This window comes from Akebia trifoliata, chromosome 7, assembly GCF_017979445.1.
Source record: "Akebia trifoliata isolate Shusen 1 chromosome 7, ASM1797944v1, whole genome shotgun sequence".
Lineage (NCBI taxonomy): Eukaryota > Viridiplantae > Streptophyta > Magnoliopsida > Ranunculales > Lardizabalaceae > Akebia > Akebia trifoliata.
Genome location: NC_141381.1, coordinates 1,232,706 through 1,376,884, shown reverse-complemented (window position 1 = coordinate 1,376,884; position 144,179 = coordinate 1,232,706). Strand labels below are relative to the sequence as shown.

Genomic DNA, 144,179 nt, shown 5'->3' with positions numbered 1-144,179 from the left:
TTTTTCCTCGAGTTCATGTTAGTTTTTGCTATATAAATGGTTTTGCAACCGGCTTCTCCGAGCTGGACTGCTAGACAGATTTGCTGTCTTTCTCCTGTTATCTGTCCATGTAAGCTAGATAGAGTGCAGAGTGGAAATGAGAGAGAAATAAGTTTGAGGTTGATTAGTACAAGGGTGTTTCTTGGACATCTTATATCACACAAATCTTTCCATAAAAGAAGAAAAAGGGGTTGTGGAGCAGGTTGTGGAGCATATATGTTATCAGCCAAAGGTGTAGACCCCAATAACCTGAATTTCAAATTCGGCAATTTGGCGAGGAGTAGCACAAAAGCATTAGTCGCTAATAGATTGTCTGATGAGTTGGATTACGGAGACTTGGATTCTCAGGAGTCGGTTCAAATGGCATCAAATTTCACAAGTTTTCAGGAAGATCCTTTGGTAGATAAGCTCAGGACTCAGTTAGGAGTAATTCATCCTATTCCTTCGCCTCCAATTAATCGCAGTGTTGCGGGTCTGTTTGTGTTCTTTTTCTTCGTGGGTGTTGTTTTCGATAAACTTTGGATGTCAAGGAGGAGAAACAAATTGGATGGTGATGCTCGGCCTAGTATTTGGCCACAAGTGCCTACTAGTTTTTCTCTGTTCCTTGAAAAAGATCTTCAAAGAAAGGAGTCCGTCGAATGGGTGAACATGGTTCTTGGAAAACTTTGGAAGGTGTATAGACCTGGACTTGAAAATTGGCTCGTTGGGTTACTTCAGCCTGTCATTGATGACTTGAAGAAACCCGATTATGTGGAGAGAGTTGAAATAAAGCAATTCTCATTGGGGGAAGAGCCCTTGTCAGTCAGAAATGTCGAGCGCAGAACTTCTCGTCGTGTCAATGATTTGCAGTAAGTTGAACACAAACCATCGTGGGAGAAATACATTTTATTTTGTTATTTCTTTGTTTGTTGTATTTCTCTTTTGTGCTCCTTTTGCAGCGAAAATTATGCCTGTCAAATTAATTATGGGGGTATTTGTTGTAGCCCTCACTTTTCAATCAAGCTGGATGTAATTGTTTGTGCTAATGGTTTTTTTATTATTAGTATTGAAATTACACTTATCATTGATAGTATCATTTATCTAATGCAAAATATGTACAACTGGGGGATAAAAAATGTGTAGATTTGCCTTTTAATTTATTTTAGTTTTTACTTGACTTTTGGGTCTTGACCGCGTTCTTTCCATGAACATGCTGCCTCATGAAAATGATCACTTAGGGGTATCTCATCGTCTCTATTTGTCCGTGCTAAAGTTACATTTTGAATTCCGTGCTGTTATGACTTTCTTTAACGCCTTTAGACTCCTAAGGACCCCCGCATGGATATGAGCAATTACTTCATTTATATCTAGTGCAAAAAGATATGGTTCAAAGTCCATAATTTTTTCTCCTTTCTCATGGTAAGAAAATGGCTTGAGCATAAAGTAAGTGGTCAAGTCCTATTTGGAATATATTTTGTAGTTGAAACAAAAAATTTCAGTATGTAGTGTCAGCATCAACTCATTAAAATTTTCAAATAGAAAATAAATAACTAAAATGGTATAGGTTTCACTATGTTGACTCAATATATAGTTTTTCTGAGTTGAATAGTTTCACGACCTCACCTTGTTGCTTAAACAATTCTCAAAAGATGTAATGATGGAGTTTGAGTTTGTGACGTGAGACATCAAATTTTTGCAATATGAATATTTAATGTGGTCTAATTTGTTTTTGCCACTTCTGGAATTGGAAGTTTATAATCTACTGAAACAATAAAATCCATGTTGAGTTTATCTGATCTCTTGTTTCCTTCTTACATTTTCTAGGTATCAAATTGGCCTCCGTTATACAGGTGGTGCTCGCATGCTATTGATGCTCTCACTAAAATTTGGCATTATTCCAATCACGGTGCCCGTTGGAGTTCGGGATTTTGATATTGATGGAGAACTATGGGTCAAATTACGGTTAATACCATCAGAGCCTTGGGTGGGAGCTGCCTCATGGGCTTTTGTTTCTCTTCCGAAGATAAAGTTTGAGTTGTCTCCATTCCGTCTGTTCAATCTCATGGGTATCTTATACCTTCTCCTTTTTTGGAATTTTTTATTCTTTACAAACTTATTAACCTCCTAATGTAACATTAGTTGAGTGGTGTCTATTTCTGAAACAAAATGTTTTCTTTTGGGTTGAAAAATTAAAACATACACATGTTTTATTGGCCGAAACATGGAGGAACTATCCATTGGTTTATGTTCCTATTCCTTCTTTTTCTCAAGAGTTCGTGGAAGGAAAGGAATAACCAAATGTATATTTCTTTGATAACTGTAACAATTTTATAAATATAAAAAAAGGGGAAATACAACAAGCTCCAAGTTCAAGCTTTGGAGAATCAGACACTACAAAAACTGAAGAGAAGACAAGATAAAAATTAGACTGACTTTGATCATCTACCAACAATTGAGAGTCATCTGAAGACCAGGTCTTAAAAAATCCCTTGGCAATCTTTCAGGGTGGGAGATCAAGAGAGAAAAGAAAGAATGATCATATTGATAAGACTAACTGGCAATGAATCAATAAGTGATTAACCTGACCTTACATGTGCAACAAAAGTTGAAAATAGCGATTTTGCAAGCAATAAGGTGATCAATTGTGAGGAATTTATCCAAAGAATTACAACAAGCGGAAAATGAGATTTTTAATGGTACTTTAGAATCCCAAATTATGGGGCTTGGAAGGGCACAAAATTACCGACAAAAAGTATAAAATACATGGATTTGACTGAATACACACCATCTCGACTCATTTTCCAAACTTTCATGTCCTCACTGCCCTGGGAGACTAGGCTATCTTCTATAGTACTAATCAACATATCAATAGATTCCACCACCCAATCATTTAGGTTTTTTAAGGCTTAAATTCTCATAAGTTTTTTCCTAGATCCAAGATATTAAATTTCGATTTCGGTATCTACTTAGGTCAGCATGGAAATGGAAGTATTTCAGTTAGTGTGGAAATTAATACAATTTTCATGGAAATGGTGTAAACATTGTGGAAACGATGATAATGTTGAGAAAATTTATAATGAAACTGCAGAAAGCTTTGATATTATAGCATTACTGCTATAATGCTATTTATTCTTGACTAAAGATGCCACACCCCTACTGAAAATTTTCTTTTTATTTGTATTTATCACACACACACACACACATATTGATTACAGAATACATTTTCTTCTATCTAATTGTTGACTGCAATGTACACCTGCACTAGGCATTATAATTCACATTGAATTGCATATGCTATTAGACCCTGCTAATAGATTTTTTCTAACTTCAAATTTTGATTTACTTATATATGCCTTTTTTCTTCTTCTCTGCATGCAATGGGAAATCCTCCAGCAATTCCTGTTCTCTCAATGTAAGTGCTCTTGTCTTTACTTAGCTAAAAAATTACACTTTTCTTTCGTTACTACTATTATACTGTCCCAGATAAGGTGCAGAAGTATCGTTTCTTTTGTTTTCATGCAGTGTGGTTTGTTTCTTTTTGGTTTAAATGAAACTTGTTTGTGATATGCTTCTGGAACATCATTGTTATCCATATATACTTAATTGTAAGTACATTTCTTAGTAATCAATTTGACTAGACGTTATTTTATGAACTAAAATGCAAAGATGAGACTAATACAGTCCAGTTGCACAAATGTTCAAGTCAGGTAATCTATTTGGAGTTTTATCATGATAAATGCATTCAAAGTGTTTGTTTTATGCAACAATTTGGAAGACCCTTTACATAGGCATTATCCGGGGTATGTGCTTTGCATGCCTATAAGCTTCAAGACTCACTATGGGAAAAACTAGAATCAAATAAACACAACATGGGACATGCCTTGGAATACTAAATCATATTCTTCTTCTTTATGCTCTATATTAGCCTAACCGAGGCTTGGCCACATCATAGTTTTGGGATATGGTTTAGATGTTTTGTGTTGTGGTATCTTAGTGTGTGCCAGTTCATTGGAACTAATTTACACAGGTAATTATCACCAAGATAATGCCACTGTATTATCTTTCAGCTATTTCAAAGGAAAATGCAGTCTGCAATTGATTGTGGATCATATCTGAACAACTTATCCTCCCACACCTTAGTCCCCTCCTGCACTCACTTCCTCTTCATTAATTATAACAGCCTTTCCTGCCTTGGTCTGATGTGCAAAACTATCCACATAATAAGAATAAAGAACTGGTTAAAAATTTCCCTTGGAAAACTTTTATAAGCTTGAATTAAGGGACTAGTTTAATTCATGGATTCTCCTTATTGATTCAGCTTTCTTCTTCCTTCTACATCTTCTGTTGAGAGGTCTGATTTGGAGTGGTGCTGATGGATAGAAGCAATATTCTCGTCCGTCAAACCCTCTGGGTTTGAAACAACATGACAATTATGATATTTTTTGTTTACATTATTTGGAAGTATGAATAGGGTGTTGCCTTTATGTGAAGGATAATAGATACCTTCTAATATGTCCTGCTCTTTATTGTCTATGCCTGTTTTCTTCTATATCCATTTCTTAACTAAATTTTTTTGGTTGCATCTTTCTAGGTTCTTAACCAAACTTCTCACTGAGGATCTGCCTCGACTCTTTGTACGTCCAAAGAAGATTGTCCTTGATTTCCAGAAGGGAAAAGCAGTTGGACCTTTTCCAAATGATTTCAAAACTGGAGAAATTCAAGAAGGAAATAAAGATTTTGTTGGAGAACTCTCAGTAACCCTAGTTGATGCTCGGAAGCTTTCTTATGTTTTCTACGGTACACTGTCTTCTTCCCAATATTGAACATTCAATCATCTTATGTACTTTGTGTTGTATTTTCTTAAGGGGATAATGAGATTTTCTATGGGTACTTTGAGGATTTCATGGGTGGTTGGAGTGGGCTTGTAGACTATCCTGATTGTTTTTGAGTGGTTTTGTTGTAGCTCTTCTCTTGGTCATCTCGATCACCTTTAATGAAATCTGCATTTATCTATCAAAAAAAAAAGTAAGTGTGGGTGGGTGGGGGGGGGGGGGGGGGGGGGGGGTTAATTGGATGTATGGAGGTCCTTTTATTATCCTAAGGCCATTTTGATCGTACAGTTATCAGTATTCCATTATCAAGGTTTCTCTCTTTCATATCTTGGACTCACTGATTCCCGATGTTATTTTCAGGAAAAACAGATCCATATGTTGTGCTAAGCCTGGGTGATCAAGTAATCCGCAGCAAAAAGAACAGTCAAACCACTGTGATTGGGCCTCCTGGAAAGCCAATTTGGAATCAAGTGAATTACCTTCTTGTTTGCTCATATTTTATTGTCTTTTTTTTTTACTTAGATATTATTTTCTGATATCTAACTGTTCAATTGTCAGTTAGATATTCATTAAAATGGATATATGTATTATTATCTGATAACTGTGTACTTTTGCTTTGTGGCAGGATTTTCATATGCTTGTTTCTAACCCCAGAAAACAGAAATTATGGATCCAGGTGAAGGACTCTCTTGGATTCACAGATTGGACCATCGGTTCAGGGGAGGTAAATTATCTCAACCCTTCTGATGTTTTTTTAACATATACTAGATTGAATGTGTGGTATATGGCCTCGTATAAATTCAGATTAATTATATAGTCAAATGCGACCTGATGTGAGATGCAAGTAGCACTTCCTCTTCATTAGACACCTTGCTTGCCCATGCTTGGACAATTTCAGAATTTCAATTTTTATGCTAGTTCTTTATATTTTTCCCTGTGAAGTGGTTTCCAACTTTTGTAGAGAAGCTAGACAGGACTCACAAATTATGGTGATTCTCCAGTACACCACATGATAAAAATTCAAGTGATTCTAATTCATCATAGTGTGCCTGGGCCTTAAATTTTTATTAAGGAAATTTCCTTTCGCCTCTCTTGGCCTTCATGTGGGGATTCTTGTTTCTGTAAGGATAAGGGATCTAGTAGTGAAAGTGTAGAGGAGACTGACCATTTAATCAGAAGAACATATACCAGCATACGGATGTATTATGTATCTCTACTCAAGGTGTCGGCTTCAATATCCTGGCATTCAGCTTGAGTATTCAGGCATTTGAGACTATTCAGAGAGATTTCTTATGGAATGAGAGAGAAACAAAGTAAACCAAAAATACCATTTGGTCCATTGGAATTTTTTCTGCAGGCCCATGAAGTATGGGGGTATCAGGTTGAGAAGATTGAGAAGCATGAACATGGCTCTATTGGGCAAGTGGTATTGAAGATTCAACTAGGAGAACCAAAGCCTTTTGACAACGATCTAGGCAGGGCCTTGGCCCGTCAGAGATCTCAACACCTGGGTGTGCTAATGTAGGAGTAGCTATAGTATAAAGGATTGGGGAATGTGTCTCGCTCTTTAACTTGCTTGAGTTACATTTTCATTGGTGTTGGGTGAGGATCATGGAGTACAGACTGATAATTTGAATTGACTATTTTTGGTCTGGGCATTCTACGACAGGTTCAGGGGCCTATCGGGTGACAGATGCTCAATAGGTTCCATGAAGGATTATTTGTTCCCCCTAGAGTTGAGATTTTGTATCAACAGTCGTAATGGACAACCTAATGCTGGACCGCCTCAACGAATTTCTTGATCTCAAGCAAATGTGCTTTGTGCGAGGAACTAAAAGCATGTCAATCACCTCTTTTCTCATTCCAAGGTGGCCATTTAGTGAGGATTTTTTTTTTCCTTTTAGGTTGTTTGTTGTTTAGAATATTGTTCTAAAATCCCATGAAATGCCAAGAGGTTGAGGAGACAAATCTGTAAAGTTTTGCATAAGGCCAAGGGAGAATAAGTGGCAAAGACAGTTTCCTTTGCAAATTTGCGCATAAAGCACATGCATGCATTGAGCTAACAACCCTAAATCCTATTTTTTTTTTGCTCTTGGTTCAGATACGATGGTTATTAGCTATAATAGTAACTCCTACAATAAATTAGAACTGTGATTACCGTTCCTTGAATTTTATGAGAGCTATCCAACATTGGAAAGATATTCAACATTTCCGTCGAACTGTGTAAAAGTTTTATTTTGTTTTCCTTTGATGTGTACATTTGTAATACCTGTTGAATGTCATTTATTTTCCAGGTTGGGCTTGGATCTCTTCAGGACACTGTACCAACAGACAGAATTGTGGTCTTACAAGGAGGCTGGGGTCTCTTTGGAAAGGGATCTTCTGGAGAAATTTTGCTTCGATTGACGTATAAAGCATATGTTGAGGATGAAGAAGATGATGGGACTAAAGTCGAAGTCATGGAGACTGATGCATTCGATGATGATGTGTCAGATTCTGATGAAGTAGTTGATGCATACAAACAGAGTCAAACTGGTTCAGATGGAACAGAGCAAGAATCTTTTATGAATGTACTTGCAGCTTTGCTTGTAAGTGAAGAATTTCAAGGTATAGTAACATCTGAAACAGGAAACGGTAAATTTTCTGAAGATGCCTCAAATTCCGAATCAACTATTTCAAGACCACGCACTCGTACTGCTGAATCCATACCCCTTAATTCAGAAAGTGGTTCAGAAAGTCCCGGAGGTAACTTATCTCATTTTTTCTTTTTTTTGTCATTTAAAGGTTGTCATAATGTGTTAAGTTTATTTCTTAGTTGATTTGGTCATTGATTCATGCACGTTCATTTTCCTCAGGGTCAGCCTTATTGTGGCTGGCGATGATCACAGGAATAGCAGTGTTGATTGCTTTCAATGTGGGTGGTTCGAGTTTCTTCAATCCTTGATGTGCTGCCACAGCACCCGTTAAAAGCCAATATTATATGCTTTTCTTGGATCAAGTAATTCTGGGAAACCTTTCCACATGCTTCACATTTGCTTCCTTTGATCACAAGTATCCTATTACAACAGGTCAGTCAATATTTTCTGTTTAGAATGTGTATAATTATTTTACTTTTCTTTGCCCATATTTTTATTCATTTAGGTTGATTGAAGATCATGAAATCCATATGCTTTATTACTTAACATCTGTTTTTTTTTTTGGGGTGTGTGTGTGTGGGGGGGGGGGGGGGGGGGGGGGTGGTTAATGGAGAAATGCTCTTCGTTATCAGTAATATATAAATGGGGAATGCCAACATCCAATGCTTCATTGGAGATTACCATCCTCTGATAATTTTTTTTTTTTTGCAAAAATATCCTTAGTTGTTTTGTTGTCTTTCAATGAAAGATTAGGGCATTTTTGGTAACTTGATGCCTCCCACCGCGTCTCTCTCTACGAATTTCTTTTTATTTTTTTTTTGATCGGTTGAATTTGATAACAGTTCTGGATTTCCTAGAATAGGATGTAATTGTGTTGTTGATTTCAAAACCTCTTTCTATAGTAAATTTGAATAGCTAGAAAAGACATCTTGAATCGAGAAATTTGTTCCATGTGCAGGTTGGAAAGTGATCTCCCTTACGAACAGAACCTAAAGACTGACCCACAGTTGATTTGCTTTGCCTTGCATCTATTTAGATCTCCCATTTGTGTAAATTCATGTTTATCGGCAGAGGAACGTTCTCTTGGCGGCAGGAATTGTATTTTTTTGTGGTAATTTTTTTGGGCATAATAAGATAATGCCCCCCCTTATATTTCTCCATTCCTTGTTCATATTAAGTTATAACAAATGTTTTCTTGCCTTACTTAGATCGACAAAGCTGTTATGGAAACTTTTCCAAGCACTTTAAAGAGTTCAAAGATGTATGTAGATGAGATCTTCTTCATCTGTTTCTTTTGGAATTAATTTTTTTTTCTACTCATATACACACACACATAAAAAAAGTCTCAAGCAGGAACCGCTGATGTGCCGCATTCACTGGTGGGTGTGATCGTGCATGCGTAGCCAACGAGAGTGGGTTCTAGGACTTGAAGCTGCTCATAATTCCAATATGTGCTTAGGTTTGTCAGACATCCAATTCATTGTCTGATGCACATTATGCCATAACTACTGAAGATATGATCATAAATAGATTAGAATGAAATGGCGAAATAATATTCATGTTGGGATGCTAAGGTTTATAAGCCATGTTTGGATGGCAGAGAGCTTCTGGTTACTCCCTATTTGAGTGGAAGTTTGAAGCTTCTACAGGAGTTGGAAGCTCAAATTCAAACGTTGGAACAGGAAGCTATCTTTGAAGTCAATCCAGATAAATGATTAGCTTTGATAGCTGCTATTGACACCCCAACTTTTACTTATTACACTCCAGTTAAAATGAAACAAAAAAATAAGTTAATGCCTAAGAATAAACAAAAGTTGGGGTGCCAGTAGAAACTCTCTTATCATGTGAGGCAATAAATTGTGATGTTAATAAGTAAAATTCAGGATGCCAATATCTCTCGCTTTGAGTAGAATCAATATTCCCATGTGTGAGTTTGTTTGAGTGTGAATGTGTCTCGATTATAATTAGTAAATTTGCTATTGATTTACGAATTAGACGAATATTACTCTTCCCAATCAAAATTGTCATTAGTGTCAAAGATTCAGATTAATTCACAAATCTTTGACTTCCAACGAATAAATCGTGATTTATACGTATATTTTGTAAATATTTTAACAAAATACTTTGTATTTCTCTATTTTCAATTCACACTTCAAAACACAAGAGAAGGAAAAAAAAATCTTAGGTTGAAAATTATTTCTACAAAAATAATTAATCTTGAACAACTTAGGAAACTTCCAAAATACGTTGATGATGGTAGTGAAGAACTTTAAAAGGAAGATGAAATTATATCTAATCGTGAAATATTCTTTTTGACAAAATATTTGGTCCATCTACTTCGCATTAATAATTTTTTAGAAACGACAAGAAATTTTTTTTTGAATTTAATTAAGTCATAGGACATGATGAGATTAATTATTATATCATGTTTTATACTTTTCATTTACATTAATTATTAGATGGATTAAAACTAAATCTTTAATTGCGAATATATATTTTATTCGATGAATATGATTGTTAATTGTTTACTTGTTTACTTAAGATATTTTTAATTTAAGTATTGATAATTTGATTAGTAGATTAGAATTGTTAGGTCATATCATATGTTATATATATATCTAAATTTTTAAAAATTTTAAAAATTATTAGATCTAAATCGTTCTTAAATTATTTTTATATCGTATTTTTATTATCCTACGTTTTTTTCATCGAATTTTCGAGCGAATTAATATATCATTATTCTAATTGATATCCGATTTATTTTCATATCATTTTTTTTTCCGTTCACCGAATTGCTAACTATGGTGTCGGCTTCTGTTGTAAAATATTTGAGATACACCACTGGATTTTCAATCTGAGAATGGGTCTTGTCTGATAGACGAATAAAAAATAAATGACTAATAAAGTTAAACCGAAAAAAAAAAAACACAAAAGCAGCCAAAGTGGAGAACAGCCCATTAGAATTTTTTCTCTTAAAGCAACAGCTGTTAGATTCTTCTCCTTATAGTGGCGCCGCTCTAAAGTTGTTGATGACGTGGTTTATGGACCCCACAGAAAATATATTCTGTGTTCTAGAAAATAAACGCCAAGTCAGCAAACTTGGGTCCCATAACCGAAGCTGACGTGGCCACTTAGTTCCCACCTCCCACGCAAGTTATCATCTGAGGGCTATAAATATGGGTCGATTTCGTTTTATTTGGCTTCAGAAGCTAGAATGGATGCACCATCATCATTCTCTTCGATTAGGTTTACTGCATTTCTGCTATATTTAGCTACGCTACTAACTTTAGCGAGGTCCTCTAACTTTAGCGACCTCTTCCAACCCTACTGGGCACCTGATCACTTATTGGACCAAGGAGACCAGCTTAAGCTTACTCTAGATACTACTTCTGGTTAGCTCAACTCTCTCTCTCTCTCTCTCTCTCTTTCTTTGTTCATGAATGTTGGAGCAACTTTCATTGGACGGACCCACAAAAGAAAACCATCTTGATTGGTACTGGGTCGAACCGTCCAGATTGGATTAGTTCGGGCATGGAGTTGATCCGATAGAAATTGGATCAGACCGGGAACTGAATAGGAAAGGGATCCGACCCTTGTTGGATCTCAATATTAGGATCCGTATCTGATCTAATAACACTTGGGTCATTCCGGATCGGATCAAATCCAATTTGATATAGAACATAAGAATAAACTTCATTTATTTAAGAAAAATATATAATAAATTCACATAGTACCATTGGATAGGGACACTGTCGATCCGAGACAGATCTGATAAGTTATCAAATCCGATGATCGTGGTTGAAACCCAAATCCTCGATCCAGTCCCGAAGTTATCGGATTGGTCTTATCAAAATTGTTCATTGGACCCACATAAGAAAAATAATCTCGATTGATAATTTCTAGCCATTGGATTCAAGAATTTTTATTTATGTGCTTGAAGAACAAGCCTATATATAGATATCCTTGAATCAGATGGCTAGAAAGTAAATGTGGACTACTACAATGGTACATGGAGTTGGGTAACATTACACAACTCCTGGAGTAGGGGATCCACCACAATCCACACAGTAGTTTACTCTAATATGGATTATTTTGTGGTGAAAAGGTTGTGGGTTTGGGTCAAAAAGAAAGTATCTGTTTGGCAAAGCGAGTGTACAAATTAAGCTTGTGGAAGGTGACTCAGCTGGAACTGTGACAACATTCTATGTAAGTTATGGTTTAGAAATGTCTATCCAAACAGACCCCAAATTATGGTTTTTTATGCCCTGCTAAAAGCTGTAAATTCACAAATTTTGTACAATTTTTACAAGAATTCTTAGATTGCATGTGGAAAATAAATGGGAAAATGGGTTTTCCTGAAAAATAAGATTTTCAAATGTATAATTGGACGTTTTCCATAGTAAACGAATTTCATCCAAAGTAAATTTTCCCGTTTGCAGGAGGGAAAATGTCTTCTCAACCCGTTGAGGAGGAAAATGATTATCTCATTTCCCAGCTCTCTCCTTTTTATTTTTTTTGACATTTTTCTAGGTGCACTCAAATTTGAGTAAATCATTTTCCCATGGAATTTTTCTAAGGAATTCATTTTCCCAGGAAAATGTGGCATGCAAAAAATTTACAATGATTTGCTAGGTGAAAGGTGAAACCAAGATCTGAATGACTGCAAATTTTTGTTTTATGTTGATTTACAATGATTTGTAGGTAAACTAATAGGCTTAATGTCTCCTTCTTCCATTTTTTTCTTTTTATAATTATAGTGAAATTGAATTTTATTTTAAACATAACCTTGATTAATTGATTAAATATGCAGATGTCGTCAGAGGGCCCAAATCATGATGAAGTAGATTTTGAGTTCCTCGGCAATGTTAGTGGTGAACCTTATCTGGTTCAGACAAATATTTACGTCAATGGTACTGGAAATCGAGAGCAACGACATACACTGTGGTTCGATCCCACGACAGATTTCCACAGCTACTCCATACTTTGGAATCGACGCCACATCGTGTAATTAATCAAATGAATGCTCACTTCCAAGTCATCATCATTATCATTATTAATATTTATTCATAATACTATTATTTGTAAAATAATTAAGAACAAAAAAAATTTTGTTTTAAGAAATCAAATTGAGGATTATAATTAGTATGGTTGCTAGGAGCCGATTTACAGTGGGGGCACTTGCCCCCACAATAATTTTCAAACTCTATGGATTTGTTAGCTATTGCGACAGATTTTAAGATTAAAAAAATCTGCCACTGTTGCCCCCACAAATTTTTTTTCCTCTCTTAGGATAAAAATATTTCTACTCTTGGTTACCCCCACATGGGCAAAATCCTGGCTCCACCCCTGATAGTTCCGACGAGGGGAGAAACATTGGTTTCTTATATATTGGCATTGGCATCCTAGGGATTAGTACAAGTTTTTAAGAGATCCAATTTTCGAAAGAATCCCTAAGAGTATTCTCTCATCTCAAATCATTCATTTGATGAAGAGCCTCAAACGTTTACGATTAATATTTTTCGTATTCTTCTTAAAATTGACTCTCTTTTTTTTTTTTTTTTCCAAATTTCAACAGATTTCTTGTTGATGGAATTCCAATCAGAGTTTTCGAAAACAAAGAAGAAAATGGTGTACCTTTCCCGAAAATTCAACCTATGGGAATCTACGGATCGTTGTGGAACGCTGATGATTGGGCGACACAAGGGGGGATGGTGAAGACAAATTGGACCCGCTCTCCTTTCATCTCAACCTTCCAATCTTTCGAGATCAATGCATGTGAGTCGTCAACAAAGGCCGATGACAACATCGAAAAATGTAGTAGGGTGGGCCAGTTCTGGTGGGACAAGCCAGGGATGAATGGGTTGAACAACCACAAGAGCCACCAACTTAAATGGGTACGTGCGAAGCACATGGTGTATGACTATTGTAGGGACATGGTGAGGTTCAATGAGCCACCCAAGGAGTGCCTCGTGTAGCTCAAGTGAAAAGATTGACTCAGACGAATTGAGTAATTCAATGAGTCAACTCTGACGATTTCTAGAGAAAATGTTTTCTACAAGCAATCAATTTGTCGAAAAATGATTTTTCAATAATTAGGTATAATTCATGTTTGATTTAAAAATAATTTGCAGATTTGGAATCATTGGCCCTGCTTTGTATGTTTATATATCATTATAAAATTCTTTAGTTGAAAAAACAAAATTCTGTAGTTTGCCATTTTTAGGTGATTTAATCGAAAGAGAAAATTTCTAAAACATGAACAACTTTTGTTAAAATTCCCATTTCTGTACAATGTTCATTGTAATTCCTAAAACATGCATGAACATGAGGTAGCGAGATCACGAGTAGTTTATTCTAAAAGTGAGGATCTCACTCTCGTTGATAAAAATTAAAACACGAAGCAACGATATTCTAACTTAATAAATCAGATACATCCTTCATTATTTAACAGTGAGATCACAGGTATTTATCCTTAAAAGTGATGATCTCGTTGAAAATAAATTCCCAAGTGTAAATTATCGTAAAATCCCAATGAAATAAATGGAAAACTTACTCGATTTTTTACAGGCAAAAAAGTTGTGCAAGAAAGATCTTAAGAAATGTTAAATTGATCAAAGACATTTGAACAACTTGATTGAACCATCCGATTCAAAATCTATCGATCACGTTGACTGCAACCTAACAATTATATGACCATTTATTTTAATAGATAATCATATGGACCATGTGCATGGCTTATATCCATGCAGAAGATAAATAAGTTTATTTTGTCTCCAAAAACAATTTCACTCAAAATTTTATATTTGGTACAGAATCAGCTTTCAGATTCTCACAAACGCCAGAATCCACTAGCAGGCCAGCCACAAGCCTCGATTTAGACAAAAGGTGTACGAGAATTTTCAAGTTAACGATCAAAATACACTCAAAAAAATTCTAAGATTCCAATAAATGCCTCACTACTACTAAAAATGCATTTTTAGAGCCTAAGAAGCACTTTCACCAAACACGAACATCAAGCAACTATTGTCAGTCACAATTTTCATAAAAGTGCTTCCATAGAATCACTTCCATCGACACCCAGAATTGGTAAGCATCGTAAAATCCAAACAAAGTTTAATCTAAATCAGACGAAAAATTCACACCCAGAACTGCCAAGTTTGCAATTAAATCAGTTATGGAAAACTCACTACGATGACGATGAACTGCGGAGCAAAATTCAAAATAAAGAAATCAGTCTACTGGTTAATCAACCTCGGCGCAAGGAGTCTCAAGGTGAGCTTGTTCTGCTTCCTGCACCTCCTTCTCAGTCTTCCTCCCTTTCTTCGACTTGTAATAGACACTCATGAACGTCCCCACAGCTCCATACTTCTTCCTGCATTGTTCGTACAACGAAGCATCGAACATCCTCCAGAAGTTCTTTTCATTTAGCTCAGATACAGCGTATTGTGGTTGAAAGCCATGGTTCTCAATCAACCAGTTCTCCATCCGACGTACAGCTTCGGCTCCATCGAACACCTCACCCCTCAAGACGGGTCCTGGGGCATAGTAGATACCGACGTCTGTATACATTTGGGCGTACGCTGTATCTCCTTGTCTACACTCTAGCTCAAACCCAGGTTCAGGGTACACCATAGTTTTCACGGGGAGCTTGTATAGCCTATGTGGGCATAGCCAGATGGGGTACACCTGGAAGAAGTAATAGATGAAAGATTTACTTCAGAGCGAGGGAGAAAAATCAAGAAAGAACAAACATATCTCTAACAATGAATCAAATATGGTGTCGAGGAAGATATTGAAGGTTGGCTGTTGTCGGATTGTCATCCCAACTACTCCCCTCTTTTTATCTTTTTAATCCAATGGTTTCATAACCTTTGTATGTGTGTGTCCATATCCTTAATTAGTGTGTTATGAAAAAAGTTGGTGTGGCAATATAAGTTCTCTTGTATTATGGAGTTGATCAAAGTAATGTTATCACTCAAAATTTATAATACACTGGCAATCTTCTCTGTCGAATCGATTATGATATAGAGCTAGAACTATTGTTAACCATCGAAAAATAAAGGGAAAAAAGGAAAGAAAATCAAAGAAATGATGGGTAAAGATTGCATGAACGACTATAATTTTTGTCCACCAATAGAAGCTCTCACTCCAACTGATTGCGCAATGAAACGTTGTTGACCCATGAATACGGCAAAATAGTTCAGTGAGTACTTTTAGAAAAGAAACTACGAGAAAAGCACTTTCCTTACTAACTTCGATACTTTGGTCCACATTGGCAATCCAACACAAGAGCCTTCTAGATTTCAGGGGAAAACTCGGTTAAAAAAAAAAGCTATTGAGCTTGATCCAAGGTGTTGACAATGGATGGCTACTGAACTCCCAATGGAACAAGCATATCCTGGATCACATGCATCGGATACTGTTTTTGGATGGCAAGATATGAGCTCACAACCCTCAAATCTTACTAAGTTAGTCAGGCAAGAGTAACTTGAACTTGAATTATTTGCACAGATGATTTCATAATGTGGAAATGGCAATCAAAATATATTTAGAAAGAGAGAGAAAGCAAAAATACCTCCATCTCACGGTCGGCCCACTCTAGTGCATTCCCAACCTTGTACAATGGAACAAGCATATCCTGGATCACATGCATCTCATGGTAATAGTTCCTGATTGCTTCACCTTGGGTAGCCTTGAGAAGCGAAACCTTGGGAGGCATTATCCACCCCATAGTCCATCTAAACCACCACTGATCGGCAAATGGGAGAATTAGCTTTCCTTCCCAATACAAACACCTGGTGTGCCTATGATAATATTCCCTTGTAGGTATATACTCAACAAATTCTCCCTTCTTGAGTGCTGTCTGGGCGTGCTGATAGAACCACGGCTTGAACCACCACCCCACGCTGTTAATCACGTGACCTTTCTTCTTCGCCTCTTCCTTGGAAGCGTATTTCCCAGTCATGCATACGGCTTCCATGGGAGAATAAATCATGGTTTCTACAAAGTCTGGGACCTTCTCGGGATTATCCTGATCTCCATCTCGAGGTGCAAATGAATCTATATAGCCCTGAGCAATCTCCTGTAAGTTCCCCACCACCGGCTTGTAAGTCAACTTCATGTATTCTTTGACGGGTATGAGTTTAATTTCGGCCGAAACAAGTAGCCCCAATGTTCCTTGAGACCATGGGATTGAATAGAAGAGATCAGAGTATTCGTTGTCTTTGGTTGCTCTCACTACTCGTCCATCAGCAAGAACAATCTCATAAGCCACAACTGTATCTGAGAAGAGACCGTAGATGTGAGAACTTCCTTCAATTCCATACCCATTGATGAGTCCCCCTACAGTGAGATCATCAAGCTCAGCAACCACAGCAAGGGAGAGATTCATTGGAACCGTGACCCTGCTAATCTGGCCCATGTTGACTAGGGGTTCGACTTTCGCAACCATTCTATCTCTATCGATGTTGAGAATGTTTCGAAATTCCGAGAGATCAACCTCAAAGTGTCGTGCCCGTTTGTAGTCAACATTTCGCATCCCGACAGCAATGTAGGGTTTGCGGGCTGTGCAAACAAGACCGTCTTTTGATGGGTTCCTCTGTTTAAGGCGCTTAACAACTTTCTTGACGTTCTCATCATGCTCCTTTTGACGACGCTCGAAGGATTTGCTCTCAGATCTGACATCACCAAGGTAGGTGAGGAAATAGATAGTGAAGGAGATTGGGAGGACAACAAAGATAACAATGATCCAACGGAAATTGACGAAGTAGTCCACCCAAATCTTCTTCCTCTTGGGACGCAAAGGAGCCTCTAAATCCGACATGCTGTAATTTTTCTGCAAGGAAGAACATTGAGATCTTAAGCTAAGAGAAGTGGCATGAACAGTACCTATACGTTGTTCTCCCCTTTTTTGTGACTTCTTCAAAGGATGATGGTTACATTGGCATTTGGAAATTCATAGCTAAGAAGTCCTAAACCAATAAATCTTATAATTATTAAGGAGAATAAACAGCACATCTACTTGGGTGACCTACTCTGAAATGGTATGATTTAGTGTTTTTTCTAGATATGTAGCAAGAAAAAAACCTCCATAAATTCTCTTTGATAAAGGCCATATTATTATAGAAAAGAAAAGTTATTAGCTCCCATAGATCGCAGATACGTATCAACATATATGGAATTGTAGATACAATTTGAACTTCCTAAGTTAGACATGAAAATCAGATTTTAAAGGAAATATGTCTGCTAAAATAGAAAATTTTATAGAAACAACAAATGTTATAGAATACCTTCAACAACGGTAATAATGTGTTCAACCAATTGGCGCAAACCACACACAAACAAAAAAAAGGTGTGCTTAAATGATAGTGGCAATCCAACATGTAGAGTTGCTTTACTGTTATGAGTTTTGACCTTCCAATAGAATGCAATGGATCAGATGGAAATAGTCATCCGATTGAGCCTATATTTGGCCTTAGAGATCTTTTAGGAGGGATGTATAAAGTGCGGTGACCCAATCCATGCATAGGCACCAAGTGTAATGTTGTGCTATATAAGGTAAGAGGCATCCCATTCTAACTGAGTAACTTAGAATGCCTCAAATTTGAACTGAATGTTAACATAAAAATCTATATAATAAAACAGAACTGGACTGCTACAGTTGTTTGACACAAACCTTTGTGTGGGACCCACTTTAACCACTTTATTATTTTTTCTCTTTACCCCCACAACTTTATTTTCACTCCTTAAACTTTATTATATTTCCTCTATTAACTTTTTTTTTTTTCATCTTTTACCCTTTTAACCTCAAAATTCTTTAATAATACCCTTCCAACTTTATTTTTTTTTTACTTTTATCCCCTTTTACCCACCCATCAAACTATATTTTTGTGGGACCCACTTTATTTTCTCTACACTTCACTATATTTTCTCTTTAACCCTTTTAACTCACTTTATTATTTTTCATCTTTTACCCCTTAAACCTTAAAAGTTTTCAATAATACCCTAAACCCAATTAGGCTTGACCCAAACCCACTAATTTTGTGTTGTTTGTGAGTCGTGTTCATGGGTCATGTTAAGATTGCCACCCCTACATCAACCAACTTTATTTTTTTCACTTTTAACCCCTTAACCTGAGAGAGGATGCCCGTGTCGGAGGCACAAGTGAACTCTAGTACATTAATAATACACAAAAAGAAATGGAAAAACAAAAGAGTAGAAATCAACTTAGAATTTGCATGCAGTTAGAATAATCAAACAAAAAAACCAGCACAAAAGCATTGGAAAACCAAGAGTTTGAATTTAAAATCTAGTTATTGACTTTAAACCATGAGCACTAATAAAAAAGGGAATGGAAATGCTCAAAGTTGTACAGAACATTCCCAACAAATCAAATAAGTTTCAATCAAAACTAAGATAGCAATCCATTCGTAAAAGCAAAAAAAGAGTAATAGCAAAGTAGCAGAAACCTCCTAAAAGAAGAATTTTCTAAGAAATCTTAACTACATGAAAAATTGTGGATTTATCAACATGAAGTGTTTAAAATCCTAATATCCCATCATGATGAATGCTGAAATTTTAATAAAATAAATCTTATTTTTAAGGTTTAGGTAATATTTTAGAGATTGGGATGAACCTAGACAGTCCACCCATTTCAGGGAAAAATAATCTAAGTAGTTTTTTTCTATTAATAGTTGAACTTTTTCCTTGTTATAGGTTCAGTTCCTAATTTATTTGGATTATTATTACAGCTAAGAGATCAAATTATTTCACTAAAAATGCATATTTGAGAATTTTCCATTAACAAAAACAACACTTAGTGATCCTTACCAAGTATAAACACCTGTACAAAATCAAATCAGAAAAATAACCAACAACAGACTGCAATGATAGACAGCTCGGCAAACAAGCAAAACAACATTATGGCTTCCTGCTACCGATCAAGGAAAAAAAAAGCAACAACAACAATAAAAACAACATTATGACTTCCTGCTACAGATTCTTACTTCGAAATAGGTAAGAATTTAGTCCTCAAGATCATGGTCACAAATCTATCCCTAGTTTTGTAAAATTGCGGCAATCATCAAATGGAGAATTTTTTATTTTCTATTTTTGCCTTCTAAATCCTACAAAGAAGCCTTTATAATCAAGAATACTATTAAAAAAAACGTAGCAAATCTTTCAATGTTTAAGGAATGAATACAATATACCTAGCATCAACTGCATTATATCAGAATTCGAAGCAAAACCCAAGATAAGTCTCAAAAAATAAATAAAAAAGCCATCCTCAACCACAAAATCTTGATATTCGACATATGTCTCACACGAGACCACCCTTACTCAAAACACAATCACCCTTTGCTTACGAGCTCCCAAGAAATCCTCAAAACGATAACCCCTAAACTCGTGGAACTGTTTACACCGATGAAACAACAAACCCACAACACTTAAAACGATCTCCTGCATAGAAAAGTGGTTCCCTTCGAAGATACGCCCATTTCTCTCCTTCCACAAACCCCAACACACGGCCAGGGGTAAAGGGTACCAAAGAATCCTCTCCCTGCCAACAAAATCTGTGGACCTCCAATAATCAAGAAAGCACCGGACTGAAAAAGGGGAACACCAAGATAAATTGAACAACGAAAGGAAAAAAAAAAAGACCAAACTTGATGAGCTACGCCAGAGTGAATAGGATTGTTCTTAATCATCTGAGCTGTACAGTTTAATTGGATATTCCAAGGTAATAGCATATATTGACAAGTCGAAATCATCCAATCATATTAGTTTTTAACCCTTTGGTCTCTCAGGTTGGACCCACCAAATGTTGGGTCTCAATTCTCCTGCATGTTGTGCTACAGCAGTTTAAAATCCGAGGACTCCAGATTTTAGATTTCCCTTGACAACTGTTGGAATATAAAACATTAAATGCAACATATTCTGCAAATCCTGAACTTATAATAATAAATACACCCATAAACCATTCACGAATTGCAGAATAAGTACGTGAGGACCGTGGAAAATCACAGAAAACAGCGACTACTTTGCCTATTGCCTTGGAGCAACTCCAACCCATGTCTATAAATTTAGAGAAGATTCTTACCTCCGAAACAATTTGAACTCCAACTGTTCCTTCTCTAAAACACTATTCATTCACTTGACAAAATAAATGATATTTAAAACATGTTCCGTGAAAAGAGAAGGTCAAAAATGATATTTACGAAAAAAAAGAGGGATAAAATGGGTATTTAGAAAACATGACTAGTGATTTAGAGGGTCCACCATAATTTCTCCAGATCTCTATATTTAGATATGAACAGTGATTTAGAGGGGGTTTCTCTAAAAGAGAGGCCGGTTGGTATTGGGTTCGGACGTCTCTCTCTCTAAATATGGAGTTTTAGAAACTGGTTGGAGTTGCTCTCAGTAGCTGATTCGGTATGGCAGTAACGCGGAGACCGCTTGAATTAAGTAGAACAGATTTGCAATCATTAACACAAGGCAAAAGCTACCAAGTACAGATCCGTAACAATTATAAGAAAAATGAAGTTAAAATGGACAAAACAATGAATTCAAAAGCTACATAATGCCCAAATCAATAAAAATTAAGAGTAAAATGAACTTCAAAAGATAAACCCCTAAAGATCCATTTTTTTCCCTTCTAACAGCAGCTACAAATATTAACAGTAAGCATCTCAGATATGTACTGTTATATTACAGATCCATCAAACCTACCTTGTTCCAAAAGGACCAAAACAGTATAAAGTACAAGCGAAATGAAGTTCAAAAGAAACCCTAAAATAATCAGATTTTTTTATTATTTTTAGCTCGAATTTGAAATTAACAGAAACTAAGCATTTCTGATCTAGTTCAACCAACTAACACGAAGAGAGCTCCAAAGGACCCCAGATTAACACAGTTCAATCAACCAAGACCAAAAGACCTAGAATCAAAGAACACATAGAGAAGCATTCGAATCACCTGGTACAAATGCAGCTCAGATATGGATAGATTGAAGCAGAGTCTCTCTAAAAGTTAGAGAGAACTACTGAGTGAGAAGATCGTCAAACATCTATAAAGGAAAAAAATAATAATAATGGATTATACGAATCGAGGAGAGATCCTCAGATCCACAAATCCACTAAGAGATTCTCTGGCAATCACGTTGTGATTCAGAGAAACGCATGTGAGAGTGTGATCCAAATGTAGATTAAAATACACTAAAAAACTTCAAAAGCTACAAAATATTTGAATATTTTAGGGTTTCGACAAAAAAAAAATGGAGAATTAAATAAGGGGAAAACGAATGGTTAGGGTTTTAGACGCCATTAGAGATGAAAAGTTTACCTCAGAATTGCAGAGAGAGAGAAACAGAGATAGCGACAGAGAGACACATACAGACTTATGCTCTTTAAATAGAAATGGATTTAACTTTTCGACAGCTGGTCACGTGCATTGAGGGAAGGACTAAAGAACACATTTCGAAAAGAAAAATGCTGAAATGACTAAAACTATTTACTGCGATTCTCACAAGTCTGACGTGGGATGTACACTTAACCATAGATGTATTTCCTCGCGATACGATTGAAAACCATCTACGGTTATATATGCATGTCCACGTCAGAATTGTGAGAATCAAAGTAAAACTGTGTCACCATTAAAGTTTTTTTTTTTTAATAGTATTCCACAAATTAAAAAATTAAAGTTTTCCACAAATTTTCACTGGGCCAGGGTGTTGGGTACCCATTTAACCCGAACCGAATCAGAATTGGAACCGAAAACCCTGGTTTTGGATCCCTTTTAATTAGAACCAATTGGAGTTGGGTTTCTTGGAATAGAACCGATTAAGAATTGGAACAAATATAAATCGATAGGAACCAAGATTTGGAAGTATTTAGGGAGAAAATTATTGACAATCATAATTCTAATTCCATTAATTTTATAGTTGAAGCTAATAAAAGGCAAAATGGATAGAATAAGGCCAACAATGGGTCGGATAATACCTGTTTACGTGACTCATCCGACCCGAATAAATTGGATATAGGCAATGTTTTTCTGTCCAATTAAGAATTCGTGTTATATTACCTGACACCCATTTGTCCAAAAAATTTGTAGGGTCAAGTACGAATATATGTCATATCCTGCATGATTACCAGTTTATCCGACAACAAAAGTATAATTTCACATTCTATATATAAATCTGTGTAAATAAGTAATTTTTTATTATATAATTTTTGTTATAGGAGTAATAAAAATAAACAAAAAATGAAACGAGAAGGTAAAAATTTGGGTGACCTAAGAATTGGTTAATAAATCGAGTATGGTTATCTACTAAAATATGGGTAAAATTTTGGATTTAGGTATTATCTTAAAATTCGGGTAAGTAATCGGGTATAGGTGTGTATGTTTCAATTCGAGTATGGAGTCGATAGAAGGCTTACCTAATCTGTTGCCAGTCTAATAGAATTTAACAAATTTTGCTCTAAAATGAATTATTCTAAGACTTGTTAAAGTATTGATGTGAAGCAATGTAATAAAGTGTACTGCAATACACTGAATCATATTGATAGAGATTTATCTATGATTTAATTAGTTAGAGATTTGGATAAGATTTGATGTGAAATAATGCAATAAGGTGTACAATAATATACAACATCATATCGATAGAGATTTAGATAGGATTAGATCAATTAAAGATTTGAATAATACTTTGTTAGATTGTGATTTTAAATCAATTAGGATTTCCTAAATTTCTATATAAAACCTTTTTAGGGTTCTGTAAATAATCATCCAAGAATAAATTAATCTTATAATTTTACAAAACTAGCCATTGACAACCCATGGTGGAAGAGTTTTCTTTACACGTGCACATAGTTTTAGTGGTTAGGGTCGTTAATGGATCGAGTCAAACCCATTTTTGATTAAAATTTTATGGTTCAGACTAAGGATTCTAATAAGGACCCAATACGATAATGTGCTTTTAAATATATGATGATATATGAGGGTCTTCTAGACCCCCTTACTGAAATGATAATTTACTTATTAAAAAAAATGTATTAAGGTTGTTAATGAATCGGATTAGATCCAGATCTTGATTTGTTTTAATCCAATAACTTTAGGTATGTATCAAGGTTTTTTAATCTCAAATGGACCCAATCCAATAAGGGTTTGATTTAAAAAATGTTTGAAGTTTTTCAATCATCTTAAGATCCAATAATATGTTTGGAAATATAAAAATATGTATTATTATTATTATTATTATTATTATTATTATTATTATAGGGGAATGCTAACATCCAAGATCTCATGGGAACGTTAGCATTATCCAACACTTTTTTTTTCAATTATAACCATTTTCTATATTTGTCTTTTAGTGAAAAAAATAAGAGTATGTTAGTTTTTTTATACAATAAGAGTATATTTGATTGCATAAAAATGACTTTCTATGGAAGTTGAAATCCATGAAAAAATAGTGGTGAAAAATAGGTAGAGTTGGTAAATCAAATTCCATTGATTGATTTTATTTTGATAAAATCATGGGAAAAATATATGGGGAAAAAGAAAAAGAATAAAGAGAGGAGGAAGAGGAGAAAAAAGATGAGAGGAAGGGGGGAGGAAGGAGAGGATGTGGAGAAAGAGTGAGGGAGAGGATGTGGTGGTGGCGACGGAAGTAAGTGGGAAAGATGAGGGGAGAACGTGGTAGTGGTGGCGACGACGGAGGTAAGGAATTGAGAAGGAGAAGAAGAGAGAGAGAGAAGGTGATGATGACGACGACGAAGTTAGTATGATGGTGATAGTGGTAGGAAAAAATAATATATGAATAGGGAATAATTGGGGATGAAAAATATGGGAGGATTTCATTTTTTGATTGGGGTGGAAAATGAATTTCCATATATATGTACAATCAAACATTTGAAAAATGTCATTTTCCACCCTATTTTCCATGTGCAATCAAATATACCCTAAGTACATTTATTATGTCATTAATAAATGTATTTATTATGTTGTCATTAATTGCCAAGGCATTACTACAACAAAGATTTTTAATTCAAAATACATAAATGTTCATAATATTTATTATATAAACAAATATTTATTGTGTAAATGATTAATATAATATTGTATTTTTCACTAAAAGACAAAATAACGAGATATATTATTGAAAAAAGAAAGTATTAAACAATGCTAACGTCCCTTGTGCCCACTAGAACGGGGGATTAGTGAAAAGAAAAGACAATAAAGTTAGACACCTATTATTGGCTAATCGAGTCAAATTGGATTAGATTCCATAAAAAAAAAAAATAATGATTTTCGCATTGGATCTGAAAGGATAAAACCATACATATTGCATCCAATCACGATCTTAAATTGACAAATCCAATTGGGTTTAGATCTAGCAAATAGGGTCAGTACCAATCCAATCTAAATCCAACCTATTGATAGTCCAATGATGTATGATACATTTTATATTATATTTATGAGAATGGTTCAGCAGCCCTAAAGTTTGCCAAGTTTTGTACCAAACATTTTTCAAAATATGAGTTAGAAGGTTTGGAATGAGCTGATTTTTTGTGAGGATGATCTCTATGATGAGGAGATCATCCTCACAAAAAATCAGCTTATTCCAAAACTTCTAATCCCATCAAAAGTGATTTACAAAAATTGGACGGTCCATGATTCTTCAACTTGTAAATTAGAGTTAGAAGTTTCAAAATGAGCTGATTTTTTGTGAGGATGATCTCTTCACCGTAGAGATCATCCTCACAAAAAATTAGCCTATTCCAAAACTTCTAACCCTATCAAAAGTGATTTACAAAAAATGTTTGACACCAAACTTGGCAAACTTTAGGGCTGTCGAACCGCTTCCTATATTTATATATACTAAATTGGATTGAATCTTTTTTTTTTTTCTTTTATCACATAAAATCGGTTCTGGGCCAGCCCTAATAAGTTTCTTATCCAATCATCACCAATCTAATCCAAACCCGATCCATTTATTGCCCAATAAGTGGAACTGATCCTGCCACCTATACAAGAGCCAACCGGCTTAGACCCATTGCTCAGTTACTTTCAGATGGTGGGTCCAAAGTTTTGTTAATGGGCATGTAAAATGACAAAAATGACCTTATGATAAGATATAAACACATGAAATAATGACGGGTACATGGGATAGTGAGAGCCAATCAGAGATTGCCACCCATAGATAACAAGAGTGGGCCCCATGTGATTTGACAGTACTAATAACACATTCACCAGGATTATAAAAAAAAGTTAAGATATCCTCGAGATTCATAAATACAAAACAAAATATCAAATAACCCTCGGTTGGGTTCAACCTAGAGGGATGGCAAGATCGACCACAAGCTTGGGTTGAATTAGGGCTGTCAATGGATACTTATTGGTTCTAATACAACAATATCCAAATTTGAATCCAAAATTTTTATCTGATATTTGAATTCAAATTTGAATCCAACGAATGTTCTAAAACTCTATCCGAATTCGAATTCAATTATCCTATAGGATATCGAATAATATCCGATTAGAATTCGAATAATTTGTATACTAAAAAAATACAAATTTTCCTTATCCAATTGATTTTTCATCATTGGCAAAAAAAAACTATTATCTATATATATATATATATATATATATATATATATATATATATATATATAAAATAAATGAATCAAATAATATATATTATTTATATACAAAATAAATCAAATAAAATAATATATATTATATATTATTTCAAATCAAATATTATCAAATTCAAAATGTTAATATTCGAATCCGTATCCGATAAGGATTCAAATATATAAAATTATCCGAATTCTTATATTTGAATCCGATATTCGAAAGTTTTGGATAATATCCGATTTTTCAGATTCTAATTCGAATCAAATTCGAATTTTCGACTATTCATCATTGACACCCCCTAGGTTGAACCCTCCGCCCACCATGGATAGGGAGCTTAACCTTATGGTTGCCCCTTTTTAGCTTGACCCTCAAAGTTTGTCCCATGACTTTGCCTCCTTTGGTTCGATCTAGGCCTTATAAATTGCCTCCAATGTAAAGTTTATTTATTTATAAGTCAAAGATTGTTTATTAAGAGTTGTGATAATCTGACGCTCGTAGAATCGTATATTATTTGCTTTAAAAGATTTATGATTCTATAACTGACAGGTCAGCAGGCGTATGAAAAAAAAGAGAGTCTAATTATTATTAGTCATTTATTAATGATCTTGGAAGTTCAATCTAGAAAGAGACCAAGCACTTGACAAATAAAGAGTGTTATGCCCCCAAAAGAAAAAGAGTTGTGGTACAAAGGTTCAACCACAAAGATTCCTTTCATGAACCTCTCTATCATGTAAGAGAGTTCTGTCCACGTGGCTTACTCAAATACCCCAAGTTTAGATATTATTATCATTAAACACACAATAATTAATAGAAGAGTATTTACGCATGAGTCCTTAGTGCTCCCAATTCGTAACTATCCACCCAAGTCTATAAAAGGAGAAAAACTTCTCTACACAAGTATCGAATTCTGAACTTCTTTTATTTTACTTTTGCTTTACAACTTACAAATAACTAACATGATCGTCAAAGCCTCAATGCATATATGACACCAATGTTTCGTAGGTTAAGCTGCAAGAGAATATGATCAAAAGCTCAACACCTTAGTGAGGAAGACGTAAATTCCATCCAAGGAATTCCTTACTAAGTTCCCCTCATCCATCATCTTCGACAAAAGATATTTCAACAATTACATTCAAAGATAAGCACGAGGCCCACATATAAGATTTATCATTAGAGATGCCTTAATTATGAGTTTTATTGGTGTGGTCACAATGATTGTTTCGGTGCACACAATAATATTATTATATGTGTAAGTAAAAAAATTACCTCATCTACACTTGAATCACAATGAAGATCTCATTCCCGCTTCTTACAAAAAAATCTTAAAATCTGATAGGGATTCTCAAATCAAGACTCTCCAACGATCAAGTTAACAGGATAACAAGAAAATTGAGGTAGAGAATGAGTCAAGAAGTGTGTTGATTCCTCTATTTATGATCTAAAAGAGTTCATCCTCTATTAGTAATTATTTCCTTCACCAAAATCTTGCAAGTATTTTCGTATCATACTTGAATTAGAATCTTTCTATTTTATTTTATGATTTTGTATTGTATTAGATTTTTTTCCTATACCATGATCCTTCTAATAAGATATCTTCTTTTAATTTTTTCTCAATTCCCATGTTTTTTCATTAATGAACTGATAATTCAACAGCACATAATCAACTACTTTGTCACTACCATGTGTCACTCAGACTGAGCCCTAAGAAGGGTTCAACTAGGTTGACACATGGATATCTCTGCTAAATACTATTCACCCATCAATCTGTCCTTCAACTCAGATGGTACAATGCATGTCTTATTCAACTCAATCATTTTCATTCATTAATGACCATGTAGAAGATTTTCATTGGTCCATGTCATCAAACATAATTATTCACCCGGCAATCCTAAAAAAAATAAAAATAAATAAAGGGGAGACTCGAACGAAGACAAATTAAAAAATAATAAGAGAAAATAGAGATTAAAGATGAAAAATGAGATGTTTGGCCTTTACCTTTGAATCAACAACATTGACCTGATTCACATAAAATGATCGAATATTGCAAGGGGTAGTCTAGTTCTAGCCTGAAACATTTTACAAGAATGGTGTTAAAAAACTAGGAAGTAAAAAAGGAGCTTCAAAATAAAGAGTTGAGATTCTACCACTCCTTGATTGTCAATTTATATTGAAGAAATCAATTATTTGGATAGATAAAACTCCAAAGAGTGGCTTAATGGCAATTTCAAATCCAATAAACGGTAAGAGTCCGTATGTTGTGTGTTCGACACCTAATATGAATAATATTTCCTTGGGTGCTCATATTTCTTGGTTCCAACTCTGGCTCATCCGGTCACCTTAGTCTGACATAAATTCGGACACCCCGTTATCAATAAAATAAAAATAAAAATAAATTAATAAATTAATAAATAAATATTTGGAAAGGTAATTACAAGATTTTATGGTTTGTTTTCGTTGTTTTCACATAATGCATCCAAAAGTACAACATGAAAGAGATGAAAAAAAAAAAGAAGATTTTTCTTTGTTTCTTTTCAGTTAAAGAAAATAAAATGTACAACAAGAAAATAAATTGTACAACTAAACCCCAATATTTTATTTATTTATTTATTTTTATTTTATATTATCCTCAAACCTTGACAAAACCCCGAGATGCCGCTTCATGTCGTTTGTTAAGAGAAAAGATCCAATGCATATCTTTAAACGGATAATTGGTTGGATCTTTCATTAGGTGGTTTGGCATTTGTAGCCCAACACATGTTTTTTTCATTTGAGATCCATCCAGGGGTGGGGACCATACAAGTTTGTATTAACCTTTGGCATATTCTCACTTCACCTCGAGATACGACACAACCACAAAGCCTTATCCCAAAGTTATGAGAGTTAATTTATTAGGTTAGTTTTTAAAGTCTTTTGATGATCATACCATAGACATGGATTCATTATTTATTTATTTATTTATTTTCATTTTTAATGATGGGGTGTCCAGACGGGTAGGTTTGACTAGGAGAGTCTAGGCAACTAGTCTCTTAAAGTACCATATCTCGACATAAACTAAGATAAATCCTTATGGATAGCCAATGTAGGGGTTTAAACTCAAGGCCTCCCCCTAATAGGCCCAACTAGGAGGGTCTAGGCAATTGGCCTCTTAGAACACCATATCTCGTATGCAAAACCAAATATATCAAGTAAGTCAGGATTTTATCTCAGTGGGTGGCTAACGAGAGAGTTTGAACTCAAGACCTTTCCCATTTTGGAGGGAGGCCTTGGCCATTACGCCCAACACTCGTTAGTTATCTAGATTCAATTCTTACCAATATTTATTTATTGATTTCATTGAAATCAATGTTAGTAACTTAAAATGGATTTTTTTTTTTATATCATTTTCACCCATGTTATTTTGGATCTTCTCTTCAAACTTTAAAGATCTTCGATTTGATTGATTGACTTATTTTTAAAATCAGAATTGTAATCAACCTTGAACATTATTAAATCATCCCAATCAGAATCAAGTTCATCTTGAGAAAATATCTTGATTAAGAGAAAAATCGATAACGATTTTCATCTTGATACTATTGAACATTCAATGTTTCGTTCTAATTCCATCCCAAATCAAAATATTTAGGTCGAAATATTTCGAGGTGATATAAAACTTTAAATCATTTTCTAGGGTTATTTAAAGACCCAAAAATGTCATTTGCCATATTTTAGCCTATCTTTTAAGGGACCTACCCACTAAAAGTGAGATTTTTTTTTAATTTTTAGGGGGGGAGGGGGGATAGATACTCAAAATCAGACTTATCTGTTTTTACCAATTATTAATATCAAATCGAATTTACCTTTATATCCTTCTTTTTCAATTTCATTAAAAAAAATGCTTTTTTATTTGCAAAAAGTACCCTACCCATTTACCTTTATACCCTAAGTGTAGTTGTGGCTTTTTCATAATTTTGTATAAAAACGGGACATTTTATATGCAGTTCGTAAATACGTCTTCAAAAATTTCCATCAAATTACCATATTCAAATTTGAAGACAGAGGTCCCCTCCAAACCACTTTAAACTCCGATGCTTGCAAGAAATTTGTTTTCAAGGGAAAATGAATTCCTTAGAAATATATGGTCAGGGGAAAAGAATTTGCATTGTTTGCAAGAAAAATTATTATTTTTGTTCCGGGGATGCAAGTAATTATGAGAGTATAACAAATAACATTAGAATTTAGAAAAAATCACTTTCCAAAGGAGTTGGGTTGGAAAACATTGTTCCCTCCAAGGTGAAAATTTCCTCAGAGGGAAATTGAATTCTTGGGAAAATACACCTGAAAATCGTGTTTTTGATCTTTGCAGAATACATATTTCCAATCAAACTCGAATAAATGATCCAACACGAATAAATGATCCAACACAAATGAAAAAGCAATTTGGGCATTTTTCTCTTATTAGTATAAGAGCCCCATTAAACTATCTTTCTGCAAGACCAACCCAAAGAGGGGGAAAAAAGCTATAATTCTACAAAATGTATTATATGTGAAAACAGCCTAAACTTGTTGAGAGAGCAGTACAAGTAGCCCTTGAGGGCCTAACAGAATCTCATTAAGGAAACTTAACAATCCAAACCATACAACTGGGGTTACATCAACTCCTCCAAGTGGTGGAATCAACTTTCTTGTTGGGATGAGAAATGGTTCTGTAGGAGCATAAGCTATAACATATGGAAACCTTCCCACAGGAAGCTTTGGATACCAAGACATAACTATTCTCACTATAAACAAGAAGGCAAATGCCGATAAGAATGGGCTCAGGATCCCGATTGCAAGTTTTGCTGTTGCAGGATCAATATCTGCTACTACCAATCTCTCAATATGAAGAGTCGGCGAAATCCCAAACATGTTGAAGGATTGTGGTAAAGGGGTCGCATTAGAAGACGATGACCCAATGTCGTGAACTCCCATGGAACTATATGTTCTACATTGAACTTTGTTATATTGGAAGGACGACGAGCGTTGAATTGGGCTTCTTCGTGTTTGGCATTGAAAACTTTCCTGTAAAAAATAAATAAATAATGCTTATTAGTCATCTGGGTATCTCAACAGATTATCAATCTCAACATTCAGGATAGAACAAAGTTATGACGAGTGTCGAAGCATTCATTTCAGACTACTTTCTTACTAGAACATGGCATATGTCTTTGAAGGGCTAATTTGTAATTTAAAATATTAATTAAAAGGTGTTTTTGAAGATTAAATGGTAAAAATAATATTTTTATAATTATGAAAACTAACCAACGTGATTTCAAGGACGTGGAATAGCAATTTTTTTAGTTTTTGACCAAAATGATCCTAATTATATTAAGTTTAAATATTAAGGTTGGGGCATTTTTGGAATCTAAATTTTGGTGTTGAACCACTTCTACTCCGCCTTCTCCCATTATAAAAGTAAAGATATGTGGATGTGGTTACCAACATTCTCATACCGATGAAAATGATGGAAAATGAATTGAGCATGGGCTAAGAAATCTCAACCCAAACCAGATGCTATATATTTACATATAGATATTTTTATTTATTAAAAAAATAAATAGTTTTCTCTTTTTAAATATATTTGTAAAACTAAGGAAAAAAAATCTTTTTATTGATTTTTCTTTCTATAATTAAATTTATTGTTATATATGTTTTTAAGTATAGTATTTTACATATTTTTGAAGATGAAAATTCATTTTTACATAAATTTTGAAGAGAGAAAAATGAGCTCAACCTGATTTTAGAAGCTCAATCTCAGGTTGAGCTTGGTTTAATGAACTCCAACCCGATAGTCGGTTTGAGTTGAGCTCAGGTTGAGCGTTTTACAACTTGGGTTGAGCCTGGTTGACCCTCCAACCTGCCCAACCCGCCCAGGTTGCAGCCCTTCTAAACACTTAACACTTTGTTTGGGTTGAGAGAAGTGGAGAGAAGAGAAACTCATTAAGAGAAGAGAAGAGAATAGAAACTCAGTTTCTCTCAACCATGTTTGGATTGAGAGGAGATAAATTGAGACAACTTTGGACTTTTGAAATGTCTTAAAAGAGATTTAGGGCCAGAGTTGGAATTATAAAATATTTTAAAAGGGTTTCTCTCCATTTCTCTTCAAATCTCTCCACTTTTGGATAGAAAGAAAACTCACCATTTTTTTCTCCACTCTTCTCTCCCCACTTAACAATCCAAACAAGAGAAGCAGAGAAACTCATGTATTTTCTCCTCTCCATTCTCTCAATCCAAAGCCTCAACCAGTGTTATCTTGGAACAAGTTTGGTCTGTTTAGATAACCTTGGATGTGAGGACTAATTTAGTCCCTATAAAAGTTATTATGAAACCAATTTTTATTTGAAAATGAACTCCTCTGACCACCACTATCCCTCGAAGAGAACATTAATATTTTCGAAAAGCACCTCAAATCAGGGAAAATGCCATTCTGGATGGATGTTGCCCAATACAATACTTTGTTCTACTAACTCCAAAACTGTAGGACCAAAATTTAGCTCAAGAAGTACCATAGTTGCATGCAACCATGAATGACAAAAACACATGATTCACTATAAATTCTATAGTTTCTTAACATGATCCATTGCACTATGACACTAACAAACCCATATCTGTCTAGATGTCAAATGGGGTTAGATCATCATCATCATCATCATCAAAGCCTTATTCAAGGAGAGCTTGTGTTTACAGGAAGGTCCCAACCGTAGCTGCATGACTCAGAAGACATTTGATTCACGGGGTTCCCAGCTAGTTAAGTCCCCGGAAAATTCAAGGTTGAAATTTACCTATTAAAGTGGCCAATTAAGTCAATATGTTAACTTCTTTCTTAGAAGCATACATAGTAACTCGACTCTATGAGTTCAACTTCCTTACCCATAATAAAAAGTGAAATCGGTTTCTCAAACTTTCAGCATCCTACATCCTACATCAAGACTCCATAAGACAAAGGAGATGTGTATTTTCGATTTCATGGTGCCACTTTATGAAGCTTAGACTGACTTAATCCAGAAACGTATCAATTCCAGTAAAACAAACATAAAGAAACAAGAAGCTATGCATATGGGAAGATTATATAACGATCAAATTGAGTTTTGAAACCTGTTTTGAGTTCACCTTGAACTATATGAATGTCAAGTTGTACTCATTATGTTAATTGCTTTTGACTCATTGTACATTTACAAACTGGTGAGTAGAGACCGAATTGAACACACCAGACCATATCATGACTGTAAGCCAGACACAAAGGCCCTCCAAAATGAGGCTATTCTGAGAGGTATATGCAATTCAAAACTTGTTTTAAAGTGATGTGTTGAAGGAATGTTTTGGTCAACGAGAAAATCGATACAATATTGTCCAATACATCCGGTACAAGCCAATACATTCTGACACATTCATGATAATGTTTCGAGGTCAATGTTTTGTATCGATCTTGGCTGATACGAATACATTTGTATCAACCAATACATTTCGATATTTTGAACCATGGTTATAGCATGTTTTCCTATTGTTACTTTAGCATAATATTTTTATTAAGGGCATTACATCCATTATCTTTTCTAAAATGAAGTTTATAATTTCAAATTTAAATTTCATTTTAGTTAAACTTAATTTTCTTTTGGAAAAAAAGTCTTTTGGTCTTAAATAATACAAACCGGAGATCCCACAAATTTCATGGTAGTTATAATGGTCACAACAGTAATGCCAGTCCACCAATATACCATTATAATTGACATTTTAGACCTTGTTGAGAACTATATATGAAGATAAATGTTGGGAGGTCAAGAAACATCGTGTTGATAAATTGAGACGGATGAGCGGATAGATTATGAAAGATAAAATTAAAAACGACCACTTTTGGAAAAATGTAGGAATAGCTCCAAGAGGCTTTAAACTAAAAGAAAGTCAGTTGAGATGGCCATAAATGCATAACTTATTAATATTTACCCCCAATATATAGTGATTAATTAATGTTAATTTGGTTGATTGGGCCTAATTAGTTAAATTTTCATTTTTGTAGGTGTGGAAGGTTCAAGGTGCAAAAGAATGACTAGAGACGGACTTTTGGTGAAGAAAACTCGCAAAAGGATGAAGGAGCAATTATTAGTTTGCTACACACCCTGCACTGGGGGTATTAATCTACACTATTCTAATCGTAGCAGATGGTTCGGGCTAGTTCAACAAAGGCTGATTACATCCACAGTTTGAATAAATATTCGAGTCGAAGATTCTAAAAGATATAATGGAAGACCCAAAACTTGGAAACAAGTTCTTATAAGGCCTTGTTGTTGTTTTTTTTTGTTGAGGGGTAGGCTTTGTTGTTATTGTTGATTGTTACATGTTTTCTAAATATTACTTTAGTATAAAATTTTCAAAAAATATAAATTAAATAACCATTAACCATTATCTTTCCTAGAAATGAAATTTAAACTTCATTTTCTTTTAGAAACAAGTTTTGGGTCTTAAATGATATAAACAATAGACCCCAACCATTATAATAAACCCTTCTAGACCTTACCATCCTCACATAAACATAGAGAAAATCAAATAAATTATAATTCTTTCTCTCTCTTACCTTCTCATTTTAGCAAATATTGTAAAAAATAAACAAATAAATTAATGGGTAGTGAATTCTTACAGAGATGTTCAAATTTTTTTGCTTGGATATCACAGGTGGGAATCCTACACACAATACCATTACAAAGGAAGATAAATTCAAAAGAAGAACAATTATACCAAAAAAAAATCACAAATGGGTCTTTAGAATTTGAAAAATAAACAATTTTACCTTTGATTTGGAGACGACTGAGAATGGAAGAACAAGTCGCCATAGAGTCTCTACAGAACAGAGAAGAGAGAGAGAGAGAGAGATGATATCTATCTTTCAATCCTAATACAAAGCTGACCTTTGGACCGCTTATTTGAACTCAAATTACGATTTTACCTTTTAGGGGGATTTAAGTTTGGCATTATAAATGGGGTAATAATGTAATAAATATGCCCCTCCACGTTTTTTTTGGATATTTTGAGGTACCCACATGTTTGCAAACTGATGATATGCTCCCTTGACCTCCGTCTTCTCTTATAGAAAAGTGAAAAATGATCTGAAATACCCTTGTCTTCAATCTCTGGCTAAAAATTCTTTTTTTTTTTTTTCCTCAAAAAAATATTTCTTAAATGTTCATGGAAAATTATTTTTAATCTATTTAAGCTCATTTTCAGTCCATAATGTTCCATCATCTCCTACTTCAAAAATCCTATCCAATTCCTAAGGTTTGAAGGGTGAAGTTGATAAAACCTTGACGTTGAAATGAAGATAAAAGTTTTATATAGAATTTGTCGAAGATGACTCATTTTGAGAAGAAAAATTAAGAGGTTTTTAGTATTGAAGGAAAAAAAATGAAGTGTTTTTGGCAAGATGTTGAAAATGAGAATATTTCAATTATTTTATATTAATCTCTCGATAATAAAAAGAAAAAAAAAAAAAAAAAAAAGAGGCTTTAGATAGTAAAGAAAAAAAAAATGAAGTATTTTTTTGGCAAAATATTGAAAATGAGGATATTTCGATCATTTTACATTAATCTCTCATAAAAAATCTCTGTCGAGAGATATGTTCAATTAAAATCTGTTTAAGAGAAAAGAAATATTGGTGAATCAACTTTTACTCATAACAAACCAATAATAGAAATTATATTTTATTTCAAACAAGATTAAAGGGATATCAAAATAAAAATATTAAAAAAATAAAAAAATAAGAAAAAAAAATCCTAATAAGGAAAATGAGAATATACGAGAAAGCGTGAGTAGAGGGAGGATAATGAATTTGATTTCAAAATCCATATAAAAAAAATTTAGATATAATTTTTTCATAGATTTCAAAAACCTTTAATGAATCTGAACTATTATCAATGAGAGAAGGTAGAATAGAAGTTGTTCGACACTAAAATTTAAACAATAATGCTGAAGTGACCTCAGGTTGTAACCTCGTATCACACCTCTCAATGTGTAAGTGTACAGGAACCATCAATGTCTTTTCATCAAGATACGAGTGAAAAAGCATCTATGGTTCCTATCCACTTCCATGTCAAGAAGTGCAATATGAGGTTCGAGCTTAAGGTCACTCTAGCACAGCTCAAATTTAAATGTTCAAAAATGCTCCACAACGCCAAGGCCTACTCGACATGAATTAGGCATTAATGGAACCTTTCGAAGTAATCTTTTACAAAATTATCAACTAATCAAAATGATTCATTATTAGACCATGGTATTTGATTCACCAAAGATCATTTGCAACAAAATAAAGAAAAATACAATCCCACGACCCATGTATCCACTTCACTTAGTTTTATAAAATTACAAAAAATATCTTTTTATTGTATCATCTTCAAAATTACCTCGATCAATACTATAAACTATAAAAGCATCATTACAATATATTAAATGACAAAATATGATATAAAAATTAGGTTATATATATATGGGATATGTTCAGCAACAAACATTTTGACAAACATTTTGGCAAAACATTTTTCAAAATATGGGTTAGAGGTTTTGGAATTGGCTGATTTTTTGTGAGGATGATCTCTATGGTGAGGAGATCATCATCACCAAAAATCAGCCCATTCCAAAATTTCTAACCCCATCAAAAATGGTTTACAAAAAATGGACGGTCCACGATTTTTCAACTTGTAAACTGGGGCTGGGAGTTTTGGAATGGGCTGATTTTTGGTGAGGAGATTTTGGCAAAACATTTTTCAAACACATGGGTTAGAGGTTTTGGAATGGGTTGATTTTTGGTGAGGATGATCTCTACGGTGAGGAGATCATCCTCACCAAAAATCAGCCCATTCCAAAACTCCTAGCCCCAGTTTACAAGTTGAAAAATCGTGGACCGTCCATTTTTTGTAAACCATTTTTGATGGGGTTAGAAGTTTTGGAATGAGCTGATTTTTGGTGATGATGATCTCTTCACCATAGAGATCATCCTCACCAAAAATCAGCCCATTTCAAAACCTCGAACCCATGTTTTGAAAAATGTTTTACCAAAATGTTTGTTGCTGAACATTTCCCATATATATATATATAGGGTGGCGTTCGCTGGCTAACTTTTTGGCAAATGGATTGGCAAACATTTTTACAGCGTTGGATATCGGATAATCAAATGGACCAGATTCAAAATAATAGCTGATCAGTTTAAGTTATAAAACTATAACTTATTTACCGCGTCATCCCTCTTTTTCATAATAATTAGTGTTTCCTCCCTCCTCTTTTAAAATCCGATTGAACATAACAGGGAGTTCTTTTCGAACTTTCTCTCTCCATCGTCTCTCTTCGAACTTAATCGCAGCCGAAACCCTAGAGAAGAGTTTTGCAGCGAAATGAGATCGTGCGAGGGCGAGATACTTTGCAGCATTTGTGTTCATGTGAGAGAGAGGGTTTCAACGTTCATGTTTCGTCAATGGAGTTGTAGCGAGGTCAGCCGTTCGTGTTTCGTCGATGGAGTTGCAGCAAGGTTAGCCGTTCATGTTTCGTCAATGGATTTCAATACGAGGGTTTCAGCGTGAGTGAGAGAGAGAGAGAGAGAGGCAGCGAGAGTGAGAGTGAGAGAGTGAGAGAGAGGGCGAGAGTGAGAGAGTTCGAAGAGAGAAAGAGAACAGAGAGTTTTGTTCTCTCTGGTTTAAAGAGGAGAGGGGGGAAGCACGAAATAAATTTTTTTTAAGGGACGACGCTATAAATATGTGTATTTGTATTATAACACGTGAGATTAAATCACGTCTGTTCGATGTCGTTAGGTCCAACGCACCCAAAATGTTTGCCAATCCGTTTGCCAAAAAATTAGCTAATGAACGCCTCCCATACATATATATGTATATATTTAAAACTTTTAAAATAATTTATAACGTACCATACACAAATTAATCATATATACTCCTATTTTTTGTGATACGTGTGCATTTGAAATTGCCATCCATTGGTGACCAAAAAACTCATCTATTTACCTCTCTTTCAACATAGTATTTGGCTCATAAGAAATTGGTATGTGTCTCTCTTTCATATTTCAAAAATCCTTCATAAATAAAAGTATTCAAACAATTCACTTATAATTATCTCTTGAGTCATGATGAATGCACGTGGTAAATCATATGTGATCTGTACATGGTTGACGTGGCAAGGAAATCATAGATCTTTTTCTTTGGGATACACAAGGTAAAAAATCAGCGGTTCTGACTCTTGTCACATCAACCACGTATAGACTGCGTATGATTTACAACGTGCATTCGTCATTAGTCTTATTTCTTTGAAGAAAATATTAGGAGGAAAAATGTGTCCAAATTTTATTTTTTAATTAAGAGAATTTAAAAGGGAAGAAATCTGTTTTGTAATTTTATAGGAAAAAGAAAAAAAGACAAATTGGAATGTCGGAGGGGGACGACTATCTAATTTTAGTAAATCATTTAATATAAAAATATTTTTAGTGTATTATAAGTAAAAGTTGGTGTGCATTGAGAAGTTCTCTCAAACAACCATGCCTGGATGCGAGTTGCTATTGGCACTCCCTACCTTTATTTATTACACTTGAATTAAAATAGAGGAAAAAAGACATTCAATGATCGAGAATAAGTAAAAGTTGGAATGCCAATAGAAACTCACCTAACTGTAAACGAGTGTTGAGACTTCTTTGAATGTGTTATACTACTTTATAATATTGAGATAATGCCTTGAATCAAATTTTTATAATGTTTGAAGGGCGAATTTCCATCTTGTTTGTTGAATATGGTGAAATTATGAGTTCGATGCACTATTCATTTTAATTTTCAAAACATGTATTTTTTCAATGAGTTTCTCACTTTTATTTTCAACGAATTCGTAGATAAAATACCAGTATCAACAATTTTGTCATATTAGCAATCTCGTTGATAATTTTTCGTTGAATTCACTAATTATAAAAGTGCCGAATTCACTTGAAAAAACATGTTTTGGGAATTAAAATTAACTAACAATGTACGAAATCGAAAAGTTTGACATAAGTACGGTTGGCAACGAATCGATTCAGTACCGAATCAGTATCACTTTATTACCGATCTGAATTTTTTTAAACATATACTGATCTTATCTGATCAGATTAATGAATATGTGAACTGAATCCGATCCATTTGATTTCGTCATTTACTTGAAATTGAATCGATCCAAATACACGCCTTATTTTCATATTATTAATGCTCAAAAAAATTAAAAAAATATAAAATCATATAAAATTTGTAAAAATCAACTTTTTTAACTACAAATATAGGGGGGAATAAAAAAATCTAAAACGTTTTATCTATATGTATTTATATGAAATTAAGAATAAAAAATATGTGTGGATCAGATCTTTTTTTGGAACGGATTGAGATACATCCAAATTTGATTCAAAATTATTTCGAATCTAAGATTTTAATTCAAATCTGAATTTTTTTAATTTTTCTGGATTGGATTGATTTGGACATCATTGGCAGCCCTGGACATAACTTGCGCACTTTTCAAATCTTTAAGTAGGGTGTGATTGGTGATCTAAAAAATTGGGATGCAATAAGTAAAAGTTGAGTTGCCAATCGTAACTATGTACTTGTTGAACACTTCAAACAAGATCCCGTCGAGCATCGTTTATTCATACCGTCTTCTTTTGCTTCAGAAATCACACAAAATAAATTAAATATAAAATAAAAGAGGCGACTTCTCTCCTAAAGGAGAGAAGTCTCTGTCTCTCTCTCTTAATTGTTCGTTTATTTCAAAGAAATCCATTTGAAGAAGTTGAAGAAGGATGGATGACATGGTCCAGGTAATTCCCCTCTTTCTCTCTCTCTCTATACATCTAAAAAATAAAAATGGGTTTGGTTTCATGGTTTCTGGTTTTTGTTAGATTTAGGTTCTGACGTTGAATTTTACCCAGAAATGGATATCTCATGGAGACTGATAGTGAAAAACAAATTCACCCTCTAAACTATACAAGATTTACAATTGTTACTTCCCTTGTAATGAAGGCATATAACTGATTGAATCTAAAATCTAAATCCACTAATTAGTAATACCCAATACATGGATATTGGATAGATTTATATTTAGATATGTATATTTTTTTACCATCTTTATTCCATTAGTTTTATCTAAAATTCATCCCATATTCTATAACAATAGCTATGCAATCGTGCTATTTTTTAAGTTCATAAAAAACCCAATTTTAGACAATCATCAAATAAGTAAAGATGAGAGGCCTAGAATTTTTGCTTTTAAGCTCTCAATGAATTCAATTGCCTTGTTGTAGGGAGATGGGATTTGGTTTTATTGGTAACGCGATATTTATGATGACATTTTCTTATTTACTTCAATCAAATACTCTTGAAAGTAAGTAGTTCGAAAGAAGCCGTAATAATAAGATAACCAACATGTGTTGTTAAAGAATTATAGAATTTAAACCGTTGAGCTGACTACCTCTTATATGCTATTTGAATATATGGAGAGGAGAGGAAATAAATGTCACCATTAGTGGGTGAGTTGACCTTAACTTCCTCCTAAATCAAGTCAATGACCGTTTAGTCATCATTATGTAGAGGGGAAAGAGATAAGGTTTGTAGAAAGGGTGAAAGAGGAGATCTAGGGAGAGCAGTAGACGACAAGGTGGTGCGTTTTGATGATGATTCCTTTTAAAGGACCCCATATTTATGGTGACTATTAGTTGAAATGATTGGAATACATTGCACCAAACATATCACACCATTGTATGGATTCATTACGACATTGACTATAGTTGATTATGCCATGTGAGCACTAGTGACCTCGTCTGATTGTTAGTTTGATAAGTTGCTCAATGTTATAGAGGTCTAGTTGGCTCGATGCAACCATAGTCACCAAGTCGGGGTTCGAGAATAAGTCGGTAATGGAAAAAATTGGAAAATGATGTAAAATCGGGAAAAAATTGAGCTAGGGTTAGGGATGTGTAATTATTCCAAATAGGTGGTGTTATGACATTATATCTTCAAATCTCATATTAAATTACAATAATAAATCACCGAACACTATATTGATATCATCCATCATCTGCAACTAATAACTATAGGTCTACAACATATTTAAGGTTTATATCATACCGGTCAAAATCAATGTTATTTTCATTTGCATCCATCATTGGTTACCATCATATTCATCAAGGTCATATCATCTTACTAGTGCATCAAAGTCATTTTTCGCTCTTCCTGATTTAACCACTTTCATGATTTAATTGCAAAAGTTGCAATAATCATGCTTTATTGAAAAAGTCATGATCAAATCGGTGAAGGTAAAAATCATGATTTAATCGTGAGTTTTCCAATACATCGGAGAATTTGGTGATCGTGGATGCAACACATTGTTATATGTACCCATTAGATGCTTGTTGGATGTGATGGCAATCTGGGCAGGCTATCCATTTCTTATGGCCTCCAAACTTAAGTTTTTGTTGACCCTTTGGAGAATAAAACAAAATACATTTTTCATCACGTCTACATCTTTTCCCAGTTATTGGGGTTGACTACATCGTCTTTGTTGTCAAAACCTTATCCCTTATCCCAAAAATTTGATGAATGTGTTTAGGATTTTTAAAGATAGGAATTTTTTGGATTATGGTTTAAATAGTTCTTTCATAGTTTTGATCCCTAAGAAGGCATGGGTAGGGGATTTTGCGGATTCCAAACCAATTAGCTTGTTGGGGTCAATGTATGAGATAATATCTAAGGTGTTGGCTAATAGGTCGAAAGAGGTGATTGATGGTTTGATTGGGTGGGAGCAAGGGGCTTTTGTTAAGGGGAGACAAATCCTAGATGGTTTCCTAGTAGCAAATCATTGTATTGATTTGAGGAGAAAATCTAGTAAATCGGGTGTAATGTGTTAAATTGACATGCATAAGGCTTACAACCATGTGAATTGGGGTTTTTTGAGATATTTGATGCACCGCATGGGATTTGGAGATATGTGGATTGAGTGGGCAATGAAGTATGTTACCTTAGCATCTTTTTCAATTCTTGTGAATGGCAGCCCAGTTGTTGTTTGTACTAGCGATGGAGTGTTGGATCGTTTCTTTCGGAGGGCAGCTAGCCTTGGGGAGATTTTTGGTTTCTCGGTAGGTCAGGAGGGCTCAAGTGTGTTATTTCTTCAATTTGCGGATGACACACTAGTGTTTTTTGGATGCGATGGATGATCAAGTGAGATATTTGATAAGAGTGTTATGTTGATTTGAGGTGGTTTTGTGGTTTAAGGATTAATTTTAGTGAGAGTAAGATCTTCGAGGTTGGGGTCAATATGGGAGGTCCTAGATGGGCCACAATGTTTGGATGTCAATGGGAATCCCTTTCGATCTCGTATTTGGGATTGTCTTTATAGGGGCAGAGTACAGGAGCAAGTCAATTTGGGACTCAGTGATCGAACGTATGGAGAAGGAGTTAAGCTTGTGGAAATCAAAGTACTTATCTAAGGAAGGGAATCTGACTCTGATCAAGAGCATGTTGGCTAGTATCCCAGTTTATCACCTTTCCCTATTCGCTATCCCAAAAAAGGTGGAAGAGAGATAGGACAAGTTGGTTAGGGACTTTTTATGGCACGACAAGAACAGGGCCAAGAAAATGCATCTAGTGAATTGGAAAGTGGTTTGTGGGACTAAGAAGGATGGAGGACTTGGTATTAGAGGTTTTCAGGTCTCCAATAAGGTGTTGCTAGGAAAGTGGCTGTGGAGATACAATTGAAATTGATAATTTGTGGAGGAAAATAATTAGGATTAAGTATGGAGATGGCATGGTTGGGAGAATAAGGAGGTTAAATTGTCGTATGGGTGCTGTTTATGTAAAAGTATTATGAAGGTGTGGGTGAAGTTCAAGAAGTGGGTGAGGTTTAGAGTGAGAAAGGGGGATAAGGTTAGGTTTTGAGAAGATTGGTGGTATGGGGATGCATCGTTTTGTGTTTGCTTTCCTTGCCTTTATAATCTCTCTTTGAAAAAAGGATTGCTTTATGCTGTTTTTATGAATCTCAAGGGAAATGAGCTTGGCTGGGACTTGGGTTTTAGGAGGGATTTTAATGATTGGGAACTTTAAGACCTGCAAGATTTAACAACTCAGCTTGATCATACTCAGTGGATGACTACGGAAGACGATGCGAGGGTGTGGATCCGTACTAAAGGTCGAAATTTTTCTATAAGTTCGTTTGCTACATGTATGATCACTCCTACCAACCCTTCTTTGAAATTCCCCTTCAAATTCATTTGGGGTTTGAAGGATCCCTCAAAAGTGCAATTTTTCATTTGACTAGCAACCCTCAATAAGTTACCCACCCTCGATCATTTAATCAATCGAGGATTTGTGACTCTAAATTATTGTTATCTTTGTAATTTGAATGGTGAGAGTGTGGACCACATTTTGATGTATTGGTATCTATCTTATTCCATTTGGTCCCACTTCTTGGTCTTTTCAAAGTTTTCAATGTTTTCATAAATTCGTTTTTATCCTTATTCGAAAGTTGGGATTGTTCCTTGTTTATAGGGAGAAAGAAAATTCTTTGGAGGGTACTTCCTTTCGCTATTTCTTGGGGGTTATGGTTGGAAATGTATAGGAGAATCTTTGAAGGGATGGTTTTTTCGGTTCACGATCTTATTTTGAGTGTCTTGAGTTTGATGTATTTTTTGTGTGACTTATGTTTGGAGTTTAAGGGAGTACTTTTGAGGACTTTGCTTTTAGATGGGACTCTCTTTGTAACTATTAGCTCTTTCTTGTGGTTGGTCATCTCGATTGGCAGTTGTATTTCCTTTTCTGTTCTCTCAATAAATTGACAAATTATCAAAAAATAAGTTGTACATTTTCTAACATAATCCTCCTCTTTTTTCGGGCTTGGGATCGACAGTGCAATATAACTCCATCATGAACCATATCTTCAATCAAGACATGTTCTTTCATATTTTTTCTTACTACCATTAATGCCATTTATGTTAAATAAACCTCGACAAGAGGCACTACATCTAAGTTCCAAGACAAGAACCTCTCTTTATGAGCTTGCTAAGGAACCATGTGTATGGCGTTGGGGTGTCACCACTATTGAAAATAGTAGTTCTTTTCTTGTTTTTATTCTATGTAAGGGCATTTATGTCCATTCACACTTTAGATTATATTTATCTGCCAAGCTCTCATTATGAGGCTTGCAAAATTAATTTTCTAAATTAATTTTGTTATTAGAGCCACTCTAGAGGATGTCCCACTTTCTCTTTGGGTTCTCCTCTTCGATTTCCTTTGGGACCTTGAAGTTTCTTCTCATCTCCTCTCTTCTTTTTCCCTCATTTCTCAAAATCCCTGGATCTTGAAACCTACTACCCTAGCTGCAGCTTCGTTAGAAAGTCTCCCCTTAGGAGGGCTTTTTCTTATTGTTGATTCATACCCTCTTTATCGCATGTTGTGATAAACTTTTTCTAGGGTCCTTTCACATGCTGCGATTTGCGCTGTGATTTTTTGAGCCCTCAAATACGGTTCCCTTTTTATTTTATTTTAACCGTGATACTATTCTGTTGTATTTTTGAACCCACGATAGCAGAAACTTGCAATATTAGCATCCACGATAGTAGTCAACCTATGTTTGGAGTCATACGACAACAATTTGTTATATTTTTGGACTTACGATAGCAACAGTTTGTTGTATTAACGTCATACGACAGCAGCCAGGCTTATCTGGGGGCAACGTGAAGTCCCACAAAGGCAGCAATCAGATTTGGGGGCTTCCAACAACAGTAGATTGCTGTGTGGATATTTGCGACAGTGATACAGGGTTCCCTGAAGCCCCACAACAATAATTTAGTCTGTTTTGGGGACTTACAACAATAGCAGATTGTTGTGTTGGTGTTTACGACAGTAATACAAGGTTCCTTGAAGTCCTACATAGTAGTTCAGTCTGATTTGAGGGCTTATAATAGCAGTCGAGCTATTTGTAGTGATTTTTACTTGACCCCTTGGTTATTTTTCAACTGTAGTGATTTCCCTTCAAACAAAAATTTTTACCTTTTTGCTCACAGTAAGCAATGACATCGCATCAAGAGTTCAAGGACTCCAATTCCATCCTTGGAGCACACCTCTTTGCACAATGTATTACTAATGCCCTTTTAGATGGTTGAAATTTTTAGTCCTGGTTTCGGTCAGTTAGGCTTTATTTAGGGCGTAGAGGAAAATCTGGATGGTTGTTGAGCAATATTAATAAATCACCCCTTACTGATCCCATAATTAAACAATGGGAGATTGACAACTACACTATCTTTGGATGATTATTTAACTCCATGGAGTAGTGCATCTATACCATGTTCATGTACCATGAGACTGTTTTTTCGTTGTGGTCAGCCCTCACTCAGACATATGCGCATGCTCGGAATGCCTCGAGGATCTATGAGCTTTATCGAGACATCACTTAGGCTACCCATGGGACTTAGAGTGTAGCTGACTACTTTGGGTTCCTACAGTCTCGTTGGGAGGAACTCTCTTACTATGAGTCTGTGACTGAGCTATCTGCAGAGGCTGCTAAATATGTGGTTATGTGAATTGTAGACACCAGACATACCAATTTATTATGGGTTTACGTCCTAAGTTCGAGGCACGTTGGACCTAGATCCTTAACACCACACCATTACCCTTTTTATTTGAGACATTTGCAACCATTGATAGTGATGAGCATCGTTATTGTGTAGTTTCCTCTCAAACTCAGTCCCCTCGTATTATCTCTGCTCCAACTAGGGGTGTCAATGGATAGCCGAAATCCGAATTCGAATTCGAATTCGAAAAATCGGATATTATCCGAAATTTTCGGATATCGGATTCGGATTCGGATGTCATTGTAAAATTCGAATGCGTTTTGGATACGAATTCGGATATCGCGATATCCGATTCGATAATATCCGCTCCGATATAATATATATATCGTGTATTTGTGTTTTACAACAAAATGTTTATTTATGTATATATATGGTGATGCGTATTCGTGTTATACAACGAAATATTCTCTTTTAAACTTTATCTTCTCTAACAGTCTGAAACGAGACAAACCAGTGACGGAACGTTGGATTTCGATCGAACTCCGTAACAGTGTCTTCTCCGGCCGGCGAGCATCAGGTACCTCTCTCTCTCTCTCTCTTTCTCTCTCTCTTTCTCTCTCGCTCTCTCTCCGATCTGATTACCAGTCGGTCGGAGTGATTTTTTAGGAGGAAATCGGCGGGTTTCGAGTTTAGACTGTGCGAACTCCGACACGTATTTTCCGACCGTCGAGAATACAGGTACATATTCACTCACTCACTCACTCACTCTCTCTCTTTCCGAAGCAGTCGGAGTGATTTTTCATGGTTTTCGACTGTGCGAACTCCGACAGAGTGAGGACGATGGTATTTTTCAGGGTTTTTTTTTCGAATCGGATATTATCGGATATCCGATTTATTTTTCGGATTCGAATTCGAATGTTTGTTAGGAATATCCGATCGGATTCGAATTCGAATTCGGATAGTATTGTTTTTTTTCGGATTCGAATTCGGATATAGTAGTATCCGATCGGATACATATCCGTTGACAGGCCTAGCTCCAACTACATATTAGATAGCTTTAGTAGTCAATTCGGATTTTTCTGACTCTCGTACTCAAGGGTCTGGGAGTTGAGGTCATAGAAACCGTGGCAATGGTAAAGGCATTGGTCTTATTTGCAGCAATTGTGGGAAGATTGGTTATGAGAAAGTCCGCTGTTTTCAGCTCTATCCCCATCTAGTGCGATCTTCTACTACCCTTCTTTGGGACAGTCTGCTTCCCGTGCTGCTACTGTGGAGTCATTATCAGTCTTTCCTTCTAATACTCCTGCTTCCTGTGTCACTATTGATTTGCAACAATTCTAGACTCAGATTGCTGCTATTGTACGAGATCAGATCCATGTTTCATACTTACTCATCTTCGACTGTGGCCTCCGTTACCACGTCTCAAGGTACATCTTCTGCATTTCATGCTACTCAGTCTGACTCTGCTCCTTTGACTTGGGTAATTGATTTTGGTGCCTCTGATCATATGACCGGTGAGTCTAGCCATTTTATGTCTTCTATTATTCCTGCTACTCATAAGGAGGTACGTCTTGCTGATGGGTCTTTTACTCCTATCCACAACAAGGGTACCATCCTCTTATCTTTTGGTTTTTCTCTTAACTCTGTGCTTCTTGTCCCTAACCTATCTTTTAATCTTTTGTCTGTGAGTAGTATTACAAAATCTCTAAATTGCTCTGTAATTTTTTTTCCTACTCATTGTATTTTTCAGGACTTGATTTCAAGGAGGATTTTTGGCAAGGGGTATGAGAGAGATGGGCTGTACTTGTTTAAATCTCAACTTACTGCGGTTCCGGCGTCTGTGCTTCCACTCTCCGAGAGTCATATTTTTTCTTCGTAATCCTTAGATTTATGGCATGCTCGCTTAGGACATGCTAATTTCCATCACTGATGTTATTTATTTCCCACTTTAAAAATCTCTTGTAATGGACATAAGTTTCAGTACTCTGTGTGTGAGCTTTCTAAACACACACGTACTTCTTATATTCTTCGCATGTATCGATTTAATAAAATGTTTGATTTAGTTCATTCTGATGTGTGGGGACCTTTCCCTGTTATTATTTTTAATGGTCATAGATATTATGTTACATTTATTAATGACTATTCTCGTTGTACTTGGGTTTATTTGATGAGTTCTCGTTCTGGGGTGCTTCCTATTTAATTTTCTTAAAATGATTTAAATCCAATACAACATCATTGTTAAATCTCTTCGATCTGATAATGGAGGGGAATATATATTTTTATGATGTTTGATCCCTCTTCATGAGTATGGTATGCTTCATCAGTTGACTTGTCCCTACACTCCGGAACATAACGGAGTGGCGGAACGCAAGAAGTGCCATCTTATGAATATTGCCATTGTTTTCTTCGAGGGATGCATGTTCCCCAAGTTATATTGGAATATGGCAGTCTTCATTGCGGCTATTCTCCTTAACTACGTTCCAAATTGCACCTTAGGGGGACAGGTGCCTCTTCATGTTCTTCAACTTGATAACACTTTCTTCCTCATTACACTTAGAGTCTTTAGATGCACTTGTTTAGTTCAAGAAAGGATATTGTATCGCACGAAATTAGATGAAAAAACCATTCACTGTATCTTCTTGGGTTACTCGTCTATATCAAAAGGGTATCACTATTATGACCCTTTTTCTCATCGTGTAATTCATTCTTTGGATATATTTTTTGTGAAAATGTTCCCTATTTTTGCGCTACACCTTCTTTGCAGGATTCATCTCCTATAGTGTTACCCTCTCCATTTTTCACTCCATCTTCATCTCCTTTGCAAGACTTTTTTCCTTTGCAAGATGCACCTTCGTCTTCCTTGCAGGATACATCTTCATCATTGTCGCCTCTTAAGGTTTACTCTCGTTGTCCCTCTCCAATCTTGCCAACTTCTACCTTGGACTCAGGTATACCCTCTTCTACTCTCACTCCTGTTCCTTTTATATCTAACTCTCACTTGCCTATTACCCTGCGCAAAAGTAAGTGGAGGTGTATTACTGATCATCCTATTGTTCAATTTATTTCCTATTAGGGACTTTCTCCTTCTTATCAAGCATACCTTGCTGTTACTGATTCTATTTGAGTTCCTCGGTCTGTATCAGAGGCTTTACGTGATCCTAAGTGGATTGGAGTCATGACTGCTGATATGGATGCTTAGTAGAAGAATCACACTTGGGAACTTGTTCCCCTTCCCTCTAGGGAGCGAACTGTTGGTTGTAAATGGGTTTTCACTATCAAATATCTTGTGGATGGCATTGTTAGTTACTAAGGGATTTACACAGACTCCAGGCAAGGATTTTGATGCTACATTTGTCCCAGTAGCTAAACTTTCTACTGTCCGCCTCCTTATCTCTTTAGCTGCCTGTCATTCCTGGCCTCTTCACCAGCTTGATGTGAAGAATGCTTTTTTGAATGGTGATCTGACTGAGGTTATCTATATGGACCCCCTCCTGGATTTCGTCTTCAAAAGGAGTATTATGGGAAAGTATGTCGTCTGCTCAAATCTTTGTATGGCCTGAAGCAATCTCCATGAGCCTAGTTTCAACATTTTTTTGAGGTCATTTATCTATGGGTTTTCCAGATGTCACTCAGATTGTACTTGTTTTGTTCATCGAGAAGTGGATGGTCGTTGGACCATTGTTCTAGTTTATGTGGATGATATTATAGTGGCAGGAGATGATGTACAATGGATTGATAGGGTTAAGTTACTATTGGGTCGTGCTTTTGAGGTTAAGGACTTGGGTCTCCTAAGTACTTCTTGAGGATAGAAGTGGCTCGCTCTCGCCGTGGTATTTCGTTATCTTAGTGCAAATACACATTAGGTCTTCTTCAAGACACTAGTATTCTTGGTTGTTGTCTTGCCTCATCTCCTATGGATCAGAACCATTGCCTCCATACTGAAGTTGGTGATCTATTATCTGATTCTTCTTCTTATCAGAGACTGTAAGCCGCCTGATTTATCTGACTAACACGAGACCAGACTTGACCTTCGCGGTTCGCGTAGTCAGTCAATTCATGCATGCCTCGCGCACCTCTCATCTTGATGCTATTTATCGTATTCTTCAGTATTTGAAATCTTGTTCTAGTCTTGGGCTTTTCTACTCTTCAACTGCTCAATCACATTTGTCTTGCTTCATCGATGCCGATTATGCTAGTTCTCTTACAGATAGGAGATCTACCTCTGGCTTATGTATTTTCCATGGAGATAACTTGATCTCGTGGAAAAGTAAGAAACGGAGTGTGATTTCTTGCTCCTATGTTGAAACTGAGTATCGTGTTATGACCCTTGGTAATTATGAGCTTATTTGGTTTAGATCATTGTTTATGGAGCTAAGTTTTCCGGTTTTTGGTTCTTCAACTTTGTTTTGCGATAATAAATTTACCATCATGCTTGTTTTTGACTCAGTTCTTCACGAAAGAACCAAACATACAGAGGTTGATGTTCACTTTATCAGGGAGAAAGTTCGATCTGGTGCTCTTCAGATAGTCTTTTTAACCTCTTTAGAACAACTTACTGATATGCTTACGAAGTTTATTAATTAGTAAGTCTCATCTTGTCAAGTTGGGCTTAGTTGATCTATTTTTCCTAGTTTGAGGGGAGTATTGAAAATAGTAGTAGTTCTTTTCTTGTTTTTATTCTATGTAAGGGCATTTATGTCCATTCACACTTTAGATAATATATATATCTGCCAAGCTCTCATTAAGAGACTTGCAAAATTACTTTTCTTAATTCATCTGCCACAAGAATGTTAAAGTGGCACTGAGATGTGTCGTGTAAAGCACCAAAGAGGCAACAGTTTCAAAAAAAAAAATTGGTGGGACTACGCATACGTGTCACTCTATTTTTGCACCATACATACAAAGATTTTACTCTATTTTAGCTAAGGAATCCACACTCCCAACTTCTCTCAGTAACGTTGTTTTTAGGATCATTTTACATTTCGTGAATACTCAAGTTCGTGACATGATTTCATCTTCTTCTCCTTTTTTCCAACTATCTGATCTAAGGGTATAGGATTCTATAGGAAGAGAATTTAACCCATAAATGATATCATTGTTGATACTACTGAGAAATTCATGAGATGACAAGGTTACGGTAGCCTGTAATGTAGATAATTCAAAGAGAAACAGAAATGATTGAACAAGAGATGAAAGTACACAATCATACTCACATAACAAAATATTGTTTGTCACCTTAGTGACTATGCACGGGCAAAGAATTTATGAGAGTTTCTTCTACAACTGAATATTACAAAGTAAGAATTGAGCTTGAATGGCTATCCCAATCCCATTCTAGAATGATCATAGACATCTCACCCAAATTTAGAATCTATGTGATCTTAGCATGGCTGAAGTACCCTTATTTTTTCTGTGTGGGTGTTACCGCTGAATCTTAACCCCCCCACCCACACACACACACCAAAAAAAAAAAAAAAAACACCAAGGGAGCCCATCATTGACATTAGTTGTGTGTGGTTGTGTGAGGGGTCTTTGTTTCCCTAAACTTCGTTAGGAAGCATATGGTTATAGGGTAGTGTTTGAGACGCAAATTAAACATATTCCAATCTTTAAGAACAAATTGTTTGTTGCTCCATGGTACAGGTCAATTTAGTAGCGAAAGTGAATCTTCATCTCGGAGAAATACACGATATTCCCAGATTATTTTTCAAGGGAACATTTTTTTGTTTCCACTTTCATTACGATGATGTAGTCCTAGTCCTATCCTTCGCTTTATATGAGAGTTGAGACCTTATTTTTTGGTCCAAAAGAGTTGAAACACCTTAATTTTGATGGGTTTTCACCAAGAACAGATTTTTAGAATGCCGACATGGTTCAAGTTTATGGTCAAAACTGGAGAAACAAGGTATGAGTTCATGAAGGCAATATAGTTTAGGTTTCTTATTTGAGTCTTATTTTTTAAAGTACGAGTGCTTAGTATGTTTTTTATTAGCAGGATTCTGGTCGGTCTCCATTTTTAAATCTAGTATTAATTTTTAATTTTTGTCTTTGGAGGTTTCAAATTTCGAATTTCTATAGTTTACTTCTAGTAGGATGATATTCAGAAAAATATTTATGGTAGTTTTTGGAAAAAAGTTTTAAGAAAATTTCTGTTGTATATTTAGTTTTACTTTTAGTATTATGTTGACTTTAGGCTGGTTCTCAACCATCTATACATGCATAATGTCCTCCCCTACTTTTTACAAGTCAGTTTTTTTTTAATGGTAGACCTGCTGCTTTGCTGAGGTGTCATGTCCCAATTGGAGTGATTTCTCTTTTATGGTGTGACTCCAACTATAGTTTTTCGTTTATTGTATATTCGTAGGTGGCACTTGCGTTCACTTATGACTCGTTCACTTATGACTCGTGGAATTTAGTTAAGGAAAAAAAAAATCTTTGTAGTATGATGGGGTTTTAAATGTTCGGATCAATGGTGGAGTATTATTAAAAATGTTAAGTTTAATTTAAGAGAGATTTATAAATATGGGATGGAAAGAAATTTAAAAGTTATAAATACAGGATTGTGGTGCTAACTTAAGATATTTATTTAATTTTGGACAACTGAAGCCCTGTTTCGTGAAGTCTTGTAAAGGGAGTCGATTGTCACATTTTGAAATGGATTTGGCGACATTATTATTGGAAATAATCTAGTTGTCATTTTAGTTCTACTTGTTTTCTAGTAATAACTTTTTTATTTATTTCTTATATGTAAGGGCAGTGTTGTCTTTTTACTCTTTTTATATTTATAAATTCCTGCCAAGATCTCAGATTGAGACTTGACTTTATTCTTCTCAAATTCCTCTATTATTTCATAGCTTTATCATACGCACCGTTTATTTGTTCACATGTAGGTGGAGAATTGTGTAACATCCATGCCTGAGGATCGTGAGACAACATGTTGGGGTTGTGGATTGCGTCTTCTTCTTCCATCTTATACTCCTGTTTTCAAGTGTGGCTGGTGTGGAGCCATAACAAACCATAACCCACGGAAACTAAAAAACCAGTACTTAAAATGGAGGCGCTTGAGGGACCGATCCTTTGTTTTAATGCTTCTCATATTCATGTTCTTCATGATAGGTACGACATTGTAACTCGTTATTTTATTTTTATTCTATGCCTCTTGACTAATACCTCTGTTTTTGGTATATGTATCTGCACTTGCCAGTTTTTTTTTTTTCTAAATTCATTTTACTGAATTTTCTTAATATCAAAAATAAACAAACACACCTAGTTGGACAACCTAATTTTTTATTTGATAAATATAATGTATTTGAAGAAAGAAGAAGAGAATGTACAACAGCCGGTGGAGATGACCGACCAAAAAGGACAAAATTATTGAACGCTCACACAAAGTCTCCCAATGAAAAACACAATCCTCGAAAAAGACCACTTTAAATTCTATACAAAGTTTACACCAATAGGAAAGGAGCCCAAGAATCTCTAACAAAGTATCGTATCTTGAAGAGCCTGCATCTTTAGAGATTCTTCTATTCCTTTCAAGCCATAACCCCAAGAGATTGTAAAGGGAAGAAACCTCCTTAATCTCTTCCTCCCAGAAAACATAAAATGATCCCAACTCTGTAGAAGAGCCAACAACGAACTGGGAGTGGCCCAGCGAACCTCGAAACTGGAAAGAAAGTGAGCCCAAATAGACATGGAAAACTCACAATGAAGAAGGATATGATCCACCCACTCCGCATTAGAAAAGCATAGGGAACAACAATTTATTATTGTTCTTTGAACAGCTTGGGAAGTTGACCTGATCGTTGTGAATTAGTGGGCATTTTTAAGTGAAATCTGGCCAATTGTTTTAGTTGAATATGAAAGCTTTGGATTGCAAAATTAAAGAGTTCATGCAAACACTTTCAGAGAAGTCAAAAAAACACATTATTGTTGAGGAGATTACAGACATCGATAGATCATAAAATGCAAGGATTTGTAGTCCCAGTACCACAAAATAAAGTGCCACCATTGCCCTAAGTGTGGGCTTTGGTGGTTGGGGCCCACCTTTGGATGGGTCCCAACCCTCTTGACTTAATGCATGGGCATGGCATAGATGGGGAGGACAATATCCTTCTACAGCTAGTATTTCTTCTGAAATGAACTTAAGACACTCAAATAGAAGATACGACACCAAATAAAATTGAATGGTAGAGAAGGCTTCGTCTTGCAGACCTTAAATAGTTGGGATGAGGCTTGTTAATGATGATGAACTATCATGTATCAGTGAAAAAATAAGCAATTGTTTTTTGTTTCCTGCAAGTAGGAAATATGGTAACTATGGAAAATTTAAAAGATGTAGAAAAAGAAAAGGATGTCAACCATATCTACAAATGAGTTTCATCTAACCTAGTTTTTGTTTCCTGCATAAGCTATGTTATTGAATTAATGTCTTATTCCTTATATTATTGTTTTTCTTTTCCTCCTAAATTACTAGTATCAGTGCATCTTGATTCTAATTTACATATTTAATTTTTTTATGGACATATGGGTTTTGTTGCACGTAAATTACTACCGAGATCATTGTCATTGTTTTTTCTGATCCTTTCTTCCCGAGAAATTGTAGGTGGTGGGGTGTGGGCAGTATATCCAATTGTTTTTTCTACGAGTTCATACTCTGGGGTTCTCCACTCAATCATTGTTGTGATCTTATCTTTAAGTACTATTTCTAGTTTCTTCCTTGCTGCGTTTCGGTGTGCTGGTGCACCACCAAGTATTATATGGGGTAGCTACCCAGTTGTGGGGAAAGGTGGGCTTGAGAACTATACATTCTGTTCATATTGCTCAAAACCAAAATCGCCAAGAACCCATCATTGCCGCTCGTGTGGAACGTGTATATTGGATATGGATCATCACTGCCCATTTGTAAGTGTTTCATTGACATTCCCTTGAATGATAAAATAAGTCTAGTAAAGCTCCAAAAGATATAACCAGATGGTTTAAAATCATCCAATCATGCTAGACTCAGTGGCTCTATTCTGTGGTGGAGACCCTAACATATATTTTTCTCAAGTATGCACATTTTGGATCTGATCTTTCTCTGTCTCATGCATTCACACACACGCACACACACATATACATAGGGTCGGCATTGGGGGACAATTATTAGTTAAAATTTTTTTTACATCACCACTCAGATGTTGTCCATTTTTCCAATGCTTTCTGCAACACCGCCAGATGCTGTTGAATCTTGTAAATGGATGGCATTCCAATGAAAGTGAAACTCATATGTTCACACACAATCTCGACTGTATATGTGAGATCCAATGGTTGAGATTTATCTTAGAGATCCGTAATATATTCTCGGGATACATCTCTCATCCCAACAGTTGAGATTCATGATTATCTTGATTACACATATCTCCAAAATATGTATCCTAAGGATAAGTCTCAACCATTGGATTTTTTGTTTAAACAGTTTGGATCATGTATTTTTTCCATGAGTTAAGGGATCCTGATACTACATATATATGTATAGATATAGATATGTATGTATATGTGTGTGTGTCATGGCGGATAATCCAATCGTACTAGTGAGAGTCGTCCCCATGTTGATCATCTTCACCCAAAAATCAGTCCATTATAATAATCATATGAAAATATGACTTGAAATAATGGTTTAATTTTTTATTTATTTCAAATCATCTTTTTTACTATGTTAGAAATGTCGAAATGTTCTGATTTTTTTGTGAAACCGGTCTCTGTGGTATGGACAACTCGTTTTGTTGTTGAATCTCCATTTAAGCCCTGGTACAGGGAGTAAAAAAGGGTAGCCCTTGAAACTACTCTACATTGCCAATCCATGGGCTTGCAGAGTATTTTTAACCTCACTACAAACACCTCAACTCATGATTTACTTGACACATGGTTGTGTGAACTAGACATTATGAGAGTTGCTCCTGGTACTGCCAAGTGACCGAGGCAGTAACCAAACCGTAGGAGACCTCAACCAGATTGTCAATTTTTCTTTTCTTAAGCTTAGAAAGACTTTACTTTGCCAATTCACGAGTGAATGATTAATTCTTGTAATCTTTTTGCAGATTGGGAACTGTGTGGGTGCTGCAAATCATCGACACTTCATTATCTTCCTGTTGTCAGCGGTCATTAGTACAACATATGTTTCGATCTTGTGTGCTTACGTGTGCTACCACCTTTGGCCCCCTCTAACTTTTAGATCTTTTGGCCAGTTAAACGGCTCTAGCATAGAATCGGGTTTTAGAGTGGTGAAAGAAATCGTTCGTGCTTTTATGAACTCTGCAGTACTTCTATCCCCAAGAGGCCTTGTTCTTGTTTATCTTTCTATTGCCAGTTTTTCTGTGGAAATTGGGTTAAGTGTGCTTTTGTGGCAACAACTTTACTTCATTTACGAGGGAAAGACTTATTTGAGTCATATAAGTTCACATGCAAGCAATGTAGTGGGTAGGGGGGATTGCCATAATCTTTTTCGGTTCTTTGGTTTCCCATACTCCGCGTCACGATTCCTTCCTAGTTTTTCCACAACTAAGAAGAAGATTCACGCGAAGTGAACGGTGCTAACGTGAAGGACGGAATGTGCTTTTTTTTTTTTTTCTCTTTTGTTCCTGTCAGATTTTTTATCAAGTCAAGTTGTTGTATCATAGATGATGAGGTATAAAATATAAACAAATGGAAAATTGCAAGAGATGATGGTTAGTTTCCATGTTGGAAAATGGTGCTCTTTGTTTGGTACTTTGGAAAAGCAAGGCTTTGTATCGCTTTATTTATTTTTAGTTTTGGAAGTTGAAAGTCCCTGAGAGAGTGAGAAGAAGACTCAAAAGAATATGGATGGAGATGTTTTTCTTCGGGATACACGAGGAAAAAGATGAACGGATCTGAGCCCTTGCCACTTACAGATTGCGTATGTTTTGCCACAAAATGTAATGGCATCATGATTTGAAATATTGTTCGAGACGAAGATGACTCGCCCAAGTCATCTTGGATAGTCCATGAATGAGAATGATAGGTATGGCATCTCAACCTTGTGGAATCTCACGAGATAAATGAGAAGATGAAATAATTAATTTTTTTTTTTAGAATTTAAGCATTTATTATCTAACAAAAATAAAATCATTCTAGACTATCTAATTTTATTTTTAAAAAAATTATAATTATTTTTATTTAAAAATATATAAATAAATAATTATAAATCAAGTTAAATGATTTATCTCGTCCATGGACGAGACAAGAATAAAAAAGTATACATGATTTCACATAAAACTATACCAACTAATCACATGGATCCATGTGTATCGAGGGCATGTTCAATTTACAAAGCTACCCTCATTAAGTATCGTGCAATTAGTCATCTTGTATTTTATGAAATCTCAAATTGACTTTTTTAGAAAAAAAAAAATCTCTCTGTTATGAGGTCTTAATGACTTCTGGAGCAAACAAATTGACTTATCTTAAACAACAAGATTCTCTCTTTCAATCACCAAAGCTTTGGATTAGGAAAAGGTTTGGGGGAGCCCACTCATCATTTTAATTCCCAAACCATGTTTTTCGTTAGTAGTGATTGATGATCTCACTAGTAAAAACAAGTTTTAAGAATTAAAATGAATAGTGTGCCAGACTTGGAATTTTGCCATGTTCAGCACAAAACGATATTTTACCCTAGATGCCGAGAGCTTTTATTGTCACGCCAACTTTTACTAAGAGCACCCAAAGATATGTGACAATTCTTGGTTGATTTCCTATGAATTGGGGTGCTCTTAGCAAAAGTTGGTGTGGTGATAGAATCTCTCCTCATGGACCAATTTGCGATTTAGTGGAATCCAACTCATAGCTGGTAAGGGAGGATCTTCAACAGCTGTGATCCAGTAAAACATTAAGGAATAAAATATCAAGATCCTTCCCTAAACTTCACCAAATTTTCTTTTTTGCCCCCTCAAATGGGGCGTGATAGGGTCAGAATAAGTACAACACTTTCAGTGCGTCTTTTTGTAATTTTATTTATAAATAAATAAAATCATGGTACACGTCAATTGCCACACCAACTTTTACTAACGCCACACTAGCTCTATAAACTTTGGTTATTTACATAGGAATTCGTGTGGCATTAGTAAAAGATGGTGTGGAAAGAGAAACTCTCTTAAACAATTGTGTCAGTAGGACTGCTAATGGATTGGGTCCATCCGGGGCAGGACGAGGAATATATCTGATAAGCTTCGGATCGGACTCTTGCCCAATCAATCGTTGTTGGATCTCAATCTTATAAAAATCTAAATAAACTTCAGGAATTAAACATAAAATATAATTTCTCACATTATAACTATTCGGATTTCTATCGGATTAGGGCGTGGTTGTTCCAATACTTATTGGATCTTATAGGAACCAAAATCCTGGATCCATACCAAAGTTATTGGATTAGAACTGATTAGATTCCGGGTCTGATCCGATCCATTGTCAGTCTTATGGGCTACATACAATGAAACACAATTTTTACTCTTAATCAATTAGATAAGCCACAACAAAGATGTTGAAGGTGTAGGAGAACCGTTAAATAGGATTACTTTTGTACACGTGTCATACATGCAGGGCCCACTAGAACTAGAGCTGTCAATGGATCCTTTGTTATGAGGTGGGATCCACATAATTTGTGGCCAACACTCATGCCGTCTTTGTGTTCCATATCTGTCTATCCGAGTTTGGTGTACTGGCCCCATATTTAGGGCTGTCAACTAAGTCACAAAATTCTTTAAATTTTTCAAAAAATTCATAAAATTCTCTAAATAATGGATTATCAAATTAAATTGACAAATCAACGAATTAATTGACGATGTGTTGATTAATAGCATAATATGATAGGGTTGGCAATGATCCAAAATATATCTGATGTCTAACCGATCTGAAAAAAATAAGAAAATCAGATTTTCGGATCTGATTCAGATGTACCCCAATTTGATCTGAAAAAACCCAATCGAAACATATTTCAATAATTTTTTAATTTTTAATTTCATATAAATATATATAGATAAAAATATTTTAGTCTTTTATTTATTTATTATTTCCCTATATATTTGAAGTAAGAAAGTATATATTTTAAAGTTTTATATGATTTTATATTTTTTGAGCAATGATAATTTTAAAATAAAGCATACGTTTGGATCAGACCAAGTTTGTTTCAGATTAAGTAAGAAACGAAATGGATTCGATTCGATTCACATATTCATTTAGTCATTTGGATCAAGATCGGGTATATATCTTTAAAAAATTTAGATCGGTTTTGAAGTGGCACTTGTAAATACGTGGATTTCGTTATTACGACGGCCACATCTACGATGAATTGGAGTCGCCACCATTCATGTTGTAAGTGGGTGTGAATGGTCACCCGATGCACATTTTTCAAAAAATGTTATTTTTGGCGTGTAGTGACTCGCAATGGATAAGGGGCTAATCAAACCTAGAGATCAAGGTAAGCAGCTCGATTGGAGAAAAGGGAAGGTGTTAGGCACCCTTTTCTCGTCGCCAAGTGGCGGTAACCTCAAGTAACTCGGTCATTTTATAATAAAAAAAATGAGGAAAATAAAGTGCCATGTGAGTGCATTTGTACCCTAGATAGGGGTTTGTTTTCGACTTGATCATAGGGTCATTTCATTAATGGAAATGACCCTTATAGACTTTTAGCCTTGGGGTCCATTCATCCTAAAATTTAAAATAAAATGAAGGGGAGGGGGATGATAGAAGAGGGAGGAGGAGAGGGTAGAGAGAGAGAGAGAGGGAGGGAGTACATTTTGAACCCACTTTGAAGCTTCTCTTCTCTTCTTTCTTTCTTCTTGTTCTCCTTCTATGCTTCTTAGGTCCTTGGTGGAGTATGAGGGAAATTGCTTTTTTAGAAGATGGTATGAAAAAGTAGTAGTGGAGATGAGTAGAGAAAATAATTTTTTTTAGTGAAACTTGATAACCATTTTTGGAAGGAGGGAAGGGGTATTTATAGATGTTTGGAGGAGGTTTAGGGGTATAATGGGGTGAGAGTTTGAAAGGAAGAATAATGGCATAGGTTTTAGGGGTGGAAGGTATGAAATTTGGAATGAAAGTAAGGGTATTTGTGTAATGAGGAAAATAGGTTGAGTTTTAACCCAAATAGTTTAGATCTTACTCAAATCCATTTGGGTAGAGTGTTTGGTGGGGTGAGATGAGTGATGGTTGATGGAAAGAGTGGGGGTGTAAGGTGTTTGATTGATTGAAGGGGTAAGGTGTTTAAATTTGGAGGGATGAGTAGTGTAAGTGATTGGTTGGTTGGATTTTTGGGAGAATAAATGGGGGAATGACATGTAGCATATGTGATGAGAGAGTGTGGTGATTAGATTGGTTGATTGGTTGATGGGGGTTGTTTGATTAGGGAGAAGGGTATGGGTTAGTTGGTTGATGATGAGGGAAGTATGGGTTGAAGTGATTTTGTTAGAATATTTTAAGGGAAAGTGATGGGTTGAGATGTAAAAGATATGGGTGGTTGATGATGTTACAGAATGATGATTGATTAGGGTATGAGTTGAGGTGTGGGTGGTTGATGATGTTAGAGAATGAGGATAGATTAGATTATGGTAGGGTATGGGTTGAGGTGATTTTGGGGAGAAGTGATGTGGGTTAGATGAGTTATTTTTAGAGAATGATGATAGGAGTAGGTGATTAGATGAGGGAGGTGAGTGAGGATGATGACATGTGCCATCTTTTAGTGTTAGATTGGTGATTGGTTTGATGTAGGTGATGGTTTATGGGTTAAGGTTGTGGGTTGGATAATGAATTGGATATGGGTAGGGTCTTATGGGCTTTTAGTGTTAGGCTTGGGATTTAGAAATGATTTTGGGTTATTTTGGATTTGTTTTGGGTTGGATTGAAAAAATGTCAATTATAGTAAATAAAAACATCTAAAAGAATTTGAAACATAAAATGAAATAATGATTATTTTTTATAAAAGCACCCTACGAATTAATAAGGGCAACCCACGTCATAGCCAAATTGTTTTTTGTCTTATATGAGTTAAAAGTTTTGAAATGAGTTGGTTTTTGGTGAGGAGGATCTCTATGGTCTGGAGATCATCCTCACAAAAAATAAACTTATTTCGAAACTTTTAACCCATTTAAGCTTATTCCAAAACTTTTAGCCCATATAAGACAAAATAATTTGGCTAATGGTGTAGGTTGCCCTTATTAATTTGGGGGGTGCTTTTATAATTGTTCTTTCAACGAAACTAGTTGGCATACAACCATCCTATGTTAGGCAATCACATTAACGTTTTTTTTTTATTATAACATAAACTTAGTTTCTGTTTGAACATAAATACAATTTAAACACAAAGATAGTAGTATAGATTAACATGACTACCTAGTAAGATTTTAAATCTTACCAAGGGTTGTTGGCCCCATGAATCCCCGCATTGGCATTCCTACACCACAACACTCTAGATTTCATGGAAAAACTTTGATTAAAAAAAAATCTAACTAAAAATTGATCTTATTGGGTTGATCAATGGTGTTGAAAATAGATTGCTACCGACCTTCCACATTTAAAATTAAAAATTATGGTGAATATAATTTGTTATTGATTTTTTTTTGAAAAATTTATTTTCAAGATTCTTAGAATTCTGTTATGTGCAATCATATGGCATCGAATCATGTTTTTGGATGCCACAAGATGAGGGGTTAGGAAATTTCCTTACTTAGTAAAGAAAGTGTTTTTCATAACATGTTCATCTTCTCCAACTTTTTTTTATAGTTAATGTCGTTCGCAGGCTATAATTTCATTGCTACATTAGATTTAATAAATAATTTTAAAAAGGAATGGGTAACGAACTTTCAAATCCTAAATTAAAATCTCAGGTGAAAAATAACTTCAAAAAAAAAAAAAAAAATGTAAAAACTTGAGATTTACAACCATAATTATGATTTTGAAATTATCTTTACTACCTCTTCTATATTGTGTGATTCATGCAAATAATGAATGGATAACGATCAATTTACTCTAGGGTTTTAATATTTATTAAAATGAGAGGTTGAAGATGATAACGGACTTTTAAAACAAAAAACTGAATATTTTTAATCTTACACCCTAAATTTGACGTCCTATACTAATTTTGATATTAGAGATCTTGATTGTTTTATTGGATTTTAATTGTAAGGTATTTTAGTCTTTTGACATTTCCTTATCTTCCCAAACGTGGGCATGGCTTAATTGTAAGGGTATTTCAGCCTTTTGACAATTAATTATTCTCTTAAAGCGTGATTTGTTGTTGGTCCCTCGTTAAGGACATCAATCAAGGGATCTAAGTCATCAATTTGAAAATTAGGAGGGGGGGGGGGGGGTTATCTCTAATATTCATCAAAAGGTAGGGATATGTCAAAATCACCCCCCAAAAAATCATGTAGCATTTGAAAAAATGTTTGATTTTTCAAAATATCATGATTAACCATGATTTAATTGATGATTTTTTGAAAAAATCATAGATTATTTTTGTATTTAGGATTTTTAAGTTTTAATTTTTATATAATATATAATATATATTTTTTACTTTTTAATTTATTTGATATTTTCTCGATTTTTTGTTCTTTCTGAAATCTTGATTCCAACCTCAATCAAGATTGGAATATTTCAAAGAAGTGCAATTATTTTCTAATTCCCCCACAAGACATACTCAACATACTTTCTTGATGTGGCATGTGTCAAAACCATAAATATTTCCTCGGGATATACAATTGCATATATTTATGGGGATCTACAGATGTGTACTCTGATGCATAAAATCTATGATTCTAACATATGCCACGTCAGGAGAGTATTTTGAGTATGTCACGTGGTGGAGTAACATTAATAATCATTCTAAAATGCTAAACTATGGTTAAAACTTTTATTTTTGTCTTCAAATAGTTTAAATGAATATCTAATATTCATTAAGACGAGAACAAAGAATGAGGTCAAAACACAATGTTTCGAGAATGTTTTAAATTAGAGTCATGATAATCTGATTACCCTGTGTGGCATACTCAATTGACTACCTAACATGACAAGTTCGGGAATCATAGATCTGTGCTCCTTGAGATACATAGTTCCCTGAAGATACGCATTTTTGTGAGGAAGTGCAGCCGTGTATTCCGATGAGTGCAGATCTACGATTTCGAACTTGTCACGTCAAGGTAGTCAATTGAGTTTGTCACGTGTGGGGTAGTTAGATCATCACTATTCTTTAAATTACTCAAGATTTTAAACATTACTTAGAGCTAATAATCACAATGAGACTCCCCATGGTAGTAAAGTCATGATCACGCAGCTCATCATCCCTGACCATATACTTAATCCACCTGGCAATATCACAACAAAATAACAATAAGAAGTATTTATTGGTTTGAAAAATGCTGGAGTGAGTATAATATTCACTGCGTTTCACACTATGATGACGTAAAGGTGCATATAGAGCCATAGATGCTTTTTCATCGAGACATGAGTAGAAAAATCTATGGTTTCAATGTGCTTCTCCACGTCAGCACAGTGTGAAATGTAGTCACTGCAGCCTGAATTGGTCTTTTCCGATACTATAAAAACGCTTCTGACACCAAAAGTTTCTGGTCCTTCGTCCCAGCCCCAACCCCTGGACTCTGGTCCGACCCGCTGGTTCTCGAACCGTTTTGGCAGAATTCTGGTTCGATTTTCAGCATATTAGGATATAAACTGGAGCAATTTCTAGGGTTTGCAACACATTCGATTTACAGAGAGAGATGTCTCGACAGGCTGCTACTACGCATTTCCACAAATCCAAGACTCTCGACAACAAATACGTGAGAAAGATCTTCGTTTTGTTTCTCTTCTCGGATCGTTTTGTTTCAATCCTTTTCTAGGGTTTCGTTTATCTCTGGTTTGAATCTTTGATTGTTGAATTTGAGGTAATTTTGATGGAATTTGGTGACGTAGATGCTTGGAGATGAGATCGGGAAGGGAGCGTATGGTCGCGTGTACAAAGGTCTGGACTTGTTGAATGGAGACTTCGTTGCGATTAAACAGGTTTCCTTGGAGAACATCGCACAAGAGGATCTCAACATTATCATGGTTTGCTTCTCACTTAATCATTCTACGAGTTTTTGAAATTTTAGATGTTTATATGTTCGTATCTTACTTGAATTAGCAAAAATAACAACTAGATGTAGTAAGAATTGCTTGGGAATGTGTGAAGAAAGCTACATTTAGACGTGTTGAATTATGATTTTGGTTCAATTTGTGTAAGTGTCCGTGTGTGTAATGGATTATGTTCAAAAACATATGGATAGATGAGGGTTAATGAAGCAAAGAAATTATAATTGAAAATTAGATGCCTGAATTAAACTAATTGGATTGTGATTCACACTTAGTTTTTGAGAAATCAGTTAGGAATTTAAAAGTGTCTAGTTTTATTGTGGATAATTTCATAAAATATGCATTCGTATTAAATATATGTCATTCCAAAACAACAGAGTTACCATTGCAACCCTTAGTTTGCATACTTCTGAGGAACTCCATGAGAAACAAACCTAGGTGATTGCTCAATGTACTTCTCATCGAGTTTGTGTAGAGAATGATGATAACTTGAATGGAGTTCAACTTTTGAATGAAAGAGAAAGTCTTGTAATTGTCATTTCCATATGATTGTATGTACCCTTTTGTTACTAAACGAGTTTTGGGATGATCAACCATGCCATTGGGAAAATACTTAACCGTATAGACCTAATAATACCCAACAATGCATTTTCATTTTGATCAGTATAACATTTTATAGAAAAAGGGTCAAAACAACCTTCAGATACAAAGCAAAGAAAAACAAGAAATTTAGGCAAATCATTTACCCCAAAAGACCGATATGATGGTGAAGGTACAAATATGAATATAAAAGGGCCATGGGTTGAATTGGGGCGCTATACATAAGCAAATGACACCTGGGAGCGCAGGCGGATAACACAACACTCAACACTCTCCCTCACCCATAAGGGTGGAAAATTCCTTCTAGGAGACTCAAACCCATGACCTATACGAACCTAACACTTTGATACCATGTTGATAAACCATTTACCATGGGGAAGGCGCAACTATGAATATAAGAGGGTCACGTGTCAAATTGGGGCACGATACATGAGCATGTGACACCTGGGAGCGGAGGCAAATAACACAACACTCAACAAGAAATAGGAAAACAATAAAGAACAAAACACGAACAATAGAAATATTTCTTTTACTATAGCCTTCTTTTGGTCAAAATGAGATTGTGTTCTCAAGCGGCTGGGGAAAATAGAAGACACAAAGATAACAAATGGAGAATATATGATTACAAATAATAGAAAGATGCAAAATAAGAAATATAATGGGTTGGGTTGGGTTGTGTCCGTGTTTTCCATTGCATAGTGCAAACCTATTGATCATATCTTTTTCTTTGAATTTAAACCTACAATGGGGATCCTTCCTCGGAAAGAGCTACATGAATACTGAGACGTTCCTTAGGTAGAGGGAACATACGTGGGCTGTGTAAGAGGATGATCATTAAGGTGCAATGACTTACTATCTTAGAGAAGAAGGAAATGGACTCAAATTATGTAAAATTTGCGAAGTCAAAATGTTTATGAAGAGTGGGACTCCTGTAATGTGACCAAGACGACGATGCCATTAGGAAGCCAAGGAATCATACTGCAATGTAGTTGATCAAAATAATAGAGGCCACCTGACTCATTATTATAATTTTTTTGAGATTAAATAGGTAAAAGATGAAAAACAATAAAGTGGATTAAAGGGGTAAAAGAGGAAATATAGCAAAGTTAGGGGAGGTGAAGAATAAATGAAATAAAGTGTGTCCCAAGAAACTATGGCTTGATGGAAGGGTATTATTAAAAAAAATGAGATTAAAGAGGTAAGGGATGATAAACAATAAAGTGGATTAAAGGGGTAGAAGAGAAAATATAATAAAATAAAGGAAATAAAGTGGGTCCCATGACACTATAGCTTGATGGGAGGTTTAACCCACAAAATTGTAGTTGATTGGACGTTTGTGTTACACACAACTATTCTACCTCAATTTTGTTTTATTATATAGATATAAATAATTTTTTTTCAAATTATTTTCTAATGCTATTTGTGGTGGGGCCTACTATTAGGTAATGCCACTGTAATTTTTAAAATAGTGGTAATGTTCCCCACCCTCACACAACTCAATACTGTTATTTGAGACCTTGCTTTGAACCATAGCTTATGGATCATGTAAGCTTTTAGTTAATTTCCACTCGATGTTCACTATGTTGGTTGAATGCAAGCTGCAGGTGGTTTAGAAATAATCTAATCCTCAAAGTGGCACTGTTTCTGTACTTGCTCCTGTCAAATGCAACCGTGGCTGATTAATTTGTCCAACAACACAGTACTTTTAAATTTGCTATGCTGTTGTGAAGTCCATTGCATTATATTTTACTTCCAGATTATGTACCTTCTGTTAGTGTTTATTAGTAGATTCCATTTATGTCGAATACTTGTTTCACTTGATTAATTAAATTGTCTAACCATCTGCCTCTTGCCTTGCAATACTCCTGTTGGTGCTCATGCTCATGTTCCATGTCTCAGCAAGAGATTGATCTTCTAAAGGTAATTCTTTACTTTTAATGTTGGATCTCTTTTCTAAATATTTTAGTTGCATTCATGGTAAGTATTCTATGGGTAGTCTTTCAGAAAAAGCCTAACAATGTCTTGTCAGTACATATGGTGCACACCAGGGGGTGGGCGACGAGTCTAGTTATGAAAATTGCTCAATCAGATCATTTTTAGCATTGGACCTGTCTCCTTTCTGTGAGAAAAATATGCTAAAGATCAAGAAGTCTCTTTTGAATGGATGGTAACTATCATCCGATAGGTTGATTTTTGACATATGTGATCTTCTACCAGGACCCATCAAATGATCAATCCCACCTCCGTGTATGAGCTGCACATTTACCAGTATACATTGGTAGCCAGTCCTTAGGATCTCCTTGTTTGAGCCCATGTTGCCTGAGTTAGCTATACTGGGTGTATATCCATGATGTGAATGTGCAGTACACAAAGTTTAGTTATCTTTAATGCTCCTGACATTCAACTTGTTATCATTTTCAACAGAATTTGAACCACAAAAATATTGTGAAGTATCTTGGTTCCTTAAAGACAAAGAGTCATCTTCACATAATTCTCGAGTAAGTATGCTTAAATTTATCCCATCACTATGCATATTAATAACCTCGTGAGACACTTTCCATTTTCGATAACAACGCATGGTAATATGACGAATGTTGTTCATGTAGGTATGTGGAAAACGGATCACTTGCAAACATTATCAAGCCAAACAAATTTGGACCTTTCCCGGAATCATTGGTGGCTTTTTACATTGCTCAGGTTTACACGCGAGTTTGCAGTAGACTTCAGTTTTTCCAAGGTTCAATTTTAATTCTTAATGTTGCTATTTCTCAATGAGCAGGTGTTAGAAGGCTTGGTTTATCTGCATGAACAAGGGGTAATTCATCGGGATATCAAGGGTGCGAATATATTGATAACCAAAGAGGTAATGTTGCAATTTGGTGTAACTGATGGATATGGCCAGTAGTGTTTTAGTCATTGTTTAGTGACCGACTCATTGATATGGCTTCTTCTACGCACATTTGGTTTCTTTTAACATATTTTCCTCCACTATTATCTCAGATCTATTTTTGCCATTCAATACTATCTAGAGCTATGTCACCTGTCAATATATCTGTCGTGAAGTATTTTCACTACCTCAATCTATGTCATGCTCGACCTTCTTCTTGGTTTATTAAGGCCTCAAACTTGCACCAAGACTCATTGATATGGCTTCTTCTATGCACACTTGGTTTCTTTTAACATATTTTCCTCCACTATTATCTCAAATCTATTTTTGCCATTCAATTCTATCTAGAGCTATGTCACCTGTCAATATATGTGTCTTGAAATATTTTTACTACCTCAATCTATGTCATGCTCGACCTTCTTCTTGGTTTATTAGGGCCTCAAACTTGCACCAAAATACTTCTTCTTACTAGTTCCAAATTGATCTTTGTTGTACATGCTCAAACCATTTCAATCAACTTTCCTCTTTTTGATTTCTTACCAGAGCTATTCCTGGACTCCCTCGAATGCATTGATTTTATAATCATGATCAGCATAGGTGGACCAACTATAGGTTGTACATCAGTGAAAGTTATATTTTGAAAGTCACCAAGGAGTAGAATATATGAGAATGACCACTTCGGTTGATAAATGCGTGACAAAGAGGTGCAAAACATAATCGAGAAACAAAAGAGTGTGGAAAAGAAAACGCTCTAGCAGTCAGTGATGATGAGTCTAAGGCTTTCTCCTCCTTGCACTAAGATGTCATTTTTTATTCCTCTTAGGGGCCATGTGTACATGGAAAGGTAGCTAACGGAGAGGTTGGTTGGGGGGGGGGGGGGATCCTTGCATTGTTCGTTTCACTCTTAGTTACTCACGATTTTGTTCTGACCCTTATCAGAGTTTATGTGGTGACACATTACATTGAAGTGCATATTTTTTTAACAATATGATGCTTACTGGAATTTTGGGTTCAAAAGGAGATTGAAGCTGTGACAGAGTTGATTAATTAGCATAATATCAGCAGTCTACGTGTGTTCACGGAACTGGATTATAGAATACGGAGAAGTCATAATGTTTATTCTCGGTTAAGTCCTTATTCTCCGCCGTGATTTCAAATGAATGTATTTCCTAATCATTTCCCAAGTTAGCCATCTAGGGTCCTAAAGTCCCATTTTAGGCGTCATTTATCATTTTGTCAGCAGCCCTTAACAAGATTCTTACGATTGACAACCTCATGCTTAGGGGCATTTTGTTCGTCGGTTGGTGTTACCCATGTAAATACTATTGAACACCTTCCTTCGCTGTGAGTCTTCCAGGTATTATTTCTTATCCTTATTTCAAATTTCTTGGGCCTTTCCTAAATTAGTCTCTATTTTCTTTCAATGTTGTCTGTTCTCATGCTTTGGGGAGCAAAGGAGGATTCATTGGAACCTAACCTTTGCAGTTTGTTGGAGCCTTCGGTGGGAGAGAAAAGGTCGAAATTTTGAGTGGAATGAGAGTTTTATTGCGAATGCAAATATTGCTATTTTAGGCTTTATTTTCATTTGGGTGTAAGGTTTTTAGATTTTAAGGGGTTTTTCTTTGATGATTTTTTTATTTAGGCTAGGGATGAGAGTGTGTTGTAAGTTGGGAGGTTTTGTTGTTGATGGATGATTGTTTTTCTATTTTCATTAGGTGGTCATCTTGACTGCCTGGTGCTTTGTATTTCGTTTTCTTTTGCTATACATTTGACTTGTAAAAAATGAGGAGATACAATAGAAGGTAGGAGAGTAGAGAGAAATAAAGGGAGAGTGAGTGAGACACAATATATATATTGAGTTAAACTAGTTGACCATAAGTCAAGGGGTTACATATTTTAACCTAGTTTCAACCATTTTGCAGCTTACTGAACCTAGGGGTGGAGCCAGGATTTTATTGTAGTGAGGGCAAACCATAATTAATGGTACAGTTGAAAAGCTTGAATATGAATAGTTTTGGGGAGAAATTCAAAGATTTTTGGTTGGAAGTTGAAGAAAAGGCTATTTAGGTATTTTCCAATTAGTCCAAGAGAGAAGGCCCAATCAAGAGACAATGTCATCTTCAAAAACTGTAAGGGGGCTGGGAGAAAAAATTGGAGGGAGGTGATGGGGTGGGGGCAAATAAGGAGGGAGATGAGTGAGTGGGGGCAAATGAGGCATGTATTAGTTGAAAATACAGGACTGTCTCAAAGTTCTATGGGGGCAATTGACCCACAAGCTCCTTACTAGCTCTGCCCCTGGCTGAACCTAAAACACCTTTTATATTTGGTAATTTGTTCACAATGGTTTGCATTTTGAGGGAAAGGGAGGATGGTTTAACCTAGTTTCAACCATTGTGCAAGGGATTTAACCTAGAACACCCTTTTATATTTGGTAATTTGTTTGCAATGGTTTGTTCCCATATATGAGTTACTATAATGAGAATCTATGTTATGATTGCCATATCCTTTGAAGATTGATGCGATCTGCCTAAGGTAAGCCACCTCTTGGTCTTTCGCATGAAATAAGATTATCTTTGTACATGGAGCCTCCTAAAACAATAATTGGAAAACTATTGGCTTCTGCTTCCTGTAACATTGCATATGGGTTCTCACTTCTTACTGCATTTGGGTGTGCATATGCTTGAATATTTGGCCCTTCCATTTGTTGCATTTGGTATTACGTTTGCTACTGTAGGATAAGTTCACCCATTCTATTCTTTGGTTATTTATTCAATGTGTCTCATTTAAGAAAATACATACTTTCAGGGCCTAGTTAAACTTGCTGATTTTGGGGTTGCAACAAAACTAACTGAGGCAGATGTTAACACACATTCTGTTGTCGGAACACCATATTGGATGGCCCCTGAGGTAATCTTGAAACTATTGGGTATCAATATCTGGGTTAGTTTCCATTAGTTTTAGTTGGTAAACATATTACAAATTCATGCATGTATAAGAACCAGTAATTCATACCATAAGATGTGGCCTTTTCACTGGTGCAGGTGATAGAAATGTCAGGCGTCTGTGCTGCATCGGATATTTGGAGTGTTGGTTGCACAGTGATTGAGCTTCTCACATGTGTACCCCCATATTACGATCTTCAACCTATGCCAGCTCTTTTCCGAATTGTTCAGGTTTCCTCACCAGTTTCTCTATTTATATCATTACTGTGGTCTCTATATCTTATGGAGCCATTAAGTGCTTAGCTTCTTCAGTTATTAATGACTAAAGTGACTTTCTTTGTCTGTTATGTGGAGTTATATTTCTGTTCTTCATCTTTTTGTGATTTTATGTTTACTTGAACTATCATTGTATTATTTATTTGGCATCTAGAATGAAGAAAATAGTTAGAGGAAGTTTATGAGATTCTTAACCATGGTATATTGCTCTGACTGACTATCCAATAAAACCACTTACTTGGACTTTTGTGCTTGTCAGGATGAGCATCCTCCCATATCTGATAGCTTATCCCCTGACATTACGGATTTTCTACGTCAGTGTTTTAAGAAGGTAAGGTAGTAGAAATATCAATTCAAATTTTTTGGATCATCTTGTCCCTATCTCTCTTGTGACCTTGAATTTTCATGGACTGCGCTTTCTTTCCTTCTGCTCATCTCGTGCAGATCTCATTATTGAACTGTGGAGGGCTTGAATCCATAGCTCAGTTGGTTGACATATTGAATGCAACCATGAGTTTGAGGGTTCACGTCCAGTTTACCCTTAAAAAAACGATATTGAACTGTGGGTCCATTTGTCTCAAGGAAAATTTGCATTCCGAATCATAAGTTTCCTAGTTCTTGTTTTTCATGTGTTAGTTCTATTGAAAAAGTTTTCTTTCCTAATTGAGTGATTTCAGAAAATCAACATACCATGTCTTAGAAGGTATGTTAATTTTCCAACTCAGTTAGACGCACCACCTCAAAATTGCTTTGCAATATGCCAAACGAATTGACTTTTTGTTCGTTGGAAAATGTTAGGAAGATGATTTTATTTTTTGCAAAAATATTTCATAATATGATGTGTAAATACACTTTCTTGTTTCTAATATTATATATATATTGCTTATTATTTATTTTTTGCAGATATTTTCCTAATAACAACTTGAGAAGTGGAGAGAGTAGTTTTGAAAATGCAAGAAAATCTCCCTTACTGAAAATTCATGAGAACATGATTCACAACCATGTTTATAAGTCCATGGAATACATTGGAATATTCACACACAATGGAATTAACCAATAAATATAGTTCATGAGTAGTAACTTTTAACTTATAAGTGGGTGTTCAGTTACTGAAATTGAGAAGTATATTTCAGGATGCTAGGCAGAGACCAGATGCAAAAACATTACTTTTGCATCCTTGGATACAAAACTCAAGGCGCGCTTTGTTCTCCCTTCGACAGACTAGTGGAGCAATGAGGTAGACCTCTGGCAACTTATAAACTATCGTTCATGGGTTACTTGTAGAGTGGGTATGAGTCATACATTATCATGCAGTCTCAATCATGCAACTCATAGTATCAAATCTTGAAATATTACTTTGTGGTGGGGGTACTTATGGACTGAGATGTTGAAATCGGTTAACGGGTTCGGTCTTGCTTGTGTCAGGTTTGGACCAATATTATAGGCCTGTGGGTCAGTACTGGCCGGATTCTGAGATACATTATGTAAATGAGATGTGCCCCGGCCTGGAATGTAAAACTCATTGGTCTCTCAAAGGGCATTAGGTAGCACCAGCCTGAAAAATAACTAGTAATATAGTTGGATTAATGAGCTGTCAAGAGATTCAAAATCCTCACCATTTTTCATATAAATAAACAAAAGCCGTATGAGTGGGGAGGTGATTGCTTTTGCAACCGCATGAGTAGTTCTTAATTGTTTTGTTTTAGTTTATTCTTTTTTTACTTTGATCGCTTTGTTCTCTCCCTTGGGGTTTTAGGTTATCTCGACCGCCCCCACTAATAAACTTTTTTCATCAATAAAAAAACAAACAAAAGCCAAGGAATGTGGGTCCAGCCTGATCCTGGTCATGAAACTTATTCTGTTTTATCTAGTGTTTCTTTCTTTGTTTCATATTCATTCCTAGTCAAAGTTTTTATCCAGTTTTGCTACTTGTGACACTTTTATAATAATATTTTTGATTGTGTTTATTATTAAGTTGGTAGTGAAATGGCATTTATATTACCAAATTACCCCTCCTTGGGACCCCAATGATGCACGTGTTTAACGATTCCATTTTCTTCCAGAAATAAACAGGAAGACACTTCTGTGGCTGCAAAGATTACAAATGGAGATGATCATAGCAGTGGTGAAAGCCCTTCTGGGGAGAAAATGCAAAGGGTTGCCTCCGTGTTTCAACCGGTGAGAACCTTGTAGGATTGAACCTTTTAATTATTTATTTTTCTACTGAATGATGCCATTTCCCAGGAAATAGGCATCTCTGTTGATTTTTTTCTCTCCTAAATATTATCCTTTCAGATTGAAAAATTCAAATTCTGTGCTGCATCATATTAATGTCTTGGTTGGTCTTTGAAGCTTCAGGAGGACTCTACCAAAGAGTTATTATTATCACAAGCTGTTGATATGGGCAAGCCTTGTGTGGATGATGATTCGAAGGGTAATCTTGTAAAGGAAGATTCAGATAATCCAAAAGATGACGATCTTTCAGATCAGGATCCCACCCTAGCTTTCTATGAAAAGTTGTCAATAAGAACTAGTTCAGGTAGGCTGTTGTCTACCAAAGAAGGGGCTCTTACGGACCCATCTGGTTCACATGATCTATCAAAAATGGATGATCAAGATGAAATGTTGGCGAACAACGAGGTTGGCTACACAGAGTCAAGAAGGAAAAGTGTTATGACTGGAGACTCTGAAGAAAAGGGAGGCTCTGTCCGGGATGAGAAAAAACTATCTGGCTTTGGACCAAAAATCCAAGAAACTAATCTTCAAAAGGTATAGTTCTATTATTTATGGTTGATTCCTCCAATTTATTTGTTGAGAAAGTCTTAGATTTTGTTGTCGGATGGACTATTTGTTTTGAGTTCCATCTCTACATAGGTCTTACATGAGAAAAGTTGGTCAGCTTGACCTTTAGGTATTTTCTTTATTTTTCTTCAAGCTATATTACACTTGATGGCTTGGCTTCTGTTTCGATGTTGATGAGTATGGGAGATTAGCGATGATTGTTTTCACACATCATAGAACCAAAAAGGAGAGGACAAATGTGTTTGCTTCTTTCCCCTAAGCTAGACATGTTTCCCATGTTCACAAAGCTTGCATTCCTTCCTATTGAGTATGTACGTTTCAGATCCATCACAGAATACTTCATGTTTTTTTTAAATTTTTTATTTATATAGAAATTTTGCAAGCTTTAGTTCAATCTTACTTTTGCTGGAAGTCACTGTTTCGCTATTGTCACAGGGGTCAGATATGATAATCTTACCTTTGAGTTATTTTTTTAAAATTATCTTTTAACCTTCAGAGAAAATTATCATTAATCAGTTGCACGCAGCTGTTGAGTATCTTCTTTATTATGTAATCCTGCTGATTTCTTAGAGGCAGGACTTTAAATAGAGCTTGCAGGGTGTGGAATTATGGTCATCCAGATTACTTTAAAGCTTCATAAATCATTTAGACTCTCTTTCTAACCTCTCGGGTTACATAACCTATAGCTTTAAATTATGCTTGACACATTTGTGCTTTTTCATACATTTGTTCATTTTTTCTTAACTAATTCTGAATCTAATGGATTTTTGGAATGACCTCTTCTATATAGGTTGATAAGGTATCAAATATTTCCGGAGAAGTTGAGCTGAGTATGTTCAGTGACACGCCAGGAGATGCTTCTTTGGATGATTTGTTCCCTCCATTAGACAGGAGTCAGGACCGTGCAGCCGAGGCTTCAACTTCCGCTTCATCATCACATATGAACCATGGCAGCGCAATTCTAAATGAAGCTGGAAAGAATGACCTGGCAACGGAGCTTAAGACAAGGATGGCTCAGAAACAATTGGAGAATGAAACAGGGCAGACAAATGGGGAAGATCTGTTGCGTCTCATGATGGGCGTTCTAAGGGAGGATGTAATTGATATTGACTGTTCGGTATGCTCTCACTATTATTGAGTTGATTTGGTACTATAATTTTGCATTCCTGACTTTGTCATGCATTGTTTATGTTGGGTGTTTTTACAGGTTTTTGATGAAAAATTTCCTGGAGGAAACCTTTTCCCACTGCAGGTTCATGGTTTTCCTTTACTATATATATGCACTTTTTCCTGTTTCAGAATATTGGTCTTATTTGCTGGTTTGATTTGTTATCCAACTGCTCTGATAGGAAGATACTTATCATACCTATCAACTGTCCAACATATGATGTATGATGTCCATTAGATTTAATGTAAGTACCAAAATAGCAGTCATAGATAAAATAGAGATATATAAATATAGTTAATGTTCTTCAAATATCAGGTAAATAGAAGATCATTAGAAAGATGGAGCCCTGTGATATAGATACCATTTAAATACTTCCCTGTGAAAAAAAGGAGAAAGTAAAAAAAAATTGTTACATACATACATGTATATACAATGTGTGAGAATTGATAAGTAATATTAAAATAAGTTTATTATAGATGATACAGTGGTTACTTGTATTAACATATTTTATATTCTTAATACTTGAATGCTGGATGTATTGCCTTGCTCTCGTGTCTTTTAGGTCATGACATTTTCTACTTACATTTTCTTTCATTCCCTTGTTCTAACTCTCACTCTGATCTTAGCTTCTGTACCTTTAAGAAAACTAACAATGGAGGAAAACGGAATTTCTCATTGTTGTTGGAAATAATATTATTCATAGGGGCAAATAAGATTTTTTATTTTTGATAGGCCAACGGTTTTTCATTAGTGACAGTAGATGAAGACAAAATTTGAACCTAAGGCTGGGGTATCTATATCCACAAACTTTTCCAACTTGCAAGGTTCTCAACAGCCACGAGATTCAGGTTCATGATAGCTCCCCACTCCCAAACTTAGTTCTCATACAACTTATTATACTGTGATTTCCTCAATTTCTTTACATCATGTTTGTTTCCAAACAGAAAATCTATAAAACAGAATACTAAGAATCAGTTATCATCAAAATGACTAACAAATTCATTTCAATATATGTATATATGTGTGTGTGTGTGAAAATTTATTTACACTTTTATTAGGTTGGAATGGATTGGACTAATGAGAAGTTGTGAAAAAAAAATGTTTCATAATTTGTAATTATTAGTCGCTTATGCGATCATATTTGAATGCCCTTAGTTATTGGAATGCTTTTGGGATCATATTTGAATGCCCATTAGTTATTGAAATGCTCTTGATAGTTTACAACTAAGTTTAAAGGATTAAAATTTCTTTGTAAAAAGCTTGATGAAATACTGAAAATCTCACATCCCATCACATTTCCTTCTTTTGTCTATTTCAAAGTCTACAATTATTAATAATATACATGGTCTAAAAAATCGTCCGAGATTGAGATGACGCACTTGAGTCACCTCGGTATCGTTTGTGAACAAGATGAGATGCGACAACCAAGATGTGCTTTCTTCTTCTTCTTTCCGTTTCACAAAAAATAAAAATAAAATAAAGATAACCTCAAAATTATCTGAGATATCGAGATGATGATGACTTATCTTGATATCGTTGTTGTCAGTGGCGCATCACAAAAACTGAGATTTAAAACCATTATTATATGTATGCGTATCACACATAATTATCAACACAAAAGAAGTGAGTTTGCCTAAATATTTGTACTTGGATATCTAGTAACTTGTCATTGAGAGATTCAATTTTTGTATTTGTGTTTATTTCTGTCAGTCTGGAAATGGAAATATTTCACAGAAATAGTTTGATCAGTGGTTAAATTGTTAACCAATCAACTACTCTTAAAGACCAATCTGTTGGAGAAGGGGAGAACTATGAATATTAGAGGGTCACAGGACTCTATTGGGGTTTGACACACCCTAGAATGGAGGAAAGTATACACTCAATACTCCTCACCCATAAGGGTGGAAATAATCAAACCTGTGACCCATATGAACCTAGTGCTTTGATACTGTGTTAACCAACCAACTACTCCAAAAGACCGATCTGTTGGAGAAGGGGAGTACTATGAATATAAGAGGGTCATGGGGTTTTACTGGGGTATGACACTCCCGAGAGTGGAGGAAAATGTACACTCAACATAAACTACTAAAATTTCATGAAAATGATAAAATTAACGTGGAAACTGATTGAAACTATATAAAATGATAAAATACACATGCAAACACACTTATAAGTCATCAAGCTATAACAAATAGCCACATGAAGTGTGAAGATGATGATCAATAGCATTTCACCATACACTATCTCATAAATTGAGATTCTGACGACCAAAAACAACTATATTGTTTTTTTTTTTTGATAAATGAAAATTTATTGATAAGAGGACAAGCAGTCCTTAGAAAGCGCAAGGAGCAAAGAAAAAAAAAACAGAAGAAAACAAAGGACCAAGGAAAACAAAAAGGAAAAAAAACAACTATATTGTACATGGAAATAAGAATAATTATGTCAAATTAAGTACATACGACTTAATATGCAGAATACTTGTACAAATGAACTACATACAACTTAATATGTAGAATCCAATGTAAGGAAAAAAATCTTTCCATACCAAACACTGTTCATTGCTGGCCGGCAGATACTATGTCTAATACTACGAGCTAAGAATACTTGTTCAAATAACAAACTATTGAGTGTTGCATTTAGGTAGTGAAAGCAAAAGCAAATATGAACACATTTGCTGTAACGGATGACATGGCTTTATAAAAAAAAAATGAATGGAGGTGACCCCACTAATAATATCCAACTAATTAGAACATGGGTGATTGTATTTGTTGCTAATATGCCTAGAATAGGACAAAAAAGAAGATGAGATATAAATGCTTAATCATAAATATTATTGGTAATTTACAAATCCTTTAAAAAAGCAAGTTATATATATAAATTTTTTTTTTTTGTTGCTATTGTTACAAATTTTATCAAAATTTTTGGAATATGATTGTTAAAAAAGAATATTTCGGTGGAAATTTACTGTTTATCAAAATATTTGCACCAAAATCTTGCACTTTTATAAGAGAAATTTGATCAACTCTGTCAAAATTTACTATTCAACAGAATATTTCATGTGGAACTTAATTCCACTGAAATATATAAAGAAATTGTCAGTTGAAATTCCAATCGAGCATTACGGAAATTGATATATTTCAGTATATGTCATGGAAATGTGTTGAAATGTGATACAATGATTGTCACGTTTTTTTGTTTGTGTAGGCTGTAGAATTTAGTAGATTAGTTGGGACATTGAAACCAGAGGAACCAGAAGATGCCATTGTATCTGCATGTCAGAAACTTATAGTCTTCTTTCACGAGCGTCCAGAGCAGAAAATTGTTTTTGTTACCCAGCATGGCTTGCTACCTCTAATGGATTTACTTGAAGTTCCTAGAAATCGTGTATGTATGCTCTTTTGAGTTCTTTATCCTCTGGCTTGATATTCCAGTTTTTTATCTCTTTTTTTCCTGATAAGCAAGGTGGGCTTGATGTTCCGGTTTTAATATATTGCAGTTAAAAAAAATTGAAGAGCCAAGTATGGTGGTATGACTGTCTTTCTGTTTCAGGTTATATGTTCAGTTCTCCAAATTATAAATCAGATAATCAAAGATAACACTGATTTCCAGGAAAATGCTTGTCTTGTTGGCCTGGTAAGTACACCATCCATCACTTGGGTATTGTTCGATCAGGAAGTTCACATGCTTGAACTTCACCTTTTCCTACATATTGGTTTATAGGAGTTGGATGGCTACTGACAAAACTGGATTCATTTGATCCAAACCATCTATTTTTTGTTTTAAATATTTTAAACACTCTTTTTAGATTTCAAAAGAATGTGAAGGCCACATAAGATCTAAAATTAGGTCCATTATCCTCACTTGTATCATTATTCCTATAAAAAAAATTGCATCATCATTGGTTATCATCATCTTCATCAGTGGTCATATTCTTTAACTAATGCATCAAAGTCATCCTTCGTTTTTTTTTCCAATTTAAATGCAGAAATTATGATTTAATCCTGAAATTTACAAAAGTCATGTCTTCTTGAAAAAGTCATGATTATTAAATCAGTGAAGGTAAAAGTCACGATTAAATCGCAATTTTTGCGTTTAAATTGGAAAAAAACTAGTTAAAGAATACAACCCTTGATGAAGATGATGCTGCAATTATTTTTGTAGGAATAATGATACAACTGAGGATAACATTGATTTTGATGATTTTGACCGGTATAATGTAAACCTTGAATATGTTGTAGACCTATGGTTTATTTATTGTGGATGATGGATGCTATCAGTATAATGTTCTGTGATTTATTATTGTAATTTAATACGAGATTTGATGATATAGTGTGATAACAACACCTGTTTGGGATAATTACATGGCCCTAAACCTAGCTCGATTTTTTCCTGATTTTACCAGGTATTTCGAATTTTTCCGTTGCCAACTTATTCCCAAACCCTGACTTAGTGACTATGTCCACGACTCATCCTCAGTCACTGGAATTTTTTTGTTCTCTTTTTCTTTTCGTCGGCGCATTTTGGAATTGGAACATGTTTACAAATGTTTTCGTTGTAAATTAATTACAGATTCCTGTTGTGATGAGCTTTGCTGTACCTGATCGTCCCCGTGAAGTTCGTATGCAAGCAGCTTATTTCTTGCAACAACTTTGTCAGTCGAGGTTTATATTTACCCTATGTATTTTCTGGTCTTGTAGCTTTTGTCTGTATACATCAGTTGTGTTGGAAATTAGTGAGCAGGTGTTAAATTATGGTAGCTTCTTTTGTCCAGCTCCTTGACTCTGCAAATGTTCATTGCTTGCCGGGGAATACCTGTTTTGGTTGGTTTTCTAGAGGCTGATTATGCAAAATACAGGTTTGTACTGCACTCATACCATTATGTGCAACTTTATGTTGAGAAGTACTTTGTATCTATGATGTACATGTGGCACACATGATGGGGATCTGGGCTGTCATTCAAATATTCTTAAAAGATTTTGTTCTTTGAGAATACATGGATTGAAAGGTCCTATCCTTAGGCTTTATAGACTTTTTTCTTGATTGTCTGTGTATTGGATGATTGGGATGCCCCGTCAACTCATTTTAGGTAATGGGATTGTCTTTGGTGGGAGTTATTGGATCAAGGGTGTCGACTTGTACATTTGCACTTGCACATGTACAGCACAAGTAGGTCAGGCATGAGGATGCCATAAGTATTTGGGTTTTGTTAACGTGTGCCCTAAGGGCACATGTTAAGATGCATTAAATACACCTTGGAAATAAGCATTTGAGGGTAGTTTTGGTAGATTTTTTTTCTTTTGAGGCTATTTTAGGTAGTAAAAAATAATTTGGAGGTGTATTTAATGCATCTTAACGTGTGGGATGTGCAGTAGCAGAATTTCATTTCCTATTTTCTCTGTCCTCTGTATTTATTGTTTAGTGTCTTCTACCTCTCTCCAGGGAAATGGTTCATCTTGCGATCGATGGTATGTGGCAGGTATTCATGCTACAGCGTTCAACACCAAGAAACGATTTCTGTCGCATTGCTGCTAAGAATGGAATACTTATTAGGCTCATCAACACCCTTCACAGCTTGAATGAGGCAACTCGACTAGCCTCTATATCTAATGGTGGTGGATCTGTTCCAACTGATGGTTCTGCTCCACGACCGCGATCCGGCCCACTAGATTCTAGTTATCCTATTATAATACAGGGTGAAACACTGGTTTCCGGTTTGGGTCAAACCGATAATGATAGGCTTCAGTCAAGTCATACTGTAGTAGAGGCTTCAGCAGGAAGTCTGGATAACATCAGGAATTCTTCAACCAATGAAGCGGCAACTACTTTCAAGGATTGGGAACAGTTGGAGTTACGAAAGTCTGATCCTTCTCGAGTAGAAACTGATGTTCTCAGGCAGCAACAACGAGTCATTAATTCTGCTAATAGGGTATCAACTGATAAGCCTCCAAAACAGATGGAACTTGCATCAAACGGATTCCCTAATACACAAGTTTCTCAGCAAGATCAAGTTCGACCTCTTCTGAGCTTGTTAGACAAAGAACCTCCTTCTCGACATTTCTCTGGTCATCTTGACTATGTGCGCCATCTCTCTGGATTGGAGAGGCATGAAAGTATACTGCCTCTGCTACATGCATCTGCAGAAAGGAAAACCAATGGTGAACTAGATTTCTTGATGGCTGAATTTGCAGGTAATCGGTTTTGTGTTTCTCTACCTTGGCCACTTTGTTGTGTTACAAAAGTGGTAATTCAAGCTATATATATATAACTTCAAGTTTATACATTTTAACTTTTATCACTTTTCTGATAAGATGATATTGAAGTCATTGTTCAAAAAGCATTCCTTGAGGCATAGTGACAGTCAGGGTTCGGGAATAATTTGGCAAAAGAAAGCTGCCGAAAAAATTGGCAAAAGTCAGGAAAACATCGGAATAATAATAAAAAATTGTTTTAACTATAAAAAATGTAAAAAAAATATGTATTTCATATATTAAATGATAAAATAACACCTATATAATATTAAAAGTAAAAACAGTTTGATATATATATATATTTTTAAAATCGTTAATTAATTGTGATTTTTATTTTATTTTTAAATTAGAGAATTTTTCAAAGGCTTGACGACTTTGTTTTAAAAAATTATTCGTTATTTAATCGACAACTATTAAAATCATGATTTTTTTAAAAAAAATCGCAGATTTTTATCGCTATGCCTTGAGGTTCCGCAATGAATTGAGGTGTGACCAATGGGTTGTGCCTTGAGGGGCTCAAGTCTTGACTGGAATATGTAGTGCTTTTGCCTCAACCTGTAGATATGTAAGCCTCTAGGCACGTTGATGATTAAGCTACACTGTAAAATGGCCAGTTGTTTTCTTTTTAATTCTCACTTCTTTTCCCATAATTCCCTCCACAATCATGTTTAATATGGTAATTTAGATCAAATTATAAAGAGTAATAGAAAGTTAAATGTATTTGTATTCAGTTAAATGGAAATAAGTTGTCAGGGATGTCATGTTATCATTGGACGAATCTTTGTGGGAACTTTTTAATAGATCTATTTTTATTGCCAACTAAATTTTTACTAAATGCTGTGAGCTTTTGGAAATTTTAGAAGAAAAATATTATTTTTTAATATTACAAATCTGTTTTTATTTTTATTTTTATGAGAATATAGGAAGCAACCTACATCCTCTCTTATATATACTTGAAAGAATTGAATATGAGTGAGACTAGGAAACAATAACCTTGTTTTAATTAAGGCATTTATTTTCTATTTTAGGTAGGAGCCACTTTACAAGATAATGAGGAAGTTTAGCATTTTTTTGAGTTTATTTTTATTTTTATTTTAAATAGAGGGAGATGTGATTAGAAAGGAATTTAAAAAGATTCAATGGGATTTATTATAGAGATATGAACTTTTAATTAAAAAAGAACTCGATTATGTTAAGCTGACTGATTAGAGATAAGTAATACTATTTTAAGTAGGACCCACCTTAGAGAAGAACATGGGATGGTATTTTATAGAAAAGTTCAGTTGGGGTGGCATAGTGTGGAGTGAAGGTGAATAGATAGTATGCCAAATGGCGTAGAGAGAAAACTGTGGCTTGAGAGCATTAGTTTTGTCATCATCAGCAAAGCCTTAAATCAAAAGTTTGAGCACCAGCTATGTATATTAAAAATATTTGTATGTGAGTTGATAGCATAGGCAAATTCTGGAAAATGAGCCAACTTAGCACGTTTGCTTGATATGTAGTATAGATTATATTATTGTTTATAATATACAGGTATTGTTTAACTGTTTAATGCTGATGATGTCTATATGTATTATGTATTGGCTCAGAATTGTCAACCATCGATGGCTAATTTTCCTGTTTTCTTTTTTATTTGTACAGTTCATCCATTTTTTAATTTTATTTATGATTTTTATGTATTTTTGGTTTATATTTTATTTACTTTGAAAGTTCGAAGCATACGCTTCTTTCCCTCTCAAGAATTGCTCCCCTTCATAAAGGAAAACCACCTCATGTACACCTCGTGCAATTAAAACATTTGAAATTATACCTTCTGACCTTAAAATATCAACCTGTTGTTGGGACGAGGATAATATATCATAATATTCTTGATGATTTTTTTTAGAATGTTTTTCCTTTTTTTTTGATAAGTAGACCAATTATATTAAAATAAACTGACTGGATGAGTTAACCAGCCACAATAAAAAAGCAATTTACATAGAATCAAGAATACACTGTTATTTTGAGCACAAAGAATCCCATCTAAACACAAATTCATAAAAAAACACCCCTTTGAAATCCGAATCCAGTTTGCTCCAAGAGAACATGAAACCTAGCACCTCCAAAATAAGATCTTGGAATTCCAATGCATTCCCATTGAAAAATCTTCGATTCCTTTCTCGCCACATTACCCAGCAGACGGCAAAAGGGGCAATGGACCATAGGTACCCTTTTCCTGCCCAAGAATACATTTTGGTTCCACTCTTGACAAAGTGACAGTACTGAATTTGGAAACACCCACGAACAATTAAAGAGTCCCAATAAATGAACTCAAAGTTTACGTACAAGTGTACAATGAATCAAAATGTGAGAAACCGATTCCCCACACCCTTTGCACATGAAACAAAAATTTAGCCCAACAAAGCCCTTGGTCTTAAGATTATCAACTGAGAATTTTACCAGAAGCCGCCAACCAAATAACGAAAAACAACTTTGAGGGAACTTTAAGGCCCCAAATGGGACCCACTGGAAAGGAAGCTTCGATCATTTTTCTTATACATTATTCCTTGGTTGTTCAAGGTGTTGTATAAAAAAACACTATTCCTTTATAATCGGTGGCAGCTTTTGTTGCCACATCATATATTCATTTGATAAAATGTTGCTCAACCAATCATTCATGGTTTTACAGAGGTTTCTCAACGTGGAAGAGAAAATGTAAATCTTGACTCTATGCCTAGAATTTCGCATAAGGTAGCAAATAAGAAGATGGGACCACCGATATCTCTTGAGGGAGCTGCTTCAACGTCTGGTGTTGCATCTCAGACAGCGTCAGGTGTGCTATCTGGTTCGGGTGTCCTAAATGCTAGACCAGGAAGTGCAACATCGTCCGGGTTACTTTGCCATATGGTATCAACATTCAACGCTGATGTGGCTAGGGATTATCTTGAAAAGGTGGCGGACCTTTTGCTTGAATTTGCCCAAGCAGACACAACTGTAAAATCTTTCATGTGTACCCAAAGTTTGCTCAGCCGTCTTTTTCAGATGTTCAATAGGGTTGAACCTCCTATTCTTTTGAAGGTTGGTTTGGAGATTCACTCGGTATTATTATTTTTTTATTTTATGGATAAGCTGGATTTGAACCCACGACCTCAAAGTTGCTTTGCAATGTGTCAAACCAACTGAACTATCGATCTAAGCCCTAATTCACTCGGTATTATAGAGGTTCAGCGTTCTCTATGGGATTCTGACTCCATCATATGATGTTGCTGCTTTTGTTTTCTTACAGTTGTTGAAGTGTATCAATCATTTGTCGACCGACCCAAATTGTCTAGAAAATCTTCAGCGAGCAGATGCAATCAAACATTTGATCCCGAACCTCGAACTCCAAGAAGGGGCTCTTATATCTCAAATACATCATGAAGTGAGTCTTCTTGAGTTGCACTTTGTTCCTAGCCCAAATGTACTGTTGGTATTATTTTCCATGTAAATGCTAATTCTTGTCCATGGCGTTTTTTTCCTTTTAATTAATACATTTGCAAGTGTGATGAGTGTGCTAAGCACCACTATGTGGTGAAACTTCTGTTCGAGCTAGCATCTGCATAATCACTTGAAAAGTGTTAACACCGCACATTTGGTGTAAACATTTGTTGTTTAATCTGAATTTAAAGTAATAATTACAGACTTTTACTATTCTCAGGTCAAGATACCTCAATCTGGTATGTAGGATAGTGGTCATACTATGATGAAAATTTCTATTTACATGGTCCACCATGCAATGATATGCTAGTTTCTCTCTGAACTCTTTGAATATTGATGTTAAAGCTATTTGTTTGAAGTTTATTGTGCCGTCGAGTTATTTTTGGCATGGAATCCAACTCATGACCTATTTAATTGATTTATAAAAGTTGAATTGGGATGCTTTCTGACTGAATTTCATTGTTTAAGGTTCTCAATGCACTCTTCAACCTATGCAAGATAAACAAAAGGAGACAAGAACAGGCTGCCGAAAATGGGATTATTCCACACTTGATGCATTTCATCATGTCAGATTCACCCTTGAAACAATATGCGTTACCTCTACTCTGCGATATGGCTCACGCATCGCGTAATTCGAGGGAGCAACTAAGGGCTCATGGTGGGCTTGATGTGTACTTGAGGTTATTGGATGATCAGGTGTGGTCAGTGACTGCATTAGATTCTATTGCTGTTTGCTTGGCACAAGACATCAGGAAAGTAGAACAAGCGTTACTGAAGAAGGAAGCAGTTCACAAATTGGTGAAGTTCTTCCAAGGCTGTCCAGAACAACATTTTGTTCACATATTGGAGCCATTCTTGAAAATTATCACGTAAGTTAACTTTCATTTGTCTGTTTTCTTTCTTTTTTCTCATCTCTATCTGCTAAGCAAGGTATTAAATTTCGATTTCGGTTAGTCTGGAAATGGAAATATTTCGATGAATGTGAAAATGAGTACAATTTTTGGAAATGACAGAAATAATGATGAAATTTTCATTAACCCTGTAGGAAACGATAAAATAGGCATTAAAACACACTCGTTTAAGACATCAAAATATAATAAACTACCATATGGAATGACAAATTGAATATCAACAACATTTTGCCACACACATGTACCATGTATGGAGAGGCTGACAGTGGAAATAAGAACCATAATGTTGCATTAACTACATACAACTTAATATGTAAGACATTAAAATGGAGAAACTATTAAGTGTGGCATTCATGTGTAATTATATTTCTTTTATTTTTTGAATAAGTATGAATAAATGGCTAATGTATCCAGCTAATTGAAACATGGTTGATTGTATTTGGGCTTATATAAATGTACTAATATGCTTAGAATATATTAAAATAAGATGATATAGATAACTAACTAATCATAATTCATTTATACTAGTGGATGAATGTTCTTTGCAATTTTTATTAGTAAATACTATGTGTAATTTACAAGTTCTTTCTAAAAGAAATTTTAAGTTTTTTTTTTCAAAAAGGAAAATATTTTGGTTGAAATTTACTGTTCTTTGAAATATTTCCCCTGAAATATTGCATTTTTATACCTAAAAAATGATAATTTCGCCCAAAATTCACTATTCATCGAAAATATTTCACGAAATGAATAGTGATTTCCACCGAAATATATACAAAAAGCTGTCAGTTAAATTTCGTGTCAGAACTTGTGGAAATGAAAATATTTCGTGGAAATAAGTCAAAATTTAATGCTATGCTGTTAAGCATTCTCATTCTTTTAAAAATATTGAAGTGTACTGTTGAGTAGACTGTTGGAATGTTTTACCAATAGCGTAGCGGTACATGTAATGTAGAAGCAGAGAAAGGGTGCGGAAGCAACAACTTTTTTCTTTTTTGATAAGTAAAATTTAGGGTAAATTACGCTTCACCCCCTATGGTTTGGCATAACTCTATGTTGACCCCCTAACATTTTGACAATTGCACTTACCTCCCTATAGTTACCTAATAGGTTCAATTAACCCCCTTTCGTCAACTTGCCGTCAACCAAACAGTTAAAAAATGATTTTTACTATCTACAATGACAATTATATCTTTTTAAAAATGTTAATCTTTTTTATAAACAAAAATATTCCTGTGAAAAAATGAGTTATACTTGTAAATGCTTAGACAAGGACATTTTAAATTTTAATTTAATTTTTTTTAATTATAAAAAAAGATAAAGTGAGAGTAAAATAGTAAAATAACATCTGAACTTTAACAACGTGTGAAAAGGGAGGTAGGTGCAATTGTCAAAATGTTAGTGGGTGAACATGGAATTATGCCAAACCACAAGGGTCAAAGTGTAATTTACCCTAAAATTTATTGATAGCAAAGAAGAGAAGAGAAATACAAAGGTGGTTGAGAAGACCGGCCTACCAAAAAAGGCAAAAAGCCAAACCTCAACCCTTATCGGCTAGCATAACACTCTCTCCCCTTTTCAAAGTTCAAACACGTATTCTCCTGTTCTAAATAAGAAATCCTCAAAGAAAAATCCACTAAACTCGATAAAGAGCTTATAAAGATAAGGCCTAAAACAACTATAATAAGATCAAAGAAAGAGTTTTCCTTCCACTGAAAGACACACCCGTCCTTCTCTTTCCACAATCACCAATATACAGCAAGATCTCCTGTGCTAACTATAACGTGATTTGATGATTCTATGTCCGATCGATTGTCCTCTTCTGTAGTATTTACATTCCAAAAATGGTATATCTATCTATCTATCTGTATTCTTCTGTAGTATATCTATCTATCTATCTATCTATCTATATATATATATATATATATATATATATATATATATATATATATATATCAGATGATAATCATCTGATTGTTACAACTTTTGACCTGGAAATTTCCTAGGTGGAATACATCGAATTTTGCACTCAGTGTTTGTATGTTAACTGGTTTTTATGGCATCCCTATGGGAAGATCTCTTCTCTGTTATGGTTTATAAATTGCTGTCTTATTTGTCAAAGTTGTCATATGATTATTGGATAACTGAATTAGAGGTTATAATGTTGAAATGCAGAAAATCATCCCGAATAAATACAACACTAGCAGTTAATGGTTTGACACCTTTACTCATTGCAAGACTTGACCATCAAGACGCTATAGCTCGCCTTAATCTTCTCAAACTAATAAAGGTGAGTTTAACTAATTTTTCCTGTATTATTTTGTTATGCTATGTCACATATATCTTATATTATTTGTGGCATGTAAAGATTTTGTTTAGTATAGAATCGTTGGCAGAAATTTTTGTTAATATGCACTTAAATGAGTTTTTCAAACATTATGTGGATATGGTTGAGTTGATCTATTACATTATGACCTTCATATTATTAAAAGCACTGCACCCTGTGTAGAGGCTTCTTGCAACTAGGTCTAGATACAATGGCTAATTTCCTTGGTTTGGGAGCAAAATTTATTAGTTGAAAGTGGAAAATTCGATTACAATTTTATACAAATTTCTGTTTTTTTTACTTGAGATTATTGACTCAGAATCACATCCTGGGCATGAGCTCGAGAAGTTTGTGCACGTCTCAGCAGGATGTTTAATGTTGAAATCGCATCAAATGACTTTTGACCAATGGAGGCTTGAACCTGCCTACTGAAGCTTGAGATTGATTCATACTCATGATCCATGTGGCCACTTAATATGGTGGCTTTGAGCTTCCATATGATTAATTTTCGTTGTATTTTTTATTTATTGGTATGAGGTTGGTGGTTTGCAAATGAAGTTAGGTTCAAAGGGGGTTTGAACCTAGGACGTGGGAATGAACACTCCACATGTCTTAGTAAGGTCTTTACCACTTAGGTAAGTTGTCACTTTAGTGTATTTTAGGAACAGCCCCCTGTAATTGGTGATGTAAAGTTTACCCCCTTGCAAAATGCCAGATTAGGTTTGCCCCCCCTTGACCGAAAGTCAACGTTGCTTTTTCTTGATGATTTAATGGAGAAATTTTGTTTTTTTTTTTTCTTCCAAATTTCGATTTAGTAATTTTAGTAGTTGATGAGCATTTGAAGAAAAATAAATAAAAAATTCATCGTTAAATCATCGAGAAAACACAATGTTGACTTCTGTCAAGGGGGTAAACCTAATATCCCCAATCTATCCAGTATTTCTAAAATACCCTAATTTTCAAGCAAGTGTTGGTATCACAGATTCCAACCCATTGGATCTGGGAGTGTCCTTGATGCAAAGAATCGAATACTCTACTGCTTGCACTAGAAACATTTTTAATAACATGAATTGCATACCTAGCTTCCGAACCCTGAAACAGCATTTAAGGTGGCTAGCAAGTAGTGAGTTACCATATATTCTCACTTCTTATTACATTAATGTCAGGCTGTCTACGAGCACCATCCACGGCCTAAGCAACTTATTGTGGAGAATGATCTGCCTCAGAAGCTTCAGAATCTGATTGAGGAGCGCAGAGACGGAGGGGGTTCTGGACGTCAAGTCTTGGTGAAACAGATGGCTACTGCATTGCTTAAAGCGCTTCATATCAACACTGTTCTGTAAATTCAGGTGCCCTCACATCTGCTTCTGCTTCTGCTTCCTTCTCCTTGTATATTTGTTTTATTAGAAAAGAATGTAATTAGATTTTGACTTTTCAATTTTTTTTTATTTGTGTGCTCTCTCTCAAATGTATACCGAACAAGATTGGACTAAGCTGTCCGATTTTATATGGAATGTTGGGTCTGAAAGTAGTTTTCAGATTTGGTTTTGGGAATCTGAGTTTGCCAACTGTCTTTTCTCCCATTACTTTAAATCTTGGCTCAGTTGTGTTGTGTATCATGGCTAATGTTTTTCACAGTTTGCTAATCTCTCTCGACAAATGTTTTATTTCAACATGGAATTATGCCAAACCACAAGGGGTCAAAGGTATATCGATTCTTTTTTTCTTTCAACTTTAATTTAATCAGTAGATCGGTACTCTTTTTAATATAAAATCACGAGAGTTCCCATTTGTTGGATTGGTAAAGACTAGCAGAGTTGCCACATAAGTATCCATATGAAAGAATATTGAAGGTGTTGCCCAAGGTTTAAACTTTGATTTTGGTCATTTTGGGAATGGAAGTGTCCATCAATGTGGAAATACAGTAAATTTTTTGAAATACTATAGGAACAATAATAGATTTTTATTTTTATTTTTAAGGAAAGTATGAAACAATAATAGAATAATTCACAACTCAATAACTAACAAATATTTGGAACCAAGATGGACAACATTGCCTTAAATAAAACTTTTTGAGGAGTTCTCCAAATGATTCATGAGTTACATTCGAATTTGAATACAAGAATCAATTAAAACTTCTGTCCAATTCAACTCGTAAAAATTCACGACTTTTGGACCTTTTAATGCATAAAATACGCAATGGTTGATGGCCATCTCACATTCACTCTTAAGTACAACAGAGTGTTCCCGCTTGCACGAAATCCGAAATCAAGTACATGTCCATGCTGACACTTCTGTGGATGCTTACTCAAAACCATAATAACAAAAAACGGTAATTTTTTTTTTAGTTGAAACAAACACGTCCTGTACATCTAACGATTAAAATGATAAACAAATGTGTGTTTTTATTTAAAAAAAAAAAAACCTCGCCATTTTAGCGATAATATTTGTATAGAATGTTGATATAAAAAATATGAGTAGTAGAGATTTTTCAATTTGGAAATCAAATTTACCATTAGGTTTATGCTTCAACGGATTGAATTTTAAGTAACAATTTTCAAGCTACACATGAATCATGATACCATCCCCACAGATCAGTATGGTTAAATCTGGGGCAAGGAGAGGGAAAAAAAAAGATCCTTCAAAAATTCAATTGATGCAAATGCTTGGGGGGGTGGGGGGCAAAGTTGAAAAGAAAGGCATATTCATCTCTTCTTCACAATTTGTTGTACTGTTCATATTGGATTTGTAGAAGCAAATCCAACCATTCTCTTGCTGAATTTTGTCATTCAAGAAGCAAATTATCACTGCCTACTTTAATGGATTGGTTTCGTTCTAGAGTGATGAATCAAGAACCTGAATTCGAACCAAAGAACAAAGTAACAAAGTTCGAGTGTGCAAAGTGGTTCAAGTGTGTAGAGATGTTTCCTAGATTGCATTAGCTATCCATAGAAGATGTATAGCTAGATTGTTTTATCTACATACAGATGTATATATGGAAACACACACAAGTTAAAAGAAACTAAGATTAAGGCTGAAGGGTAGCTAAGAACTTGTCGACGTTATCATTTGTCTTTGTTGACAAGAACTTCATGCAGATTGGGGGATGAACCCCGGCGAGAGCAAGTATCGAGCTAGGCAAAGTCCATATTCCATCCCCACAAATAAGACCCGAAGCGACCACTGGCCCAAACTCATCTGCCTTGGCCTTATTCAACTTCTGCCACACAAATAGTATCAAGCTTCCTACACACATATCAATTGCAAAGTAGGACCCAAGATAGAATGGTATCGCCATTGCAAACGGTAGTGGGATAAACCTAGACCACTTTTTCCCTACAAGATCTTTAATCAAGTTGATGAGGATGGCACCAGCAAAGAAAACGTAGCAAAGAGTCAAGCAGTTCTTCGGTAAGGCTGAAAACCCTTCAACACCCAATATTGACATATTGCGGTATCCAAGAGCAAATGGGACGGGATATTCTTTCCCGGGAACGCCTAAATCATCGAAAGCCTTGTAAAATAACCAGAACACACAAGGAGAGATCACGCAACCCATGGCGGTTCCAATCACTTGGCTTACAAACATGGATCGCGGTGAAGCTCGAGTCATGTAGCCTGTTTTGAAGTCTTGCATAAGGTCAGAAGCTGTGGAGACTATGTTCATCATGACCCCGCATGCTGCAAGGACGGCGAGGACCCCACCATCTGAAGACCCAACCCATCCACCGATGGTGAAGATGGCGAGCTTCCCATATGTATTGGAAAGTGAAAAGTCGGTGAGACCAGTTCCATAGGCGTTACAAAAGGCCAAGATGGGTGCGAAGATATATATAACTATGACATGGTACCACTTGAGTTGAGGGAAAATGTGAGGAATGGTGGCAATAGAGATTGCAGCAATGACTACATAACTTCCGAAGGCAAGCCACGTGGGGATTTCGTCTTTGAGGAAGAGTTGGGTTCGGCGTTGGTCGTTGTAAGAGAGTGATGGGCTACTGAATGGAGATGGGGAGTGGGAAGAAAAGGGGAGGACGCCTTTGTCTTTGTTGCAGAGTTGGTATAATAAGCCGAAGAGAGTTCGGTGCAGAACCTTTAACAAGCTGTATAGACCATCGCCAAGGATCATAGCAATGCTGATGAAGAGCTGTAGTTAAGCAATCACAAAGTGTTATTGAAGAAGAAAAAGGTTGTGGCGGTCATCGTCACCAAGTTGGGGTTCGGGAATAGGTCGCAAGGGAAACATTCAGAAAAATCGGGATACATCGGGAAAAGTTGGGAAAAAACCGAATTAGGTTAGGGCTATGTTATCGGTCCTACCAGCGGGTGTTTTCATTTTAAATCATCGTGGTCCATATTAAACTAGAATAATAAATCAAGAATTCCCAAGTTAATATCAGTTATACATTCATACACAACTAGTAACCACAGATTAAATTCAAATTATAAAAAAGACCACAATCATGTGTCCAAATTAGGATTCACTAACACATCAAAAACATCAAATCAAGGTCATTCTCATTTGCATACTCATTATTTTACGCATTGTACGTGATTTAATCGTGGAGTTTGTGATTTAATCACGAAGTTAATAAAAGTTGCGTATTATTAAAAAAGTTGTGATTAAATCAATTAAGGAAAAATTCACAATTTAATTGCGATTTTTTCCATTAAGTCGGAGGCTTTGGTGACTATGGAGGCGGCCACCACAAAGAACAAAATAAAAAACATTAACAACAAACTACAACACTCGAATCTCTATATGCCCCTCCACATAAAAGTGACTATATTTAACTGTTGAACACGTGCTAGGGTGGTTGGTACGTGCAGCCTGCCAAAGTAGAAAAAAAACTCAAAATGATGCTTTTGGTCTTTTAAGAAAATCCATCAATGTCAACCTCCCTAAAACCCCTCTTTTTTTTTTTTTTTTTTTTGAAATTGGAAGGTTGGAGAAGATAAAATTTTGAGGTTGAAGAGGAGGGGGAGGAAGGAACTGATTGGCAAACCTTCATTTGTGTGATAGGTAAAAGCTTAGTGGTTAGCAAGTGAAGTGGAGTTAATTTAAACCTAAAACGTCATAACAACACTCCACACTTCTTACCAACTTACCTAAGTCTAGCACTTCAGGCAAACCCCGAATCAATTTACTGATTGAATGATCCCTTATTCAGCCATTTAGTCCAATTTTTTTAAAAAATACCCTAATTTTGTGTTAGTGTTCGGACAACCTCTAAAATAAGAATCACATCCATGTGTGATAAGCTAACCCAAATCATAACAGAAAGAGATGAAATCAAACTCTTTATGTAATTGAGTATGAGTGTATTCAAGAACAAGAAGATCAAGACGATAAAGAAATGAATGGATCTCAACTATTTGTAACTGTTAATCCAAAGTTTTGTGCATAACATCTCTACCACAGAAATGAACCCAAACTTTTCCTATATTTTTGCACTCTACCCCCATTGCTACTTATTCTAGGTATCCAAACATATATATAAACACATTTTTATTGAGCATTTAGAAGAAATAAAAGTTTAGGTGTTATTTGATACCCAAACTTTTCCAATTTTTTTGCAGTCTACCCCATTGCTAATTATTGAAGGTATCAAATTTTATTTATATATACATTTTTATTGAGCATTTAGACGAAATAAAAATTATCCTATAACCTTATAAGAAATAAAAGTTTGGGTAAGATTTGATAACCAAACTTTTTTCATATTTTTGGGGTCTATTGTTATTGCTAATTAATTATGGTAGGTTGGTATCAAATATAATTAATTTTTTTTTGAGCATTTAGAGGAAATAAAAATTACCCTGTAACCATGGATACCATGGAGGCTAGTGGGAGGGGTGTCTGCAGGGTACCAATCACCCTTCCTTTTCTCTATTAGAGGCCACATAAGACCCCATGACAGAATTGCTCCAACAAGCAGAGATATGTTTATGATGTAAGGACATATCATTCCAACTCCAACATAACTTGCAGAGAAATCAAAGAAAAACCTGTTTCAAACAATGAACAATATGGATCAACATGTAGTATATAATAGAGATTTCTTAGAGTTAGACATAAATTATTGGATGTTTTGTTAGAGAACTTATATTGCTACATCAATTTGTATAAGAATGCCCTTTATTTATTTATTTTATAAAACTACTTTTTTAACCAAAGTATTTCTTGCAAAAAAATGATTTCGAAACAAGTAATTTTGTAAACATGGTTTAGAAATGGTCAAGTACTCCTTTCAAAAATTAATGAATGAGTAGAATAAAAAAAAGTGTAACATTATTTATTTATTTATTTTTTTTGAGTGTAATCATCTAATGGAGTGCAAGTAGTAATGGATGGTGTGCAACTAGTTGGTCCCTTAATAAAATTATATTTCACATGCCAAATAAGGAATAAAACTCATTTTTTATAACAGAAAACTTGATTTTGGACAAAGTGAAATGAAGGTATAGGATTAGAAGAATCCAAATCGTTGGGATTTGTTATAAAAAAAAAAGGAAAAAGAAAAAAAGAGTTGTTATAAACTCTCGTTTATAATAAATGATGCTTTACTCTGCACATGAGGCATTTTTTTTGTGTGTGGTAATATTATATATTATAAAGCAAATTCCCAAAACGGTGCATTATTCAAATTAATTCCGAAAATGGTAATTTACCATTTTCGGAAATAAGTTTTTAATAAAAACAGAAAAAATAAACAAAAAATGAACAGTAATTTCTACATTTTTCATACAAAAAATGCCCTTTTCTCTTTCTTCTGCCATTTTACCATTTTTACCCTTTGTATTTATCAAAACCAAACTCGTTTATATTCTAATTGGTAATAGTATATAAATGTAATTTGAATATAAATTAAAGAAGTGTAAGTAAGTAATTTTAATATAAACAAGGACAGGAAGGGAAGAAGGAAGGTAAATAATTATACCTGTTTTCAAAGGCTTTCATACCAAAAATAGGGAAGCTACCAAATCCACAACCATCGCCTGAAGTAAAGAACCATTGGAAGAAACCCCACAGGAAGCTGAAGGAGAAGAACTTGCTCAACGCTTTCACTTGTTTTCTGAAAAATATAATTCAACTTACCAAATAGTCTGTTTGATTGAATCTAAGAACGCAATTTGTGACTACCACACCGCGTTTTGGTGAAAATTAAAGATGCCCCACCGTTTTCAAATGATGACATACTCCCTTGACATTAGCCCAAAGTCCCATGGAAAGGGATTGAAGACATGGCATTTTTCATCGGTCTCTCATAAAAGACACAAGTCAACAAGTATGTCATAAGTTTGAAAACCTAGTGAAGTTAAAGTACATATAATTTTCACTAAAACCTAGCTCGGTGTCTCAAAATTGCCAAGTGAGTGTGGATCACTAAATATAGAGATGTATGAAAACCTAGTGGAGTTAAAAGTACATATAATTTTCACTAAAACCTAATTGGGTATCTCAAAATTGCCTAGTGAGTGTGGATCACTAAATATAGAGATGTATGCAATGAACAATCAAGAAACATGAGTTATGTGGTTCGAATATGCCTACGTTCACAGATAAGAGATAAGAGTCAGTATATCTGAGAGAAATTGCAATCCTTACTTATCTAATTCTAGGTTTCCCAATCCAAAACCAACCTGTGAGTCTCATGGGGTATTTAATGAACAATACCCACCAGGACCTTAATTCAAGACATCTAACTTAACACACCTTATCTAATAAGAAAGATTACCAATAATGTGTTAAAATGACTTACTTGGCTAGTTTGGCTCGTTGAGGAGTGTGGAAGCTATTGATAAGGTGTGCAGTGGCCGTGCCACTTGGGTATATCAACTTAAAATCTATAAGCATAGTCTGAAAAATCAGCCATCAATCACATTAACATGATTTGAGACAAATAAATTAAAGAATCGAAAATGCTATAGAGTTTTTTCTCATAAAATTGTGTACCTTTCGAAGAGGGACAACAGAGAAAACACCGAGAAAACTAACAACGAAGAGGAATCCGATCATCCATCCTAGTTCCGGGTTCTTAATATTTTGTGCATTGTTTGCTTCGGTTGACTGTTTTGCAACAGTTTCACTCATCCCAAAGAGGTAATTCCCAAAGCCCCCTGATAATAAATCAATATACACAAAATATTGTAAAAAAAAACTAATGTTTTATGATTCAAATTCAAAATGAAACAAAACATATTAACTAGAGTACAATGGGTCATCTGGGTTCAAGCAGATTTTGTAATTAAATCGAATCAACCAATTGACCCTTTGCTTTTATCAATATTATCCACTTATGTTTTATAATAAGTCAGATTATTATCAGTATTCATATTTTTGAAGTTTTTTAATAAACACTAATTAGACCAATTGAATTGGACCGGGATCCAACCATGATTTGACAAATATTTACGAAGAAGTGATCTACTTTTGACGAATTACAGATCATTGTTCATTTTAATTACCAAAACATGAACGGTAATGAAATCTTAGTCAATTTAAACCTACAAAAATGTTACTTTAAACTTGCGAAATAGTCATTTTAAAATCTCTGAATTCCTTATCGTTCAAGTTTTAGTAATTAAAATGAACAGTGAGCTAGAATTGTAAATTCGTCAAATTCAGCTCACGAAACAGTCATTCACCCAAATTAAAAATACATCTAAACTCAAAAAATTATTTTCATCAAAAGAATAAAACATCGAAAAAGTATTTTCCAGACTGTTGAAGAATCTGCTTTTCTTTTTCTTAAAAAAATCCTACAATTCCTCTCCTTTTAGATCCAAACAAACGGCAAAGGAAATAAGCTCCCACTAGATCTTCTATCTTGAAAGTAATTAACAAGGGTAGTTTTGTAATTAAAAAGGGTAATTTTGTAAAATAAGTATACAATTCAATACACGTGGATTCATGTGATTAGTGGATCCCGGATTTCTGTGAACTCTATGAGCAAATTTCTTTTCTGAGAGACATAATGTCAATGGGTCTATTTGGTTCCAACACAAACCTATCCTGACAATGTGGGATAGAACTCAACACTTGATCCGGATGAAAGTAAAACCACGCAACAGAGAAAAAGAGATTCGATTTGCACACCAACTATTACCTATAATACATCAATTTTTTTGTTTTTTGTTTTTTTTTTTTTAATCAAACGATTGTCCAAATTAGATTGGTGTGTTAATAGAAATTCTCTAGAAATTGACAACTCATGTAGTGCTGTCAACGGATGCTTATCGGTTCAAATACAATAATATCCGAATTTGAATCCGAAATTTTTATTCGAGATCCAAATTTGAATCCGATTATCATATCGGATAATATCCGATTAGAATTCGAATAATTTGTATATTAAAAAAAACACAAGTTTTCCTTATCCAATTGATTTTTCATTATTAAAAAAAAAATCCTATTATATATTATATTATTTATATAAAAAAATCAAGTAAAATAATATATATTATATTATTTATATAAAAAATAAATTAAATAAAATAATATATATTATATATGATTTCGAATTGAATATTATCGGATTCGAAATGTTAATATTTGTCCGATAAAGATTCGAATATATAAAATTATCAAAATTCGAATTTGATATCCAAAATTTTCGAATAATATCTGATTTTTCAAATTCAAATTTTCAATCGGATTCGAATTTTTGACTATCCATTAACAACCGTAAACTCATGAGTTTTGACCTCGAAATGTGTGCCAAGATAATTAATTCTTGAATGGATTGGTGGGACCAAAGTCAGCTCTTAACGAAGACTAACTTTGGAGAATCTTCACCAAGTTGGCTTCTTGCAAGGCAGGCTCACTAGTCAAAGAAAACCCTTTTACGTTACTACTCGTGTGGAAGCGGACTAAATGTTTGGCCCACCACGACGCACTCGTCATTTTTTCCTCTGATGGGTGATTTATAGCCATTCGATCCAAACAATTTTTCCTCAACCTACTACTTGTCTAGTATTAATAAACCCAATCAAAACTAATGGTTAGAAAAATCACTCTTGAGGACGTTTGATGCAAAGGATCCAACGATGGTTTTATGCTGTGAGTCTAACATTAAAAATAAAAAAAAATAGTTTCAAATGCTTATTCCAACGTGTATTTAATGAAGCTTAAAATGTGAGACTTTTCATCAGAAACAAAAAAAAAAAAAAAAAAAAAAAACGGTTGAGATGTTAGAATATTCCTAGGGATTCCCAAAAACTAGTACTGATCTGTAGGTAATCTCTGTTTTTTTTTCATTTATCTTAGCTGTATGTTTAATGGAGAATAAGATCACTTACAATTTTTGAATTAAAAAAGAAAAAAAAGAAAAAAAACAGTGTATCCTGCCAAACAATATACACTGTTGATTAGTATAAAATACGCATCTCTAGGTTTGATCGATAAAAGCCTTTAAACAGAGTTGATGAGATTTTTATATAATAGAACGAAAAGCACGGAATCAAAATCTCTACATTTTTTTTTTTTACAAAAAAGGAAAAAAGGAAAAAAAGAAGCCTGAGAAACAATCTACACCGTTGATTAGTATAAAAAACGTATCTTTAGGCTTGATTGATAAAACCTAAAAAATCTATATTGTTTTAACAAAAAAAAAAAAGAAAAAAAGTTGAAGATGAAAATGTACCTGTCGAAACAATCTACACCGTTGATTAGTAAAAAAACGTATCTCTAAGTTTGATCGACAAAAGTAGAAACAGAGTTGTTGTCGTTGTTGTTGAGAGATTTACCACTAGCAGCGATTCCACAGGTAGCAACAACGCAAGTCTGAATAACAGTGTTCTCTTGCCTTGTAAAAGGCTGCTTCAACATGCCAAAATTTTCTAGAAACTTCGTCCATGTCTTCACGAAGAAAAACCCTAACAAACCCGCAGAAACATTGAGCGAAGGAATGATACCTGCTGTGAGATTCAGCTTCATCACTATGAAGCTAAACAACACTCCAAGAATCGCACTCACCACGAACGCTCTTACCGTCAGCTGCTCCTTCCATGATGGGACGACCGTACTCTCAAAGATTCTTTCAACTTCTGAAGCGTCCGCCATCTCCTCTACTCGTCGTCCTCCTTCTTTGATCTTCTTATCTTTACTAGCTTAAACATCTTCTGGTATCTCGCGTTCTACTGGATCAGAGACTCGGCTACCGTTCTGGATTATATGTTCTTCTTCTTCTCTTCCTTTATACTCCATTTTTTGGAATCAAAGAATGGAGGGAGTTTTGATCGAATCTGTTGAAGATTTAAAGAGAGTTTGAATTTCGAATGTGCAGAGATCTGTTTTATCTGCTTTTTTTTTTTTTTTTTACTCTGCGTCGGTTCCAAATGTTAGCTTCGACTAATAAATAAAGTCCTTAAACTTATTAGAAATGGGATTTTGTTAAGGCTATAAAGTTTATTAAATCTGATATTTGTGCCAAAACTATCCTAAAAAATATTTATTTTGACCAAAAATACCCTAATACTTATTTTCAAGATGTATTTAATGCACTCTAACATATCACGCGGATGTTGAATTATATGTTCTGCACGTGTGGGTCCGAGTGGAAATTGGAAACCTAAAATGAATTTTCTTTGGCAAATTTTTAAGATTAATTATCTACAGCACCTTTGCTAGTTTGAGAAATTGGTAGATTATTCTATATTTTTAACCCTTATTTGTATTAGATTTGTAAATATTAAAAAAAATAATTTTAATATTTTATAATAAATATAAGTATTTAATTTTTATCTTTATAACTATTGAGATTTGTATTATGTAGATACATATAAATTTCTATGATTAGATTTTGTATTTACACAATTGGGATCATGTGTATGTGAGGTGAAATTGATCAAATATCTTTTTTGTCCTTAGTTTCTCTTTCTTTTTAAAAATTTCTTCTAAAATTTTGATGTTTGTCAATTGATGAATGTATGGACACGAAAAATAATGAAAAAATCACTTTCATCTTTTTTTCTCTCTGTGTTTTTTATATCTAACACCCTAATTCTATTGTTTTCTAGAGAAACTAAATCATGATGATCGTCATTTTTTCAAGAATCTCTTCATTAGGACTTTATGACAAAGGAGTCTACAGAGATGTGTCATTAACTGCCACTGTATACCGACGAGGAGGCTTGTGGTACTAATAAAAAATTGATGACTTCGTATTGATTGTGTTAACTATTGCCACGTAGCATATCTTCTATTCCTATTTTCCTAAAAGCCTTTGACCATATTCTTTTTTATTTTATATATTATTATTATTATTATTGATCTTTGACCTTAATCTTGATTGACTTCACAACCATATTGATTGTATTTTATCATTGGATCTGGTTTTTTTTTAAATATAAAATACTTCTCAAACTACATTTAACTTTATTCATATAAATAAATAAATAAAAATAACTAATGTTTGACAATAGTATTCTTAAGGAAAATGGAACTAGAAAATTGTATTAATCCCTTAAAAAATGTTTTAATATTTAATATATAAATAAATTCTTTTTCAACTTCTGAACCGTCCTCCATCTCCTCCTTTTTTGATCTTCTTATCTTTACTTGCTTAAACATCTTCCGGTATCATGCGTTCTATTGGATCAGAGACTTGGTTACCGTTCTGGATTCGATGTCTTCTTCTTCTCTTCCTCTATACTCCATTTTTTGGAATCAAAGAATTGAGGGAATTTTGATCGAATTTGTTGAAGATTTAAAGAGAGTTTGAACTTTGAATGTTTAGAGATCTGTTTAATCTAGTTTTTTACTTTGTGTCGATCGATGCTGTTAGCTCGGTCATCACCCACACCTTCCAAATGTTAACTCCGACTAATAAATAAATTCCTTAAACTTATTAGAAATGGGATTTTGTTAAGGTTCTACAGTTTATTAAATATGCCTTGGGATCTGATATTTGTGCCAAAATTATCCTAAAAAAATATTTATTTTGACCAAAATTAGCCTATACTTATTTTCAAGGTGCATTTAATGCACTTTAACATATTATATTATGTCAAGATGTTGAATTATCGGACTTGTTTGGATTGACTTCTCCAAGTACTTGCGGCTTTTATTGGGAGTTAAAAGTAATTTATGTACTTTTGGATAGTTAAGTACTGCCCAAAGACTACTTTACTTTGGAGTAGAAAAGAGGATTTTTTGCGGAGCGTCAAAATAGGTACTTCTCAAAAACGGGGCGAGTACTTCAACTTCGTCCAAATAATGGCTTTGGGGCAAATATGCCCCTTGAAATTTTAAGAAATTACATCTAATATCTCCGGTCGAATCTTCCTTCTTCTTTCTCTTACTCAATGCACAACATGTTTGATCTATTCTGCAGCATACGTTTGGAGTAGCCTCTGCTACTGCGATCTCTACTTCGTCTTCAGATCTCACAAGCTCTTCCTAGAAACCCTTGATTATTGAGCTCGCCCTACCTTTGCAAGTTCAATATGAAGGCCCTAACCTTTATTTCGGCAGGCGGGCTGGGCCAGGTTAAAGGGCTCAATTGGCATCCCTACCAACATCATCACCTTGATCCCCCTCTCTTATTTCTCCTTTTCTTATTCATCTCCATCAATGACGTTGTTGTTGTTCTTAACCCTCCACCCTCACTATCTATCGCATATTCTTATCCTTCTTCTTCTTTGTTGCAACCTCCTTCTCCATAAACCCTAAAACCTAAATTCTAAAGCCTTGTGTTGGGCGTGGTGGTAGTGAAGAAGAGAAGATGAAAGAGAGGAATAGTGTGGGGGTAAAAGTGACGATGGGGGTGGAGGAAAAGAAGAAAAAGAATGGAGAGAGAGAGAGAGAAGGAGGCGAAGGGCGACGACAACAAGGGTGGGGTGGGGTGGAGGTGATACAAGTGATGAGGAAGAAGAAGATGAGAAAGAGAGTGCATTTTGGGGAAGCGGAGGGCCATAGGAGTCCTGTTTCTAAGTGGGGTGTGTTTTTGGGAGAGGTGGACGCATCAAGTGCCAGTCTATATTATTGCTATAATGGGGCGTGACCAACTTCGAGTCTATATTTTGAAGAGTTGACTCTAGACAAGTCTCAATAGGGAGTCCACTTAACTTGTTTTAAAACTATAATAAATAAATTTAGATATAAGGAGACTCTTTCTTGTCTTCATGGAGAGTACAAAGAAATAGTATGATTTAGTTTTGAAGAAATCTCTCATCTCTTTTGACAAGCTACTTGTGGCTAGTAAGCTAACCTCAGCTAATCCCACCAACCCATTCATACAGTATAAATTTATATCCAAACTGATCAAATATCGAATTCCCTTTTGTTTGTTTGTATGAGAGTTTTTGAGTAAAAATGGGAAAACATGAGAAGAAGGGTGGAGAGGAGGGAGATGGAGCGGTCACTACCATGTACAAAGTCAATCTGCATTGTCAAAAATGTGCAAGAAAGGTTCAAAAACCTCTCATGAGAACCCAAGATGATTTACTATTCTTCTTAGAAAACATCATATATATATATATATATATATATAATATATATATATATATATATATATATATATATATATATATGGGGCCGGTTCGACGGACGTCTCAAAAAACGTCTGAGAAACTGATGTTTCTCGACTGTCAGATTTCAGTCAATCAACGGCGCGCATACTTCCGCACGTCATTTCATTTATTAAAAACGAAAATTTCGAAATTTGCAAACACATCCCTCTGTTTTTACAAATTTCGAACGAACTCTCCTTCTCCCTTTCTACTCGACAGAACGAGAGAGTTCAGTCGTTCTCTCTCTCTGTCTCCATCGAAATCTTGAGAGCCACCGAGAGCTCGCTCACTCTCTCTCTCTCTCTCAATCGATCGAGTCTCGATAGAAAACCAACCAAACCCCGAAAACCCTGTTTTCATCTTCGTCTCCACTGAACTCCCTCTCTCTCTCGCTCAGTCTCTCTCGACTCGACAGAAAACCAATATTGTTATCTGAAATTTGATGTCCACAGTTGGTGGTTGCTTCGCCTTTGTTATGTACTCTTCCACCACCTTTCCGTCAATTGGACTAATGGCCACAAAGGGCATAGAGAAGTTTTCTGGTTCCAAGAACCGAGCCAAGTAAGTTGCAGAGATTGCTCTTGTAGCACCTGTTCTCTTTACTTCATCAAATTGTTGTGATGTATCCGATTTTTGCTTGATTTGCAAAAAACAATCTTTTTTGAAACATCTTTGGGATTTAAAGAATGAAAATCACATTTCTCCTTGCTTTTGTTAACATGTCCATAATAGAGGGGAACACCGGATACTAACAAGTTCTCAGGAAATATTGATCTTCCTTTAATGGTTGCAACACCTTCACCGAGAGTCACATAAGCAAAAAAATCTCTATCAATAGTGCCAGCACCGACGGTTGTGATCCAAGGAGCACCATTATTGATAGTATAAGCATCAGGGCCACTATTTCCAGTAGAACACGCCACAAAGATCCCTTTCTCCATGGCTGCAAATGCTCCCATTGCAATTGGGTTCTTGTAAAATGGTGTTTCGGTCAATGCTAATGACAACGACATGAGATCCACACCGTCTTCTATGGCCTGATCCATTCCGGCTAATGTGTCAGTTGCTCTCAAGAGAGAGAGAGATAGAGAGAGAGAGAGAGTGAGCGAGCTCTCGGTGGCTCTCAAGATTTCGATGGAGACAGAGAGAGAGAACGACTGAACTCTCTCGTTCTGTCGAGTAGAAAGGGAGAAGGAGAGTTCGTTCGAAATTTGTAAAAACAGAGGGATGTGTTTGCAAACTTCGAAAATTTCATTTTTAATAAATGAAATGACGTGCGGAAGTATGTGCGCCGTTGATTGACTGAAATCTGACGGCCGAGAAACATCAGTTTCTCAGACGTTTTTTGAGACGTCCGTCGAACCGGCCCCTATATATATATATATATATATATATATATATATATATCATGATAGAGTCTCCGCGCGCTAGCGCGCGGAGACTATTATAGTATAGCAGAGCAGCCAGCTGAAAAACGGAAGCGCGCTAGCGCGCTACGGCTGAAAAGCTGTTGCTTGCTGCTTGCTGTCTACTTCGCGAGCCTTCACTGCCCCGTTCTGTAACTTCCCTTCTTTCGTCCGTCCACGAGGATCAATGTAATATGAGAGAAAGGGGCGGCTATCTAGCGGGAGTCGTGGCGGTTGTATGCCACGAGGTCCCTATGGACAAGGGGACAAGTGAATCATCGCTTTTGGGCGCAGGCAGCCCTCTACCATCCATCCCATTGCATTCCATCGTCTCGTATTGTACTGTACCGTATCAGACCAGATAATCTATTGAGAGAATAGAATTATATATATATATATATGAGTCACGTTCCTAAGACTCATATTGAGACTCACATTGTGACACACCGTTTTGTCTTATATGGGCAAAAATGTTTGGAATGAGCTGATTTTTTGTGAGGATGATCTCTGTGATGAGGGGATCATCCTGGCAAAAAAAGTCATCCAATTCCAAAACTTCTAACCCCATCAAAATTGATTTACAAAAATTGGACGGTCTATAATTTTTCAACAAAAATTGGACGGTCTAGAAGTTTCATAATGAGCTGATTTTTGGCAAGGATGATCTCCTCACCATAGAGATCATCCTCACAAAAAATCAGCCCATTCCAAATATTTTTGCCCATATAAGACAAAACGGTGTGTCGCAATGTGAGTCCCAATATGAGTCTTAGGAACGCTGTTCTATATATATATATATATATATATGGGAAATGTTCAGCACCAAGCATTTTTTAAAACATGGGTTAGAAGTTTTGGAATTGGCTGATTTTTGGTGATGATGATCTCCATGGTGTAGAGATCATCATCACCAAAAATCAGCCCATTCTAAAACTTCTAACCCCATAAAACATGGTTTATAAAAAATGGATGGTCTACGATTTTTCAACTTGTAAACATGGGACTAGAAGTATTGGAATGGGCTGATTTTTGGTGAGGATGATCTCCTCACCGTAGAGATCATCCTCACCAAAATCAACCCATTCCAAAACTTCTAACCTATGTAGGATAAAAATGATTGGCTAAAATGTTGGCCAAAATGTTTGGAGCTAAACGAATGAATATATATATATATATATATATATATATATATATTCCTCCCTTTTATATATATATATATATTCCTCCCTTTTATGCTTTTGTTACATTAGTTTTAATGAGAAATTTAGAGACTAATGAAAATGATTGAAATGCCATCAGTCTATATTATTGTGTTGGTTGTGTTATCTTTATTGTGCATGGTGGTAGCATACAATTAAACACTGACTAAACCAATTAATGTCATTCAAATCAAATTAGATGGGATTTTTTTTTATTTTTTATTTTATCCTACAATACTCGTCATCTCATGATTAGAAAGGAACTATAGGGATATACATGTTTTATTATATGATAGTTGTCATATTTTTATATGTCAAATATTTATGGGAGGTTCTGTTGATTTTTTTTTTCAATTTTAAAGAGAAGTACATTTTGAGTTTAAAATGATGTTATAAATGTTTTTATTGAATAAAAACAGTAACTATTACTTTTTTTGAAGTATAGGTTGTTGAGTCATAATGTTAAAAATAGTAATGATTACATATATGGGCATTCTAGTCATATTAATAGAATCTAGAATAGTTCCCAAACATAAAATTCTGTCAGAAGTACTTCTGACAGTACTTCTCAGAAGTTGTATCTAAACGTACAACACTTATCCAATTACTTTAGAAAGTACTTAAAAAAATATTTTTGGGAATACTTATGTTCTAAGTACTTTTGGCTCTTGTATTCACACGAGCCCATATATTCCACACGTGTGGGTCCCAGTGGAAATTGGAAATTTAAAATGAATTTTCTTGACAAATTTTAAGATTAATTATCTACTTAGCACCTTTGGTAGTTGGAGAAATTGGTAGATTACACCTTAATCATCCTATGTTTTTAACCATTATTTATCTCAGATTTGTAAATATTTAAAGAAGTAATTTTAATATTTTATAATAAATAAAAGTATTTAATTTTTGTCTTTACAACTGTTGAGATTTATCTTTGAGATGTGTATTATATAGATACATATAAATCTCGGCTATTTGATTTTGTGTTTACACAATTAGGATCATTTGTTTTCTCATGAATCACTGGAATCTGACTCAAATTTTATAGAAGGTGAAATTGATAAAATATCTTTTTTGTCCCTTGTTTCTCTTTCTTCTTGACAATTTCCTCCAAAATTTTAACAATCGATGTCATTACCATGTACCATTGGCTTAACTATGTCTTGGTTCTACTTCTTATTTAGCTAACGATTCGCTATTCCAATCTTTGTCAATTGATGAATGTATGCACACCAAAAATAATGAAAAATTCACTTTCATCTTCTTTTTCTATGTGACTTTCTCTATGTGTTTTTTTATATCTAATGCCCTAACTCCATTGGATACTAGTCGTTGTTTTCTAGAGAAACTAAATTATCCTGATCGTCATTTTTTCAAGAATCTCTTCATTAGTTACGTTTAAATGCAAATATTCCAATTTTATTATGTTTGATATTCATTAGTTTATATAAAAATTCTTAGTGCTCAATCTTATGGCCATCGTGCATTTCCACTTGTTCCTCACACAAATTATGGTACTGAAAAATTCGTTCATTGCTTGTCGTTCTCCAATAATCAATTGTTTAAGTATTGCTTTTACAAAAGGGAAGAAAATTAAAAAGGGTTAATAGGAAGAGATATTGACTACTAATTAACGATATATTGTTGAATATTTGAGATAAGGGAACGACTAGTTGCACACCACGCATTACCAATTGCACTCTATCACTTAAAAATTCTCCTTTGCACTCTATTTGGTTGATTGCAGTCCAAAAATAATTAAAAAAAAAAATAATGCACACCTTTTTACTTTTGTTTTTTTTATTTTATTTTTATTTTTATTTTTTATTCTTCAACTATGTCCAAAGAAATTAGTGCTAGTTTAGTACTTTTTACAAGAAATAGTTCTTTTTGTTTCGTAATCATATTTAAAAAGTTACGTTATTTTAAAATACATAAGTTCAAATTAAATTCTGAACAACGATTAGAAAAGTGGTGCCTTTATTAAATTGGTGCAAAAGAGAACACGGACAAAATCAATCACAAAACACGATCAAAGTAGAGCACAAACAAATAATACAAAGTTACAAGTTAAAATAAAGCTTAAATCCTAAAAGATTAGGTATTGGAGTGCAACCAGTAGGTTAAAATAGAAGTTACAAAAATACAAGAAAAAATAAAAATAAAAATAATAATAATAAATAAAATATTTTTTTAAATTGATGTGCAACCAACAATTCGTGGTGTGCAACTAGTCAATCCCTTGAGATAATTATTATGTTTTAGAAATGATGATTTGCCACCCCACCCACAATTGACTTTGGTCTTTTCTAATAAATGATCTATTTGTCTTGACATCTAACCTTAAGCCAAAAAACCCTTATTTTTTTTTCTTCTTTTTTAAAATAAGTCATCTTCAACCTTATGATTTTATTTATTCTACCAGTAAAACGTCAAGAACAGTATGAGAATTTTTAATAAGTAGAAGCGAAAGGACTAAATGGATTTAATAGATTAAAAATAATTTATCATAGATGTTGAAGTGAAAGAAGATGGTAAATTTTTGAACAAAGAGTCGACAGTCTTTTTACTAGAGATGAAAGATAAGGGCAATTAAGTTATTTTTTATTGGCCTAGAAGGAAATACCAAGGTCAAGGGTCATATTACCAGTTTCAAAACAATGGGGTACCAACGGTTAATAAAGGAATAACGGTTAATAAAGGACTTTATAATAAGGGAGTCTACAGAGATGTGTCATTAACTGCCACTGTTTACCAACGGGCATGGTTTTTAAACTCGTCTGACACCAAGACGTATAGCTCGAGTTAATTCGGTCGGAGTTGAACGAGAACAACTCACAAAGTCAGTTTTTGACCGAATTTTAAGACTCACATTCATTTTTTTGAGTTGTCTCACGATATGTCTCAAACATATTGGAAAACTCGTCCGAGACAACTCGATATCGAGCCGAGACGAGACATGACAAGAAACTGAGTTTAAAAACTATGCCAAGCTTGAGGTACTGATAAAAAATTGATGTCTTCGTATTGATTGTGCCAACTATTGCCACGCAGCATATCTTCTATTCCTATTTTCCTAAAAGCCTTTGACCATATTCTTTTTTATTATTGATCTTTGACCTTAATCTTGATTGACTTCACACCCATATTGATTGCATTTGATCATTGGATCTGGGGTTTTTTTTTTAAATAAAAAATTAATGTAAAATACTTCTCAAACTACATTTAACTTTCTTCATAAAAACAAATAAATAAAAATAACTAATGTTTGACAATAGTAATTGGAATTCATAAGGAAAATGGTTCAAGAAAATTAAATTAATACCTTAAAAAAAATGTTTTAATATTAAATATATAAATATATTCCCTTTCTTACCTAGTTTCCTGCTTTGTTCAATCAGAGGTGAAGGTTATTTATGCAAATGCATAGGGATTGCTTTCGTTCTAGAGTGATGAATCGAGAACCTGAATTTGAACCAAAGAACAAAGTAACAAAGTTCGAGTGGGCAAAGTGGTTCAAGTGTGTAGAGATGCTTCTTAGAGTACATTAGCTATCCATGGAATATGTATAGCTTGATTGTTTTATCTACATACATATGCATACATGGAAACACACACAAGTTAAAAGAAACTAAGATTAAGGCTTAAGAGTAGCTAAGAACTCGATGACATTGTCATTTGACTTTCTTGATAAGAACTTCATGCAGATTGGGGGATGAACCCCGGCGAGAGCAAGTATCAAACTAGGCAAAGTCCATATTCCATCCCCACAAATAAGACCCGAAGCAACCGCTGGCCCAAGCGCATCTGCCTTGGCCTTATCCAACTTCTGCCACACAAATAGTATCAAGCTTCCAACACACATGTCAATAGCAAAGTAGGACCCAAGATAGAATGGTATCCCCATTGCCATCGGTAGTGGGATAAACCTAGACCACTTCTTCCCTACAAGATCTTTAATCAAGTTGATGAGGATGGCACCAGCAAAGAAAACGTAGCAAAGAGTCAAGCAGTTCTTCGGTAAGGCTGAAAACCCTTTGATACCCAATATTGACATATTGCGGTATACAAGAGCAAATGGGACGGGATATTCTTTCCCAGGAATGCCTAAATCGTCGAAAGCCTTGTAAAATAACCAGAACACACAAGGAGAGATCACGCAACCCATGGTGGTTCCAATCACTTGGCTTACAAACATGGATCGTGGTGAAGCTAGAGTCATGTAGCCTGTTTTGAAGTCTTGCATGAGGTCAGAAGCTGTGGAGACTATGTTCATCATGACCCCGCATGCTGCAAGGACAGCGAGGACCCCACCATGTGAAGACCCAACCCATCCACCGATGGTGAAGATGGCGAGCTTCCCATATGCAGTGGCAAGTGACCAGTCGGTGAGACCAGCTCCATAGGCATTACAAAAGGCCAAGACGGGGGCGAAGATATATATAACTATGGCATGGTACCACTTGAGTTGAGGGAAAATGTGAGGAATGGTGGCAATAGAGATTGCAGCAATGACTACATAGCTTCCGAAGGCAAACCACGTGGGGATTTCGTCTTTGAGGAAGAGTTGGGTTCGGCGTTGGTCGTTGTAAGAGAGTGATAGGCTACCGACAGGAGATGGGGAGTGGGAATAAAAGGGGAGGACACCTTTGTCTTTGTTGAAGAGTTGGTATAATAAGCCGAAGAGAGTTCGGTGCAGAACCTTTAACAAGCTGTATAGACCATCGCCAAGGATCATAGCAATGCCAATGAAGACCTGTAGTTAAGCAATCACAAAGTGTTATTGAAGAAGGAAAAGGTTGTGGCAGCCATAGTCACCAAGTTGGGGTTCGGGAATAAGTCGGCAAGGGAAACATTCAGAAAAATCAGGAAACATCGGAAAAAGTCAGGAAAAACTGAGCTAGGTTAGGGCTATGTCATCGTTCCTACTAGCGGGTGTTTTCATATTAAATCATCTAGTTCCATATTAAACTAGAATAATAAATAAAGAATTCCCATGTTAATATCATTTATACATCCATACAAAACAAGTAATCACAGATTAAATTCAAATTATAAAAAAGACCACAATCATGTGTTCAAATTAGGCTTTACCAACACATCAAAAACAGCAAATCAATGTCATTCTCATTTGCATACTCATTATTTTACGCATTGTTCATGATTTAATCGTGAAGTCTGTGATTTAATCACGAAGTTCATAAAAGTTGTGTATTATTAAAAAAGTCGTTATTAAATCAATGAAGGAAAAATTCACAATTTAATTGCGACTTTTTCAATAAGTCGGAGATTTGGTGACTATGGTGGCGGCCACCTCAAAGAACAAAATAAAAAACATTAACAACAAACTACAACACTCAAATCTCTCTATGCCCCTCCACATAAAAGTGAATATAAAAAAAACACTCAAAATGATGCTTTTGGTCATTTAAGAAAATCCATCAACTTCAATCTCCCTAAAACCCTATTATTTTTTTTTTGAAATTTGAAGGTTGGAGAAGATAGAATTTTAAGGTTGAAGAGGAGGGGGAGGAAGGAACTGATTGGCAAACCTCCATTTAGGTAAAAGCTTAGGGGTTAGCAAGTGAAGTTGAGTTAATTTAAACTTTGAACGACATAACAACACTCCACACGTCTTACCAACTTAACTAAGTTTAGCACTTCAGGTAAACCCCCAATCAATTTACTGATTGAATGATCCTTTATTCGGCCATTTAGTCCAAATTTTTTTTTTTAAAACCCTAATTTTGTGCCAGTGTTTGGACAACCTCTAAAATAAGAACCACGGCCATGTGTGATAACACAATGTGAAAAAAGCCCAAATTTGACGGGATTGGGCTGTCAAATTTCATAAAATTCGACGGACAAAGAGGTCAAACTAGCATCAAATTTGTCATTGTCAATTTTTTTTTCAATGGGCCAAAACTGTCAAATTAATGAAGGATGGGAGAAATTCGATAGCTCTAAACCGTCAAATCTGGGAACATCAAGAACTTCGACAATCCTAGACCGTCAAAATTCAGTTTATAAAATTCGTGGGCCTTGGCCCATCAATTTTTTCTGTCGCATTTTCCACTTTTCACGTAGTGTAAGCTAACCCAAATCATAACAAAAAGAGATGAAATCAAACTCTTTATGTAATTGAGTATGAGTGCATTCGAGAACAAGAAGATCAAGACGATACAGAAATGAATGGATCTCAACAATTTGTAACTATTAATCCGAAGTTGTGTGCATAACATCTCTACCACAAAAATGAACCCAAACTTTTCCTATATTTTTGCACTCTACCCCCATTGCTAATTATTCTAGGTATCAAATATACATACATATGTATATATATATATATATATATATATATGGGTCCCGTCCAACAACAAACATTTTGGCAAACATTTTTCAAAACATGGGTTAGAGGTTTTGGAATGGGCTGATTTTTGGTGAGGATGATCTCTACGGTGAGGAGATCATCCTCACCAAAAATCAGCCCATTCCAAAACTTCTAGCCCCAGTTTACAAGTTGAAAAACCGTGGACCGTCAATTTTTGTATACCATTTTTGATGGGGTTAGAAGTTTTGGAATGGGCTGATTTTTGGTGATGATGATCTCCTCACCGTAGAGATCATCCTCACCAAAAATCAGCCTATTCCAAAACCTCTAACCCATGTTTTGAAAAATGTTTTGCCAAAATGTTTGTTGATGAACATTTCCATATATATATATATATATATATATATTTTGAGCATTTAGAAGAAATAAAAATTATCCTATAACCTTAGAAGAAATAAAAATTACCTTATAACCTTAGAAGAAATAAAAGTTTGCGTAAGATTTGATACCCAAACTTTTTCCATATTTTTGGGGTCTAGCGTCATTGCTAATTAATTATTGCAAGTAGGTATATAATTTTTTTGGAACAAATTGGGGAAATAAAAATTACCCTGTAACCTTGGATGCCATGGAGGCTGGTGGGAGGGGTGTCTGCAGGGTACCAATCACCCTTCCTTTTCTCTATTAAAGGCCACATAAGACCCCATGACAGAATTGCTCCAACAAGTAGAGATATGTTTATGATGTTAGGACAAATCATTCCGAGTCCAACATAACTTGCAGAGAAATCAAAGAAAAACCTGTTTCAAACAATGAACAATATGGATCAACATGTAGTAAATAAAAGAGATTTCTTAGAGTTAGGCAGTGTTTGTTTGCGCTATTTTTCAGCGTTTATTGTTGAAAAAATTAAATTAAGCACTTTTTGTCAAAATAGCGTGTTTGTTTACTCTATATTTTCAACGCTTATTGCTGAAAATAAGTGAACAAAATTCAGCACTATTTTGATGTTGAAAAAAAGTGCTGAAGCGGTAAGCAGTTCGTTTTTTTCGACACGGACAAGTATGCCCTTCGTTTTTTTGAGCATGGACTAATATGCCTTTATTCTTAAAAGGATATTACATCTTATATCCCATGGAAAAGTATATAAGCACCTCACAAATTAATAAACCCACACCATGGCTAAATTATTTTGTCTTATATGGGTTAAAAGTTTTGGAATGAATCGATTTTTGGTAAGGATGATCTCCTCATTAGTATATAAGTACCCACAAATTAATAAACCCACACCATGGCTAAATTATTTTGTCTTATATGGGTTAAAAGTTTTGGAATAAGTTGATTTTTGATGAGGACGATCTCTACAATGAGGAGATCATCCTCACAAAAAATCAACACATCCTGAAACTTCTAACCCTTTCAAAACAAGTTCAAGAACTGTAAATCGTCCCTTTTTTTTTTTTTTGAAAACTATTTTTGACGAGTTAAAAGTTTCAAAATGGATTGATTTTTTGTGAGGATGATCTCTAGACCATATAGACCATCCTCACTAAAAATTTGCTCATTCCAAAAACTTTAACCCATATAAAACAAAAAAAATTGGCTATGGTGTGGGTTGCCCTTATTAATTCATAGGGTGCTTTTATAATTGCACATCCTTAATTTCCATAAAAAATTATTCATCCAAAATTAATTTGTTTTAATGTTGATTTCAAAATTTGGTGACTTGTATGACATAATAATTTTTAATTTGAAATTTGTGAGTTTTTATAAATAGAAATTATTATTTATAAATTGAAGATTTGAGTATTATTTATTATTTAAAAATGAATTGTATTTTAATTTTATAAGAAATAATATATTTTATTATGTTTGATAAGAAATAGGCATTTGAAACATGCAAACAATGTATGATATGATTGTAAGGGTAACAAAGACAATTTATCACCTTCAATAATGTGTAGCAAACATGATTCAGCATCTAAACAAATAACTTTTTCAGCACTTAAATTCAACGCTTACAAGTTTCAGCGCTTAATGCTATTCAGCACTTATTTTTTTCAATTTAACAAACAGTACCTTAGACATAAATTATTGGATGTTTTGTTAGAGAACTTATATTGCTACATCAATTTGTATAACACACCAATTAATCAAAGGAACCGACTAGTTGCACACCACTAATCGTTGGTTGCACACCACTAATCGACTAGTTGCATAGCATTAATCGTTGGTTAAAAAAATTTCCTTTATTTATTTATTTTATATAACCACTTTTTTAATCGGAGTATTTCTTACAAAATGATTTGGAAACAAGTAATTTTGTAAACATGGTTTAGAAACAGTCAAGTACTCCTTGCAAAAATTAATGAATGAGTAGAATAAATAAAAAGTGTAACATTTTCTTTTTGGAGTGTAATCATCCAATGGAGTGCAATTGGTAATGGATGGTGTGCAACCAGTTGGTCCCTTAATAAAATTATATTTCACATGCTAAATAAGGAAATAAAACTCATTTTCGATAACAAAAAACTTGATTTTGGATAAAATGGAATGAAGGTATAGGATTAGAAGAATCCAAGTCTTTGGGGTTTGTTATAAATAAATAAAAAAAATAGAGTTGATGCGGCAATATAAGCTCTTGTTTATAATAAATGATGCTTTACTCTGCACATGAGGCATTTTTTTATAGTAATATTATATATTATAAAGCAAATTCCGAAAACGGTGCATTATTCAAATTAATTCCAAAAATGGTAATTTACCATTTTCGGAAATTAGTTTTTTAATCAAAACAGAAAAAATAAAATAAAATGAATAGTAATTTCTACATTTTTCATACTAAAAATGCCCTTTTCTCTTTCTTCTGCCTTTATACCATTTTTATCCTTTGCATTTATCAAAACCAAACTCCTTTATATACTAATTGGTAGTAGTATATAAATGTAATTTGAATATAAATTAAAGAAGTGTAAGTAAGCAATTTGAATATAAACAAGGAAAGGAAGGGAAGAAGGAAGGTAAATAATTATACCTGTTTTCGAAGGCTTTCATACCAAATGTGGGGAAGCTACCAAATCCACAACCATCCCCTGAAGTAAAGAACCATTGGAAGAAACCCCACAAGAAGCTGAAGGAGAAGAACTTGCTCAACGCTTTCCCTTGTTTTCTGAAAAATATAAATTCCAAATATATTACAACTCACCAAATAATCTGTTTGATTGAATCTAATAACGCAATTTGTGACTACCACTACGCGTTTTGGTGGAAATTAAAGATTCCCCACCATTTCAAATTGATGACATACTCTCTTGACATTAGCCCAAAGTCCCATGGAAAGGGATTGAAGACATGGCATTTTTCATCAGTCTCTCATGAAAGACACGAGTCAACGAGTATGTCATAAGTTTGAAAACATAGTGAAGTTAAAATAAATATAATTTTCACTAAAACCTAGTTGGGTATCTCAAAATTGCCAAGTGAGTGTGGATCACTAAATATAGAGATGTATGAAAACCTAGTGGAGTTAAAGTACATATAATTTTCACTAAATCCTAGTTGGGTATCTCAAAATTGCCTAGTGAGTGTGGATCACTAAATATAGAGATGTATGAAAACCTAGTGGAGTTAAAGTACATATAATTTTCACTAAATCCTAGTTGGGTATCTCAAAATTGCCTAGTGAGTGTGGATCACTAAATATAAAGATGTATGCAATGAACAATCAAGAAACACGAGTTATGTGGTTCGACTATGCCTACTGGAGACACCTCAATTTGAATGGGACCCCACTCGAAAGGATAAAAAAAATCAAATTTTCTAATAAAATTCACAAACGGGCCTAAAAAGCCCAAATCGTCAAAATGTGGTATTTTAATCAAATCAAAGGTCCTAAGACTCCTAAAGGTCCAATGGAGCCACCATAAGACTTGGTATATCCCCCACATTCCCCATCTCTCATCGCTCCACTCTCGGAATTGAAATTACCCCAAGCCCGCTTAAGGCCCATCAACCTTCAATTTTCCAAAAATCATTTCTCACTTCACCTTACTTAGCCTAACCCTAACTCCATACAACTTAAAACCTAAAAAACCACTTACCTTCAAAAGCCCATCCTAAAATAAACCCCAATAAATCTCAACAACCTAAAAGCCTAAGCTTAACATATCAAAACCCACATCCACATCCACAACCTTAACCCACAAACCATTATCTACATCAACCAATCAACATTTGATTATCAAATAGACACTTTCCTCACCCCAAATCACCTCCCAAAAATCATTTTACCCAACCTAATCCATCACTTTTCTCTAACAAAATCACCCCCACACACAACTATCAACCCACACATTCCCTCATCATTCACTTTAAACCTATTTTTACAAGTCATCCCCACACCCCTTCTCCCCAATCAACTCATCTAATCACTCAATCTTTATACTTTTTTACACTTGTCACCATCCCAAAACCTAACCACTTTACCCCTTACACAACCCATTATTTCAATTAAACACCACACTCTCTCATCTCACCTAACACTCAATCTCATTCTTTCAACCAAACACCACATCATTTCACATCACCAAACACTAAACCCAAATGGGTTGAGGGGGATCCAACCCATTTGAATAAAAAAAGCTATCCATTTACCCCCATTCCACAAATACCCTCATCTCAACTTTAAATTACATACCCCTCACCCTCAAACTCGTGTCATTCTCTACTCTTTTGCTTTTTTACCCCATTCTACCCTAAAAAACAATTCTCAACACCTATAAATATCCCCCTTCACCTTCTAAAATGGATACCAAGTCTAAATATAAAAAATAGAAAAATAATTCTCTCAACTCTCTACTCAACTCTTTTATATTCCCCTCACTTCATCTACATTAAAAAATTTCTACTCTTATAATTTTACTAAGGACCTAAGAAGAAGAAGAAGGAAGGAAAGAAAGAAGACATCAAGGCCTTAAGGTGTGTTAGAGGAAACATCACCCTATTATCTCTTTCTCTTCTCCATATCCTTTTTCTACTTTCCCTCTCATTTTTTTTCCTCTTTTCAAAAAACCCTTAAGATGTGATGTTCCCCCTCCCCTATCTCCGATAAATCGAACTTCGATTCGGTTGAAAATATAAGGGTTATAATTACCTTCAAAACAAAACCATTTTAAACCTTTCAACTCGTTTTGAGGTAATCAGTATTCGGGTCTTTCTCAATTAATGAGAATGGAACCCCACAACAATTAGCCAACACTTTTTCAAATATATATATATATATTATTCTAAAGGCTAAATTTATATAAGGATCATCTCCTTGAATGAGATTCTCTATAATGTAAGCCGATAGCAAATCCCTACTTAGGGAATAAGTTGTTGACTGTTTGACTATTTTCCTTTTTATGCATTTTGTTTGAAAATGATCGGGTTATTTTGTAGGTTACCACCAATTGGTGGAAAGAAAGGGTGCTTAACACCTTCCCCTTTCTTTAATCGAGCCGCTTACCTAGATCATGGGTGGATCGGTATCTTATCCGTACGAGAGTCACTAATAGCCAAAAACAACATTTTTTCTAAAAAATGTACCTTAAGTGACCATTCCCATCCTCTTACAAAAATGAATGGTGGCGACTCTAAACCTTTGTAGAAGTGATCTTTGGAAATTGAAAATCACGCATTTACACGTATGTTTAGAGATAAGAGATAAGAGTTAATATCTCTAAGAAAAATTACAATCCTTACTTATCTAATTCTAGGTTTCTCAATCAGAAACCAACTTGTGACTCTCATAGGGTATTTCATGAACCATACCCACCAGGACCTTAATTCAAGACATCTAACTTTACACACCTTATCTAATAAGAAAGATTACTAATAATGTGTTAAAATGTCTTACTTGGCTAGGTTGGTTCCTTGAGGAGTGTGGAGGCTATTGATAAGGTGTGCAATCGCCGTGCCACTCGGGTATATCAACTTAAAATCTATAAGCATTATCTGAAAAATCAACCATCAATCACATTAACATGATTTGAGAAAAATAAAAATCAAATAAATTAAAGATTCGAAAATGCTAGAGTTTTTTCTCATAAAATTGTGTACCTTTCGAAGTGGGACAACAGAGAAAACACCGAGAAAACTAACAACGAAGAGGAATCCGATCATCCATCCCAATTCCGGGTTCTTAATATTTTGTGCATTGTTTTCTTTGGTTGACTGTTTTGCAACAGTTTCACTCATCCCAAAGAGGTAATTCCCAAAGCCCCCTGATAATAAATCAATATCAAATTAAACTATACTAAATATTGTAAAAAAACTGATGTTTTGTGATTCAAATTATAATTCAAAATAAAACAAAACATATTAACTGAAGTACAATGGGTCATCTGGGTTCGAGTAGATTTTGTAATCAAACCGAATCGACCAATGGACCCTTTGCTTTCATCAATATTATCCACTTATGAATATTATTAAAGAAAGGTAATTTAGGAGAAATGTATACATATTTTTAGAGTTGTGATAATTTGACTTAGGCACGTGGCATGGTCAATCAACTTACCTAACATGACAGGCTCGGAAACAGTGGATGTTCTCTTTCGAGATACAAAACTGCATTTTTTATGGGAAACCATAGTTTTGTATCCCGAGGATAACACATCTACAGTTCCCAAGTTTGTCACGTCAGATAAGTTGATTGAGTTTCCACGTGGTAAAGTCAGATTATCAAGTACTCAAATTTTTAAGTTTTTTTAATAAACATTAATTAGACCAATTGAATTGGACCGGGATCCAACCATGATTTGACAAATATTTACAAGTCCGGATTTACTTTTGACGAATTTACAAGTCCGGATCATTGTTCTTTTTAATTATCAAAACATATACAGTAATGAAACATTACTCAATTTAAACCTGCGAAATAATCATTTTAAAATCTCCAAATTCCTTATTGTTCAAGTTTTGGTAATTAAAATGAACAGTGAGCCAAAATCATAAATTTGTCAAATTCAACTCACAAAATATATATATCTAAACTCAAAAAATTATTTTCATCAAAAGAATAAAAAATCCAAAAAGTATTTTCCAGATTCTTGAAGAATCTGCTTTTCTTTTTCTAAAAAAATCCTACAATTCCTCTCCTTCTAGATCCAAACAAACGACAAAGGAAATAAGCTCCCACCTAATCCTCTATCTTGAAAGTAATTAACAAGGGTAATTTTGTAAAATTAAGTATGCAATTCAATACACATGGATTCATGTGATTAGTGGATCCCAGATTTCTGTGAACTCTACAAGCAAATTTCTTTTCTGAGAGACACAATGTCAATGGGTCTGTTTGGTTCCAACACAAACCTATCTTGACAATGTGGGATATAACTCAACACCTCATTTGGATGAAAGTAAAACCACACGACAGAGAAAAAGAGATTTGATCACCAACTATTACTTATAATACATCAATTATTTTTATTTTTTATATTTTTTTTTAATCAAACATTGTCTAGATTAGATTGGTGTGTTAATAGAAATTCTCTAGAAACTGACAACTCATGTAGGGTTGTCAACGGATGCTTATCAGTTCAAATACAGTAATATCTGAATCGGAATCTGAAATTTTTATTTGATATCCAAATCAGACGGATGTTCTAAAACTCTATCCGAATTCAAATAATTTGTATATTTAAAAAAACACAAGTTTTCCTTATCCAATTGATTTTTCATTTTAAAAAAAAAAAAAACCTATCATATATTATATTATTTATATAAAAAAGAAATCAAGTAAAATAATATATCTTATATATGATTTTGAATCGAATATTAGCGGATTCGAAATGTTAATATCCGAATCCGTATCCGATAAGGATTTGAATAAATAAAATTATTCGAATTCGAATTCGATATTCGAATTTTTTTTGGATAATATCTGATTTTTGAATTCCAGTCGCATTCGAATTTTCGACTATCCATTGACACCCATGAACTCATGAGTTTTGACCTCGAGATGTGTGCCAAGATAATTAATTATTGAATTGATTTGTGGGACCAAAGCTAGCTCTTAACGAAGACTATCTTCACCCAGTTGGCTTCTTAAAAGGTAGGCTCACTAGTCAAAGTAAACCCTTTTAAGTAAAATGACCGCTACCGAAGCGCCGACCACGACGCACTCGTCATTTTTTCCTCTGATGGGTGATTTATAGCCGTTGGATCCAAACAATTTTTTCTCAACCTACTACTTGACTAGTATTAAATATTAATAAACCCAATCAAAACTGGTAGTTAGAAAAAACTACTCTTGAGGACGTTTGATGCAAAGGATCCAACGAAGGTTTTATGTTGTGAGTCAAACATTAAAAATAAAAGAACTAGCTTCAAAGTAGGTTTGTGATCATTTCTATCACAAGGAAACCTAAAAATATCTATAAATCGACTAATAAATAATAATTTTATTAGTACTGATCTCTAGGAAATCTCTCTCTGTCTCTTTTTTTTTTTTTTTTTTTCATTTATCTCAGCCGTATGTTTAATGGAGAATCAAAATCACTTACAATTTTTGAATTAAAAAAGAAAAAAACAGTGTATCCTGCCAAACAATCTACACTGTTGATTAGTATAAAATACACATCTCTAGGTTTGATCGATAAAAACCTTTAAACAGAGTTGATGAGATTTTTTATATAATAGAACGAAGAGCACGGAATCATAATCTCTATAATATATATAAGAAAAAAAAAAACAAGCCTGAGAAACAATCTACACCGTTGATTAGTATAAAATACGTATCTTTAGGCTTGATTGATAAAACCTATATTTATTTATTTGACAAAAAAAGTTGAAGATGAAAATGTACCTATCGAAACAATCTACACCGTTGATTAGTAACAAAATGTATCTCTAAGTTTGATCGATAAAAGTAGAAACAGAGTTGTTGTTGTTGTTGAGAGATTTACCACTAAAAGCGATTCCAGAGGTAGCTACAACGCAAGTCTGAATAACAGTGTTCTCTTGCCTTGTAAAAGGCTGCTTCAACATTCCAGATTTTTCTAGAAACTTCGTCCATGTCTTGACGAAGAAAAACCCTAACAAACCCGCAGAAACATTGAGCGAAGGAATGATACCTGACGTGAGACTCACCTTCATCACTATGAAGCTAATCAACACTCCAACAATTGCACTCACCACGAACGCTCTTACCGTCAGCTGATCCTTCCATGATGGGACGACCATACTCTCAAAGATTCTTTCAACTTCTGAAGCGTCCTCCATCTCCTCCACTCCTTCTTTGATCTTCTTATCTTTACCTGCTTAAACATCTTCTGGTATCTCGCGTTCTACTGGATCAGAGACTCGGTTACCGTTCTGGATTATATGTACTTCTTCTTCTCTTCCTTTATAATCCATTTTTTGGAATCAAAGAATTGAGGGAATTTTGATCGAATTTGTTGAAGATTTAAAGAGAGTTTGAACTTTGAATGTTCAGAGATATGTTTTGTGATGCATTGCACAACCACTTTCAAGTCGGTCCTCACTCACAACTTCCTAATGTTAGCTCTGACTACTCAATATGCCTTGCGATCTGATTTTTGTACCAAAATTATCCTTAAAAAAAATATTTATTTTAACCAAAAATATCTCAATTTAGTGCACTTTAACGTGTGACAAGAACCGTAGAATTGAAATTAAAAGATGATCTAACGTATTATGTGGACTCTGAAATATATGTTCTACACGTGTGGGTCCTAGTGGAAATTGGAAACCTATAATGAATTTTCTTGACAAATTTTCTTGAAATATATGTTCTTTTTTTTTTATAAGTAGCAATTCATTCATAAACAAAACTAGGCCAGTCGAGATGACCGACCTAGCAAGACTTTACATCGGAGGACTACTCATAAGGAATACAACAAATCCCATCCCAATTAAAAATAAAATCTTCGAAGAAAACTCCCCTAAACTCTTTGAATACTTTGGACCAGAAAAAGATAAGACCCACAATGGATATAATTGTATCTCTACAATCTTTCTGCTTCCCCTCGAATATACGCCTATTTCTCTCAAGCCACACTCCCCAACAGATTGCAAATGGTGTAATACTCCACAACAATCTCTTTGTACCACCAAACGAATAGCCAATTGAAGACCAACAACTGAAGAGTTCTTTTAATGTTTGTGGTAGACAGGATATAACTCCATACAAGTTCAAAAAGTGTGTCCATATGCCATGCGCAAACTTACAATGAAGAAGAAGATGATCCGAAGATTCTCCATTGTCCATACATAGCACACAGCAATTCGCCCCGCACAAACCACGACGCATCAGAAAATCCACCGTTTGAATTCTTCCTAAGGACGCCGTCCAAGTAAAGAAAGCAACTTTACTTGGTACTCTAGGACCCCAAATCGACACGTGAGGAAAGGAAATATCTCCATTATCGCATAAGGAGTGATAAAACGAGCGCACCGAAAACTTCCCATCCTTACTTGCCATCCACACTCTCTCATCTTCCCTTCCCGAACGAAATTCTAAGCGTGAAGCTCCATCTACTAATCTAACAACATCTTCAAGTTCCAAATTGTCGAGACCTCTCCGAAGCCCAAGGTCCCATGCACATTCTCCTTCTATGGATCGTCTGACTGATGTGATTGGACTCCATTTTTTTGAGGATAAGGAATACAAGTTCGGAAATACCTCCATAAGTGATCAGTTTCCACACCAAATATCTTCCCAAAATCTTACCCGGTTACCTTGACCCACTTTGAATTTAATTCTCGGATTGAATATCGACATGCTCTTCATGATACCTTTCCACATCCCACAACCATGGGGATGTCTAACTGACCCGCTTTCCCACCCTGTCCGTTTAGTGCCATACTTTCCTTTTACAACTTGTCTCCACAGACTATCACCGTCAGTCCCAAACTTCCAAAGCCATTTTCCCTTCAATGCCAAATTCATTATCCCGAGTCTTCTAATTCCGAGGCCACCATACTTCTTGTCTAAGCAAACCTGTCTCCAACTAACTAGATGATGTTTCCTACTCCCAACTCTATCATGCCAAAGAAAATTGTGAAAAAGCTTATCTAGTCTTAGTTCCACACTTCGGGGCATTGAGAGTAAAGAAAGAAAGTAGACTGGGATACTAGATAGGACACTTTTTATCAGCGTCAATTTGCCCCCCTTGGAGAGATAATTAGCTTGCCACGCTGCTAGTTTCCTCTCAACCCTTTCTACTATCGGATCCCAGATCTCCACCCTTCTATATTGGGCCCCTAACGGCAATCCCAAATAAGTGGACGATAAACTGCCCACTTTCCAACCCATCGAGGCCGCGAGAAGAGTGAGACATCTAACCATGCCCACCGGAAAAATCTTGCTTTTCTTCATATTAACTGGTATACCTGACACCGCTTAGAAACAACATAACATTCCACTCAGTCTCCTTGTCTGCTCCATAGAGTCATCTAAGAAAATTAGTGTATCGTCCACAAATTGGAGATGTGAAACAGTAACATTAGAACCTACTGAGAATCCCGCAAAAAAGCCATTCGATACCCCTCTTTCCATCATCTTTCCAAGTGTTTCTGCCACAATAATAAACAAGAATGGGGATAGAGGATCCCCTTGTCGAAGGCCTCTATTACTCCTGAAAAAGCCGTGGGGTGATCCATTCACCAAAATCGAGAAGGAGGGGGAAGACACGCATGTCATGACCCAGGATATCCATTTTTTACCAAAACCCATTCTCCCCAACATGTATTCCAAGAACTGCCAACTGACGTGATCATAAGCCTTCTCAAGATCTACCTTACAAACCACCCCTGCTTTACCAGACTTCAATCTAGAGTCAATACACTCATTTGCTATTAAAACCCCATCTAAAATCTGCCTCCCTTTAATGAACGCACTTTGGTTACCCCCTATTAACCCTTGGATAACACCTTTTAATCTTTTCGCAAGGATGCTCGTGATAATTTTGTAACTAGTGTTCACCAAACTGATTGGTCTCAGATCTTTGATATCTTCGGTCCCCATTACTTTAGGCATCAGAGCGATAAAAGTGCAGTTAGAGCCGAGGTCTAATACTCCATTTCTAAAGAATTCCTCAATTACTGCAATGAAATCACCTTTGATGATCTCCCAACAAGATGTGTAGAATTCCACAGGAAAACCATCTGGACCGGGAGCTTTATCACTCTTCATGCTTGAGATAACACCCCAAATCTCATCCTCATCAACCGGCCTTTCCATCCAAACCCGTTGAACTTCAGAGACTCTATTGAATTGCAACAGATCGGATTTTGGTCTGATACAAAATTCGTCGGTGTACAACTTCGAGTAGAAGTCTACGATTCCTTTGGCGACCGCCACTTCTCCCTCCAAACATTCCCCATTTACAAATATTCTTGTAATGCGATTGCTCCTATTTCGCGCATTGGCCATGCCGTGAAAGAACTTCGTGTTGCCGTCCCCTTCCTTAAGCCATCTCACTCTAGATTTCTGTTTCCAACTAATCTCTTCCATCAGTGCCAACCTTTGATATTTCTCACGAAGATTCATTCTCATTGTCTTGTCTTCTATAGAAATCAGGTTCAACTCTTCAATTCGGTCTATCTCCTCAATTCTCCCTAAAACTTCTTTTTTCTGCACGTCCACCTTGCCAAAAGACTCCTTATTCCATTCTTTTAGCACCGCCTTTAGGGCCTTCAACTTTTTCCTAAACACCTCCCCTGCTTTTCCTGTAACAACAAAACTCATCCACCAATCTGCTACCATCTCCTTAAAATTAGGGTGTTTCAACCACATAGTTTCAAAACGAAACGGAATAGGTCCCCTCCCAAATGGCCCTGTCTCTAGTTGAATAGGGCAGTGGTCTGACACAGGATTTGGGATAGCCGTCTGAGAAAGCTGACAGAACAACAAAGTCCAATCATCTGAAACAAGAAACCTGTCTAACCTGTTAAGAGTTGGTACATCCTGACGGTTAGACCAAGTGAAGCTTCTGCCCTGCAGGGGAATATCCACTAACTTGTTTCGGTTCACAAATTCCCCAAATCTCCTCATCTTAGTAGTAATCCTCGATCCCCCTTGTCTCTCATAAGTGAATCTTATGACATTAAAGTCTCCCCCCAAGCACCACGGACGGTTTCAATACGTTCTCACATCATCCAATTCCTCCCAGAATTGCTTGCGTTCCCACTCTTTAGTAGGGCCATACACACCCGAAAACACCCAATTGACTTCCTTCCCAACACACTTGCATAATATTGACACAGAAAAGGCACCCACTAATGAATCTTCAACCACGATCATCTCCTTATCCCATAACACCCAAACTCCCCCTGCTGTCCCATTAGCTGCTAGATACTTCCACCCCATGTTCCGGCCACCCCATATGTCTCGTAGAATCACCTTGTTCACTTGATTCAACTTCGTTTCTTGTAAGGTTACAATGTGAGGTTTAAACGATTGTAGGATTGCTTTAACCGAAGCCCTTTTATTCCTATCATTAAGCCCTCGCACATTCCAAGATATAATTCTAATCGACATTTATCCCATTGAGTTTTCTCCCACTTCGTAAAACTAGAGATGTGTCGGCCTTAACTGTAGCCCCTGATTTTTTGCAACTCCTGGACCTCTTTAGCTAACCTTACCCTTAGTTTCTTCACCCTGTTTTCATCCACCACCTCCAAACCTTTCCCTCTACGTAGATGTCCTTGTTGACTCATCTCTTCCTGATCCATCTCTGCCTGTAGAATGAATTCCACCTCATCTCTGATAATGATTTGTTCTTCCTCTAATGGGTCTTCCTCTCTAATCACTGAATCAAAACATTCTTCAATCCCATTCCTCTTCTTGAGTGCCAATTCTAACAAAAGACTGGACCCTTCTATTTTTCCTTCTGTGTTCAAACCAGCAGACCAACTGATCTCATTCAAATTATTAATGATCCAATCAGCTAAAGCTTCCACCACCTGATGTTTCATTTTTCCTCTGTCCCAACTCTTTGAATTATTCTCCGTATCTTCCCTTGCCAATAGTAGAGACTCTGAACACGTTTCCACCTGAGTATCATTTTCTGCACCAAGCTTTACATGTTCCACTCCTTCTATACTCTCCCCATTGTCACAGTGATCCCCTCGTGGGTTTTCCCCTTCGACAGATTGGAGGAGCTGGAAAAAACCACCCTTGCCAACATCGCTTATGCCCCCCCACCTCATACTGTTAGCCACCTCATGTCCTACCCGATGCGTTTCATCTCTTACTGTCCGGTCACATATTGTGACATCCTCTTGAGCTAACAACGTGCCCCCCTCCATAGCTACTGTCTCTGAGTACCCATCTCCTAACAGCAGACACTCGTTATCAGGAGAGTTTGGACGTTCTGTCCTTCTGTCCACTAACCACACTAACTCACCTCCAACAGCTTCACGGGCCTCGCACTTATCCAACCCAACAACCTTAGCGGACTCCATTCTTAACATGTCCATTATGAGATCACCCTCCATAAATAAGTCATCCATGGGCTTCCTTGCTATGGGCTCACATACATTCCAACCAACATTATCATAATCATCATTATTAGCAACTACTGTTTCGTGGCTAGACATACCTGAAGGCTTTGGAACAGTTGTATCCGACTGCATCATTCCACAATCAAGTTGGTTATTCCACGTGGGCTCGTCCTGATCCACCCCCACAAGAGTACGATTCATACCCGCATGGTTTGGACGTGCTGAACCATGCTGCATCAGCCCACAATCACTTTGGTTCATTGTCATGGGCTCGGCCTGTTCCACCTCCAAAAGGGCCTGAATCATACCTGGACACTTAGGATCAGCTGGACTATGCTGCACCAGCCTCCAATCATGCTGATTTTTCCTCGTGGGCTCGGTCTGATCCACCTCCAAGAGAACGTTATCCAAAGTACTTGGGCCACTAACCTCTTCATTCGTGGGCTTTGCCCCTTCCTTGTCTATAATGTTGTTGAAGGGTGGGCCGTATGTCCCACTACCATCTGCCACGTGTTTAAGTGTCAACTGTTGATCCGTTTGCTCGTTACCGAAATACGGTCCAACTAATAGCTCCATATCACGTGGATTGCGATTGCTTGTCTCGCACACCTCCCGTACATCGATTGCAACAGCCTTTCCTTTTCGGAGCAAGTTCTCCTTACATATTTCCCCATGGCCCACATTACCAGTAGTGGTACTCAAGTTTGCAATAAATGAACCTGACATATGGTGGTCTGATACATACACATCTTTTTTACTAAATGCCAACTTCATCTTCTCCAACCCATTGTCCCACTCATCAAGTATTCTAACACCCACTGTTATCGTACCCCCTCTCCCTGGAACTCTGATCCATCTAGGAATGTCTAGGGCTCTCCATCCGACTTTAATGCTCGCCATTGTGAGATCCTCCAAATTCCTTGTTGACTCTTTGACCTCCATGAGTCCACCTAGCAAACCACCGATGAATGCAAACGTATGTGGCTCCCACCTATGAAATGGGAGTCCGATGACATCTACCCATGTACCAGCCTGTTCCAACCGAGTCTCGATGCTATTACATTTAGCGAACCACGTTCTCAAACTAATCGAGACATCCTGGACTTTCACTTCTCTACGTTTTTTAAAGATATCGAAGACCACTTTCCTATGGCACAGAAATATTCTCGAATTAGACCCACACGGCCTTAGAATAAGTTTAGGTGAGGATGGGACCATAGAATTTATCACTCTCTCCGTCTCATCCCAACAAATCACCTGGTCTCCTGCTTCGCAAATAATTGCCCACTTCCACACACCAAACTTCTCTCTGAATCCACTCCCACTGAATGGACCTGAATGTTCCTGTAGTTTGCTCTTGCTCTTGCTCTCAATAGGCACTTTCCTTCCTTTGGTACTACTTCTCCAATGGCCGACATCAACTATTCCTTCTCTAGTTAAAGCCTCAGATAGGTTAACCCATCCTAAACCCTCACTACCTTCAGGAATCAACAGAGATGGGAACCAACCCTCTCCGGAATATTCAGAAATTTTTAAAAAACGTCCGTATTCATTCTCATAGCCCCTTGCCATCTTACAATGACCCAAAACTGTCAATTTCTTCCAGATCAAACTTCCAGAGTTCCACTTCTTGGCATCTTCCAAAATCTGCAGCAACCAGAGGCGCTCTTTATCGAACAAAACAATTTCCGCCCCACCCTTGTCTCTTCTCTCCACAATCCTGATTGCTTGATTGTTTTTGACCCAACATTTCTGGATTTCGAATACCTTCAAGTTGACCTGTATCAACCTAGTCCTCCCTACCAGCGTGTAATTGGTTCGTCTCCTACCTGATGTAAGAATTTCTATATAAGAATTACACTTTTTAGTTGTTTCCATCCAATGTGGGATTGAAATATTACATTACACTTAAAAAGTAAATATTTAAAGAAGTAATTTTAATATTTTATAATAAATACAAGTATTTAATTTTTGTCTTTACAACTGTTAGGATTTATCTTTGAGATGTGTATTATGCAGATATATACATATAAATCTCTGATATTGGATTTTCCAACCCAAATTTTTTCAAAGAGAAATTGATCAAATATCTTTTTTGTCCTTTATTTCTCTTTCTTCTTGAAAATTTCCTCCAAAAATCATTGTCATTGCCATGTTTGTCAATTGATGAATGTATGAACACCAAAAATAATGAAAAAGTCACTTTCATCTTCTTTTTCTCTGTGACTTTCTCTATGTATTTTTTATACCTAGCGCCCTAATTCCATTGAAGACTACTCATTGTTTTCTAGAGAAATTAAATTATCTTGATCGTAATTTTTTCGTGAATCTCTTCATTAGTTAGGTTTAGTTGCAAATATTCGCATTTAATTATGTCTGATATTCATTAGTTTATACAAACATGGAGGGGTGTTTTAAAATCACCCAATCATATAAAAGGAATAACGGTTAATGAAGGACTTTATGATAAGGGAGTCTACAGAGAAGTGAAATTAACTATTGCCAACGAGGAGGCTTGAGGTACTAATAAAAGATAGATGTCTTCGTGTTGATTGTGTCAACTATTGCCACGTAGCATATCTTCTATTCCTATTTTCCTAAAAGCATTTGACCCTATTTTTTATTTTATATTATTGATCTCTGACCCAAATCTTGATTGACTCCACACCAATATTGATTGTATTTAATCATTGGATCTGGGTTTTTTTTTTTTTTTTTTTAATAAAAAATTAATATAAAATACTTCTCAAACAACATTTAACTTTCTTCATATAAATAAATAAATAAAAATAACTAATGTTGACAATAGTAATTGGAATTCATAAGGAAAATGGTTCTAGGAAATTGTATTAATCCCTTAAAAATGTTTTAATATTTAATATATAAATATATTCTCTTTCTTACCTAGTTTCCTGTTTTGTTCAATCTGAGGTAAGGTAAAGGTTTTTTATACAAATGCTTAAGGGAAGGGGGGGGGGGGGGGGGGGGGGGGGGGGAGGGAATTTGACGAGAAAGGCATATTCATCTCTTCTTCACAATTTTTTGGATTGTTCATATTGGATTTGTAGAATATGTCGAGTCATGTATGGAACAATTTGCAAATCCAACCATCCTGGTTTGCTGAATTTTGTTATTCAAGAAGCAAATTATCACTGCCTGCTCTTATGGATTGGTTTCGTTCTAGAGTGATGAATCAAGAACTTGAATTAGAACCAAAGAACAAAGTAACAAAGTTCGAGTGTGCAAAGTGGTTCAAGTTTGTAGAGATGTTTCTTAGATTGCATTAGCTATCCATGGAAGATGTATAGCTTGATTGTTTTATCTACATACATATGTATACATGGAAACACACAAGTTAAAATAAACTAAGATTAAGGCTTAAGAGTGGCTAAGAACTTGTCGACGTTATCATTTGTCTTTTTTGACAAGAACTTCATGCAGATTGGGGGATGAACCCCAGCGAGAGCAAGTATCGAACTAGGCAAAGTCCATATTCCATCCCCACAAATAAGACCCGAAGCGACCGCTGGCCCAAACGCATCTGCCTTGGCCTTATTCAACTTCTGCCACACAAATAGTATCAAGCTTCCAACACACATATCAATTGCAAAGTAGGACCCAAGATAGAATGGTATCGCCATTGCCATCGGTAGTGGGATAAACCTAGACCACTTCTTCCCTACAAGATCTTTAATCAAGTTGATGAGGATGGCACCAGCAAAGAAAACGTAGCAAAGAGTCAAGCAATTCTTAGGTAAGGCTGAAAACCCTTCGACACCCAATATTGACATATTGCGGTATACAAGAGCAAATGGGGCAGGATATTCTTTCCCAGGAATGCCTAAATCGTCGAAAGCCTTGTAAAATAACCAGAACACACAAGGAGAGATCACGCAACCCATGGCGGTTCCAATCACTTGGCTTACAAACATGGATCGCGGTGAAGCTAGAGTCATGTAACCTGTTTTGAAGTCTTGCATAAGGTCAGAAGCTGTAGAGACTATGTTCATCATGACCCCGCATGCTGCAAGGCCGGCGAGGACCCCACCGTGTGAAGACCCAACCCATCCACCGATGGTGAAGATGGCGAGTTTCCCATATGTAGAGGCAAGTGACCAGTCGGTGAGACCAGTTCCATAGGCGTTACAAAAGGCCAAGATGGGTGCGAAGATATATATAACCATGACATGGTACCACTCGAGTTGAGGGAAAATGTGAGGAATGGTGACAATAGAGATTGCAGCAATGACTACATAGCTCCCGAGGGCAAGCCACGTGGGGATTTCATCTTTGAGGAAGAGTTGGGTTCGGCGTTGGTCGTTGTAAGAGAGTGATGGGCTACCGACAGGAGACGGGGAGTGGGAAGAAAAAGGGAGGACGCCTTTGTCTTTGTTGCGGAGTTGGTATAATAAGCCGAAGGCAGTTCGGTGCAGAACCTTTATGAAGTTGTATAGACCATCGCCAAGGATCATAGCAATGGCAATGAAGACCTGTAGTTAAGCAATCACAAAGTGTTATTGAAGAAGAAAAAGGTTTTGGCGGCCATAGTCACCAAGTCGGGGTTTGGGAATAAGTCGGCAAGGGAAACATTGGAAAAAGGTAGGAAAAAACCGAGCTAGGTTAGGGCTCTGTTATCGTTCCTACTAGAATTATAAATCAAGAATTCCCATGTTAATATCATTTATGCATCCATACACAACAAGGAACCACAGATTAAATTCAAAATATAAAAAAGACCACAATCATGTATCAAAATTAGGATTCACTTACACATCAAAAACATCAAATCAATGTCATTCTCATTTGCATACTCATTATTTTACACATTGTTCGTGATTTAATCGTAAAGTCCGTGATTTAATCACGAAGTTCATAAAAGTCGCATATTATTAAAAAAGTTGTGATTAAATTAATGAAGGAAAAATTCACGATTTAATCGTGACTTTTTCAATAAGTCAGAGACTTTGGTGACTGGTGGCGGCCACCACAAAGAACAAAATAAAAAACATTAACAACAAACTATAACACTCGAATCTCTATATGCCCCTCCATATAAAAGTGGCTACATTAGCTGCTGAACACGTGCTAGGGTGGTTGGTACGTGCTGCCCGCCCAAAAAAAAAAAAACACTCAAAATGATGCTTTTGGTTTTTTAAGAAAATCCATCAACTTCAACCTCACTAAAACCCTATTTTTTTTTCTTGAAATTTGAAGGTTGGAGAAGATAGAATTTTGAGGTTGAATAGGAGCGGGAGGAAGGAATTGATTGGCAAACCTCCATTTGAGTGATAGGTAAAAGCTTAGTGGTTGGCAAGTGAAGTTGAGTTAATTTAAACCTAGAATGTCATAACAACACTCCACACGTCTTACCAACTTAACTAAATTTAGCACTTCAGGCAAACCCCCTAATCAATTTACTGATTGAATGATCCCTTATTCGGCCATTTAGTCCAAATTTTTTTTAAAATACCCTAATTTTGTGTCAGTGTTCGGACAGCCTCTAAAATAAGAACCACGGCCATGTGTGATAAGCTAACCCAAATCATAACAGAAAGAAATGAAATCAAACACTTTATGTAATTGAGTATGAGTGTATTCGAGAACAAGAAGATCAAGACGAAATGAATGGATCTCAACAATTTGTAAATATTAATCCGAAGTTGTGTGCATAACATCTCTACCACAGAAATGAACTCAAATTTTTCCTATATTTTTGCACTCTACCCCCATTGCTAACTATTATAGGTATCAAAATATATATACATACACATTTTTATTGAGCATTTAGAAGAAATAAAAATTACCCAATGACCTTAGAAGAAATAAAAGTTTGGGTATTATTTGATACCCAAACTTTTCCCATATTTTTGAAGTCTACCCCCATTGCTAATTATTGTAGGTATCAAGTAATACATATGTACATTTTTATTGACCATTTAGAAGAAATAAAAATTACCCTATAACCTTAGCAGAAATAAAATTTTGGGTAAGATTTGATACCCAAACTTTTTCCATATTTTTGGGGTCTAGTGTCATTGCTAATTAATTATTGTAGGTAGGTACCAAATATAATTTTTTTTTTTTTTTGAGCATTTAGAGGAAATAAAATTACCCTGTAACCTTGGATGCCATGGAGGCTGGTGGGAGGGGTGTCTGCAGGGTACCAATCACCCTTCCTTTTCTCTATTAGAGGCCACATAAGACCCCAAGACAGAATTGCTCCAACAAGCAGAGATATGTTTATGATATAAGGACAAATCATTCCAACTCCAACATAAGTTGCAGAGAAATCAAAGAAAAACCTGTTTCAAATTATGAACAATATGGATCAACATGTAGTAAATAAAAGAGATTTCTTAGAGTTAGACTTAAATTATTGGATGTTTTGTCAGAGAACTTATATTGCTACATCAACTTGTATATAACACACCAATTAATAAAAGGAACCGACTAGTTGCACACCAATCTTAAAAAAATTCCCTTTATTTATTTATTTTATATAACCACTTTGTTAACCGAAGTGTTTCTTGCAAAATGATTTCAGAACGACTAATTTTGTAAACATGGTTTAGAAACGGTCAAGTACTCCTTGCAAAAATTAATGAATGAGTAGAATAAAAAAAAGTGTAACATTTTTTTTTTGGGAGTGTAATCTTCCAATGGAGTGCAAATAAGAATTTTTAAGTGATGGAGTGCAATTGGTAACGGATGGTGTCCAATTAGTTGGTCTCTTAATAAAATTATATTTTAAATGCCAAATAAGGAAATAAAACTCATTTTCGATAACAAAAATCTTGGTTTTGGACAAAGTGGAATGAAGGTTTAGGATTAGAAGAATCCAAATCTTTGAGATTTGTTATAATAAATAAATAAAGGAAAAAAAGAGTTAGCGTGGTAATATAAGCTCTCGTTTATAATAAATGATGCTTTACTCTGCACATGAGGCATTTTGTTTTAGTAATATTATACATTATAGAGCAAATTCCCAAAATAGTGCATTATTCAAATTAATTCCGAAAACAGTAATTTCTCATTTTCGGGAATAAGTTTTTTAGTCAAAACAGAAAAAGAAAAATAAAATGAACAGTTATTTCTACATTTTTCATACTAAAAATGCCCTTTTCTCTTTCTTCTGCCTTTTTACCATTTTTACCCTTTGCATTTATCAAAACCAAACTCGTTTATATACTAATTGGTAATAGTATATAAATGTAATTTGAATATAAACAAGGAAAGGAAGGGAAGAAGGAAGGTAAATAATTATACCTGTTTTCAAAGGCTTTCATACCAAATGTGGGGAAGCTACTAAATCCACAACCATCCCCTGAAGTAAAGAACCATTGGAAGAAACCCCACAAGAAGCTGAAAGAGAAGAACTTGCCCAACGCTTTCACTTGTTTTCTGAAAAATATAATTCAAAATATATTACAACTAACCAAATAATCTGTTTGATTGAATCTAATAATGCAATTTTTGACTACCACTCCGCATTTTGGTGAAAATTAAAGATGCCCCACCATTTTCAAATTGATGACATATTCCCTTGACATTAACCCAAAGCCCCATGGAAAGGGATTGAAGACATGGCATTTTTCATCGGTCTTTCATAAAAGACACATGTCAACAAGTATCTCATAAGTTTGACATCCTAGTGAAGTTAAAGTACATATAATTTTCACTAAAACCTAGTTGGGTATCTCAAAATTGCCTAGTGAGTGTGGATCACTAAATATAGAGATTTATGCAATGAACAACCAAGAAACACGCGTTATGTGATTCAACTATGCCTACGTTCACAGATAAGAGATAAGAGTCAGTAACACTGATGAAAATTGCAACTTGTGAACAATTTTAAGAGTCAGTATCACTAATTCTAGGTTTTCCAATCCAAAATCAAATTGTGACTCTCATGGGGTATTTGATGAACAATACCCACCAAGACCTTAATTCAAGCCGTCTAACTTAACACACCTTATCCAATAAGAAAGATTACTAATAATATGTTAAAATGTCTTACTTGGCTAGTTTGGCTCCTCTAGGAGTGTGGAAGCTATTGATAAGGTGTGCAGTCGCTGTGCCGCTCGGGTATATCAACTTAAAATCTATAACCATAATCTGAAAAATCAACCATCAATCACATTAACATGATTTGAGAAAAATAAAAATCAAATAAATTAAAGAATTGAAAATGCTATAGCCATTTTCTCATAAAATTGTGTACCTTTCGAAGAGGGACAACAGAGAAAAGACCGAGAAAACTAACAACAAAGAGGAATCCAATCATCCATCCTAGTTTCGGATTCTTAATATTTTGTGCATTGTTTGCTTCGGTTGACTGTTTTGCAATAGTTTCACTCATCCCAAAGAGGTAACTCCCAAAGCCCCCTGATAATAAATCAATATCAAACTAAACTACACAAAATATTGTAAAAAAAACCTATATTTTATGATTCAAATTCAAATTCAAAATAAAACAAAACATATTAACTGAAGTACAATGGTTTAGAGCAGATTTTGTAATTAAATCGAATCAAGTAATGGACCCTTTGCTTTTATCAATATTATCCACTTATGAATATTAAAGAAAGGTAATTTAGGAGAAATGTATACATATTTTTAGAGTTCTGATAATCTGACTTAGGCACGTGGCATTCTCGATCGACTTACCTGACGTGACAGGCTCAGAAACCGTAGATGTTCTCTCCTCGAGATACAAAACTGCACTTTTTTTATGGGAACAATATTCTGTATCCCGAGTTGAGCACATCTACAGTTCCCAAGTCTGTCATGTCAGGTAAGTCGATTGAGATGTCACGTGGCTAAGTCAGATTATCAGTATTTTTAAGTTTTTTTTAATAAACATTAATGGGACCAACAGAATTGGATCGGGATCCAACCATGATCTGACAAATATTTACAACAACAAAAAAAGTGATCTACTTTTGACGAATTTACAAGTCCATTTTACTTACCAAAACATGAACGGTAATGAAATCTTAGTCATTTTAAACTTACAAAAATATTACTTTAAACCTGCGAAATAGTCATTTTAAAATCTCTGAATTCCTTATCATTCAAGTTTTGGTAATTAAAATGAATAGTGAGCCAGAATCATAAATTTGTCAAATTCAGCTCACGAAACAGTAATTCACCCAACGAAAAAATATATCTAAACTCAAAAAAATATTTTCATCAAAAGAATAAAAAATCCAAAAAATATTTTCCAGATTCTTGAAGAATCTGCTTTTTTTTTCTTAAAAAATCCTACAATTCCTCTCCTTCTAGATCCAAACAAACGTAAAAGGAAATAAGCTCCCAACACATTCTCTATCTTGAAAGTAATTAACAAGGGTAGTTTTGTAATTAAAAAGGGTAATTTTGTAAATTAGGAATGCAATTCAATACACGTGGAATCATGTGATTAGTTGATCCCGGATTTCTGTAAACTCTACGAGCAAATTTCTTTTCTGAGAGGCACAATGTCAATGGATCTGTTTGGTTCCAACACAAACCTATCCCGACAATGGGGGAATAGAACCCAACACCTGATCCGGATGAAAGTAAAACCACGCGACAGAGAAAAAGAGATTCGATTTGACCTCGAAATGTGTGCCAGGATAATTAATTCTTGGATGGATTAGTAAGACCAAAGCTAACTCTTAATAGTGCAGGCAGGCTCACTAATCAAACTAAACCCTTTTAAGTTTAAAAACAAGATTCCAACCCTTTTAAGTTACGCATTTTGTGTGAAAAGTGACTGCTTCCGAAGCGGACTAAATGTTTGGCCCACCACGACGCACTCGTCATTTTTTCCTCTGATGGGTGACTTATAGCTGTTCGATCCAAACAAGTTTTCTTCAACTACTTGTCTAGTATTAATAAACCCAATCAAAACGGTTAGAAAAATCACTCTGGAGGACGTTTGATGCAAAGGATCCAACGTTGTGAGTCAAACATAACTCAAAATTTAAAAAAAAAAAAAACTAGCTTCTAAGGAGGTTTGAGATACTCTATCAAACTAACGGCTGAGGTGAGAGGATAATTTCTATCACAAAAAGAAACTCAATCACAAGGAAACCTAAAAATATTTATAAATAGATTAATAAATAATAATTTTATGAACATAACCTCGGGATAGATAGCATCATAAATCTTTTTCTTGTGTATCCCGAGGCAAATAATATATCATGCTGTGTTGGGGGAGAGAAGCTGAGTTTTAAAATTTCTAAACTGTCCTAATTTCTCTCTTGTAAATACAAGATGATAGAGACAAATTGACTTTCTCTACCCAAACATAGTGGGTGCATTAAATACACAATAAAAATAAGCATTTGAAGTTATTTTTGGTCACATGTTAACAAAATCCATAATAATTTTATATTTTAAGATATGGGTATTGTTAACATGTGCTCCAAGGGCAAACGTTAAGATGCATTAAATACACCCCCAATGAAAAAATAGCTTCAAATGCTTGTTTTCAAAGTGTATTTAATGAAACTTGAAGGTGTGAGACTTTCCATCTGAAAAAAAAAAAAAAACGGTTGAGATGTTAGGATATTCCTAGGGATTCCAAACTGGATAACACAAGAACTTACCAATCCTAGAAATCTAGTACTGATCTCTAGGACGTCTCTGTTTTTTTTTTTCATTTATCTCAGCCGTGTGTTTAATGAAGAATCAAAATCCCTTACATTTTTTTATATAAAAAAAAAAAAGAAAAAAAAATAGTATCCTGCCAAACAATCTACACTGTTGATTAGTATAAAATACGCATCTCTAGGTTTGATCAATAAAAACCTTTAAACAGAGTTGATGAGATTTTTTATATAATAGAACGAAGAGCACGGAATCAAAATCTCTACATATTTTTTTTTTGATAAAAAAAAAAGAAAAAAAAAAGCCTGAGAAACAATCTACACCGTTGATTAGTATAAAATACGTATCTTTAGGCTTGATTGATAAAACCTAAAAAAAAAAAAAAAAACTATATTTTTTTTTTGACAAAAAAAGAAGAAGAAAATGTACCTGTCGAAACAATCTACACCGTTGACTAGTAAAAAAAGGTATCTCTAAGTTTGATCGATAAAAACTAGAAACAGAGAGTTGTTGAGAGATTTACCACTAAAGGCGATTCCAGAGGTAGCAACAACGCAAGTCTGAATAACAGTGTTCTCTTGCCTTGTAAAAGGCTGCTTCAACATTCCAGATTTTTCTAGAAACTTCGTCCATGTCTTCACGAAGAAAAACCCTAACAAACCCGCAGAAACATTGAGCGAAGGAATGATACCTGTTGTGAGATTCAGCTTCATCACTATGAAGCTAAACAACACTCCAAGAATCGCACTCACCACGAACGCTCTTATCGTCAGCTGATCCTTCCATGATGGGACGACTGTACTCTCAAAGATTCTTTCAACTTCTGAAGCGTCCTCCATCTCCTCCACTCCTCCTCCTCGTTCTCGTTCTCGTCCTCCTTCTTTGATCGTCTTATCTTTACTTGCTTCAACATCTTCTGGTATCTCGCGTTCTACTGAATCAGAGACTCGATTACCGTTCGTGATTCGATCTTCTTCTTCTCTTCCTCTATACTCCATTTTTTGGAATCAAAGAATTGGGGCAATTTTGATCGAATTTGTTGAAGATTTAAAGAGAGTTTGAACCTTGATTGTTCAGAGATCTGTTTTATCTGGTGTGTCGCGTAGTATAGAAAAAAACATAGTCTTCGATGGTTCCGTCGTTTTTCTTACTTTGCGTCAGTCCATGCTGTAATGAATAATGATAGCTGGATGACTATTGTATGAGAATGATCTGGTGTTTCACACACACTCGTTAAGGCGCATTTAAGCCTCTTAATTGTTTATTTCATTTACTTTCTTTTAAAAAAATGCTCATTCTTACCAAATATACCCTCAAATTGCTTATTTTATTTATTTCCCTACCAAAAATAATTTTTCTTACCAAACATACCTTCAGATTTAATTTATTTTCCTACCCAAAAAAAAAAATTCCTTACCAAAATTACCTCAAAATTGTTTATTTCCAAGGTGGATTTAATGCACCTTAACATGTGCCCCGAGGACACTTGTTTTAATAAAGTCTTTTTTTTTTTTTCTTTTACTAACCCACAACTTCCTAATGTTAGCTCTGATTAATAAATAAAGTCCTTAAACCTATTAAAAATGGGATTTTGTAAAGGCTTTAAAGTTTATTAAATATGCCTTGGAATCCATGGTTTTAAAATTCGATTTTGCATCTTGTCTCGTCTAGGCTCAATATTGAGTCGTCTCAAATGAGTTTTTCTATACATCTGAAATGTCTAGTTCAAAAATTAAAAATTGAACATGATGTATTAAATCTTGATTAAAAAGTGACTTGTGAGTTGGTCTCGTTCAACCTTGATACTATGATGGGTCTTAGTCTTGAACGAGTTTATTATATTTATTATATTTATTTTGACCAAAAATACCCCTATACTTGTTTCCAAGTTGCATTTAATGCACTTTAACGTGTGACAAGACCATAGAAATGAAATTAAAAGATGATCTAACGTGTTATGGGGACTCTGAATTGTATGTTCTGGGTCCTAGTGGAAATTGGAAACCTATAATAAATTTGGGACAAATTTTTAAGATTAATTATCTACTAGTACCTTTGGTAGTCTGAGAAATTGGTTAGATTACGCCTTAATCATCCTATGTTTTTAACCCTCGTGTATCTTAAATTTGTAAATATTTAAAGAAGTAATTTCAATATTTTATAATAAATAAAAGTATTTTATTTTTATCTTTACAAAATTTGTCGAGATGTGTATTATATAGATACATATAAATCTCGGCTATTGGGTTTTTTGTTTACACAATTGGGATCATGTGTTTTCTCACAAGTCAATGGATTCCAACCCAAATTTTATATACAGTGAAATTGATAAAATATCTTTTTTGTCCTTTGTTTCTCTTTGTTCTCGATAACTTCCTCTAAAATTCCAACAATCTTTGTCATTGCCATGTACCACTGGTCCAACATGTGTCTTGGTTCATCTTTTTATTTAACTAACGATTCGATATTCCAATCTTTGTCAATTGATGAATGTATGGACATGGAAAATAATGAAAAAGTCACTTTCATCTTCTTTTTCTATGTTTCTCTATGTGTTTTTTATATCTAACGCCCTAACTCTATTGGATACTAGTTATTATTTTCTAGAGAAACAAAATTATCCTGATAGTCATTTTTTTCGAGAATCTCTTCATTAGTTACGTTTAGTTGCAAATATTCCCATTTTTTTATTTCTGATATTCATTAGTTTATACAAAGATTCTTAGTGCTCGATCTTATGGATCTCGTGCATTTCTACTTGTTCCTCACAAATTATGGTACCGAAAAATTCGTTCATTGCTCCTCGTTCTCCAATAATCAATTGTTTAAGTATTTTTTTTACAAAAAGGGAAGAAAATTAAAAAAGGGTTAATAAGAAGAGATATTGACTAATAATTAACAATATATTGTTGAATATTTGAGATAAGGGATTGACTAGTTGCACACCACATATTATCAATTGCACTCTATCACTTAAAAATTCCCCTTTGCACTCCATTTGGTTTATTACACTCTAAAAATAATTTAAAAAAATATTGCACACCTTTTTTTATTTTTTACTTTTTTTTTCTTCATCAACTATGTCAAAAGAAATTAGTGTTAGTTTAGTAATTTTTACAAGATTTTTTTTTTTTTTTTTTTCAAAATCATATTTACAAAGTTACGATTTTTTAAAATACAAAAGTTCAAATTAAATTCCAAACAAAGATTAGAAAATTAGTGCCTTTATTAAATTGGAGCTAAAGAGAACACGAACAAAATCAATCACAAAACACGATGAAAGTAGAGCACGAGCAATTAATACAAAGTTACAAGTTATAATATATATATATTTAAAGTTTGTGTGCAACCAACAATTCAAGGTGAGCAACTAGTCGATCCCTTGAGATAATTATTATGTTTTAAAATGATGATTTGCCACCCACCCCATAATTGACTGTGGTCTTTTTCTAATAAATTAGTGTAAATGATCTAAATATCTTAATATCCAACCTTCAACTAAAAACCCTTATTTTTTTTCAAAGTAGGTCATCTTCAACCTTACGATTTTATTTATTTTACCTATAAAACATCAAGAACAATATGAGAATTTTTAATAAGTAGATGGGAGATTTAATAGATCAAAAACAATTTATCATAGATGTTGAAGTGAAAGAAGATGATAAATTTTTGAACAAAGAGTCGAGGGTCTTTTTACTAGAGATGGAAGATAAGGACAATTAAGTTATTTTTTATTGGCCTAGAAGGAAATACCAAGGTCAAGGGTCATATTATCAGTTTCAACATAATGGGGTACCTAAAATATCCATCAAAACATGGAGGGGTGTGTCAAAATCACCCAATGATATAAAAGGAATAACGGTTAATAAAGGAGTTTATGACAAGGAGTCCACAGAGATGTGTAATTAACTGCCACTTTATAACAACGAGGAGGCTTGTAGTACTATTAAAAAATATATGTCTTCGTATTGATTGTGCCAACTATTGCCACGTAGCATATCTTCTATTCCTATTTAACTAAAAGCCTTTGACCCTATTCTTTTTTTTAGTTATTGATCTTTGACCTTAATCTTGATTGACTTCACACCCATATTGATTGTATTTGATCATTGGATCTGAGTTTTTTTTTTAATAAAAAAATTAATGTAAAATACTTCTCAAACTACATTTAACTTTCTTCATCTAAATAAATAAATAAACTAATGTTTGAGAATAGTAATTGGAATTCTTAAGGAGAATGGTTATAGAAAATTATATGAAGGCTGAAATGAATAATAGGATAAAATAGAGATTGAAGATGATTGATTTTGAAAAAAATAAAGATTTTTTCAATGAATTAGACTGACCTTACTAAATTAGTATAATTTAAAATCTTACTAAGGTTGTTGGGCCCACATAGATAATCACAGTGTTAATGAAACATCATAATCTTGTAGATTTCATTGAAAAACTAAAATTTAAATAATAATAATAATCATAATAATAAATGAGCTTTATCTAAGATGTTGAAACTAGTCGACTGTTAAACTCATAATTTTAAAGTTAAAATTCAACGGAATCATTCTGACTACAGGACTGAAAAAAGTTAGGTTAGAATCCCAAAGTACTTTCCAATAACTGAATCCCATTGTCAATCGAGCTGCAAAATCCAACACTTAAAAGTCTAGTGCACTTCTTAAGTAGTAGTTCCTACTTTACGTAAAAATTAATCTTTTTTTTCAAATTTATTTTTATCAAAATTCATAGATTTTTGACATTTACAAGTTTATTGCTTAAGATCATGATTTTGAATGTCTCAAAGTGTTGCAATCAGGAAATTTTTCTTATAAAGTAAGAGAAACGTTTTTTTTTTTTTAACAATTGTAGGTTGAAGATGAGAGTATTACGTATTGTTATTTATTAACCTGATTAAAGTCAAAGGGTATATCATCAATTTGAAAATGTATAGGGGCATCTCAAATATTATCAAAACATGAAGGGGTATGTAAAAATTAAGTTTCATTATACCATTCACTTGAACCAAATTGCCCATCTAAGGTATTCATGACTAACATGCAATATTCTCTTTAAAGAAAGATAGGAACCTCAAAAAGGAGAATCGCAATGAATCTCTTCGAAAAGAACAAATAAGAGACGACATCCTCCTCTCGTGCCCATGGATCACGGGTCCACGCTAAGACAGCTATAACAATCTTTGACAAATTGGTTTCAGTTTCACATGCTCTAAGTGAATTACGCTTTCAAAGTATGAACGGTAGAGTAAGCAAGATCTACGAGAGTGACCACTTTATTTGACCATAAATAAAAAGTTGGCATCCAATGTTTAATACATTTTAAGATTTAATTTGATAACTTTGGATTTAAAAAGGGGTGGAATCAGGATTTTTTTTTTTTTTAGTGGGGGTGAACTTATAATTCATTAGAGGGCGAGGGGGGCAAAAATTGGAGGAAGACGAGGGAGTGGGGGCAACAAGGTCAAACAGGACATAACAGTTGTTCAAAAATGTAACGATATCTCAAATTTAAGCATAAATTTAAGGATATCTAAAATGCTAAAAAAGTTAAGTGGGGGCAAGTGCCCCCAATGTCTACTTACTAGCTCCCCCCGGGATCTAGATCAAGGGATTTAATTTCTTATACGGATATAATTTGATAAAGATCTGATTTGATTATCTATCAAATCGATTTTAAATAAAAATGTTAATTTGGGTTTTGATTCAAACTTGAATAAGTTATTGGAGATTAGAATTTTTGTGGTCTACATATATTGGAAGCATCTCAACTCTAGTGTAACGTGGGTATTTTTGTAAATTCTCAATTCCCTTTAATACAAGGCCATATAGTGACAAAGTTGGGGTTCGGAATAATTTGACAATAGAAAGTTTCATTCATCTTTTTGGTATCGTTCGATCTAATCTCCATCAAAATGAGAATAAATTAATAATTTTATAATTTATTTAAATTATTTTATTAGTCAAACATAGCTGGATATTATTGGGCTGCAACCTGATCCAGAATTTTGAACTGGACTTTACCTTTGGGTGTTCAAGAAAAAGGCCATAAACATTGTTTTCTTTGACAAAGTGGGTCAAATTAATTGGCCAAATTGATATAGAGTTACTGATTCAAGAGCAATAAAGAAAATACATAGGACAAGATATAAACACACATAAATGACAAAGATTTTTAAGTGATTCCCTTAAGATTGAGATATGTCCACAAATCACACTTATTCAGTTATTCCACAATAAAGAGAGAAAAATCTCAATTACAAATTACACTCTTTCATCAAAAATTAGAATATATACCCCAAAAAATAATTTTAATATGATTTTACGTAATATTAGTAAAATTACGAAAATACCTTTGAAAAATCTAACTAAGCTCCCCTCTCCCAAATTACACTCTTTCATCAAAAATTGAAATATATATCTCTACAAATAATTTTAATAGTATTTTACTTAACACTAGTGAAATTATGAAAATATCTTTAAATAAGCTCCCCCCCCCCCCCCCCTCCCCACTCCTTCCTGGTAGGAAACCCACTGGCCCCCCCTCCAGCACCCAACAAGGTTAGTGTTGAGCTCGGCCCACAAACACCGTGTTAAATGATGACTAGTACCACCAGACTCCACAAACCATAACATTGACAACCTTAGGTATATGTCAAACATGTCCTAATTTGATAAGGCCCCCAAAACAATAAACCTGATAACTAATGTAAATTACATTATATAATGAGTCATGATAATGACTCGTTACGTGAGATACTCAAATGACTCCATGATGTGATAAGTTCAGGTATCGTTGATTTGAGTGCCTCAGAATACACGATTGCACTTCCCCATAAAAAATGCATACCAAGGGAATAGTGTATCTCGAGACGTACAGATCTACGATTCTTGAAATTGTCCATGTCATAGAGTCATTTGACTATGCCACCTATCGAGTCATATTATCAAGACTCTTATATAATACACAAAATTTGATAAAATGAAGAGGTCTTTAAAGTCCACATAACGTGGGCCATCTCGAGTGTGTGGTGCATAAGCAAGCGTGCCGTTTCACCATACTTATCTTGCTAAGTTCACATGATTCTAAGACTAGTAACATGTAATGATGTTGGCCTCAATGTCTCGAGAAAAATCAATGTGGAGAACTACATAGTTGACTTAGAAAATCTTTCATTCATAAATAATTTATAAGATGTATTTAAATAAAAGAATTGCTAGTAAAAGTTGAGAAAATCAAAAGAATTTCAAAAATATAAATTATTAACTATAATTTATATAAAAATATATATGCATTTCATATATTAAACATAAATGATATAACTTTTTTTAAAATACCTTTACATTATTATTCAACTAGAAGGTGACATGTGGGTGCACATGTATCCAAAGGGCTTATTTGTAATTTAAAACAGTGATTAAAGAGTTTTGAAGATAACAAAATAAATAGGATATTTTTGTAATTTTAAAAACTAAACGACATGGGTTGCAATTTTCTTGATTTTTTATCAAATTGATCTTGATTATATAAATTAGGGACTCAAATTTTGATTCTGAAATACTTCTACTCTGTCTTCTCTCATTATAATAGTGAGGATTGATTGGTTTTTATTAACATGTGGCCTAAAAGCACACGTTGAAGTGCAATAAATACACTTTGAAAATTGAATTTTATATCGAAAATGTCTTCAAAAATTAATTTTTTTTTTATCAAAATACCCCCAAATGCTTATTTTCAAGGTGTATTTATTACACTTTAACCTAACTACACCCATTTATATCATTTGAAGATAATTGTACACATGGACTCACTCAAAAGGAAAAAGCCTCTAAAAAATTTATTAAAATTGATTGCGGAGTGGGGAATCTGTAGGTCCAAAAAGGTTAAAAAAATTCTAAAACAGCTTTCAAAGCACTTATGGGATGAGTGTTGGACCCAAAGCACTAATTCTCTTCCCACAAAGTGTGAAAAGGATTGGCTTGCAATCCTTCTGAGTTTTGACCAGAAAAGTGTTTAGATTGTACTCATACCCAAACAGGGTTTGGGACTCCCAAGTCCAACTTTATGTCATCATTCATGGTTTTCCACCTAACTTTTTCCACTCAAAATATGTAATTTTACACATGTTATTCATCAAAATAGTTGAAATTTTATTTTGATAAATATTATGTGGTAATGTTTTTTAATCATT

General features: G+C 34.9%; 9 protein-coding genes across 10 annotated transcripts in view; 4 read left to right on the top strand and 5 right to left on the bottom strand.

The window, feature by feature from the left end:
• Positions 1-8,770, top strand: part of NTMC2T5.2 (Calcium-dependent lipid-binding (CaLB domain) family protein) — a 9,607-nt gene extending 837 nt beyond the window's left edge. Inside the window, exons 1-9 of the mRNA XM_086446965.1 lie at positions 1-887; positions 1,843-2,084; positions 3,412-3,430; positions 4,610-4,815; positions 5,211-5,320; positions 5,476-5,574; positions 7,145-7,595; positions 7,706-7,918; positions 8,445-8,770. The exon at positions 1-887 is cut by the window's left edge and continues 837 nt beyond it. Coding sequence (XP_086303091.1) covers positions 37-887; positions 1,843-2,084; positions 3,412-3,430; positions 4,610-4,815; positions 5,211-5,320; positions 5,476-5,574; positions 7,145-7,595; positions 7,706-7,794 — 2,067 coding nt within the window. The 5' untranslated portion in view covers positions 1-36 and the 3' untranslated portion in view covers positions 7,795-7,918; positions 8,445-8,770. The remainder of the gene's footprint in view (positions 888-1,842; positions 2,085-3,411; positions 3,431-4,609; positions 4,816-5,210; positions 5,321-5,475; positions 5,575-7,144; positions 7,596-7,705; positions 7,919-8,444) is intronic.
• A 1,634-nt stretch (positions 8,771-10,404) lies between these two features.
• On the top strand, positions 10,405-13,653 carry LOC147397889 (xyloglucan endotransglucosylase protein 6-like). Its single transcript, XM_086446964.1, has 4 exons — positions 10,405-10,878; positions 11,592-11,692; positions 12,297-12,490; positions 13,062-13,653. Exons 1-4 carry the CDS (start codon positions 10,701-10,703, stop codon positions 13,459-13,461), a joined length of 873 nt encoding a protein of 290 aa, XP_086303090.1. The 5' UTR covers positions 10,405-10,700; the 3' UTR covers positions 13,462-13,653.
• Positions 13,654-14,498: 845 nt separating this feature from the next.
• Positions 14,499-21,776, bottom strand: DWF1 (cell elongation protein / DWARF1 / DIMINUTO (DIM)). Its single transcript, XM_086446963.1, has 3 exons — positions 21,461-21,776; positions 16,062-17,321; positions 14,499-15,172 (listed from the first exon to the last, which is right to left on the bottom strand). Exons 2-3 carry the CDS (start codon positions 17,307-17,309, stop codon positions 14,729-14,731), a joined length of 1,692 nt encoding a protein of 563 aa, XP_086303089.1. The 5' UTR covers positions 17,310-17,321; positions 21,461-21,776; the 3' UTR covers positions 14,499-14,728.
• Positions 21,777-30,599: 8,823 nt separating this feature from the next.
• CCB3 (cofactor assembly, complex C (B6F)) lies at positions 30,600-35,037 on the bottom strand. Its single transcript, XM_086446962.1, has 3 exons — positions 34,917-35,037; positions 34,767-34,810; positions 30,600-31,156 (listed from the first exon to the last, which is right to left on the bottom strand). Exons 1-3 carry the CDS (start codon positions 34,957-34,959, stop codon positions 30,653-30,655), a joined length of 591 nt encoding a protein of 196 aa, XP_086303088.1. The 5' UTR covers positions 34,960-35,037; the 3' UTR covers positions 30,600-30,652.
• A 4,733-nt stretch (positions 35,038-39,770) lies between these two features.
• LOC147397886 (DHHC-type zinc finger family protein) lies at positions 39,771-56,388 on the top strand. Its single transcript, XM_086446961.1, has 4 exons — positions 39,771-39,947; positions 52,580-52,805; positions 54,295-54,593; positions 55,769-56,388. The coding sequence occupies exons 1-4, from the start codon at positions 39,930-39,932 to the stop codon at positions 56,252-56,254; spliced, it is 1,029 nt and encodes a 342-aa protein (XP_086303087.1). The 5' UTR covers positions 39,771-39,929; the 3' UTR covers positions 56,255-56,388.
• Positions 56,389-63,299: 6,911 nt separating this feature from the next.
• LOC147397885 (MAP3K epsilon protein kinase 1-like) lies at positions 63,300-88,976 on the top strand. Of its 2 annotated transcripts, none has more exons than XM_086446960.1 (24): positions 63,300-63,514; positions 63,648-63,782; positions 66,306-66,326; positions 66,831-66,904; positions 67,013-67,103; positions 67,186-67,269; positions 70,099-70,200; positions 70,335-70,466; positions 70,771-70,842; positions 71,645-71,748; positions 72,575-72,689; positions 72,870-73,280; positions 74,104-74,430; positions 74,521-74,565; positions 77,689-77,868; positions 78,034-78,117; positions 79,054-79,145; positions 79,256-79,339; positions 79,924-80,672; positions 83,401-83,789; positions 83,998-84,132; positions 84,657-85,057; positions 87,272-87,386; positions 88,589-88,976. In XM_086446960.1, exons 1-24 carry the CDS (start codon positions 63,455-63,457, stop codon positions 88,763-88,765), a joined length of 4,179 nt encoding a protein of 1,392 aa, XP_086303086.1. In that variant the 5' UTR covers positions 63,300-63,454; the 3' UTR covers positions 88,766-88,976. The 2 variants fall into 2 exon arrangements, with proteins under 2 accessions (XP_086303086.1, XP_086303085.1); XM_086446959.1 differs by having other exon boundaries at positions 72,864-73,280.
• Positions 88,977-90,327: 1,351 nt separating this feature from the next.
• On the bottom strand, positions 90,328-98,755 carry LOC147397884 (putative metal-nicotianamine transporter YSL7). Its single transcript, XM_086446958.1, has 6 exons — positions 98,172-98,755; positions 95,380-95,543; positions 95,186-95,283; positions 94,364-94,498; positions 93,242-93,431; positions 90,328-91,569 (listed from the first exon to the last, which is right to left on the bottom strand). The coding sequence occupies exons 1-6, from the start codon at positions 98,485-98,487 to the stop codon at positions 90,451-90,453; spliced, it is 2,022 nt and encodes a 673-aa protein (XP_086303084.1). The 5' UTR covers positions 98,488-98,755; the 3' UTR covers positions 90,328-90,450.
• Positions 98,756-108,012: 9,257 nt separating this feature from the next.
• LOC147397883 (putative metal-nicotianamine transporter YSL7) lies at positions 108,013-123,161 on the bottom strand. Its single transcript, XM_086446957.1, has 6 exons — positions 119,818-123,161; positions 116,972-117,135; positions 116,769-116,866; positions 113,907-114,041; positions 111,483-111,672; positions 108,013-109,297 (listed from the first exon to the last, which is right to left on the bottom strand). Exons 1-6 carry the CDS (start codon positions 120,131-120,133, stop codon positions 108,179-108,181), a joined length of 2,022 nt encoding a protein of 673 aa, XP_086303083.1. The 5' UTR covers positions 120,134-123,161; the 3' UTR covers positions 108,013-108,178.
• Positions 123,162-128,619: 5,458 nt separating this feature from the next.
• Positions 128,620-137,154, bottom strand: LOC147397882 (putative metal-nicotianamine transporter YSL7). Its single transcript, XM_086446956.1, has 6 exons — positions 136,500-137,154; positions 133,602-133,765; positions 133,398-133,495; positions 132,647-132,781; positions 131,493-131,682; positions 128,620-129,870 (listed from the first exon to the last, which is right to left on the bottom strand). Exons 1-6 carry the CDS (start codon positions 136,972-136,974, stop codon positions 128,752-128,754), a joined length of 2,181 nt encoding a protein of 726 aa, XP_086303082.1. The 5' UTR covers positions 136,975-137,154; the 3' UTR covers positions 128,620-128,751.
• Between the last annotated feature and the right edge of the window lie 7,025 nt (positions 137,155-144,179).

Excerpts from the sequence above, each read along its gene's own strand:
- LOC147397889 (XM_086446964.1), top strand. The coding sequence starts at position 10,701 with ATGGATGCACCATCATCATTCTCTTCGATTAGGTTTACTGCATTTCTG. Across the intron at positions 10,879-11,591 it reads TACTCTAGATACTACTTCTG|GTTGTGGGTTTGGGTCAAAA; the intron begins GTTAGCTCAACT and ends TGTGGTGAAAAG. Across the intron at positions 11,693-12,296 it reads GAACTGTGACAACATTCTAT|ATGTCGTCAGAGGGCCCAAA; the intron begins GTAAGTTATGGT and ends TTAAATATGCAG.
- DWF1 (XM_086446963.1), bottom strand. The coding sequence starts at position 17,309 with ATGTCGGATTTAGAGGCTCCTTTGCGTCCCAAGAGGAAGAAGATTTGG. Across the intron at positions 15,173-16,061 it reads GGGCCGACCGTGAGATGGAG|GTGTACCCCATCTGGCTATG; the intron begins GTATTTTTGCTT and ends TACTTCTTCCAG.
- CCB3 (XM_086446962.1), bottom strand. The coding sequence starts at position 34,959 with ATGGCGACTTGTTCTTCCATTCTCAGTCGTCTCCAAATCAAAG. Across the intron at positions 34,811-34,916 it reads CAGTCGTCTCCAAATCAAAG|GATTCCCACCTGTGATATCC; the intron begins GTAAAATTGTTT and ends TATTGTGTGTAG. Across the intron at positions 31,157-34,766 it reads AAAAAAATTTGAACATCTCT|GAAAGTTTTCAATGCCAAAC; the intron begins GTAAGAATTCAC and ends TATTTTTTACAG.
- LOC147397886 (XM_086446961.1), top strand. Across the intron at positions 52,806-54,294 it reads ATTCATGTTCTTCATGATAG|GTGGTGGGGTGTGGGCAGTA; the intron begins GTACGACATTGT and ends GAGAAATTGTAG. Across the intron at positions 54,594-55,768 it reads TGGATCATCACTGCCCATTT|ATTGGGAACTGTGTGGGTGC; the intron begins GTAAGTGTTTCA and ends ATCTTTTTGCAG.
- LOC147397885 (XM_086446959.1), top strand. The coding sequence starts at position 63,455 with ATGTCTCGACAGGCTGCTACTACGCATTTCCACAAATCCAAGACTCTC. Across the intron at positions 71,749-72,574 it reads CAGACTAGTGGAGCAATGAG|AAATAAACAGGAAGACACTT; the intron begins GTAGACCTCTGG and ends ATTTTCTTCCAG. Across the intron at positions 79,146-79,255 it reads CAACAACTTTGTCAGTCGAG|CTCCTTGACTCTGCAAATGT; the intron begins GTTTATATTTAC and ends TCTTTTGTCCAG.
- LOC147397884 (XM_086446958.1), bottom strand. The coding sequence starts at position 98,487 with ATGGCGGACGCTTCAGAAGTTGAAAGAATCTTTGAGAGTACGGTCGTC. Across the intron at positions 95,544-98,171 it reads CTGTGGAATCGCTGCTAGTG|GGGGCTTTGGGAATTACCTC; the intron begins GTAAATCTCTCA and ends ATTTATTATCAG. Across the intron at positions 95,284-95,379 it reads CTGTTGTCCCTCTTCGAAAG|ACTATGCTTATAGATTTTAA; the intron begins GTACACAATTTT and ends CTGATTTTTCAG.
- LOC147397883 (XM_086446957.1), bottom strand. The coding sequence starts at position 120,133 with ATGGAGGACGCTTCAGAAGTTGAAAGAATCTTTGAGAGTATGGTCGTC. Across the intron at positions 114,042-116,768 it reads CAAGGAACCAACCTAGCCAA|AAAACAAGGGAAAGCGTTGA; the intron begins GTAAGACATTTT and ends TATATTTTTCAG. Across the intron at positions 111,673-113,906 it reads ATGAAAGCCTTCGAAAACAG|GTTTTTCTTTGATTTCTCTG; the intron begins GTATAATTATTT and ends TGTTTGAAACAG.
- LOC147397882 (XM_086446956.1), bottom strand. The coding sequence starts at position 136,974 with ATGGAGTATAGAGGAAGAGAAGAAGAAGATCGAATCACGAACGGTAAT. Across the intron at positions 133,766-136,499 it reads CTCTGGAATCGCCTTTAGTG|GGGGCTTTGGGAGTTACCTC; the intron begins GTAAATCTCTCA and ends ATTTATTATCAG. Across the intron at positions 133,496-133,601 it reads CTGTTGTCCCTCTTCGAAAG|ATTATGGTTATAGATTTTAA; the intron begins GTACACAATTTT and ends TTGATTTTTCAG.